This window comes from Hakea prostrata, chromosome 7 (genome assembly GCF_041222555.1).
Source record: "Hakea prostrata isolate BN-2017 chromosome 7, UWA_Hpros_2, whole genome shotgun sequence".
NCBI classification, from domain to species: Eukaryota; Viridiplantae; Streptophyta; class Magnoliopsida; order Proteales; family Proteaceae; genus Hakea; species Hakea prostrata.
The window spans coordinates 59,514,076-59,658,254 of record NC_142606.1 but is presented as its reverse complement, the minus strand read 5'-3'; the positions used below and the strand labels follow the sequence as shown (position 1 = coordinate 59,658,254).

The 144,179-nt window shown below is 37.9% G+C and overlaps 4 protein-coding genes and 5 non-coding genes across 11 annotated transcripts; 8 read left to right on the top strand and 1 right to left on the bottom strand.

Annotated features, from left to right (window-relative positions):
* Positions 1-3,960: 3,960 nt before the first annotated feature.
* On the bottom strand, positions 3,961-4,034 carry TRNAV-CAC (transfer RNA valine (anticodon CAC)). Its single transcript has one exon. It is a non-coding gene; the product is annotated as a tRNA-Val (tRNA).
* A 24,516-nt stretch (positions 4,035-28,550) lies between these two features.
* Positions 28,551-45,971, top strand: LOC149011529 (uncharacterized protein At1g51745-like). Of its 3 annotated transcripts, XR_016174281.1 has the most exons (5): positions 28,551-28,659; positions 29,023-29,330; positions 31,559-32,631; positions 43,984-45,790; positions 45,916-45,971. XR_016174281.1 is itself a non-coding variant. In XM_089160400.1 (4 exons), the coding sequence occupies exons 2-4, from the start codon at positions 29,134-29,136 to the stop codon at positions 45,303-45,305; spliced, it is 2,592 nt and encodes an 863-aa protein (XP_089016526.1). In that variant the 5' UTR covers positions 28,551-28,659; positions 29,023-29,133; the 3' UTR covers positions 45,306-45,906. The 3 variants fall into 3 exon arrangements, 2 of the variants coding, with proteins under 2 accessions (XP_089016526.1, XP_089016527.1); XM_089160400.1 differs by lacking the exon at positions 45,916-45,971 and having other exon boundaries at positions 43,984-45,906; XM_089160401.1 differs by lacking the exon at positions 45,916-45,971 and having other exon boundaries at positions 28,551-28,795; positions 43,984-45,906.
* Positions 45,972-47,768: 1,797 nt separating this feature from the next.
* On the top strand, positions 47,769-50,671 carry LOC149011528 (large ribosomal subunit protein eL28z-like). The gene is made up of 4 exons (XM_089160399.1): positions 47,769-47,861; positions 48,004-48,156; positions 48,268-48,431; positions 49,796-50,671. The coding sequence occupies exons 1-4, from the start codon at positions 47,789-47,791 to the stop codon at positions 49,934-49,936; spliced, it is 531 nt and encodes a 176-aa protein (XP_089016525.1). The 5' UTR covers positions 47,769-47,788; the 3' UTR covers positions 49,937-50,671.
* A 9,888-nt stretch (positions 50,672-60,559) lies between these two features.
* On the top strand, positions 60,560-61,390 carry LOC149011527 (uncharacterized). Its single transcript, XM_089162688.1, has one exon. The coding sequence runs from the start codon at positions 60,560-60,562 to the stop codon at positions 61,388-61,390; it is 831 nt and encodes a 276-aa protein (XP_089018814.1).
* Positions 61,391-67,529: 6,139 nt separating this feature from the next.
* LOC149011526 (signal recognition particle RNA) lies at positions 67,530-67,834 on the top strand. Its single transcript, XR_016174921.1, has one exon.
* A 12,709-nt stretch (positions 67,835-80,543) lies between these two features.
* LOC149011525 (signal recognition particle RNA) lies at positions 80,544-80,851 on the top strand. The gene has a single exon (XR_016174919.1).
* Positions 80,852-105,156: 24,305 nt separating this feature from the next.
* LOC149011524 (signal recognition particle RNA) lies at positions 105,157-105,459 on the top strand. Its single transcript, XR_016174901.1, has one exon.
* Positions 105,460-120,671: 15,212 nt separating this feature from the next.
* LOC149011523 (signal recognition particle RNA) lies at positions 120,672-120,974 on the top strand. Its single transcript, XR_016174894.1, has one exon.
* A 10,784-nt stretch (positions 120,975-131,758) lies between these two features.
* Positions 131,759-133,258, top strand: LOC149011522 (uncharacterized). Its single transcript, XM_089162687.1, has 3 exons — positions 131,759-132,449; positions 132,540-132,632; positions 133,002-133,258. The coding sequence occupies exons 1-3, from the start codon at positions 131,759-131,761 to the stop codon at positions 133,256-133,258; spliced, it is 1,041 nt and encodes a 346-aa protein (XP_089018813.1).
* The last annotated feature ends 10,921 nt before the right edge of the window (positions 133,259-144,179 follow it).

The window sequence follows — 144,179 nt, the reverse complement described above, 5'->3', positions numbered from 1 at the left end:
CAATATCATTCAAGTCCTTTACATTTCTACGGAATCCATTTTTCACATTTATCTTATATTGCTCCTATATACATGATATGGAGAGTTTATGATCTGACCGGGTTCATACCTGGTCCGACCCTCGACCCCGGTCGAGACGGAGAAAACCGAATCGCTCCCGAGCGAACCGGAGCCGGAAGATGGCTTCGGTGAAGAAGAAAGATTACTCGCAAGCGTGCCCTAATCTTACTTATGGATTAGGGTAATCACCCTGATGACAGCAGACTCAAACTGACGGCTGCGGATAATCATCATCAAAGGGATAACTATCGCATAACCTAACGGTTATCTCAGGAGTCCTCTACTAGCCCAAACTAGTAGAAGTCTATCGCTCAACGGATCTCATTGATAAGATCCAACGACTACCCGAAGAAGGCTCGAGTGCATCCAACGAAGGAGATTCGAATGTACACTCTATATAAACCTCACTACCATACAAGGTGAGGGAGGGATCAATCGATCAAAAAGAATACTATCTGAGACTCGGGTTCGGATACACGATAGATCCAAACTATCGGCGTCCGCTATCTAGATCACCTTTCCCGTTTCTTCATTCATTAGCTCGTGCTTCTAGCGAGCCGTTTGTGATTAAGTTCATCAACCGACTTAGCCTTCGGAGGTGGACTCCCGACCCCAACGATCTGGCCACATCTGACGCTTTCGTTTTGCAGGACATCACGTGGAGATCCAAGGGCTGAGCAGATTTTGGACGCATCAATACATAAATGATAAAAGTTGTATTAATATATAGAGCAAATTGCTCTGGACTTCCATTGGGTCCCTTTTTATATTGAAAAGTAAAGACACCTAAAGTTGGACTTTCATTGAATACTTTAGTCCAATCTATTACTCAATGCCATTAAACCATCATTATTATTTTTTTTCTACCAAAACTAACCTTTGAATTATATAATTATCTAAAGGCTAAATACGCTTATGGAAAACATAGGAAAAGAAAGAGGTTGGGTGAGAAGGAAATCGTAAAGAGCTGTTGGAGAATAAGTCTAGTGGAGAAGGGTAAACAAGGTGTTTTCACTCGATTATACGTAAGAGTATAATGGTTCTACAATTGTATTGCTATGATTGTAACAAAATTGAAGCCATGTGCTTTTCAAAGATAAAATGGGATGTCAATATATTTAAAGGACTATTTTGGGATATCAGAGCAATTTAATTTAATCTATATAATATTTCGTGTGTTACCCTCTCTTTAAACCATTATTAGGTCTTGCATCACAATGTGTTAACATTTTTGTGTACCAAAAAGGAGAAACGCTAAGGCAAACAAAAGGAGAGAGACTCTGCAAGTTGCGAAAGAAAAGAAAAGGAGAAACCCTAAGGTGCCGCATCTTGAGGTTGTCTCTCCACCTCTGCTTCTTCTTCCTCTCCTCCTCTCTCTCCGCCTTTCTCTGCATCTCCCTCATCTCTCCTATCTCCTTTCTCACGATTTTTCCCTTTTGTTTCTTTCTTCTTTCCAGTCTTCTCCCTGTTTCTTTCTCCGCTTCCCTCTGTTCTCTCCTGCATTCTTTTCATTTTCTCTCACCGCCTTTATCTTTTGTTTTCCTCTCCATGTCTTTCTCCTCTTCTTCCTTGTTTCTTCATTTTCTCTCTTTTCTCTGTTTCTTTTCTCTCTGTTTTCTCTCCGTCTAACCAGTAGAAGCTTCCGGTTTTAAGAAAAGAAAGAAAAAAAGGTTGATGCGAGTTTTTCGTGCATTCTGCGGATCTGAAGTTTTTATGCCAATTTTTTATCATCTCCTGCTGTTGTTGCTAGTCTCTGTGTCTGTGGCTTCGATAGATGGCAATCAAGTCTCTACCCTTGTAACATGTTTTGTTTCCGCCCTTGGGTTGTGTTTTGTCTCTGCCCTTGTGGCGTGTTATATCTCCGCCCTTGTGGCATGTTTGTCTCCGTCTTTGTGGTGTGTCTCCGCAGGCGTTGCTGGTGAATATGTATATCGTATCCATTGTGCTTAATTGGTATTGTGGTTGTTACAGTCATTATTCTAAGGGTTTACTGGGCTCAACCCATCCCTTAGCTTGGATAACCCTATCTATTGCATGTACAACAGCTTGGTCAATTTCTACTCCTTGGTTCGGACCGACCCTTGTGATTTCATGCATCTATCTTTTGTTTGGTGTGTGTGTTTGTATTTTCTTTCGAGTTTATTAATGAAGTCTTTAACTTCTTACCAAAAAAAAAAAGGTATTGCTTCGCAATGTGACCTTCTAAATTTTCTCCCTTATAGTTAAGAAAATTCTTAAAAATCCTCATAGCCACTAATAATAATTAAATGATTTCGTGAATTATATGTTTGTATCAATATAATTATTATTCTAATTTGCATTACAAATATCATATTTGATGTATGAGCACTAAAAGATTTTATGAAAGATCTATTCGTACTCATCATCGGTCATTTTTATGGTAAATTTATAACTAATCCATAAGGGGATAGCTTTATACATATGGTAATGGAGACCCAAGGACATTTAAATTCTTAATCTCTTACTTATGATGAACTAGTCTTTTCCAACAAAACTAATTTTTGAAGTATTATTTTTATATTTTTTATATTATGTACAAAAACTCATTTTTCATTTTTCATTACGTCTTCTTTCACAGACCCACTTTTTATTTTTATCTCCATTACCCTTTCTTCTCATTGTCACTATACTTCACGTGATAAATTTGTTCTTAACATGAATCAAACTTAATATCTCTAATACTAATATTAACGAATCAATTATCACTGAACTTAGTAATAGTTGATTCTTTACAGGTTTGGTTACAAGCTTTGTGAGTTTTAATAATCTTCTACAGTGTCTTTACGAATAACTCCATAATGCAATCCATATAAAAAGATCAATCTCAACAATGACATTGCCATGTCGGGCTTCAGCTTCTGGATGCATCTTAAAGCGATTATTCTTGAATACTATGAGTGGGAAAAACTGTTTATAAAGGAACCAAATGTTATTTCTGCCATCTCAAAGTCAGTAACAAGTAATTCCTAAAATCTTAAACACTCAATCAATATTTGAGAAATTTCAATTAAAAAAATGTAAATAACCAAATGCCCAAATGAAGTGGATTTGAAGCTTGGACACCATTCATATAGAGTCATAAGGGATCATACTTACTTTCCAATGTGACTAAACCAATTACATTGTAAGAAAAGATGCACATGCATTTTCATGGATTTATCCTCTAGATATTGAGAGTTTTTTTAATTTAATTAATAAAGGGAGTAGGTAAAGAGGAGTTCAAATATTGAAAATTCCACTTGTTGTAGGAACTTAAGAAAGATAACAAAATAGACAAATGACTGACCTGTGTGATTTTTAGAGCGCAATATTGAGAGACACATGTTTGCTATAGGTCAGTAAAAAAAAAAACAAGGTTCCTCTATCACTTCCTATTTATAAACTGCAAGGGAAGGAATCACATTTTAAACTTCACATAATATGTATAGTGAAAAAACACAAGAAGAGCACTATATAAAAAACATATGAAATGATCCAGACTACTCAAGTTCAGGGACGAAAATATCATTCTACCTACATGAAAGGAGAAGGAAAAAAAAATGTGCACCCCACTATATTTATAGACCAACCATTTTTTATATTTAAGATCATATTAGAGTATAACTTATTGAAGGTTTTTTTTTATGCATTAAAAACTTAGTTGGACACTATGATTGTACTAAAAAATGACTATTATCGATATCTTGTTTTATTAAATAAATTTAAACATATATATTTTTTTCGCTAAAATGATCATTATATTAAGCTAGGGAAGTTGGGCCTTTAACCGCTTTAGTAACCCATCATTAAAAGTTGTGTAAAAATTTTAATCTTCTGTCTGAGCCCGGATTCGACAAACGCAAATTAATTAAACATTATTATTAAAAAATATAAAGTAATTGTCTGAGCCCGGGTTCGAACCGGGGACCTCTAGTGTGTGAGACTAGTGTGATAACCAACTACACCACCCAGACGACATTTCTTAAATTATTATATAGTTACTAATTAGTCTTTAGAAGAGTCCAAGAGAGAATGACTTTTTTTTTTTTTTTGGTTACAAAACGGGGTCAAAAGACCCAAAAAACAAAACAAATCAAACTAGAGCACAACTCTTGAGACAATCCTCTCTAAAGATGTCTGTCATTTCCTGCGGGGGATCATTGAAAAACACCAGATCATCTCTTCCAATTAGCCGCCTCTTAGACAACCAATCAGCAGCCTTGTTATTTTGACGCCTCACATGACTAAATCTAACATGGCCTCGAGAAGCATATAGGCTTCAAATTTCAGCAACTAATCTTCCCATCGATCCTTGCTCGTTAACTTCTGGTTCCAGTAACCTTATGGCCTTCAGCGAGTCTGATTCTATTTGGAGTGGCCATGCTCCCATATCCAACGCTACCTTTACCCCTTCTTTGATTGCGCGCAGTTCCGCCTCTACTACATGGCATAGAGGAATCTTGATAGCAAATCCTCCTCTGAATGGGCCTTCTTGATCCCGAATCACCCCAGCTAATTGAGCGTAGCATTCCTTCACTTTCACAGCAGCATCCGTGTTGCACTTAAACCATCCTCTTCTAGGGCATGTCCACCCTAAAACTTCCAATTCTTTACTTGGATCAAGAACAGGGCTTCGGCATGTTGTCCAAGCTTCCTTATTGGCTCGATAAAATTTTTCGATAATGAGCATACCATTCCCTGGTCTGGAAAAATCTACCTCATGGATATCTCGATTTCGCCATCCCCAAAGAAATTGTAGGGTACACACAAATCGCTCAGGCCAATCGTTGCTCCATTTGGCAGCAAACCCACAAATATTGGCATAGATCCATTCCTGCTTTTCGCACCTAAAAAATCATGTTTGATTTCGTGCTTTAACCATACATTTCCAAATGCTTCTTGCAAAGCAACAATCCCTAAATACATGTAATACATCTTCCACCTCTGTCATGCAAAGATCGCATTTATCATTATCTTGAAGATGCAAGTGGCGCTTTCTAGCATTAGTCATCAACCTATTCTTTACAACTAGCCAAAAGAAACTGCAAAATCGGTTTGGAAGATGAAGTTTCCAAGAAGTATTCCAAAAATTTTCTTCGAATATTCCCATATCTACAGCTGGTTCGTTCTTTATCAATGTCTCATATGCAGAGTGTATCGAAAAAATACCTTCAATGGATGGGATCCAAGACATCACATCAGATCCATTGTTACTAGAGGGAAGTGGGATATCCTTCAGTTTGGTGCAGATTTCTGTAGGGAGGTATCCCTCAATTTTTGTTGTCCATTCCATGCCATTACTTTCCAAGTATTGGTTAACGACTTCTCACTGCCACAGACTGGGAACTGGAAAAATCACATGGTCTTCCAAATTACCTTCTATATCTAACCAGTAGTCCCTCCAGAAATAAGTGTTCCTTCCATCTCCAATTTTTATTTTGTAAAGCTCTTTCATTCTATTTTCAACTCTCAGAGATAGCTAGCCACAATGGAGAATCAGGAGAGGTTGCTTTAAAGGGATGTTTACGCCTTTTTGATCCATATTTATCTTGAAGAACTGCTGACCAAAGTGAGTTTTGCTTTTTAACCCCCCAAGCGAGTTTCATGATAAAGGCTTCATTCATCACCCGAAGCTTCCTAAAGCCTAAACCGCCTTCCACCTTCGGTCTACAAATCTCATTCCAGCTCACAAGATGTGCCCTTTTTTTCTGATTTGACTCGCCCCATATAAAGGCTCGAGTTAGTTTTTCAACTTCACCAAGGACCCCTTTTGGAATCAAAGCTGTCTGCATCGAATAGTAAGGTATAGTCATTACAACTGATTTTGCCCGGACAATTCGCCCCGCTAGGGAAAGCGAAGAAGCTTTCCAACTGGAGAGCCGATATGATACCTTGTTAATAATGTATTGATAACTACCTTTCTTGTCTCTTTTATAGTGAATAGGTACCCCTAGATATCTGCCCAAATCATCTGTCATGGTAAAGCCGCTTCTTTGTGCAATCTCCTTTGCTCTTTGGCTCTCTACATTTTTGGAGAAGAAAATACGGGTTTTCTCTGTGCTCACTTTGCTTCCCGATGCATTGCAAAATTTATCTAAGCATTCCTTCACAATGGTAATTTGCTCTAGGGAAGCTTCTGCAAAAAGAACTACATCATCAGCGAACATAAGATGGGAGATTCCCATCCCCCCTTTACGAATACGACCAGGGATCCACTTCCCTACATCCAATGCATCTTGGATACAGTGGGTCAATCTCTCCATGCAAAGGACAAATAAATAGGGTGACAAAGGGTCCCCCTGGCGAATTCCTCTGGAAGGTTTAAATTCTTTTGTACCTTCCCCATTCCAGAGAATTCTAAAGGTAGGACTTGTAACACACATCATAATCACATCAACCAGTTTGGATGGTACTCCTGCTTTCAAGAGTGAATCAGCAATAAATTCCCACCGGATTCGATCATATGCCTTTTCCAAGTCGATTTTAATAGCCATCTGATGGATTTTTCCTCCTTTTTGCTTCATGGAGTGAAAAAGTTCTTGTGCAACAATGATATTATCCTGAATATTCCTTCCAGGAACAAAACTGACTTGATTGGGTGCAACAAGGCTAGGCATAAACCCGGGCCCCCCACCAAACCTGCCCCCCGACCCCGATCTGTTTTGGGTGAAGTCGGGTTTTGTTTAATGTTGACTTCGAAGTTTGACCGTGATTTCCGTTTTACTATCTTTGAAAATCTTAGGAAGATGTCTTTGTGGGCCATCTCAGTAGAAGATATGGTGTTTGACCCAAAACCCATGGATATTGATGATGGTGTTTCCTTATGGAAACCTTACTTGATTTGGTGTTGAACTATTTATTTGTGAAGAAGAACTTGATTGATGGACCTAAAGCTTAGTTGGACCTGGTTTGAAGACATCCCTCCATACTAGGTAAGTAGTACGATGTATTGAAAGAAGCCCATCCAAAAATATTGAAGTTAGGCCCATTAAATCCCTATTTTTGAACAAGCTGTCCAAGCAATGGCATTTTGGTAAATATCTGTGTTGAAGGTTTTCAAAAGCTTTATTTCCTTTAATTTCGTGGTAAGTTATTCCCACCATGTTTCTAAACCTCTAGATAGTGTGGGATCGACCTTTGAACTTCCTCTTTGGCAACCAATCAACCAACAGGGTCAGTTTGGTCAGTTTGGTGAAACCCTAGTAACTCTTGAACTCTTTGTGCTATTTAAAAGGGGGAACTCCATGTGTTTCACTCTCAATCTGTTTCTAAGCCTTGGGAGAACGTGGGAAGATCCCTAGATCCTCTCCTTCGAAGCCAAGAAAGATCCTCAAGCATCTGTTCAGATTTCTTCATCGGTTCCTCTTCTAAAAGGTTGGTATTCAATTCGCTTCTTCTTTAATTCATTCTTTCTTCTCTACTTCTGATTTTCTGATCATGAGAAGGGTATTACACTACTGTAATGACCTCTTCTTTAATTCTTTTAGCCCTAGAGTGAATCCCCCAATTCACTCTATGATCTTGAAGCCATATGGCGATGATCCTTGATTTTGGTTCCACCAAAGCTCTTAATGATACTTTCCCTAATTTCCTACCTATCTTTATTATTGTGGGGAAGGTCTCATATTATTACCATGACCTTCCCTTGTGTCCTCATGATTGAGGAGTTGATCCTTGTTTTTCTTTGGAACAATTGGCAACCCTTTTATTTTCTATTAATTCATTGGACCCTCCCCAAAACCTTTCTTGATTGTAAATTCCTTGCCCTAAGGGTGAATCTTTATTCTCCTTAGTCTTTTCGTGGGATACACGGATTCTTGTTAGTAAATCCCTAATTGTATGATTTGAATTTGTTTCCCTTCACTTTAATTGAGAACCTTATTTTCTCTCATTAGTAGACCCTTTCTAAATTCCATTCTTTATTTTGAAATACTAATGAGATTTTCCTTTATCTATCTTGGGTTGTTTTTGTGAGAATTAATTATGGGTAACTCTCATGAGAGGTAACCAACTCTTATGAGAGGTAACCATATATGAAACCCTATTGTTCTTTTATTTGTTGGAAACTTCCCAACACTTTTTCAGATTGTGCATTCTTTGTTTCTCTTTCCCATGGGTGAATCTTGATTCGTTGTTTCTCTTTCCCTTGGGTGATATTTGTGTTAACCTAAACTTGATCACTATATTTTCTTCATGATCCATGTTTAACCTAATTAGGATTTCTAATTATTCTTTCTTCGTCTTGTTCTTTTGAGATCGGGAAGAAGATGATGCATTCTTGCAACCATCTATTCCATGATCTCATTCTATTCTTTGAGATCTATGATCATCATCATGATCTTAACCCTAGCTAATAGATTCTTGAAACCTTAACCATAACCCTTGAATGATCTTTCCGGAAACCTCTTGTAACCTTCAATGTGAGGGAAACCTCATGGGTAATGTTCTGTTAACATAAACTAGATTTCCTATGATTTCTTGTTATTTTCTTGATAACAATCATTCCCTCTCTTTCCGTGATCATAACCTTTTCATGAGCCATATGTTATGATTAAACCCTAACCTCTTTGTTACAAACCTATTATGATTGATTTTTCGGACTATGATCTCCCCCATGTCTTCATTTGGGTTTGGTTGTACTTGGTCTTCAACCCCATGAGCAAAGCACCCTTTATGGCAAATTTCATGGGGGCGGTTACTAGTGGCGGTCGCTTAACCTAAGCGACCAGCCCAAGCACCGCCCGGTCTGTTTCGGGATTTTGCCCTATTTTGCCCCAGAGACTTCTATAAAAGGCAAACTCCGTCTCTTTAACGATTACTTTATTCGTTATTTCTTATTTGGGAGTTAAGACGGCTGCGGGGAAGATCCGAAAGAGTCTCAGAGTGCGAAGTGGTTTGGAGGATCAGTTCTCTTCTTCTCCGGCTTCGGTGTGAGGTATTGAACTAACCCTTCGTTCTCTACTCTTTTATCTCCGTTAGTTTGGTTTTACCCTTTTTCCTCGTCACCGTGATTATCCCTTGGTTATTCTTTACCCTTTTTTATCTGCGTGAGATGGAATAACCATAAACAGAACCACCTTCGTGAGATGGAAAATCCAATAAAGGAGAGGGTTAGGGATAATCCACCGATGATAGGGGATTGTTTTCTCTTACCCTTTGGCTTAGGGAGTGTTTAATTCGAGACTTAGGATGAGATTACTCGAAAACCGGATTGAAATCGAGTAATCGAAGCCCGAGTTTGAATTGAAGCTCATTTTGGGGCGGTCACTAGTGGCGGTCGCAACCTAAGCGACCGGCACAAGCACCGGCTGGTAAAGATGACCAAATAGATTTCGGTTTTGATTCAATTTGGTTTATGTGACTTATATATTCTTGTAACCCTCATATAGGTGTTCTCTGTTTCAAGTAGAAGTCTTATAATAGTTTCTGGAATTCAAGTTAGAGGAGTTTTACTAAATTACAGGTAAGGACATGCATTCTTATTTATATGCAATTACATATACATGATGATACGTTGTTCTATTTACTATTCTTTGATCATGTAACTTGCTGTAATTGTATAAAGCATGTGAATCTTATTGTACACTTGCTGTTTGTGGTGTTCTTTGATGTACTTCATCTTTTATGATATTCACAACTGTCATGATATGATAAAGAGTGATGTAGTGTGATTGTGATGGAAGGGGTATTCCATTGGGATATCTTGGCTTGGGATATCGAAGGTTGTGGAATGGGACACATGCCTGCTGATGTCTCCAACACTATCATGATTACTTGATGACATACTTAGGGAGTCTAGAATTGCATGGCTAGGTACCCCACATGCTATTACCCTTTCGGCGGGGAATTGAAGCCGGGTGACCCGTGACAATGGTGACGTGACTATGTTTCATCCAACAGCGGTAACCATCCGTCGGAGACTCGGTGGTCCACTGTTGGTCATGTAATGGTAGGGTTGCATATGTTAGGGTTGGGCTCATGGACGTCAAGGAGCGGACCGGGTGTCGCGAGGAGTCATGAGAGCATCCGCCCCAATAATATGTGGATGACCATAGGGTTAAGGAGTGGAGTCCAACAGAGGTAGCCGGTCCGTGAGGATTCTTACTCCTAGGTTGCGAAGGATCGAACCGAGTTGGTTGGTGCCATAGGGGAAGTATCTGGACTTCATATAGTATGTTACCATTATGACCTTGCATTGGATTAGAAACCCACATGCCCGGTACTCATTGCCAATGGTCGTGGTGAGAGAGTGTTGACTTAACCCCCACCACGGTTTTGAGAGCCGTGTGGACTTACCCCTTTGCCCGGGATCCCTACAGAGGTAACCGGTCCTTGCCGGATCGAGTGATGAGACTTACCCAAAGGAGGGCTGGTGTATATCTTAAAGCATGTCGCATAGAGACTTGCATAGTTAGATCTTAGTAGCATTCATATTACGCATACCATGCATATCATTTCATCGTGCATTCGTGGATTGTATTGACATATATATGAGAATTGCTTGTTCCTTACTGAGTTCGTTGGAACTCATTCCTTTCATTGTATGTATTATATAAATTGTACAGATAGTTGCACAATGTCGGAAGTTGGAGATGATTCATATGAAAGAGCTTTCTCGTATGAAGCTGATGTGAGACAGACAGTGGTACATGGACTTGCAGAGCATGAGGCCTCCTGAAGATGAAGATTATTTAGTTACTTATTTTGCTTCCGCTGAACTCGATAATACTTTTGATTCTTGATCTTCCTTCTTTCGTTCGTTCTTGGATATTTATTGGAGTATTTGGACTTCTGTAACCTTTTTTTTGATTATTGTACTATTTCTTGCTCTTGATTCATGTATTTGTATTTATTATTATTGATAGACTAAAACCATGGATCCTGTGATGGATCGCACCCACGGGTTTCGGGCGGGTAACCCGGGCTTGGCGGGCGGGGTGTGACATAAACTCCTTCAATCTGTTAGTTATCAACTTACTCAGAATTATGAGGCTGACATTACAGAGAGATATAGGCCGGAATTGTGTAATCTTCTCAGGTTTGTCTATTTTGGGAATCAATACTAACAAAGTCTCATTGATCTTAGTCTCTAACTCTCCATTAAAGGCTCTGGCCACATTCCTGCAAACATCTTTACCTGTAATACTCCAAGTTTTCTGATAGAAAGCAGCTTGAAATCCATCTGGTCCTGGAGCCTTCCATGGACCAATTTGATGAGTAGCACGATAAATCTCCTCGTCAGTAAGCTCATTACCAAGAATAGATAACCAATCATGGTCTAAAACTGGGAAACTATGATCTGTTTGGAAAGGATCTGAATCAATATTATCCTCAGTAAAGAGTTTTGTGAAATAATTGACAACATGATTTTTTAGATCTGCATCCTCAAAAATCCATTGATTATCTTCTCCCTTGAGGCCTTCAATTTTATTTCTCTTCCTTCTGTTTAAGGTAGATATGTGAAAATACATCGTATTCCTATCACCTTGTAAAATCCAATTTTCCTCGATTTTTGGGCCCATAGAATTTCCTCTCTCTGCAAAACTTTTTCAAGTTCAACTATAAGATCCTCTTCCAATCTCCCTAAATAAGGGTTATAGGGTCCCTCTGCAAGTTTTCTTTGGATTCCCCCTAAACGAGCATACAAACTTCTTTTCGCAGCTTCAATGTTCCCAAAAGTTTGTTTGTTCCAAGTAGACAATTTTTCTTGCAAATGATGTAAGGCATCTGGCAAAGGATGGTTTGTTTTCCGGCCAAATCGCACAAGTATCAACAAAATCTGCATGGGTGAATCACATGGCTTCTAATCCGAACGGTCTCTTTTTGTAGGGACTTCTAATCGAGTCTGTCTCAACTAGTAAAGGATGATGATCGGATTTGATTCTCGGGCAGCACTCTAACTATAGCATCGGCCACAAGATACGCCACCCACCTGAACAGAGTGCATGGTCCAGCCTTCGATAGATTCTTTGATAACCGTTCCACTTGGGTCCTCTCCAAGTAAATTTTGGACCCACAAATGCCAAGTCTATAAGATTGCATAGATTTAAATTTCCTCTAAACTTTGTACATTTTCTGATCGACACCGGACTTCCACCTCTTACTTCGGATTGATCAAGTACATCATTTAGGTCTCCCACTACTAAATATGGGTAATGATATAAATTCAATATAATAGCCATATCCTCCCACCCTTCATTTCGATTGGATTCAATGGGGCTGGCATACATAGCCACAAGACCCCATCTATTATTATTGACAGTATCCAAAATTTCAATAAAAAGAAATTGGGTATGTGTATGAATAAGAGATACCTGATAACTTGTAAATGCCTCCTAGTAGCCCAACTGTGACACCCAGCCTAAATCTAGCCCGGAAACCCGATGTGTTTTGGGTCAAGTAGGGTTCGTTTAATGTTGACTTTGAAGTTTGACCGTGATTTCAGTTTTACTATCTTTGAAAATCTTAGGAAGATGTCTTTGTGGGCCATCTCAGTAGAAGATATGGTGTTTGACCCAAAACCCATGGATATTGATGATGGTGTTTCCTTATGGAAACCTTACTTGATTTGGTGTTGAACTATTTATTTGTGAAGAAGAACTTGATTGATGGACCTAAAGCTTAGTTGGACCTGGTTTGAAGACATCCCTCCATACTAGGTAAGTAGTATGATGTGTTGAACGAAGCCCATCCAAAAATATTGAAGTTTAGCCCATTAAATCCCTATTTTTGAATAAGCTGTCCAAGCAGTGGCATTTTGGTAAATATCTGTTTTGAAGGTTTTCAAAAGCTTTATTTCCTTTAATTTCGTGGTAAACTATTCCCACCATGTTTCTAAACCTCTTGATAGCATGGGATCGATCTTTGAACTCCCTCTTTGGCAACCAATCAACCAACAGGGTCAATTTGGTCAGTTTGGTGAAACCCTAGTAACTCTTGAACTCTTTGTGCTATTTAAAAGGGGGAACTCCATGTGTTTCACTCTCAATCTGTTTCTAAGCCTTGGGAGAACGTGGGAAGATTCCTATAACCTCTCCTTCGAAGCCAAGAAAGATCCTCAAGCATCTCTTCAGATTTCTTCATCGGTTTCTCTTCTAAAATGTTGGTATTCAATTCGCTTCTTCTTTAATTCATTCTTTCTTCTCTACTTCTGATTTTCTGATCATGAGAAGGGTGTTACACTACTGTAATGACCTCTTCTTTAATTCTTTTAACCCTAGAGTGAATCCCCCAATTCACTCTATGATCTTGAAGCCATATGGCGATGATCCTTGATTTTGATTCCACCAAAGCTCTTAATGATACTTTCCCTAATTTCCTACATATCTTTATTATTGTGGGGAAGGTCTCATATTATTACCATGACCTTCCCTTGTGTCCTCATGATTGAGGAGTTGATCCTTGTTTTTCTTTGGAACAATTGACAACCCTTTATTTTCTATTAATTCATTGGACCCTCCCCAAAACCTTTCTTGATTGTAAATTCCTTGCCCTAAGGGTGAATCTTTATTCTCCTTAGTCTTTTACGTGGGATACACGGATTCTTGTTAGTAAATCCCTAATTGTATGATTTGAATTTGTTTCCCTTCACTTTAATTGAGAACCTTATTTTCTCTCATTAGTAGACCCTTTCTAATTCCATTCTTTATTTTGAAATACTAATGAGATTTTCCTTTATCTATCTTGGGTTGTTTTTATGAGAATTAATTATGGGTAACTCTCATGGGAGGTAACCAACTCTCGTGAGAGGTAACCATATATGAAACCCTATTGTTCTTTTATTTGTTGGAAACTTCCCAACACTTTTTCAGATTGTGCATTCTTTGTTTCTCTTTCCCTTGGGTGATATTTGTGTTAACCTAAACTTGATCACTATATGTTCTTCATGATCCATGTTTAACTTAATTAGGATTTCTAATTATTCTTTCTTCGTTCTTGTTCTTGTTTGAGATCGGGAAAAAATGATGCATCCTTGCAACCATCTATTCCATGATCTCATTCTATTCTTTGAGATCTATGATCATCATCATGATCTTAACCCTAGCTAATAGATTCTTGAAACCTTAACCCTAATCTTTGAATGATCTTTCGAAACCTCTTGTAACCTTCCATGTCGGGAAACCTCATGGGTAATGTTTGTTAACATAAACTAGATTTCCTATGATTTCTTGTTATTTTCTTGATAACAATCATTCCCTCTCTTTCCGTGATCATAACCTTTCATGAGCCATATGTTATGATGAAACCCTAACCTCTTTGTTACAAACCTATTATGATTGATTTTCGGACTATGATCTCCCCCATGTCTTCATTTGGGTTTGGTTGTACTTGGTCTTCAACCCCATGAGCAAAGCACCCTTGTATAGCAATATACTTGGGGGCGGTTACTAGTGGCGGTTGATTAAACCAAGCGACGCCTTAAGCGACCCCGGTTACGCACGGGAAAATGCCCTATTTTGCCCCCCATTCGTTATAAATAGCATCCCTCGCCCTATTAACGCATTATTTTGTTCGGGATTGCTATTTTGGGCGATTAGGCGGCGATGGAATCGTACGGGATTCAAGTCGAAGTGTTGTTAATGATATGAAACCTTTTCTTCTATTCTTGATGATTGATTAAGGTAATGAATCTCCATCTGCAATTCTCTTCTTTTTAACCTCGATTGTTTTGAACCCATCTCCTTTTGGTAGTGTTACCCATTTGATCCGTTGTACTCCCTTCCAATGTTCTTGATGAGATCTGTCCAAACGAATCCCCGCATTTGTTTAATGGATGGATCCCATCAAGGGAATGATTTGGGTAATAAATCTTTGTTAATTCTAGGGTTTCTTGTTACCCCCTTGTTCTAGACCTATTAAGCTTGAATTTCGGACTAAGATCATCCCAAAACGGATTGAAATCGGATGATAAAAAGTCCGATTTCGGAGTTGGAAACGCAAGAACAGGCGGTCGCGTGGAGGTCGCAACAAGCAACCGCCACAAGCAACCGGCTGGTTTCCGATAACTATGTAGGTTTGATTTTTGAATTGTTTTGACTCTTGACTCTATACATTCTTGTAACCCTATGCCTAGGTGTTCTCTGTTTCAAATAAAAGTCTTATAATAGTTTTGGATTGCAAGTTAGAGGACTTCTACTAAATTACAGGTAAGGACATGCATTCTTATTTATATGCAATTACATATACATGATGATTTGTTGTTCTATTTACTATTCTTTGATCATGTAACTGCTGTAATTGTATAAAGCATGTGAATCTTATTGTACACTTGCTGTTTGTGGTGTTCCTTGATGTACTTCATCTTTATGATATTCACAACTGCTCATGATATGATAAAGAGTGATGTAGTGTGATTGTGATGGAAGGGGACGAACCGGAACAAAGTGTGGAATGGGACACATGCCTACCGATGTCTCCAGACTATCATGATTACTTGATGACATACTTAGGGAGTCTAGAATTGCATGGCTAGGTACCCCACATGCTATTACCCTTCCAGGGGAATTGAAGCCGGGTGACCCGTGACAATGGTGATGTGACTATGTTTCATCCAACACGGTAACCAGTCCGTCGAGACTCGGTGGTCCACTATTGGTCATGTAATGGTAGGGTTGCATATGTTAGGGTTGGGCTCATGGACGTCCAAGGAGCGGACCGGGTGTCGCGAGGAGTCATGAGAGCATCCGCCCCAATAATATGTGGATGACCATAGGGTTAAGGAGTGGAGTCCAACAAGGTATCCATCCGTGAGGATTCTCACTCCTAGTTCGAAGGATACTGAACCGAGTTGGTTGGTGTCATAGGGGAAGATCTGGACTTCATATAGTATGTTACCATTATGACCTTGCATTGGATTAGAAACCCCGACATGCCAGACTCATTGCCAATGGTCGTGGTGAGAGAGTGTTGACTTAACCCCACCACGGTTTGAGAGCCAGTGTGGACTTACCCCTTTCCCGGATCCCTCGAGGTAATCAGCCTTGCCGGATCGAGTGATGAGACTTACCCAAAGGAGGGCTGGTGTATATCTTAAAGCATATCAGCCATTAGAGACTTGCATAGTTAGATCTTAGTAGCATTCATATCGCATATCATCCATATCATTTCATCGTGCATCGTGGATTGTATTGACATATATATGAGAATTGCTTGTCCTACCGAGTTCGTTGGAACTCATTCCTTTCATTGTATGTATTATATAAACGCGAGATGGTTGCACAACGTCGAAGTTGGAGATGATTCGTATGAAAGAGCCTCTCGTTTGAAGCGATGTGGCACAGAAAGGTGATACATGAACTCGAGCATGAACCTCCGAAGATGAAGACTATTTAGTTACTTATTTTGCTCCGCTGAACTCGATATTACTTTTGATTCTTGATCTTCCTTCTTTCGTTCGTTCTTGGATTTTTATTGGAGTATTTGGACTCCTGTAACCTGTTTATTAATTATTGCACTATTCTTGCTCTTGATTATCTGTATTTGTATTTATTATTATTGATAGACTAAAACCATGGATCCTGTGACGGTTCACATCCGCGGGTTGTCGGGCGGTTAACCGGGCCTGGCGGGCGGGGTGTGACACCAACTGCATCGCTTTTAAAGTGACGCACACCCTTAATTTTAGTTATGACACGCTCCGCCTTCTCTCCACTTATTCGAGGTTCCATAATAATAACACAATCAGGATTATGCTTTTGTCTATAATGCTTAAGAGTGGTGGCAAATGCTTTATTGCCCGCTCCCCTTGAATTCCATGCAAAAACCTTCATAAAGAAACTTGATATGGGTTTTGGTTACCGTCATTCATCACCACATCATTCCCAAGGGATTGGTCTTGTCCTTCATTGAGCATCGGTGTTTCGACCACAATTTCATCCATATCGTCAACTTCATCAGGAGGTTTACCTTGTTCAGGTAAGAGAGCAAGAGAGCAAAATGAGTGGTTACTTTTTTCAAAGCAATTTCCACTTCTCCCACCCTTTAGATTAGGATCAAAATTCTCCACATCCTCTTTTTCTCCTATTTGGTCCTGCCTCTGAAGTTCCTCCTCATTTACAACTTCTTTAGTCAAATTTGTTATCATATTACTTGCCTTCCGTAGCTCCACTGGTAAAGAGTAGTTAATCACATGTTGGCCACTTGACGGCAGCCTTGTTCTTTTTGAATTCTCTTCAATATCCTGTCTAGTCTCTAACACACCTCTTTGATTATGATTTCGAGGAGCCATCATGTTTCTACCGTCTCTTTGATGTATGATATGCTGCCACGTGGCCGCAACACGAGTCGTGCTAGTTTCCATGTTGGGTACTACTTCCTGATCTTCTTGGGAAACCATTGCAAGTGCTGCAAATCTAGAACCTGATCCCACTCCATTAACTTTATTTCCGTCTTCCGTACCACTCTGGCCTCCTCTTTCCCGTCTGCCATTTTTCTCTCCGACATTATCAGAAGGGTTCCGGCGATTGTCTTTTCTGAATTTTGTTTTCTGCACATGTAACCACGGACCATATGTATCTATTGGTGCCCTCTTTGCCTCAGAATTTTTAGTGGTTTCAAACGCCTTTTGTGCAGCCTCTTTGGTTTCAGGCGCTGGTACATCTTCCTCTCCGCCATAGAAACTAGAACATTGTTCTTTATGATGGCCATATCTTCCACAATCATAGCACAACAAATTCATTGACTCGTAGAGAATTTGGTGAACACGGCCTTTGAGTCTAAACTTGGACAGCAAGGATTTGGATAAATCAATCTCGACACAGACCCGCGCATACTTACCGCGGACAGCTTGGGCTGTTGATGAATCGATTTTAATTACGTTTCCTACTCGGTTACCCAGTCTAATCAAGAATCGAGTATCAAAATACTCTATGGATACGCCAGGGAAACGCACCCATACCGCCAATTTCTGCAGCACTTCTTTCTTAGGGTTGAAATCCGGTTGCCATCTCCTCACTGATAGATAGTGATCAGCAATTACCCAAGGACCATCAACTAGGGCTCTCTGAAAATCTTCTTTGAAAGCAAATTTTGCAATATAATAATCATTGCCAATGTCAATAAGATCCAACGCTCCTGTAGGTTTCCATAGGGTTGATAATCTACCGGACAAAAACTTAAAACCCACCGTTTTTCCTACCAATTTAACAATCAAGGTTCTGCTGCCGTGGTTTCCGCAATCTTTCTTTTTCTTTTTTGGACAAGGTAATACTAGGGCAGAAAGCATCATCTTCCTTCTCACCATCATCCTCATTCTCATCGTCCGTGTCCCATTCAGAATTGGGTTGGTTCAAAAATCCATCATCGTTGAAACCGTCGATCTCCTCAGTCTCCATACCCTTTTCTTGGCTAGGGCTAGGATAATTTCTAGTTATCATCTCTGCATAAGATCGTTGCACCTCCACCGGTGGAAGATTTACATCTGCTCCATGACCTCGCTTAACTTTCTTATTGCTTCGTTGCATCTGGTCAATTTCCTCTTTCGATGCTCCATTCAAATTTGTTTCAGCAATCGCATCTCCCGCAACCAATCTTTCCATCTCTATCATCTTATCAATTCCTAATTCTTTAACTTTGAAGACTAATTATAGAGAGAATGACTTTTACTACACATAAAACATAAATAAATCAACAATAAAAATAAAAATAAAAGAGAGAAAAATATATACACCCTACTATATTTATAAATAAACCTTTTTATTTTTTTTCTTTCTTTTCATTATGACACTAAAAGAAATAAAAATGATACAAAGTTTACTATTTATAGATAGAGGAGGAGTTTTCTTCAAAAACAAGAAGAAGAAAGATAAATGAGGAATTTCAGCAGTGCATCCTCATTGGTGAAGCTAATATGACCATTAAATAAGTTCAAGTACTTAGAGACATCTAATAGTGAATGGACTACATAAGCATTGCATGTAATCAACAGTATAGGTAAAAGTTTCTTTGAAAACCACTGCTTTGACTGGAAAAAACCCTTTGTTATAGACCATGACCTGTATACACTTTGCATCGATGAAAATCATTGTGAAGAATGGTGTGAGTTTCAAGTTGATATGGCTGAAATTAATGGCATCAATCCTGCTAGTATCCCTGCTCAGTTGTTTGGCCCTGAAGATGCATGGGAATTGAATCATGTACTCAATGATCCTGATGTTGCGTGTATACTTTCGGTTTGGCATGAGTATTGGGTGGATCATTACGAAGACTTTCTAGAAAGCTCGTCTAATGATGATCAGGATGACTTGGGATTTAGATTCGATTAAGCTCGTTGTATGAGTATTGTGTATGTATGTGTATCGTATAAAGTGTGTAATGTAGAATGTTAGGCTTGTGTAATATGTTATGCACGCTACCAATGATGCCATGCTCAAAATATCTCACTGCATTTCATTTGAGTGTAGAATGAGTTTGCATTTCATTTCATTCTCCTTGCTCTATAAAAGGAGGCTACTAGAGTGTGAATGTAAGGTTGGAAATTTTAGTAAAGTGGCTTTTATCTTGTGTGTTATTCTTATCTTCTTCATAGTTCTCTAGATTTCTCTAGTTTCATATTATCCTGAATGATTATCTGACCATTTTCATTCATAGTGTGGTATACTATCAAGATTTTCAAATATCGTATGAAGGTTGTTGCACCTGTGTATGTAAATTAGCATGTCTCTTCATAAATAAAACAACACCACCACCCAGGGGTGGACCTATGTAGGGGTCGAAGGGGCCATGGCCCCCCCACCGGATTTTAAAATTTTTTATATAAATTCCCTTAATTCCCTTGTTTTTTCCATTTTTTTCTCTTCCTATATGTGAAATTGTCTCTATTTGGCCCCCCCTAATATTGAAAATAATTTTTAAAAGTAAAATAATGGGCACATATGTCATTCTTAATTAAAAACTAATTCCTCAATCCCTATTTATTCTCCCCACTATTCTCTCTTATCTTTTCTTCCTATTTATTCTCTTCTGTTTCTATAAACCTGGTTAAAGGAAATTTTTGAAAAAACATCTTATTAGGCATTCAAAATCAAAATGTCATTCATAATTAGAAAGTAACTCTTCAATCCCTATTTATTCTCTTTTATATCGTCTCTCATCTTTTCTTCTTATTTATTCTCTTCCTTTTCTTTCTTTCTATTTATTCTGTTCGCTTTCTATAAGCGTGGCTTAAGAAAATTTGGAAAAAAAAATCTACTCCACAATTAGGTACTCTTTCTCTTTATCAATTTATTTATCGTTTCTCTTTTTCTCCTTTTTTTTATTCTTTTTATTTGATTTTATATTCTATGTTTCTTTATTTCTTCTGTAATTTTTATTATTTGATTTTGAATTGTGAATAAAATATCTATAGTTAGTAGGTAACTAATTGCCATTGGTTTGCATCTCTTACCTAAAAAAAAAATTTAGTTTACATCTCCTACCAAAGAAAATATTGGCTTGCATCTAATTTTTTAGGGTTGAAGTCATGTATATATTTTTTTTCTATATTATTGCTTTAATTTTACCTATATTGTGTAAAAAAAAATATCATTATCAATAATTTACCTTTTTTTCAAATATGTGTGGGCCCCACAAAATATATGTGGGTCTATTCTTTAATATAATAAAATAATTTAGAGGTGGGACCTCAAATGAATCTTATAAGGGCCCACATAATATGTGTAACAAAAAAACATTAGTGTTTCCCTAACGGGAAGGTTATCTGGCTTTCGTTCTTCGCCCCCCCCCAATATTTCATCCTGGGTCCGCCCCTGCCGCCACCTTCTTGTCTTTTACTTAGGTGAGTAGAACCCCACAATCACCAAAGTATTATTGGATACACTTTGATGTTTGAGAGAATTTAAGGGATAAAAAGATGATTGATATTCCAATTCAGGCACATAAGTAACATTGGTATATCAGGCTTTTGCTTGCTGATGTATCCTAAAGATGATATTCTTGAGTACTACAAGTGAGGAAAGCTTTTACTATGAAATCAAAATTTATTTTTATTATCTCAAAACCAATAACAAGTAACTCCCATAATTAATCTTAAACTCCCAATCAATATTTGAGAAATTTCAGTTCAAAATGGTACATAACTAAATGGCCAAATGAAGTGGATTTGGTACTTGGACACATTCTATAGATTCATAAGGGACCACACTTTTCGAATGTGATTAAACCAATCACATTGGAAGAAATTATGCATATGCGTTTGTTTATGATTTTTGCAAAATGAATGAACCCACTGTACTAGAATCAGACTATTTACAAATAATAGCTTTCACCAGAAGGCATTTACTAAATAAATTCCACGACAAAGCTTGATATCTAGGCAGCATCTTCATTTTCCATAAGCATTTCCACAATTTTTGTTCTACATTATTTATATTAGTGGTGGAAAGAAAGGAAAGAACCATTCTTTTTATTTGCACAAAATACACTTGAATGAGGGTAAGAAGATCCATCAATCTTCTCCTCCACGGATGAGAGTTTCTCTAAATCTGACTAACCAAAGGGGCTAGGTAAAGAGGAGTTCAGAGATTGAAGATTCCACTTGTTATTGGAAATGAAGGAATATACCAAAGAAGGCAAAGGATTTACTTATATACCTCTTAGAATAAAATATTGAGAGACACCTACATGCTACGGGTCAGTCAAAAAAAAATTCCCCTAGCATTACCATAGTTGGGTCATTTTATCACTATTTATAAAGGAAGAACCGAAGAAGTCAACTTGTAAACTCCATATATGTGATGAAAAGGTGCCGGGAGAGCACTCTATTAAAAATATATGAAATGATTTAGACTCCTCAAATTCAAAGGGGCAAAATAATCATCCTACTTATATGATCCAAACTTTTTTGTTTTCTTAGTCCAACCATGGTGAAAATCTTAAATAATTATACCTGCATACCATTTTAGGGTTCAAAAAAGCTCCATAGGGTTTATATTATGGTAATTCTTATTTGTCAAAGTACTCTAGCCAAAGGCAATGAAGGCTATTAATACTTGACGAAAAATACTATTACACAAACATAATAGAGGGAAGCACAATAATATCGATAATATGAAAGTAATGAAAATTTTAATGAATTGATATCATCACTAGATTCTATGGATTCCGTTATGCCTACAATATAGATAACATGATGGGAAGCATGATGTCAACAACCATTATTCATGACTTCAGTAGACGGATTCAAGAGTGAATTAAGTCTGTAGATTCCAAATGTCTAAAGCAATTATAAATAAAGGTAATCCTCTTTTAAGGCATTTTAGCTTTTCTCATTAGTGCCTTCTCTAGTGCTCTTAATCTCTCCTAAAAGATATTTTCCTTCCTTGCTCTCTAAAGGTGTCCCTCTATTTGTGTACTTTTTATTTATGTAATAGTATTATATGTAAAGTTTAACATCTCTGGCTGCTTTCATCTAAAGTGATGCCTAGTGTGACAAGTCTTGGCACAATGGTTGGCAGACCATTGTTGTAGTTTCGAGGTCAATATATCGAAACAATTTCCCAACAAAAATTGTTGGTGTATTATGTGAAAGCCTTTGACAATGGGTTCGCCCCTTTTGTAGTGGGAACTAAAGGACATAGAAATTTAGTAGGATAGATGTTTTACATCTTTCCATGGGGTATGACATTTATTTCATATCATTTATCATGTTTCGGGTGTATCATTTGTCTTCCCTCATGAACAAAACCTTATCATATAATAAGAAATATCAAAATAGCATATTGTGGCCCATTTGAGTATTGTGAATTTGTTTATGTTTTACGAAAATCAAATATATTGGCTAATTTATTGGCCGAGAAGATTGTGTTGTCAATATACACAATATCATGGTCGTTATCCACTCTTGCTTGAAGGGATTTATCATGTAGTATACTTCGAACTCTACATGTTAATTTTTGAATAAATTTTCACTTTTTTATTGAAGTCTTTTGGGAGAAAAGGTTTGTTGAAGAGGCTATGTCTGGACACATAATCACGTTGGACTATATGGAATGACTATACCATCCCCCTTATAAGTGAATTTTCAATTCATCTATAACAATCTAGGCATGGTCATGATATAATATGCACAATTACGTAGAGTTCATTCTCTTAATTATTTTTTGGAAGATGAAAAAAAGAATAAAAAAAATCCATTTACACAATTAGTTGTACTAGGAAAATTTAAGATCCAAAAAATTTTCAATTCGATTTCTAAGAAAATAAAAAATTGGTTGTAAGCATGTGGTTTTTTTTTATTTAGATAAGCTTTTGGTTAAAATTTTGGTGAAAATAAAAAGATCCAGTTACACATTTAGTTGTACTACAAAAAAACTACATGCAGATGCACGTGGTGTAGTGGCATTTTGTTGGGGTTGTGACATTTATTTTGGTGTCGAATGTAAATTTATGTTATTTGTGTTTAATAAACCTCTTCATGTTTAAACATTACAAAGTATGACCCATTTTAAACCTTCTAATGTTTCCTGAAACAATAGCACATTGAAATTAAGATCAACAATTTCATAAAGAATAACAGAAGGTACATTTATTGAAATAAAATATCCTTACATCTTACAGGGATGGATTTAATTAATTAGGTATTCAGTTTACATGGAAGCTTGTAATTCACTTTAGGTAGTTTAGGCTGTCCCAAAAATTTTCCTGTTCCATGATAACGGGTAGGTAATCCTAAAGAAGCACATGAAGCTTTCTTTGCATGGAGTACAATTGGCAAAAATCGCTCATCTTCCCAACCCTAGCAACTTGAAGACGCCTTTCGCCGCCGCCGCCCTTTGAGGTGGAGAGACTATCTCTCCACCTCCTCCTCCGTCTCATATCTCATCCACTCCCCTCCTTCTCTCCGCCTATCTCTAGTTTTTTCTGGTTTTTCATTTTTTTATCACTGCTGCTCCCCTCCCTACCTCCGATTCTCATCTCTTGTTTTCCTTTTTCTCCCTCTCTCCTCCTCTCTCTCTGTTTCCTTGTATCTCCCCTGCTTTGATTCCTCCATATCTATCTCCATCTCCATCTCTCTCCCGTGCACGTTTATCGTTTTCTCCATTTCTCTCCTCGACCTTCTCATTTTTTTTATTTCTCGATTTTGTCTATTTCTTTTGTTTTCTTTGCATCTGTTTCTCTGTTTTGTCGATCTCTCTCATCGCCGCTATACATTTTCGTTATTTTCTTCTCTCCCTCTCTTTGTTTCCCACTTCTCTCCATCTCTGCCACTTCTCTTTTAGCCATTTTTCTCTCTCTGTTTTCAATTTTTTGTTCAAAAAAAAAAAAAAGACCGGTGGTAGCTGCAAGTTCTTGGACGAGTTTTCTGCCATTTTGGAGTTTGTTTTGCTATGTTTTGTTCATTTTCGAATGCTGGTGGTATACTGGGTAGTGGCTTCAAGATGGGAGTTCAAAAACGGGTGCTTTTTGCCTCAACACTTGAGTTGGCGCCTTTGTGGCGTGTTCTGTCTTCGCGTTTGTGGAGTGCTAGTTTGTCGTCTTTGTGGTGTGTGTTTTGTCCGCCCTTGTGGTGTGTGGTATGTAAGCCCTTGGGGCGTTTGTTTGTCAGCCCTTGTGGCGTGCTCAGTTTTCGCCTTTGAGGCGTCTGGTATGTAAGCCCTTGTGGCGTGGTTATGTCTGTGTCGGTGTCCGCCTATGTGGTGTGTCTCCCGCAGCAGTTGTGGTGGTTATGTTTATCATATCCATTATGTTTTTCTGGCTCTGTGGTTGTCACAACCAGTTTTCTGAGGGTTTATTGGGCTCGGCCCATCCCTTAGTTCTTGTTATTTTCTTTTTGTTCGGTGTTTGTGTCTGTGTTTTATTTCAATTATGAATGAAATGTTTGACCTTTTGATCAAAAAGAAGCTTTCTTTGCAACCAAGGAGACATACTCTATAAATAAACCCTTACAAGATTTCTATAACTTCCATTTGTAGTAACTTTTCTCCATAGTGATTCTAGAGCGACCTTCTCAGTTGGTGTAGGTATCACAAATCTAAGTGTCATATATTTTTGTACATCAGTTAATAAGCCACCTTCCAAACTATATCTTGCAAATTTTCATTCAATTTTATAATAAAATTTGCAAGAGAAACTAAATCATCTACTTTATTATCTGGATTCATTTTAGATGGAGCAAATTATCAATCATTCCATTGACCATTATACGTTGCTGTTGAGTCCTAATGGCCATGGGTACTCTGATACACTTTGGCATTGTTCTTTGTAAAAAATGCAGAAAGATTAATGTCATTCTTCATTTTCTCTAGTAATGAAGAATAAATTTTACAAAATAATAATAATTTAGTAGAAGTTGTGGTAAAACAATCATCTTTGAATCACAACCTTTGAAGAGATGATACCCTGCTGATCAATTCCAAATAGCATTATTACAAACCAATTCTATAGTGTATATCATTATATAACAGTATGCAGTGATGATGAAGTCTAACATATTACTAATTGATCATTATATATTTGAAGAAATGATGCATGAATGAGATTATCAGGAGTAATTAATTTGTAGAGACAGTTGTTTGAAGTCTGTCATACTAATGAAGGAAAATAGTTGCACTTGTCGCATGAAGAGGGTGTTGCTTGTTTTAGGTTTTAGTAGTACTTGCCTTGGGCATGCAAGCTGAATCTCTCTTTTGTATTTGTGATGACCACCTGTGAATGATTATAGTTGGATTAGTTGGATTAGTTGTCCAGCTTCCATGAGTACTCCATTCACATCTAGAGAATAAGGCAGGAGCTGTTGGTGAGTTGGTGGTTAAGGTTTTTTAGGTTCATTAATAAGTATAGAAAGTTGATGTTGTTGCTTCTTACCATATCCCTTCTGTTGCCCTAGGTTTTGGGTGATGTCATTGAGGTTGACAAAGTTGTAGTTTAGGCTGTATGTTGTATTGTTGTCATGTTCTTCATCAATTGTGGTGCAGTTATTCAGGTAAGCTCATACTCTTCATGCACGTTCTTGTACTTTGTATTGACAGCCTTGACCACGCCATTTGTAGAACTAGCCTGGATTGTTGTCCCCTATGAATGATGGTAAGTACCTATGTGAGTGGCTTAATCAGATGCAAAGAAATAGACATGCCAAATTATGAACATGGTGCGACTACAAATTATGAGTTGGAGCAAATATTCTTGAGCAAACGAACAGACAGCCGAAAAAGCATGTTAAATCTCATGATGCATTTCTGGTAGCCTCAATCACTAAAGCAGTCCATATTGGGAACTATGAACTGGGAACATAAAAATGAATAATAACAATAATTTAGTTCAGTAGTGTTCGATGTTTAGTCCATAGGGACAAAACTTATTATGTAGGGGGAGAATGAACTCCGACATACTAAGCTAGAGAAATAACCATCCTAGTTCTAGATGTCCGAATATCACCAATAGGCATTCCTACGGGGAGTAAGGTAATGTGGAACTCTAGTTCATCCCAGCATGTTATTGATGTTGATCTGAGTTTTAGGTTCATCCTAGCATCTGATTTTCCTTTAACATAAACATAGTCTGTAAGTAAACACATGGACTGTGGGTATTGTTTTAATTGCACTTTAGGTTCAGCCTACCATCTGATTCTTTTTAGGGATAATTATTATTGCCCCCCTGTACTTTGATTTTATTACTAATGTATCCCCTGTATTTTGCAAAATTACTAATCCAACCTTTAACTTTATCTATAATTACTAATGCCCCCTACTGTTAAGTTCCGTTAGTTTACTGATGATGTGGCATCTCCATATTTTTTAAAAATCCCAAAATACCCTTTTACTTATCTCTTTACTTATTTACCCTTTTGTCAAGTTACAGTAATACCCTTAATTAATTGTAGAGAAAAAAATAATCATAATCTGTTTTACTCTAAAAAAAAATCACCAAAATAAAGAAATAATAATTGAATAAAATTAAAATAGAAACCGAAGAGGAGGGAAGATATAATTCAACTCAAATTTGGAAACTGAATATCACCTACTTCGTTAATTCCTTCTCTGGCAAGATTTTGTGGTTTCGTCAATGGTGGGTTAGTAAAGCGGTTAAAAGTCTAAACTCCCATGGGGAGGTGTTACGTTTCGTTTCCAATATTAAAAAACCACCAGCCCCCCAAAAAAAAAAAAAAAATTGTGGTTTCCTTCCCTACGTATGCTAGAGGAGAAGGTGGGAAACCAAATCGAATTTGAATTTTGTCAATTTCTTTAATTCAAAATAAATAAGTTTAGTGAAGGTGGAAAACCAATATTTTTTTAATTCAAAATAAATGAAGTTAGGGTAAAATTGACATTTAATTTGGTTTTTATAAATGGGGGTAGTATCGTCTTTTGATTTCTTAATTTTAATGAAGGACAAAGTGGACATTACATATTCAAACTTAACGGCTACTTAACACCGTTATAAGGAAGGGGGCAACAGTAATTTTGTAAAGAACAGGGTTTTATTAGTAATAAAATCAAAGTACAGGGGGACAACAATAATTATCCCTTCTTTTTATGTTGATTATTATCCTTTGATCCAGTCATACTATCTAAGAAAAGATCAACGACTTTAGACACTCTTTTGTTCTTTCCTTATTGTCTATTGATTTTTGACATTTAAGAATTTTATAGTAATACTTGATCTGTTCTTTAGGTAAAAATGTCTGTGCAACCTCATTACTTGCACAGTTTTGTTTATTCAGAATTCAATGCACTAACTGCTCAGAAGGTTAAGAGTAAGTGTGATATTCTTCTTGATGCATCTTGTGCCTATAAAAGGGTAGCATTTTAATGGTACGCAACATTCATAACTTTTTTTGTTTTCTATAGTTTATTGAGGCTGCATGTTACTTTATGACTTTAGACAAATCAGAAAATCCAACTCCTTCGACCAAAAGTAAAGAAAAAGGAGTTGACATTTATGATCAAATCCCCCTATAATTGTAGTTCCTGAGTCCCAATCGAGAGTTGAAGTAGAAAATCAAAGCCATTCTACATGAAAATTTGGAGATAAAGCTCAATGGAGGGAAAATGAGGAAGAAGGGAGATAAAGCTGTAACTGCTGCCAGAGCCGAAAGTGGAGAGGGTGAAGCAGAGGAGAGCCGAGTGAAGGGAGAGAATAGATTGGGGGATGAAAGCACTGGAAGAATAATGAACATAGTATTAAAATCAAACACGTGTCAACCATTTAATGACCCATTTTTTTATCCTCAAACTTTGGTAAGGGCATTTTTGAAATTAAAGAAAAATAAACAGTGGATTAACCGTTAATGATTTCACTAACAGAATAGACACTATAGTTAATAAATGGAGTGTCTGTGTTTTTTCAAAAATAAAGTGAGTGTTATCGCTTTAAAGCTTTCATCTTAGAGTGCAATTGCAATTTGTTGTTATTTTTATTTTTTAAAAGAAAAAAAAAGAAAGAGAAATACACGTCATCGTCCATCATCAGTAGTAATGCATCAGTCCACCTCAGCACTTCCCGTCCGTTACATCTTCACCAAGAAAAACAAAAGGTTTAAAATAAACAGAGCAAAAGAAATGTCTACCAAGCTCTTGCTGGCTTTCTCCGTCTCCGTTCGTGTCTGAAAACAACGTCTCTCGGCTTAAAAGAAAATGCAGGAAAAAGAAAAAAAACCCCAACAAGGTACGTTCGATCTAACAGGAGCTTTACAGTTCTGATGCTCATCTCTCTTCTGCATCCTCAAAAATCATGGCTACGCCTTAAGAAACAAAGCAAACAAGAGTAAAAGAGAGGAGATAATGAGATGATTCAAGCGAAGGTCAAGGAAAAACAAGTCTTTCCGTCTTTTATCTCCTCAAAAATCTGAACCCTATCTTCTATTTCTTTCTTTGGTTTTTCATGTTCTTGCTTGTCTTGTGGGTTTTGGTCTTTTCATATCTCTCTGTTCCTGGATATCTGTTATACTTCTTTCGTCGAGCATGAAGCTGAGTAAGTTTTTTTTTCTTCTTCTTCTTTCCTTTCCGTTTCTTGTTTCTTTGCTCGCAGTGAAAGATGTATGCAGTGTTCGGAGAGAGCTCTGATTCTGAAGGCACTGTCCATGTGAAAAATCAAAATGGAGACTAAGATTAGTAGTTAGAGGTTGCTTTTGGAGCAAAAATGAGGAGTGTCAGCAGACGAAGAGGGAAAGCTAAAGCTATAGATGCATCAGTCGGAGGCCTGGTCTGGGTTAGGCGTCGAAATGGGTCATGGTGGCCTGGCCGAATAATGGGTCTAGATGAATTGCCAGAGAGTTGCTTGGTTTCGCCGAGATCGGGGACTCCCGTGAAGCTCCTGGGAAGAGAGGACGCTAGTGTGTGAGTGGTTTTAGTATTTTTAGATCGCATGCTTATTTGCTGATGTTTAAGCTTATGGAGATGGAGAAAAGATAAAGTTTTTTCATCCTATGCTGAGTTTTGTTATTGCATTTTCATTTTTAGTTCTGAATAAACAGTGTAGCTGCTAGTTTGGCCTCTCATTGTTGTCTTTCCCCTCTTCCCTCCCCGCTAGAACAATATGCTTACAGCCTGGTGTCCTTATGGCTCACACATCATATGTCAGCATTCCTCTTTATTCAATTTCTGTTGCTGGTTGTGGTTTACAGTAACGAACTGCGGGGGAATGTGAATTTTAGTTTTTATTCAATTGTTCCGGGAGTTTTGGGCCTTTTTCCTTAAGTGGTGATACGTTGATGAACATTACTGAGTTTATGGGAATCATTTATCACCCTCGTAAGAGTCCAATGGTGTTTTTATGCATATCTGGTGAATGGTGTTTTGTTCCCTGTGAAAGAACTGCCATGTATCTTTCACAGGCTACTGATCTTGTTAATTTTTCTTGGATCTTTTTGCCAAAAGAAATCTGTTATGTTTTTTAGCCATTTCTTCCCTTCATGATTGATTTGTTTGTTTCAGCATTGAGGAAATTGTATTCTAAATTATCAAGGCTTTCTTTACCATGGTAGTCTGGAGAGATTGCTCCATCTAAGGAACCATAGTCACTATAGATTCATTTTCCTGTTTGGTTCTGAAAATCGATTGGAAGATTCACATCCATGTGAAGATCAACTGTGTTTCATATGAAGGAGTTGGTTCTTATTCAAAATGTTTTACATGGTCCGGACGGCAGTTTATGTTACCAACATTTTTGAACACACTTACACAGTATTATTTTTTATTTTTCTGCTTTCGGTCCATATGTTTTAATTAACAAGCTTTTTCACTTGCTACATAATGTGGCACATAGTCCTATTGCTTTCTGCTGAACAATAATTGCACTCTTTAATAGTATTGAACCATCATACTAAAAGGCTTCCTAGTGCTAATTGCAAACAATATTCTGTTGTTCAGCTGTACTGATTGTTATCATGTTATGGTTGCTGTACCATAAATATGGTTTTACTTCAAAATTTGGGTTGGAGAATGTACAGGGGAAATAATTCTAGGGAGTGAATTTATAATTAATCTATAAATGGCTGATGGTTCCATAATGTATGTCATTACATATTTAAAAAGTTATGTTCTCTGGTTGCTATCTTGGGATTTGCTCAAGTTCTCTTTCCCCCAATATTTATGTTGTTATCTCATTTTACTATTTTTTGGGGTAGCATTTTATTGCCTCAAATCTATTTTTCTGTCAGTTGTTTTAATTATATTTTGTTGCACTCTATCATGTGGTCTAAATTTCAGATAAAAACTGGGATAGTTCAGTTGTTCGGTTGGGCTCTTAATTAGTATCTTCATTTGCACCCCCAACAAAAGAGAAAAGAGCAAACAAACTTACTGTCTTGATGACTTGGTTACACTGTGTAATTGATGTTTGAAAAACTGCATGAGTTAATGCACAAATCGTTAGATGCTTATTCATTGGAAAGATTGTTACATGCCCATTTGTCATTTTCTGTATCCTTTTGGAAGGAATTTATTGATTGGAAATTGAGGGGAGCTTCTAGCTTCTACAGGTTCTGTGCAGAAGCCCCTGCAATGGTATGGGTCTGGAAAGAGGAAATGAACTGTATGCCATGTTAAATATTTGATGCAGGACAGCCAGGATGTTAGATTTAGGACTGAACTTCAAGGAAGAGTTGGTGGGAAGAGTTTTAATACTGATTTGGGTTTTAAGAAGAGGCAGAGATTAGTAGGGAGAAAGAAACTGGTCAATATATTAATGGGTAAATGGTCCATCCATTTTGACAGATTCATGTTGAGAGAGGTTGGTGCTATGAAGAGTATCAGTAAACAACAGCACCAATAGGAGTGAGACAGAGAAGAAGAAGGTCCACTATGAAATTTTCTTGTTAAAAAGGATAAAGGAAGAAATAGGGAGATAAAGAGAGAGAAAGTTAATGTATGGAAGCCAAAGTATGACTTCTTGTCTCATGAAATACATAACATCTTGACTATTTGAATATATTTTCCGGAGATTATTGTGTCCATGCTTTATTTACATGAAGCACTTTGGGGATGCTTTCAGTTGACTTAAAGCTTTATATAGTAAAATTTTCTTCATAACTTCTAGTTTCACTCTTACTTCTTTTGGTGTTCAGGGATTGGTATAATCTTGAAAAGTCCAAGAGGGTGAAAGCATTTCACTGTGGGGAGTATGATGAATGCATTGAAAAAGCAAAGGCCTCTGCGGATAATCTTAGCAAGAAAGTTGTGAAATATGCTCGCCGGGAAGATGCTATTCTTCAAGCCCTTGAGCTTGAAAGTGCTCTCCAAGCGAACAAAGAACATAATTTTCATTCCCGGACGATTGGATCAGCTGGTATGGAACATGAGTACTGGGTTGGAGAATCACAAAAGAAGTTTGGTCTGCGCAAAGAAAAGGAGTCTGTGGTGGGGAAAGTGAATATTGCTGAAGGAAGTTCAACACAAGAGTTGTCTCAATCTGGTTTATCATTTGAAGATCCAAATTATTTAAGTAGCTCTAAGTTGCATACAGTGCAGAAAAAGAAAGATAAAACTCCCAATGATTCTGAGGATGATGGAACTGAAAGAAAGAAGCGTATGCGAGGTCTTGAGGACCTTGGAATGGGAGCTGTGTCAAAAAGAAATACCAATATTTCTCACAGTGAAGTGTCGCATGAGATGGTTCAACTAGATAGTGCTTCACTGAATGAGTCTAATTTTAATAATAGTTTCTCCAACGGAGGTCATGTCAATAGCAGCAGGAGTTACTGCTTAAACTTGAGAAAAAGGAAATCTCAGGTAGCCAATGTTTATGAAAACTTGAAAAGGAAAAATCGTTGTCGTCCACTAACAAAGGTTTTGGAGAGTACAACCATGGTAGTTGTTCCTGTTGTTCAAGGTGCCAGTCCCAGTGGATCATCTCTTCGAGGATTCACAGACAACGGTGGATTTGCACTAGAGACAACACCGTCAAGAAAGACGATTATTTCAGTTGTAGCCAATAATAATTCAGATAGTACCGTGGTTTCAGGTGAGAAGGAAACCTCATTAAATGGTTCTGATGGCACTTGTGGTGCTGGAGTTGATGGTCTTCCTTTTCATTCTGAAATAAGGGATAATGAATTCAGTGATTCAGAATTCCCAGATAATGACTTTTCTGATAACTTGTTTGATGTCCCATTTGTTGGAGAAGAAACACATACTGGAGGTATGCTTTTATTTGGTTCTTTCTTTTCATTTATTTTTATCATTTCATTACTTTATTGGTTTTGAGGATTCCATAAAATATACCTGAGGTTTGCTTAATTGCTTCATTTTAATTCTCTATGGGTATGAATTGATAATCAGCTGAACAATGTTAAATATTCTTGAGGAAGATTTTGTGAGGGTAGTGCCTTGTAAATCCTAGCCTCAATCTGAACATTGGAATGGGCTAGGCCGTACTACAACACAAGCAACTATGAGATTATGAGAGGTGCTCGCCAGAATCGAGCTGGAAAAACTACGACGTGTGTGTTAGCAAAATGGTGCTTATAGATCTCCACTCATGTCCTTGCTGGTTCGATCTTTGAGAGGGGTTTCCTCAATATATTGGCTGGGGAAGATTCAGCTACTGTTTTTAATGCAGTAAATCCCAGTGGGAGATTAGCTTGCTACAGGTTATGGGGACAACCTGATCTGAGAGACCAGATAACTCTATCTTAACAAAGCAGGTATGCATGAAATTCTGGTTGAAATAATCTATTTTTTCAAGGAGAAAGAGTCTACAATCTTATGTTGATCTAATTGTCAGATTTGAAGATAAGGAGTAGTTTCAAAAATAGCAAATTGTCAACATAGAAGTCCAGATTTAGCAACAAACAGAAAGTAGCAAGTATGAGCTTGGAAATAGTACATCAAACTTGAGACAATAACAAACAGAAAGCCTAATTAGTCTATGAAGAGAAGAATGCAAGATGATGCGCGGAACCATAAGAGATAGGAAACTTGCTTAGACTGGGTAACTGACAACTTCTCCTGACTCTACTTACAATTGAAAACACAAAGCAATCAGGTAATCCATGATAGGGAAATCATCCTATTGTGATACATATCTTAACACTCCCCCTCAAGCTAGAGTATACATGCCATCATCTGAGCTTGGAGGCTGCAACAATGTTAAATACATCTTAAGATCCCTATGGGCTTTTTATCTTTTGAAATTTAGGCAGTGTAACAGTAATCCCGCATCTTGATTGAGTGATTGTCATGTGCCACAAGGGACTCGAGTTCATTTTGATTTTTCTTAATGTACTAAAAATAGGAGGGTATTGGATCCCAATTGAGAACTAACTGTTGCAGTATAAAAGTAAATGTACATGTCTCTGAGAAATGCTAGGGCATACCTCTGTCCGCTGCATTCTAAGTTTACATGATCCAAATTACAAGCTCCCAAATATAACAATGAAAGCCTGTCGTGTCAGTGACCGGCGTGAAAGCTCTAATCTAATGGGGGTGCAAAGCCCTTGCGGAGCAGCAGTTAGCCATGCTCTGGCATTTGTGGCATGTTCGAGCTGTATGATATAGTTGGTAAGTAGAAGTGAGGAGGGCGGTGAGTGAAACAAGGTTTGGTAGACCGAAGTTCAGAGAGCGAGATCCAATATTGGAGCCAAAGACTGTCACCATTATTGGGCCAATCGGTGAATGGAGACTCAAACCGTGAACCAAGACTGAAGGCTTTGCCAGTCCCTAATTGTTCTTCTAGCGTGCTCAGCTTGACCTAATGTGATGAGGGAGTCATCATGATTGGAACCACTAACACGCAATTCTGTGGTCAGTACATGTGCAAGAGAAACCTTCCCAATCTTTGTCAGAGAATTAGTGCAGACGATCGTCGCATGTTGCTCCCAAACATATATCAAGATCTCATTATATTTCAATATTTGGGATTCTGAGATTAGATGGGATACGGGTTAGTATCTCAATAACATCTCAGTTTCTTGGTAAGATCCCAGTAATTGTATGCTTCCCGCTCAAACTTGGCTTTGATTCAGCCAAAAGATAAGTGCACTAACTTGGTTAGATTCTGGTCTTACTCTTTTGTTTTGGCTGACCGAGAAATAGAATTTTCACAGATTGGAACCAGCCACAAAATCCCGCTAAGACCAATTTGAAACAGCATTGGATGCCAGCTTCAACCAGCCAGCTGGCTGGTCCTACTAGAAGGTCCCCTTGCTCTACAATTTTGATCAGTCAACTTGGATTGCTGTAAGAAGACAAAACATGAAGAAATAAGGCCAAAATACTGTTCACGGTACTGTGAATGTGAACTGGTCTAGGCCTAAAAGGCTGCCAACCAAAGTTACTGGGGTTGCAACCAGAGAAGGAAAGATGGTTATTGAAGTGGGATGAGGAGAACTAGCACTCTTGCTGATTCTGTAAACGATGATAGACAAGTTGATAGAAATGTGTAGATGAAGAGGATAGATGGCAGCCTAAGGTTCCACTAGTTGCTTCACCATAGGAATCTTACCTGGGCACCCTTGATAAACTCACTAGTACTCTCGTAAGGGAAGAAAGCTTTGATAATCCTGAAAGAAGCCTGTCTTATTTATAGGCTAACCCACCAGACAACAAACTACTACAAAGTCTAGCAGTTACTCAGCTACTACCTATTTACCTAACCTTTGACGATGAATTTTCTCATTGAAAATGGTGCCTCTTTTGTGACAAACTCCGACCAACTAACTACACCTGTGCATAATATGTGCTTCATAATAACAAAACAAAAAAGTCCAACTTGAACCAAGTCTATAATTTAGACTAGAGTATAACTTTAGTAAGGGTATGGACAAACTCATTACTTGGATGAGTTGTGTTGCACAGCAGTTTAAAACACTGAAACCAGAGAAGAGATTGTGAGACGACAGAGAAGAAAGAATGGAGAAGAAGTAAGAAGGAGGAGCTGCAGAAGTTGCAGCCTCCCCTTCATACAGAGAATATGTTGGCATTCCATTAATCTTCAGTTCACAAGTTTCCTAAACTGATTACAAGCAGTCTAACTCATATCTCTTGTAATCTAGTAACAATCAGATCATACAAGATTATACCTGCACCCCTTCTATTTATCCTAAGTTAAATACATAAAAATCTGGTCCAAGTAAGACCAAACCTGACCTGCGACACCTAGACTTGACTCTTTATTTAACTTCTACTTAATCAATTAACATTGCCCGTCAAGTTGGAGCATACAAGTCATCCATGCCCATCTTGGAGCATACGAGTCCCAAAGTCTTCACTTTAGTGTTGCCAAACTTTTTAGGAGGATCCATAGAGGTGTCAATTGATTTGGCAGCAAGAAATCATGTATCAGTTAGTAAGTCAATCACATACTTTCTTTGGTGAAAGATTAACCCCAAAAGTATGGAAGTGGACCTAGGTCCTTCATTTGGAAGTGGCAATGAAGGTAAGTCTTTGCATCTGCTATGCTGGGAGCATCATTTCCAGAGGTGATGATATCATCAACATACACCTCAAGAATTGAGCTGAATCTTTTAAACCAAGCTTCAGGAGATTGTTTCAGTCCATAAATGGCCTGATGAAGGCTGCTAACTTTGCCTGACATCTCCCCTTGAGACAATTTCAAGAAGGTCACTCCATGTACACCTTCACCACACCACAAGATCCCCATAGGGGAAGGCGTTTTTAACATCCAAGTGGTAATGGGGCCAATCAAGGTTGGCAGTTAACGATATGAGGACTCTGAATACATACCATAACCATATTGCCTGGCGGAAACTCCACATAACGCCTATGACAGTTGTCTGTAGCTTGGTAGCCTTCAGTGTTGAGTGTTATGCGTTGTCGAACAGCTGCATGCACCTCTGTAATGTGCATTAAGAACTCATCAGCCTCAATGCTAAGTCATGCTTAGGTGGCAATGGGACAATATTAATGGGTTGCTGTCCAAGAACAAGTCCAGAAGGTGTCTTCCTGGTGGTGCGACTGATGGAGCTATTATAAGCAAATTCAGCTATGTCCAACATCAATGGCCATGTTTTCTCCTGATCACTTGATGTAGATCTTGGTCAGCAATAATGGTCCATCAGAGCAGCTTCAGGTGGACCAGAATAGGATCCAGTCAAACCAGTCCAGCAGGCCTTCTAGAAGGGCCAGCAAAGGCCAAAACACTATTCACATTGACTGTGTCACAGGCTCACAGCCTTTTTTTTTTTTTGGGGCCTTGGTGAGAATATTACAACTTAAGAGAAGATTCCATGGGGCTCACGACCAACTCATGGGAGATTTCTGGAAGCATCAAGTTTGTTTATGCAGGGGAGTTAAGATATATCTGTTTCTGTTTTTATTGGGTCCTGGTTGCTATTAATTTGTTTCTATTTTTAGTTCAGAGAATCAGCTATATTCTCTGCAAATTTACTTTCTATTCTTAGATTAGTACCTTCTATTTTTCTATATAACTTGCATAGCAAGTAGCACGCCTCCATAAATATTTATGCTGTTATGCTGTACTCAAGCTCCACCTCCAAGGATTTTGTACTGATTAATGAAGCTTTGCTTTGAGTATATAGTTCTCTTGTCCAATTTGAGTGATAAGAATGGATTGGGCCTCGCTGTGAGGGCTAAACACCTTGGGTCTAGGAAACCTTGCTGTGACTGCTAAATCATAGGCCTGAAGGAGGAGCCTTGCTGAAAAGGTTAAATAAACCTATCAGTGCCTCCTTAACTCCTTTCTCTTGTCTTAGATTTGTTGAATGTATTCCTGACTGCTACGGATGTTGAGAGACTCCTAAGTCACTGTTTTAATCCTGCTGCTGCCCTACTCAAACCAGTTGTGTGACTGAGAAATTAGTTGATTAAATTCTCTTTTACCCTTTCCATCTCACAAACCCTGCATTAGTTGATTATTAAGGGACTTCCCTAGCTTTACCATCACCTTCTTCTAAGCCATTCTTCCTATTCATCTCCTATCTCCTCATGTGCTGCCTTGTTGTCTCTCTGTAAATCCCCTTTAACCTCTTTTCAATTACTTCCAATAGAATCTTTGCATCTCTGGAGATCTCCCATTGAGATGGTTGCCATTTGCTTAAGAGATCATCTTGATCTATATAATGAGCAAATTTTTATTTATTTTGGTTCAGCAAATATTCATCACATCACACTTTCAGTAATGAAGGACTTCAGGAGATTCATTGTTCTTGGGGATATAATCCTTTAGGCCCTTGTCAATTATTAGACCCAAAAAGGGCTAAAAGTCTGATCTTATAATTATTAGGGTAATTACATTAAAGATTGGGGATCAAAGGCTCTTATATTGGAAGTTGGAACAATGTTGAAATTTATAGTTGATTGATTTATTCAATTCTGAATCCACGGCACCTTAATAGAGTTGCTAAATTGGTATGGCAGTGGTTGAGTTCTACTAATGTCCTACTTACATGCAGATGAGGGGCTCTGTACATTCTGCCTGCAGTGCTTTCCCTCTTTTGTTCCCCTCTCTATTTTCAAAAATGAAACACATTATCTCTCTCTCTCTTTCTCTCTCTCACCCCTTTTCCCATTTTGTTTCCTATTCTCACTCTCTAGCTCCATCTTTTTGTTTTCTTTCCTAAATTCTCTAACTCTCTTTCCCTTTCTTTGTTGCACAAGTCCATCTCTTTTCTTCTTTTTATTGGTCTCACTTTGTCCTTTTTCTGTCTTTCTATATGTTTTTTGGGGTTACAGTTTCCCTCTCCTCTTCCCTATGGATCTCTATTACTCTCTCTCTACCTCCTCCTTCCTACCTTCTTCATTTTCCTTTCTGAAATCTTTCCCAAAATAACCCGGTAAAGAAATACACCTACCTCTTGAAGCGAATGAATCCACCTTCAAGCTTTGGGCCCTCAAGCTTGGAGCTCTATCTTCCCAAAATCCGGCTTTAATCACCCATTTTCTCCTCCCCATGATTTTCTATCTCCTCTCTTGTACTCAAAAATCAATAAGGCAGAAAGAACAACATCCTACTTTTGGATTAAGAAAAGCTCACTTGTGTCTTCATTTTCTTTTGTTCCTCTTCCCATGAAATCCCCATCTTATCCCTTTTAGTGGTGCTTTGCCTTGCATTGCAAGTACAACCAATATGCACTTATTCAACTACAATGACTATTGTACACTTATCTTGTACAACTTCCATTTGCCCCTCCATTGCGTAAAATTTTACTTCACCTTTACCTTCCAAGCAGCAGCAGCTCAATTGCCACATAAGCATCAACTTCAGCTCCTTTCCTCCATGTGATATCCATGGACATGCACCCTATGATGATGCACATCCTGAAAGTTGACCTGGGGGGGGGGGGATGGGTACTGACTAGCGAAGTTTGCCTTGTCCTCGCAATTAATTAATAATAAAAATGTTAAAGCAGGGAAACAAAGTAAGGAGACAAGGCACAAGGATTTGTAGGTTCAATTCAATTGAATCAACGTCCACTCCCTTCTAGACCTTAAAGGATTCTCTACCGATCTATTCCTTTCAGTATAGTGGGTGGTGACAACTCTACAAAATCGTGATCAAGGCAAGAGCTCCCAATTACAAATGAAAATTTAAAAGAACAAAAATGACAAATACCGCTAAGGTCTTATAGATGAAGAATGTATGTTCTTAAATGGTGTCCATGCTCCAATAAATTTACCTTGAGGTCGACACCTCACCCTTGTTGATAAAAAGGATGGACCTCCGAAGCTTAGAAAGACTAGATGAATAGAGTTGAAGTACAATTATGAGGGCAATAATAGCTTTGGTAAGAGTCATTAAGACCTCTATTTATAGCCTAGTCAATTGGGTTTGAGTTGCATCCCAACGGATAGAAAATGGTCATATTTTTTTACTCATGGTTGACCAGTGTACTCCCACAGTCCACCGGCTCAATATAGCCATTCAAAACTAGCATTTCTAAGCCAGCTGTCATGACCGATTCATAGTTGACCCATGTTGGTGTTCAACCAGAAGGCTTCCATAGTTCATACCTTAAGTTCTTTGGGATGCTGACGGTCGAGGAGGCCAATTTGGCCCATGATCGACTGGCACACAATTCATGGGTTTTTTTGGGGGCTTTCTGTGAATATTTTTCAAATTCCTTTTATACCCCCAAGGAGTGTGCTAATAAACCTTTTTGCCCATGTGATTAGCTTTATAAAAACACAATCTGAAAAATTACATGCTTTCAAATGTGCCACTCTCCCATTCTATGTGCATTGTCTTCAAACTTGTCACTTCTTCATCCTTGAGTCTTTGGAGTGTGCTTGCATGTGGGTAGGTCCAGTCCAAGGTCCTCCATGTATTGAGTCCCTTAATCTTGGTCTCTATGTGCCACTTGGACTGCTTCAATGCGATGTATACTTTATACTTGAACTTGAGTTTATCCTCTTGTATTCTTTTTGGGTTAACTTAATCACAAGACTAGATTGTTAGATCTTTGTTGTATGTGTTTGTAATCATCGAAACCTTATGAGAATGGTTGAATTATTTCCCTAACACATCCCTATACATCTGATGCATTTTTCTTTCATTCTTGCCCTTTTCCTTCATGAAACATGTCATTCTCAGAGTGACCGGCCCAAACATGGTTATCTGATAGAGATGAATCAGGTCCAGCTTGAGTCTTGGGTTTATTAGGATTTTAATAATTGATGTTATATTGAGGGATTATGCCTTTGTTTATTTTATTCTATTTATTTTAGAAGCCAGATGTGTAGGACATTTAGTTTGTTTCTTTTTATTTGAACTAATGTCCTAGTAAGAGAGTTTTAGTTCCAGAGTTTAAATTTTTTTTTTGTATATGATATAATCTCCCATTGCTAGGGACAGAGTGAATAGAATGAGTTGAGTTTATGGTCTGAGATTAAACGTAACTGTTCTGAAAGTAACATGGAGCAACTGTTAAAACTAGAAAATAAATGTTACTCTTAAGGCAATATGAACTATAACATCCTGTCATTAATCTCAAACGGATCTTTGAGCCATTTTCTGAAGGCTTGAGTAGAAATTCTTTTAGACAATGCAAATGCAGAAGTATTTGTTACACATCTGATGGAGATATTGAAATGGTTAGATAGCTTAAAGTCAGATATTTGGGACATGAGTATGCATGTTAGAATCCACGACTTCGTTTTTTATTGTGAAGTAGTAGTCCTAATCATTGCGGAGATATTCCTGTGATAACTTTCTTGTTATGTTTGTAGGTTTGTATCCTAATCTGTTGATATTCTAGACCCTTCATGAGACCTTCCCTTGCCAGTACTTGATTCTGATTTCTTGTCCTTCTAAAGGTCATTTGTTTGCCTTCAACTGAAGTGCACTGATATCCATCTTTACATCCTATGGTTAATTGTTTCCTCCATATGCAAATCTACAAGACCTTCACTGAATGAGTCTGTTTTGGGGCCAGGAAGTACAAAATTCTTTGTTTAGTTTGGGTTCGTGTGTAGTGTGGACCTGTCAGCCAAATATGGGATATAATATTCCATAACATGGTTTCACTAGTGTACAAGGCATCCTTGGCCAGCCAGCCAATTCAGTGATATAATATTGTTTTACACTTCCAATATCATAGAAAGGCCATCAGAGTGAAGTTTCTTAGGAGCTTCCTCCTCTCACCTGAAGATGTAGTGCTATAACCACAAGAAGCCCACAGTAAACATCCAAAACATGCCAGAGAGCCTCTGAAACCGCCCAGTGGCTGTGATAAGAACCTGTAAATTGAATATGAAAATTATAATATTTAATTACTGGTAAAGCAAACAAAGATAAACTGGTTATAATGGTGCAGTCACCCCCATAGAAAATGTTGTAGAACTACTCACATAAACATTCCATAACCTTTCCCCAAGATGAGGGAAGATTAGAGGCTCGGTGTTCACATGCTTGCCGCACAGCCATGCCAATTCAGTGTCAAGGACTCAAGGGTTCTTTTGACACTGTCCTTAATCTATGTCAGTATGCTGACCATTAACGTTGTACTCGTGGAAAAGCTCTCTGTTGAAACATCTGCAGCACTTGAGGAGCTCTATTAGTAATCCAGAACAAGGTGTGATCACATATCTGGCCCTCTAGAAGGGATTCTTCTAGAAATTCAATTATGGTCAAAATAGCACCGAACCCACCAGCCCCAAAAGAGAGAAACTTAGCAAAAATAGCAATAGGAGACGGAGACTGTTCCACATAGTCTTCTGCATACGCTAAGCCGTTGTTGACTCGGTGTCTAAACAGATGGTCAATCGTGAAGAAAAGAGTTATAGTCCTTAATTTCCTCAGAGGCCTTACTGCTTCAACCATGGAGTAAACTCATTCCAATCACATTCCCCTACTCCAAACTCCATTACAATCTTCATGATTGCATCCCTCTGGTTTTGATTGAATCCAAGAACTCTAAGTGATTTCCCTTCACCTTCAAAGCATGTAATCTGTCCTGTGTTCAGCCATGTCAGATATATCTCAGGATGTAAGAGAGCTTCTAAATGATCTCTATTTTCCAAGCCTCCCGCGTGAAAGGAGTGAGAAGGTGGTTCTGTCGAAGGTACTAGGCCACTTCCATTGCTGCCATCGTCCATTGGGGGTCTTCCGCTACTAACATCGGTTTCTGGGGGCTCGACGGCGATCAATTGCTGGTCTTCAAGCTCCCGGTTTCCGCCTCCATCGGTTGTGTTCCTTGGTGCGCAAGATCAGTTGAGAAGATGGAAGTTAGGGGGTGAGGGTATGGTGGTTTTCCCTAAGTGTTCCTGTTAAATCTGTTACTAATGGCCCACAAACTCTCTGAGTTGGCAGCGTTTTCCCTGCTAGGCTGGGCCGATTAGTTCTCTTCGGAGCCTGTTTCTTGCTTATACTTTTGGCAGGGGTTTGATGCAGCACCCTTACAGCCGGCACTTGAGTTGGGCCCCTTAAAGCTCACTCTATTAGTTTATTTTGATGGCCTATATGCCTCATCCAGCCCACATTCAGGGCTGCATTCAAGCAAACCATTGGTCCAACCAGGTCCTCTCCCTGGACCGTCTCTTCCCAAATGAGACTCAAGATGAAAACCCTAGTTTTCTCCCCAATTGCTGCTAATTGTGATACATGCTTCTCTTCTTGGTTGAGGGTAACATGTCGCTGGAAATCATGCCATTTTTGTCTCCATGGTGCCAATGAGTTCTCCCTTGTCATTGCCATCAGCCATGGTGGTTTCGTTGGAGGTTGCGCTGCCCAGCCGACCTCTACTTTGAACCAATGATGCTTCCCTTTAATGGAGATCTGAGGTAAGTACGCCTAATAACCACCTCGCTCTGGGCGTATTGGATGCAATATCCATAGTCATGCTGATCCAGCTCAATAAAATTGGGTGATGTTGTTTTCTTCGTGAAGGTTGACACCATTGTAGAAGGTGCTTTCCATTTCCTCTCTTCCAAGACAACTTGGCCTTCATATTCATCAGCCCCAACCCCTCTTTCTTCTCCGCAGGGAATACCTCTTTGAGCATGAACAATCTCACTGTTGATTCCAGCATGCTCACTATACCCCATGGTTTGTCCCCGCTCTCTGAAGCACCTGCAGTTCTAGGCCCAGTTTCTTCACTGAACTCTAGTTTCAGAGCTTTCTTGATGCTTGTCCAATCAAAATCCACCTACTTCTTTAGATAAAACCATGCTAACGCCTCTCCTTCCAAATGTTGGAGCGCCACCACCAACCTATGATCATTGTTGACCTAGTGTTTCCAATAGAATAGCAAAATTTCAAGAAGCCATTTTGCACATCCCCTTTGCCGGAAAACATGAATGATTCTGTCCCATCTTCCCTCCCTTGGATCAAAACACGTTCTGGTACCATTTTATAAGAACCTGCAAATCAAATATGAAAATTAATAACATTTAATTACTGAAATAAAGCAAACAAAGATAAACTGGCTATGATGGTGCCAGTCACTGCCACAGCAAACGCTGTCCCTCAGCCATAGGCTGCCCAAAACCACTCACATAAACATTCCATAACGATTCCCCACACCTTCCCTCATATTTATAACCCACCACTGACCCTCTCTCTTCCCTCCGTGTGGCATGATCTCGTGATCACAAAGCCTTAACACTGCTTTCACAAGATTAACATATTCAATGAATAGTATTTCTACAAATCCTTCAGTAGACCTATGCATTTTGCACATGAGGAACGTGAGAGACTACACTGCTCTTTTTGCCTGCAATGTATGACACCTTTTCTTGACATATTTCTTATTTAAGAATTTTATATTTAGTTGAAGCAGGGGATTTCTAAGTTGTCCTTATTGGGTGAGGGGTCTTAGGAGTAGGTCTAGGGATGGCTGTGAGTAGATGGGTGTGTGTATGTGACTTTGTTCAAATAGATGTTTTTAACGTGTTTGAGAAATTTAAAGAAGTTGAACATCATGATTTCCATAATGTCTGTATATGTGATATCTTTCACTTTGGAGTTTCATCTTTGATGCTTTGTTTTGGTAAACATCTTGGTTACAGTTCATGTACCATTTTCTTCTCTTTAGTTGATAGGTAGGACAATAATATGCCATTTCTATCCCACCAGGGTTTTCTCCTTTGTTAGCTTCATTTTCATCCAGAAAGCTTCAGTCTGGCGCTGTTGCTGGGGAATCTAAGCCTTACTCTCAAGTTCAGACCGTGTCCTTAAGAACTGAAGGTCTCGAAGAATCTGGTTCCACTAGCATGTCTATTCATGTTAATAATGCTAGCCAGAAAATAGAAAAAGGTTCCTCAAAGTGGCAGCTGAAAGGGAAGAGAAATACAAGAAACCTGAGTAAAACTGGGGAAAACCATGTGGACTCGAGGAGATCAAGGGACAAGGATCATCAGTCAGAAGGCCTTGGGGGTATATGGGAGTTGGACGAGTTTCCAAGCTGTGGTCGAAAAGTTGAGGTTGAGGCCTTTGGCCAGTCAAGGCAGTGGGATGAGTTCCATAATTGGAGCAGTGACCTTACTCGGATGGAACTTCCAATGGGACATCCCTGTTACAATTCAAGAAAATATGGGAAGATGAAATGCCGAAGTAAAGATGTCACAATGACTGCAGATGTTAAAAGGAGCCAATCTTTTTCTCATGAGAAATCTCCAGTAGGTGAACCAACGACACATATGAGAAGTAAAGAATCATTCTTGGCCAGGGGCACACCTATTTCTCCTCTGACAACTCAAAGGTTACTTCCCCAATTCCAATCTCATTTAGCACTATACTCCAAATATCATATTCCGGATGGACACATTATAAAATTTTCTGGTGGTTGTCCCTTATATGATGTAAAGCTGGAAGTACGGGCTAGTTACCGGGGTCAGCATGTACCTTTGGTTTCACTTATGAGCAAATTGAATGGTAAAGCTATTATAGGCCATCCTATTACAGTTGAGGTGGTGAATGATGGTTACTACGATCTCCTAATGAGTAATTATGACTGTTGCCCAGCCAGCAGCATTTGTGATCTATATGATTTTCCAGAAGAAAATATGTCAGATCAATCAACAGATGTTCTTAATAAATCATTGCTTCTGGAAGGTGATGAAAGTACTGATGGTGTTTTGCAAGCTCTAACCAGTAGTGCAGTGCCGACCCATGTGGAATATTACCAAAACCCTATGAAGCATTTGAATGACCAACCCACTTTATCGCCTAAAAAGTCTCCCAAGATTAGGAAACCTGGTATTCTGTCTAGGAAGACTCGCAGATTATCTTCATTTACTCATGGTCCAGGTGAGGACAAGAAGAAACCAGTTGTTGAGAAGCTAAAGGGACCTAATAGTGCTTGTATTCCCCTGAAGATCGTGTTTAGTAGGATGAATGAAGCTGTTAACTGTTCGTTACGTTCTGCACATCATGGCCTCTCCTGTAGCAACCCATGATTCAATGACATTATCTAAGGGTCTGGTGTGGTGGGACTTGTGCCTTTTTGATTTGAAGAGGAATGAATGGAACTTGGTTTTAGCATTCTATTCACATTTTGTCAATGGGTTCTCAGTGTTTAGCAATGTACATGCTGACTGATCGCAGAACAATATATTAAGCCTGCTCTCTTCTTGAATTGACATTTAGTTGTTGTAGAACTGAACTGGTAGGAGACATGTCCTTTGTACCCTAGTTGAATATTGTCTCAGATCATTGTGGTATAGCAAGACAAGCATGGGCTGTAGTGTCTTTGTATATGATGTAATATTATCTCCTAGTGTATTTGGTTTTTGGAGTTAGTTTAGTTGATGCAAACAAGAAGCCAGTTTCTGTTCTGAGGCCCCTGAAACATCAAATATGAAGTAGGGATCCTGATTCAGCGAAGGAATCAATTAAATTCTGTTCCTTTATGCGTCCCGTGTTTCTGAAACGTGTCTTGCAGGTACAGCTTTTCCTATGTTACAAAATGCATTTTTGATTTCATTTTACTCGGTTACAATTTTGATTCTTGATACTAACATTGTTATGGTTTGTTGATGAGGTTTCTTATTCTTCACCCATGTTTAGGAACTGGGATTTGCCTGCATCCATGTCATCACAGTTCAGTTTGAATGAGTTAAGCCCCCTTTTTTTCCAGTAATTTGTCTAGAGAATGTTTCTGGCTTGTGTTTTGTGGGAATGAAAAGGGGAAAATATCTTTTGGAAATTTGATCTGTTTTTGTACTTTTGCATAACAAACCAGGAAAAGGAACTACTTAAGAATGTTTTTTCGGTGTTTCTTCTCTCCTTGAACAGGGCTTAAAGGAAAAACCTTCAAATGTTGAAAATATTTCTAGCTTAACCTAGCGCATTGATGATGACTCTCAATCCTGAAGGCATGACCACAAATTCAGAAGTTAGGAATCCATCCAGCTGAATAGTTTGAATTGAAAGCTAGTTTGGTGAGCCTAGACCTTCTCCATTGACATTTAAGGACTTCGCTTGGGTGCTGCGTGCAGCCTAAGGTCAAGATGGTCAAGATGGTCAAGATCGTGATTTGTGGTTGAGACGAAATGTCAACTACTCGTTTCATGGTTAAACTTTACAGAAAAAAAGTTCATTTACGCGAAACAAGTGGTTGAGATTTTGTCTTGATCACAAGTTTCGATCTGGACCATAGACTGCACAGTATTACGGCAGCACTAAAGCAATTTTAGATATTTTAACCATCAAAGAGAAAGTAGGTCTCTGACCATCAATTGGGGTGTGGTGACTCTTAAGCCAATTAACCAAGTTTAGCCGGTCCAGAAAGAAATTGGATTAGACCGGGTGGTCTGATTTTCCAATTTATTTCCTTAAAAGTTGAAAATCCCTAGCTGTTAAGCACCAATCATGGTCCATGGTAGTCCTACCTCACTTAGCAAAAACATGTTTAAATGCATTGTGATTATAAACATGTTTCCCTTCACCTGACCTTAGGTTCATGGCACGATTCAATGTAGGGTTGGTAGAGTGGTAGGATTCATACTTTCCAGTGGAGAGGTCATGGGTTCGACTTTTGCGGACGATAAAGTTCCCTCTGAGAATGTAATCGAGGTGTGGCCCGGATGAATCTTAGATTAAAAAAAAAAAAAAAAATTCGGTCCAAGATCAAGTGGTTTGAAATCATTTTGCATTTACACTGATGATCTTATTATCAATGGAATGAAAAGAATCCATGAATCATTCATTAGTAGTTGAAAGAAATCAAATTATATAAATAAATGATTAAGGTTCTCACATTAATTTCAATGTTATATAGTCTTATTACATTTAAAGTGCCACTATATGATGCCAAATGAAGAAGTCGATAATGACCAAGACTGAAGACTTTAGCAACAAGATTACCATACTCTCTAATGCATATAAGCACAGTCGTCATATGCACAACAAGGATCGTGTGCTTCTTTTGCCTCTTGCCAGCCAAGACTGCCAAGTGTTCAATGCAAATTCAATACAAATCTCTAAATAAAATCACCACAACAAATAATCATGTAGTGAAGATAAAACAAAGCCACATAGTCTTTGTTTTTGGTAAGAGAAAAGAGGGGATGCAGTAGTGGTGACCTCGCGCCCTCGCTACACAATGTTGCGGACTTTTTATCGAGTGCAACCTATGCAAGCATTAGCCCTGTGCACTACCCGCGCAAGCACTGACCCCGTCGGCGGAGGACTTTTTTTTCTCTTAAAAAAAAAAAAACCACATAGTGTACGATAATGCAAAAAAAGTATAGTATAATAAATTTTGGTAGAAAATAAAACAACGCACCTAGTAGTCCATCATTAAGCCCAACAGTAAATTTTTATATTTGAAGGGGTAGGAAGGACATTCAATATCCGCGCGTTAGTCTTTATCGAAACCATTAATTTCAATCTTAGGGTTTGGTTTTTGATATCAAATATAAAGGTGGTGTCCACCATTATGTTTCCCTCTTCGCTTCCCAGGATCGCGACTGCCGCAGAGGACATTAAAGGCTACCTTCGCTGCTTCTCCGGTTCGTAAATCTTCTTCACTCCAATTTTCTGTCGTTCACTGATGATTCTACAGATTGTTTTGTTTTTTCCACCAATCGGATTTCACATTCTGGTTCTTGATTAATGTAGTTTTGTCTCTAAATATCCGGTGATTTCGTGCAGCTAAAATGGCTACTGTTCCTGGGCCTTTGATTTGGGAGATCGTGAAGAAGAACAACTCTTTTCTCGTCAAGGAGTTCGGGAATGGAACTGCTAGTGTACGGTTCAGTAAGGAGAGCAACAATCTCTACAACGTTCACTCTTTTAAGCACTCAGGTTTTTGAGACTTTTAGGGTTTTGTTGTTCGTTTTCGTTTTCATTTTGTAAATGCGTATCTGTGTTATCTATCTATTGATCGCACATTTTATTCTCACGGTGGAAATTTAGGACTGGCGAACAAGAAAACAGTTTCGATTCAACCTGCTGGCAAAGATCTTTCTGTGATGCTTGCTACTACCAAGACGAAGAAGCAGAACAAACCTGCAAGTTCTGTCCACAAATCTGTCATGAAGAAGGAATTCCGTAGGATGGCTAAGGCTGTTGTCAACCAGGTATAATATTCTCTATAGAAACTTATTGAGGATAATAGCTTAAAATGATTCTAAGGGTTGGGGTTTGATACTCATATCACCAAACCATTTGTTTATCAAATGTAATCCAAACGCACGAAATGAAATAGTTAGTGATATTGAAAACCGAAAAAAAAAAACCACTGAACTGATCCTTTCCATTAATTTACATGTTTACCACTGTGCTCAACTATTTAGTAGAAGATGGCTCTGATTTGAATTTTTTTTCGTCTCTCAACTGTTTTATTGATTGGGTATCAATGTATGGGAAAATTTAAACTAGGCTGAGAATTGTTCATAGGTGTCCGTGGGTTCTTTGGTTTCATGATTCTCCAAAATACACAGCTCTGGTTAAGGTTTTATTTTATTTTAATTTTTTTTGGGTGGGGTGCTTATGAGCAGCTAACGTGGAAGAAGTAAGCCTCTATGGGGATCTTCTATGAAATGTTGTTACCCACTTCTATTAACTGATTGATTTGAATACATTTCATTATGCTGTCATCTATACAGTGTCTTGATCTTGCAATCTTCTTCTGTGAATGGATTTGTAGGTTTAGTTCTATCATCTGTTTATACTTTAACATATAGTTTCCACCTTTATTTTTTTGGGTGGGTAATACTCTGTTATTCATACACCAAATCATTTGTTTATCAAATGTAATCCAACCACACGAAATGAAATAGTTAGTGATAGTGAAAACCGAAAAGGAAAAACCACCGAACTGCTCCTTTCCAGTAATTTCCATGTTTACCACTGTGCTCAACTATTTAGTAGGAGATGGCTCTGATTTGATTTATTTTTTCGTCTCTCAACTGTTGTATTGCTCGGGTATCAATCAGGAGGTGATGTTGGTAATCCTTCCATGGCATCCCCGTTTCGTGTAGATCATGCCTTCAGGATATTTTTTTTTCAGCTGTAAAATTTAAACTAGGCTGAGAATTGTTCAAAGTTGTCCGGGGGTTCTTTGGTTTCATGATTCTCCAAAATGCACAGCTGTGGTTAAGGTTTCCTTTCTTCTTCTTCTTCTTCTTCTCTCTTTCTTTTGGGGTGAGGTGCCGATGAGCAGCTAATGTGGAAGTAAGCCTTCTATGAAATGTTGTTTTGCTTGGCTTCTGAACTACTCTCAACTGATTGATTTGAATTCATTTCATTGTTTTTTGCTGTCATGATCTAAACTGTTTTGATCTGTGAACCTTCTTCTGTGAATGGATTTGTGGCTTTTAGTTCTATCATCTGTTTGTACTTAGCATATAGTTTCCACTTTTATTTTTGTGGGTAATTCACTGCGCTATAAATTATGTTTTGAAATTGTTTTCATCCATCTCACCATTTTTTTGGGTTACAGGTTGGAGATAACTACTACAGGCCAGACCTGAAGAATGCAGCCCTTGCTAGGCTTAGTGCGGTGCAAAGGAGCCTTAGGGTTAGCAAGTCGGGTGTCAAGAAAAGGAACAGGCAGGGGGTTAAGGTCCGTGGTAGGAAGTGAATAAAGCTGTGATTTTTTGACAGGTTTTTAGGTTCTCTTTTTTAAGATTCTTGTCCTTTTGGATCACCATTTTACATTTGGCAGTCAATTGGAGCCTTCTGTTTCATGGGCTGATGAATTTCTTTCCCTTTTTTGGGCGGGGTGGGGGAGATTGGGGTAGGGGGCTTATTTTCTTCTCGAGATCTTTTTCTTTTTCTTTTCTAGTCATGTGGGAGTTTGAATTAATTCCCGTTATCTGCAAAATTTTGGTTTACTTTATTTTATCAAATTGAGATATCTGATTATTGCAAAGCGTTATAAGGTTTCAGTTGTTAACATATCGTGAGTTTCTGTTTTTAGTATTACTTAAATTTTGTGGCCTTGTCCAGATGTTAACATATCGTGAGTTTCTGCTTTTAGTATTATCGAATTTTGTGGCCTTGTCATGTAGTACTGATCCTCTGGGTTATCCTAGATTAATGGATTTTTATTTGTACCAGCCCTTTTGCCTGCAGTTAAAGGTCGAGATTGTCCCACTTGTTCAAGAAAGCATCCAACTTACTTAAAGAGGTTTATTATTTTGTAAATTTGTAAATTTGTAAAAAATAGACTCCTAATATACCCGACTCTAAGAATCAACGATTCTCCTTGCCTACCTCTTCTTTTATGCCGCCGTTTGGATCATCTGCCTTCCCTAACATCAGTGGCACTGCCACATTCGCCACCACTGCCAGCTTTTCCTTCCAGCAAACTCAATATTATGTTTTCATCTTCTTCATTTCTTTTTGATTTGCAAGTTTTGCAACTACAACTTCTACTTCTACTTCTACTGTATCTAACTTATTTGTTGGATCTAATGCCTTTTGGCTCCAAAATTTTCATTTGGCTCTACTCCATTTGTATTAACATCATTGTGCCCTACTTTTGGATTGATGTCTGGTTCCCTCAAAGGGTTAACTTCAAGAATCAACAAGGTCAACCTTTTCGGTCTCAGGCTGGCGAGTTTTGCCGATGTCATGCGGAAAGGTAGAGGAGCCGCAGCGGTGATGGCAACGGTGGTAGCAGAGGTTGGAATTGGCGGATCAGGTGGAGCAACGAGAAACAATGGGAAGGAGATGAGATTTAGAGGTGTACGGTAGAGAATGATTGATTTTTAGAATCAAGTAGATTTAGAGATTTGCTTTTGCAAATTTACAAAATAATAAACCCTTTTTGTAAATAAAAAATTTTTAAATGTAAAAAATAAAAGTTTATTTATATCTATACCCTAATTATTTGATTTAACACGGTTGGATGCTTCTTACCTTTAATTGTAAGCAGCAGACTGTTGTTGCAAATAAAAATCCATAGTTCAATAGACTAAGGACCCTTCTGACTAAATTCATCTCCTTGCTGCTCCAGGGGTTCTTCATCTTTGGGATGCAAATGATGGATAATTTAACCATTGTACATGTGATTTTTTTGTCTTTTGGAACATAATAAAAAGAATGGGAAGCTTAGGCCTGTAGCCATCAAATTAGATCTCTTTTTTTTGGATGGTAAAAAGCATAATTATTTAAGAATGAGTACACCACACAAGCCCAGGAGGCAGCACCTTCTGGGCCCATGGACAGGAATTGGACCACTCCACTCTAGTTGGCACAGTGAGGGCCTTCTGAGTTAAGGAGTGCACAAGCCCATTAAAAACCCTAGAAATAGAAGCAAACTGGCAAGACATAAAGTCATCTAGAATAAAAATGTTGTCCACTAGAGCTGAAATCTCCCGCTCACCTCCATGCCCTTGGTTGTTAAGAATCGACACCAGGCCTTCACAATCGGAAATCACCCAAACCTCCAACCACCGGACATCCTTTGCCAATAGCTTTGTCTTCCCTCTAAAGTGCAGAGGAAATACAGGTAGGGATAAAAAGCAAGGTGATGATCTACTTAGGGTGATTTTGGACAGCAATACCTAGGCCACCCAACCGTTCCTCCTCCACGAATGCTGCATCACAACGAATTGTGAAACCTTGACACTGTTCCTGCCCATGCTGAGGTGTAAGAAGAATGGTCTTGATTTGCTTTCCGCCCCAATCTTGAACCCTGCCAAGGACGAGAATTCATTGAACCCACATTGAGCTTTCCTGATGACTTCTTCTGGGCTCCAAGAGGCTTTTCTTTCGTTTCTTGAGATCCACAAATACCAGCAAATGAAGGCACATCTACTCAAAACTTCCTTGCTGTGATTCTTATTCAAGAAACCAATTGAGTCCCATTTCTCCAACCACAATGACCACAGCTATAATCAGTTATGATTTGTCTCACCCTTGAATTTTTCCCAGTTTGCCAGTGCCTATGCACAACTCCTCCACAAAAAAGGGTTTTAACCTTAGGCATTGTTTTGCAATTCCAAATGAGCTTCCAAACCTTGGGTTTAATCTTGTCCCACTTAGGACCTCTGGATGATGAAGCTGCTGCTTTATTCTCCCTATCCTTGTCATTATGAGAAGGTGGTAAGTTGACTTGGTAGTGAACACTCCGGATCTAATAGCTCCCCATACAAGCTTGTCAGGTTGAGATAGGAGGTTGAGCTTCATGCATTTGATAGCTCTCGTATCCTCAACATTAAACCATTGCTGAAGCACTTCCTCTTTCTGTTGTCTAGTGATAGGATTGATAAGGTTTGCTACCTTTTGAATTGCGCAATTAGTGGGTTTCAATGCTACTACCTTGTGATCTTCATTAAAGCTCACCCATCTACTATTCCATACATCCACCATCTCACCGGATCCAATGTCCCAAATCAACCCTTCTTCAAGGACAGCTCGACCCACTAGAGCACTTCTCGAGGCCCATGATGGCCTACTCCCTACTTTAGTTTGAAAAATCAGTCTTGGGAAAATATGTAGCCTTAATAAATATAGCCCCTAGAGAGTTGGGGTTCTCAAACAGCCTACAAGCCACTTTTGCAAGCAAGGCCTTATTTTCGAGAATTGGATCACGAAACCTGAGGCCACCATTCTCCTTTGAGCGACATAACCTTGACCAAGACACCCAATGCATTCTATTCTTGTTCTTCTTCTGCCCCCAGATTAGTAATTCCCTTCCTAATGTCATCATGAATAGCTATTAGTAGAACAAGTGTGATGCAGTGTAGTTTTCCGATGCAACTGATTTAATTAAAACCTCCTTGCTTGCGTGTGGAAGCATTTTACTATTCCATCCACTCAACCTCTTGCATACCTTTTCCCGTACTTCCCTAAAAATCTCATTTTTAGAGACTCCAATCTCCGATGGAAGTCTAGGATATTTAGTTGGACTTGAACTCCAAGGAATTTTTAATGGCTTGGTGAACCACCTTCTTAACCTTTGAGGTGTATGAGGACTGAAAGTGAGGGTGGAGCTTTTTAGATTAACTTCGTGTCCACTGGTCTTGCAATTAATGTTTAGGCAATTTTTAAGACTTGTGACCTCTTCTAGCTTCAGTTCTAAGAATAATAGATAGTCTTTTGCAAAGAGTAGATGTGATATCTTTGGAGCCTTGCTTCTCACATTGATGCCTCTAATAAGGTTGTTGGTTTCTGCCTCCTCAAGAATTGCATTGAACACTTGTGAACATATGATAAATAGGAAGGGAGAAAGTAGATCACCCTGGCGTATGCCACAGGTGGGAGTGAATGATCTGTTCTCAACACCATTAAACAACATGGTGTACGACAGTTAAATAATAGTCTTCATTATCAAATGCACCCATTTGCTACGAAAATCCATTTTTTTTAGGGTGGCTTAATGAAACACTACTCCATTTTGTCATAAGCTTTTTTCATGTCAAGCTTTATGCCTACAAATCCCCCCTTTTTTTTAGCATTTAACATAATGAACAATCTCATGATCTATAAACACATTATCTGATATTATTCTATCAGAAACAAAAGCGGATTGAGACTGGGAAATAATACCTTCAATAAGGGATTTCATTCTCTCGGCCAGAATTTTGCTTATGACCTTCGCCGACATGCCATAAAAGCTTATGGGTCTATTGGTTTGCTGACTTTGGAGCTGCAACCTTGGGGAAGCAAATGTAGGTGCGGTCGAGACTTGCATCCATCTTCCCATTTACAAAGAAATCCCTCGCAATCGCGTACACCTCTTCCTTTGTGGTTTCCCAAAATTTTTGAAAGATGGGGTAAAGCCTTTCGGTCTAGGAGCTTTAAGGGGGCCAAGGCTATTAAAAACTTTGTATACTTCTTCCATGAATGGGATATTGCACAATTGTCTGTTAACCTCATCAGTAATGCTGCTTTTAACACACCCAGTTGCTTGCAGAAAGGCATCATTATCCACCTCTTGAGACTGCACCACCTAAGTACAATGATTCAAAAAAGTCTCCCCACTTCTTCCTCCTCTTTAACCCATTCACCACCATCATTCTTTAGCTGAGTAATTTTGTTTCGGTGTCTTCATTGGAGTGTAGTAGTGTGGAAGAAACTAGAGTTTCGAGGTCCCCACTTTGGATCCAATTCAGCCTAGTCTTCTGACACCACATGTCCTCTTCTCTCTCTAGTTCTTCGCCTAAACATCGAATAATTTCGTCTTCAATCTGGTGATTCTCATTTGAGTGAGGTTGACTTTGAATAATCTCTATGTTCAACTTGAGGGTTCTAATCTTTTCTTGCACATGCCCAAACTCCTTCCATTCCATCTCTTTAACTAGACTTTACAATTCTCTAGCTTTCTGTTAAGCACCCTAGTAGCTGGTCTCTCATGTATTTGTAATAACCTTCTTGCAGTCGTGATGTCTAATCCACATCCTCTTAAACTAGAATGGCTTTTTTACCTTACTTCTACCCCTAAGAGTATCAAGACATAGTGGGTTATGATTTGAGTAGAAGGTGGTCTTACTGCCATTGTCACATTATCAAAGTAATTCCTCCACTATGGGTTGGAAAAATCATGGTCTTTCTTAACTCGAATGCATGCTTCTCCCCTACAATGATTGAACCATGTAAATGCTGGACCACTATAGCCAAGGTCCAACGAAGAACACTCATCTAACATATTCTAAAAAGCAGTAGCATTTCTCTGATTAGTGCCATTTCTTCCCTCTTTCTCAAAGCATGCTAGATGAGAGTTGAAATCACCGACAACAGCCCACCTTCCCTATCATGCTCTCTCAATCTAAATAAGTTTGTTCCAAACATCTTGCCTTCTTTCTTGCATAGGGTCTTTGTACACTGCTGTAAACCAAACCACTTCTCCTTGAGCTGTCACCACTTCAGAGTCAATAAATCCATTGTTCTGCTCCATTACTGTAATTTGCATGTTTTGGTTCCAAAAGAGAGATAGCCCACCCGCATTACCTTCAGATTCAACCAGACTACCATAGTCCATCTTAATCTTCCTCCTAATGTTTTCCATCTTGCCATCCCACTCTTAGTTTCAATGAGAAATAATATATATGGTTTTTCCTCCTAGGAGACTCGATAATTCCAACTAACGATTTTTATGATGAATTGTGGGATTGATAAGCCCTATTCTCCACGGGTCTAGAAATTAAAAAAAGGCATGGAGCTTCATTCTAGTATGCTCTCCTCCTCCGTATCTTCTTCATTTTGCCACTAAGTTATTTTCCTCTTCTTCAACTTCTTAGATTGTTTGAGATTTTCAATCCTTTGAGAGTGGTGGATTCTCACTTGGCTTGGTTGGGCTTCAACTACATAAGGGCGCCTTTGAAAGTGTGTTGGGTTGAATTTGGGTATGTGGCATTGATAAGTATTGGGCTTAGTTCTGATTGACTCAGTGGGCTTATCTTTGAGATGCTGGGGGTTGTTGGATGGGTTAATTCCAATGGAACCCCATGCATTTGTGCCCATAAATTACAGTGGTAGAAAGCCCATTTTTGTTCCTTGTTCCACTGCTCCATTAGCAGGAGGTTGCCATGGTCCTTCTCTGGAGAATATAGTCGATTCCAGTGCTTGAACTAAAATAGGTATAGTCGCTCTTTTAACATTGAAATTTTGACTGGATGCCTGGTATTCCACATACATAGTAATCTTTCCATCACAACTGGCTTCATATAAGGTCTTCCTTCCAGAATGTAACCAGCCAATGCATTTTATTTTTGTTCCAAATATCTTCCTTCCATTTCTCAATTGATCACAAAGTCATCCTCTGAGTTCGATGAAACATGGTAATCTGATGACTCCTTTGAGGTAAGCACTTCGTCTGGTTGCCGTTGGTAGGATATGGGTAAGAGTGGTAGCAGATTCCAACCACCCGATGTGTTTTTTTCCATTGCTAAGGATAAATACCAACGGGAAAACAATAATAAGGACATCGAAAAAATACCCCAACAATGGGGAAGAACACATACTCAGGTGAACAAATCTATTCTCATCGTTGTCTACATAAGATAATTCACATCTGATTCCAAGAGTTCAAGTGGAAGGAGATCAGAAGAAGTCGTGAAGGGTGCATTTGATTTTGATAATTTTTCTAGGGTTTACCTCTTAACAACAAAGTACAAACCCTAGAAATTGAAAAGACTTGAAAATGAGTCTCCTTAGACAGGTAAATCATATCTTCAAGGCTTATGAAAAATTGGAAAGAAGTTCTCTTTGGGTTGAATTTTTGGGATTTGAGACCCAATGGATCTCTTTGGTCTTAGAGTTTATCAATATAGTTTCCTTTTTGGTCAAGCTTAAGGGATCCCTATTTGAAATTTTTTTAGTTGTTTGAGAGGGTCTTATGGTGGGGATGCTCCTTGAGTCTTTATTTGTTTATTATTGCTATGAAAATCTTGTCGAGGATTTTGGGTGTCTAGAGAGACTTCAACGCCTCCAACGGGATTAAAATTACCAGAAGGGCTTAGGAGATCACACATTTCTTTTTCTTTTTGTAGTTGATGTTTTCCTTTTTTGTTTAGTTACTAATGAAGACCTTCTCTCTGCCTAGGCAGCCTTGGTTCATTTCAGCAAAAATGTGGGCCCAGATGATAGGGTCAGTTGGGATCCATATTGGGGATCCCTTATTCAAGCAAGTACCTAAGCACCTACTTGTTTCATTCCAAATCTTGCCTTAGAGACTTTAGTTTTCTTCACTAGAAGCAGGGTTGGAAAGTAAAAACCCTGAGAACCATGTTGGTGAAATCGATGCTTTCTTTCTTACCCTCGTACCATATGTCTTGCTTTCATGTACCCAACAATTTAATGCTAAGGCTTCAAAATTTTGGAATGGTAACAATTCCAAGAATGCCAACATTTCCCTTATGAATTGGACATACCACTGTTAGCCCCTTAATAGAGGGGAATCGGGATCACTTCCCCATCGGGAGAGCAGTTTGTGCTCCCCTATTGCTTTTTGACCATAAAATGGGTGGGTCTACAAAAGAAAAATTATAAAACATTTTTTGGGTGGGACCCATAATCAGTATCCTGTAGTTCCCCTTAATTTTGTGGTAAAAAAGTGTCAGGGAGAGCAGGGAGGTGATCCGAATTCAATAGAGGGGGCCTTGGTCTAAGAAAAGCAACCACTCATAACCAAGTTCCTTACTAAAATAGGCCTAGAGACTCGTCAATGAGCTATTGGGCTTGGGTTCTGAAGAGGAAATACTTTCCCCATATATCTTTTTGGATCCTATAAAGTATTAAAAAACAGGGATCACGGGTTTGGAACAACCTAACTAAGGTTCGGTTGTTACTATAGGACCATATCTTTTGCAAGATTAGTAATGACACATCATCTTCATTTTGGCATGACCCATAGGTCTTAAACATTACTAGCTATTCATTCCAGAAGATATGAATTAGTTGCAGATTTTGCATAGAATAATACATGGAATCGATCTAAATGGGTCAAGTCCTACCACCCCATTTTGCAGCTCTGATCTCACAATCCCTCTCCAAGGAGGCCATGACCCTTGGCAATATTGGTTTTCTTTGAACGAAGAATTCTCAACCCAATAAAATAAAATAAAATGGTGGAACCCTCTCTTATCCAAGTAGAGTGCTGTGAACCCCAAATAAGGAGATGGTGGAGATGGTTTTGGAAATTAAAGTTAAAATATTCCTTTGGAGGCTTCTTCATAATGCTCTCCATGTTAAAGAGAGGTTAAAGCTACAAAATCCTATAGATACTACTTGTGGAGAAATAGACCCTGTTTTATCAGATTTTCCTAGACCACCGAACCAGAATGAACCATTCGGCTTGGTGCATCTTGTCTTAACCCAATTTAAGGAGCTTGGAAGAACTAGTTGGCGTACTCTTATCGGCAAGTGACTTCTCCTTGGGGCCACCATCACGATGCTGCCACGTGGAAATAGGGACTTGACAACATGGGGCGTTCAAAAGATGCCTTTCTGACTATTACTTCGTGGTAGAGGTAGCAGGAAGATGGAAGACAACTTGTGTTTGGCTATAGGCGCATCAGAGCATTAAATTCAGCATTTAATGCTTCGCCTCCATACCCTAAGTAGTTAACGTTCATCATGAGGGTACTAATCCATCCTAATCTTCTTGGGACTGCTTCCTGATGATCAGTCTGAAGTTTAAAAGTGAACACGTCAAATCAACGGATTACGTAAATTCAAATCCTTGATATATTTGGGGCCATGTGTATCAAGCCCTTGGCTTCTCCAAGAAGATTTGAGCCTTGGCTTCTCCCACAAGTTTGGTGTTACAATCAATCCCGGCCCTCTTTTTCGTATATGCCAATCTAATGATCAAGGTGAGGCTTCTCGAAGAGGGATAACATTTTTTGTGTATAAGGGCCAAAAGGACAAGAAGGAAGGTAAGCGAAGATCATTCTTGCATTAACTCTATTGCAACTACCCAAGGAATCTAGAGTTCTTTGAGCTTTAACTCCTCACCAAGAAGAATTGTGTTATCTCAAATTTGACTAGATCTTATGAGGTAGCTTCCCGTCCATAGATGTGGCCCACACTCACAATTTTTGTTGTTTGCATATAGTTGGTTCGTGACTGACTCAGGTTATCTTTGAACCAACCTAGGAGAGGACAGATTCAGGAGCAACATTTGGTGCTCTTTGTGGGAAAGATAGTTGCTTTCTCCTTTGTGTTTTATGTGGTTGAGCAAAGATGGCAGGAGATAATTTAGATCATAATGGTTCTAAATCTCAGGGATGTCCGCGTGGGAAGAAGGCAAATACTCGAAAAGATTGAATCTCAAAAGATACCTCAAACTGGCCATCACACGAAACACAACTCCTTGAACCTGGAACAACAACAAATATTGGACTTCTCTTGCAAGGAGCTACATCAACCCCTGTGTATGATCCGGTTCAAGCACATGCGCTCCAAGTGAAGATGATGGATATGATGAGTTCCTTCTAGACGATGGTAAATCAATGGAGTTGGCTCATGCCTCGACAGGGTCCAACTGTTGTCTTGCTTGAAACAGTGGTTCCCTCCCCTATTGATCACCAAGATGAGGCCCAAGGAGATGTAGTGCCTTTGCTCCCCACTAATTCAGCCAGGAATAGAGCAGATGATTGTAGGAAGGATCATCACAATGCAGGTCATCGTTCAGTTTTTGATAGACTGGACACACAACATGATATACACTCATTTCCCAGAGTCACAACTAAAGGGTGTCAACTCCCTAAAGTTGAAGGCTCTCAGGTAATGTTCATCTGAATCAAGTGCATCCATGGCAGTTGATGGAGGATCCAAAGCTTCACTAGTGAGATGAGATGATCACCTTTATTAGCAGATAAAAGATATGAATGATTGTCTTTATCAATTAGACAAGAAGGTCCCAGATGAAATACAATTAGTTCTCAATCAAGATCCATTCATTCTAGAGATCATGATGGCTCCGTTACCTATGGGCTTCCGCACTCCCACCTTCACGGTGCATGATGGGACAACAGGCCCAATGGCTCATATTAGTCATTTTAATTCCATCATGACGATGTGTGGAGGAGGGGATGCTATAAAGAGTAGATGCTTCCCTGCATCTTTGACAAGTCCGGCCTCAACTTGGTACTTGCGTCTACCAAAGCACTCCATGAACAACTTGGCTAAATTGGGTTATGCATTCGTAGCTCATTTTAAGAGTGGAATCAAGAAAGATAAAACATAAGACAACCTTCTGGCATTAAAGCAAGGATGCTCTGAGTCGATTCGCGAGTTCCTAACCCTTTTCAACATCTCAATCTTGATCAAAGACTTGGATGACAAGGTGGCTTTTCCCACATTCAAGAGGGTAGTTACCAACGAAAAATTGGTGACATCCATAGTGGAGAGAAAACCCAAACTCTAGTTCAACTTTTAGATCTAGGGTATGAGATGGAGAGAAAACCCAAGACTCTAGTTGAACTTTTAGATCTAGGGTATGAGATGGCAACAATGGAAGAAGTCTTGGAGGCGAATTGAAGTGATCATAAAAGATAAAGATAAATCCTTCAAGTAGACTATTCGAGAATAAAGCTTTAGGTCAAGATCCCGAAGAAGAGAACAAAAGGGGAAGCAAGAATGGCCAAGTAGGCGAAGGGAAGCAAGAATGGTCAAGTAGGCGAAATGATGATGATGATGAGGCCTTTACTCCTCTTAATAGGTCACAATCTGCCATTCTAACGCAGACCTGAGACATAGGCTTTTGAAGAAACCCAAAAAGTTACATGCTAGGCCAGAAAATAGGGCCGACATGTCAAAGTACTGTCTTTATCACAAGGACAAAGGGTATCATACCAGTGATTGCCATATACTCAAGATCGAGATAGAGAAGTTCATTGTTGGAGGGCACTTGAACCAGTACGTTAAGTTTGACCGTCAACGAGAAAGATCTCCTTCGAGAAGACGCAACATAACTCCTCCTAGGCAAAGGGATGAATCTAGAGGAAAGGCCCCAACAACTTCCAGGGATGAGGATCTTCCAAAGATTAACACAATCTTTGGGAGACCTACTCCTGAGTCTCTCTGCCAAGCTAAGAGAAGTTTGCGTGTGGTAGGCGTCGTTGAGCCCTCCAAGAACACATGTTTTGTTCACTATAAACCTAATACTTTTGTTGAAAAAGAGTTAGTGGATGTTCGCACTTCACATGATGATGCCATAGTCATTAAGGTCAGGTTGGCCAACCATATGGTCTATAGAGTATTGGTGGACACTGGATCATCAACGGATATTCTATCTCTAGATGCTTGCAGTCATCTCAAGATAGACCAGGAGGCCTTGATGCCAAGTGCAACCCTTCTTTATGGGTTCGCGGGAAGTTCCACCACCGTAGAGGAAAATATCCAACTTGATCTGATGGTGGGGACTTATCCCCGTCAAGTGAAACTACCTACCATATGCATGGTTGTGCGCAACGTTTCAGCCTACATCATCATTCTGGGGAGATCGACACTAAGTGCGTTGGGAGCTATAGTCTCTCCAAGAAATATGATGATAAAGTTCCCAATTGAGGAAGATGTTGGCGTCTGTAAGACTGACCAAAGACAGTCCAAGAACTGCTACTTCAACTTCATCCAAAAGTAACCATCAATACCAATTGGTGGCATTGATTCGACAGTTAAGGTACGGGATGATAGAGGTGAGAACTAGATGCAAAGGGGAGAATCAGTGGAAACTCTTCAGAGAGTCCTGTTAAGTGTTTCAAACCCAGAGCGTGGAACCATGATAGGTTCTGAGCAAGGGGAGGAGTTTAAATGGAAGCTGGTAGTGTTTCTGGCACAAAATGCATATGTCTATGCTTGGTCAGCAGAGGACATGCTAGGTATTGATTGAAGTGTATCTGAGCATAAGTTGTGGATTGCTAAGGGGGTAACACCAGTTATCCAAAGAAGGAGGAACTTCTCCCTTGAGAAACATCAAGCTATTCAAACAGAAGTGGATTAACTAGAGAAATCTGGTTTTATTCAACCCATCGAATGTCCCACATGGCTGACATACGTAGTGGTGGTGAAGAAGGCGAATGGGAAGTGGAGGATGTGCACTGACTATATAGATCTCAACAAAGTGTGTCCCATAGATTGTTTTCCATTGCCAAGGATTGATTTGTTGATTGACGCCACTGCTAGTTATGAGATATTGAGCTTCATGGATGCTTATTCAGGGTACAATTAAATTCTAATGAATCCATAAGCAGAAGTTCACTCCGCCTTCATGACCAGTAGAGAAAGTTACTAGTATACTGTCATGCCATTTGGTCTCAAAAATGATGGAGCCACTTATCAAAGAGCTGTGAACAAGATCTTTTGCCAATAGATTGGGCGTAACGTGGAAGTTTATGTTGATGACATGTTGGTGAAAAGTGTAAAGTGAAGTGATCACATCAGTGATTTGGCACAAGTCTTTGGGGTTCTTAGAGCGCAGAAAATGTGTCTCAACCCCGAAAAGTGAGCTTTTGGAGTTTCTTCTGGAAAGTTCCTAGGCTTTATGGTTTAAAAAATAGGCATTGAGGCTAATCCGGAGAAAATTAGGGCTATCCTTGAGATGCAGCCCCCAGGAACGATGAAAGAGGTACAATGTTTAACTAAAAGAATAGCTGCACTCAGCCATTTCATTTCACATTATGGAGATAAGAGCTTGCCTCTCTTTGCGGCTTTGAAGTCTCTCAATCAATGACTGGGACAACTTGGAATGAAGAATGTCAAAAGGCTCTTGAAGACTTCAAACTTAAGTTAAGTACTTCACCTTTGCTTACTTGTTTGGTCCTTGGGGTGGAACTTTTCTTGTATTTGGCAACTTCGCCTAACGCTGTAAGCTCAGTTTTAGTTCAAGAAGAAAAAGGCGTCCAAAAACCTATTTATTATGTGTCACATGTTTTACTCGAGGCTAAGTCTAGATACCTAGAGATAGAAAAGCAAGCTCTTGCTGTAATGGTATCCATTAGGAAGCTCACACCATACCAGTAACTGTGTTAACCAATGTCCCCTTAAAAAAGACCCTACACAGCCTAGATTTGGCGGGAAGAATGGTGTCTTGGGCGAGAGAATTGAGTGAACACCAAGTTGATTTTAAACCCAAGACAACTATCAAAGGCCAGCCCTTAGTTGATTTTGTGGTGGAATCCTCTTCTGGATGAACTTCATATCAAGAGCCTGAGACGTCCTTAGAAACGTGGACGTTTTTTGTGGATGGAGCTAGTAATGCAGCAGGGAGTGTAGCTGGTTTACTGTTGTAGAGCCCAAATGGCTTCGCAATCAACTATGCACTTCATTTCACTTTCCCAACAACTAACAATGTTTCTAAGTATGAAGCGTTGGTGGCTGGCCTGCGGTTAGCACAATCTGTGTGTGTCAAGAGCATTGCAGTTTATAGCAATTCATAGCTCATAGTGAACCAGGTTCAGGAAACTTATAAGGCCAGAGAGGGAAGAATGTCTCAATATTTGGCTAAAGTTAATGACTTGAGGGTTCATTTCTTGAACTTTGTCATCACTCAAATTCCTAGGGAAAGTAATGTTAAAGCTGATATATTAGCCAAATTAGCTTCAGTTGGATTCAAAGATATTGAGGCTTCAGTTTATCAAGAAGTACTTTATGAACCAAGTATTAAGTAGTTAGAATTGATGGATATAGATGAAAAGGAGCCATCTTGGATGGATCCTTTAATCTCTTATCTCATGAGTGATTATTTGCCAAAGGATAAGGAACATGCTCGCACCATCAGGAGGAGAGCATCAAAATTCATGATGGTAGAGGGTGCACTTTACAAACAATCAATTGAGGGACCTCTCTTGAAATCATAGGTCCTTGCGGGGGCTCAATACGCCTTAGCTGAAGTCTATTGGGGTATTTGCGGGGGACATATGGGAGACAAAGCCTTAGCTTTCAAAATCCTAAGGCAAGGAACCTATTGGCCGCTGAAAGATGCTCAAGATTATTTGCGAAGTTGCACGCCTTGTCAGGTACATTCTCTTGTCCAGAGGACTCCACAGTACCATTGATATCAATCTTGAGTCTAGTTCCTTCCGCAAGGTGGGGAGTGGACATATTAGGTCTTTTTTCCCCCTGCATCAACAAGAAGAAAGTTTCTTATAGTGGCCATTGATTATTTTACTATGTGGGTAGAAGCTGAACTTGTGGCCTCCATAACAGAAAAGAAAATGGAGAAGTTCACTTTAACCAAAATCATCTACAAGTTTGGTCTTCCAAAGATACTCATAACAGATAATGCAACACAATTTGATAATTCAGCTTTAAAGGAGTTTGGTCAGAAGTATCAAATTCACTTCAGAAGAGTAGCAATCGCTTATCCGCAATGTAATGGTCAAGTTGAAGTTACTAATAGGACCTTGTTTGATGGGATTAAGAGGATATTGGAGGAAAGCAACAAACAGTGGTTGGAGGAGTTATACCATGTTCTATGGGCCTATAGGACCTGTCACACCCCACCCGCCGGTCTCGGTTACCCGCCCAACAACCCGTGGGAGTGATCCGTCACAGGATCCACGGTTTTAGTCTATCAACAATAATAAATACAAATAAAGACAATCAAGAGCAATAATAGTTCAATAAATGAATTAACGGATTACAGGAGTCCAAATACTCCAATAAAAATAATAAATGAAAGAATAATGAATCAAAATGAATACGAGTTCAGCGGAAGCAATCAAAAGAGTTATATTATTTTCTTTCCAGTTTCCTTTTCTAGAGCTATAAACTTAGACTCAAGTTTATCAAGATGAGGGGTCCTCCAATTCTTCTCTAATCGTTGAGCGAACTGCCTGGCAACTTGTCGTCTCTGTCCATCAATGGGTGCGATAAGCGCACTCTATGCACTCGCAGGAGCTCCCGCATAGGCTATCTCCATTTTCCATTGCCGGTGCCACATCCTCTTCATACGGGAAGGTTCCTTCATAGGAAACTAGTCTATCTTCCGACACATTTCCTTCATCTGTGCAGGCTAATAAAACATATACAAATAAAGGAGTGAGTTCTAGAGAACTTAGTAAGAACAATTACAATTCCCATCAATCATCCAACAAATCAGAAATGCATAAATGATATGAATGAGTGCAAAGTATGAATGATACTATGATTTCTAACTATGCAAGTCTCTAACAGTTGACATGCTTTAAGATATACACTAGCCAACCTCTGGGTAAGTCTAGTCACTCTGATTCGGCAAGGACTGGTTACCTCTGTAGGGATCCTGGGCAAAAGGGAAGGTCTACACCTGGTTCTCAAACCATGGTTGGGGTTAAGTCAACACTCTCTCACCACGACCATTGGTAATGAGTACTGGCGCATGTCAGGGTTTCTAATCCAATGCAAGGTCATACTGGTAACATGTCTACGTGAAGTCCAGATACATCCCCTATGGCACCAACCAACTCGGTTCAGTATCCTTCGCAACCTAGGAGTGAGAATCCTCACGGACTAGCTACCGCTATTGGACTTCATTCCATAACCTAACACAAAAAGATGAATTCAAAGTTCAGAAGAAGACTTAGAGATGATGAATTCTTTCACGATTTGTTTGCTTGTGGCAGTATTCTATTTATTTGATTTACAATAAACTTTTCAAAACCTTGTGGATGCAAAAAATCCCGCTAGGAGACTCACCCACCACAACCCGGGTGTGCGACCGGGTCAAACGGATTAGTCAAGGTAAAGCCTTGGAAACCGGGGATGGCAAAAAAAAAAAAAAAAAAAAAAAAAAAAGGGAGAAAGCATCAAAGAAAAAAAAGCAGGAGAGAAAGGAAGAAAATAAATCGAAAAAGAGAGAGAAATAAAAAAAAAAAACCTGATTATAGTCCCGTGGAGAAGATGTAGTAGAAAAGTTTAGCTTTTGAAATTCAACTATTTCCTTTTAGTGGTGCGTGAGGGAAGATGAGAGAATAAATAGTCAATGCAGGGTTGGTTGAGTGGTAAAGTTTCCACACTTCTCAGTTGAGAGGTCTTGGGTTCGACCCTTGTGGATGGCATTACATTCCCAGTATTAAAAAAAGCACTAGTACCGAAAAAAAAAAAAGGGAGAAATTTTAGGGATGATGACAATTGAGAGTTAATTGTTTCCTCTTTAAAAATTGGATTTTAATTTTAACTTTTAGATAGAAAATAAGAATGACATGTAAATCCTTCATCTTTACCTTTAAATTTGTTTTCAATATTGGAGGGAGAGGGGGGCATGGCCCCGGGGGGCCCGATCCCACTGCAGTTCCGCCTTGGTCATCATTGTAAGTCAAACCTGCTACTTTTTAGTCTATTACTATGATCTATTAATCAAATGGCTGGGGCTGGTCACTTTCTATCTTATGATTTTCTAATATTCAACCTCATTTTAAATTGAAAATGTTTAGAAAACACACGTAAAAAGTCAAAATATGAAACTTCCTCTATATTTTAATTTTTTATGTATGATTTATGTCTTAATGTTGCTTTTTCTTTTCAAGAATAACCAAATATGAAGGAGAAGCAAAAGTACATACACATATCAATGCTATTGTGTTTAGACCTCTTGGAATTTATTTTATTATTAATGTTTATCTACACTTAAAATCGTATATTTACGTAGAAAAGGAAAAACTTAAGAGACACCCCAAAATAATTGAAGAAAAGTATAGACATAAAAAATTACTTATGATGTTGGGTTATCTGACAAGTCCTTGATTGACTTATTTAAAAATGCCAAGCAGTAGTTTCAAATGTATGATTATTGTAACGATTTTGATTGGAAATTTTTTTTCTTCCGCATTTGTGAATCTAATATTTTATGGGTGTATGTGTTGATTTAATGTATAGACTTCAAAAGTAGGAAATTTGCATAAATTTTATAGATATCTTTGTACTAGAGAATTTGAAGGAGTCTAGCTATTGAAAATATTAGCAACAAATAATTGGATAACAAATAATTACGTTAATATATTTATTTTATTCCAAATTTCAAATTACAATTCATAACTAAATAATAATTAGATACTATTCATTAGAATTTATATGACTATACATTTTTAGCTAGTTGCATCAATCATTTAAATGATTGCATATTTTCTACTTTCATCCTCATCTTATCTCAAAAGTGAAGTTAGATCAAGTTATGATAAAAAGCCATTTTGATAGGCGCTATGGAACACATCAATGGAATGACAGGAAGGAAGATGATTGCATCTGTTGCATGAAAATATTTTTCATATAAAAAAGTACTTCAAAATTTAAGGGTGTCAATTCGATATGAAAATCTTACCCAAAAGAAAAAGGAATTTGGTATGAAATCAGTATTTAATATGGTACAAAACGATTTTGATATTTGTACCATATCAATGTAGTATGGTTCATGAATCCTTTTTTTTCATATCATTTAGTACTTTTTATCAAATAGTACAACTATGCTAAACAGTAGTGAACGATATTTATTCATAATGATATAAGCGAGATGATGTTTAAAGCAGGTATTGATCTTTGAGAGGTCTTTGATTCTGTGTGAATGGAAAGAATTAATTTCTCGTCTGGTCAATAATGGTTCTATTTCACCCTAAAAAATTTTAAAAATAAAAATAATGGTAAATTGAAGGCGTGTGATACCATCTTAATTAGGATTTGAAAAAGATCTATTGTTTAGTGACCAACTCCAATGCTGTAGAGAACAATCATGCTTCCAGTTTAGTCCCACATTGGGAACTTCATCTAAAGTTGTTATCTCATAAGGTCATGTCTCCAAAGGATTGAATGCCGAGCTCAGTAGCGAGAGCTTGTAACCAAGGGGGGCAATAAGGTGATTGTACGCTGGTACAGCTCTTGCTGGGTCGGATTCTCAATGGTACAGTTTCTGGCTTGCCCGTTCAAAGTGAGGAGTTGAGCCACGTGGTTTAGGTGAAGGCTTGGACTTCATGACTCTTAGAGTGGAGGGCAAAGCGTTACTCTGGTTTCACAGAGCAGCGATAACCTCGTGCTCCTAACGGTGGAAGGATTACAAGCTGGTGTGCCTTGAACCCATTGTGCCCCAAGAGGTGTCTCCAGTCGGACAATCACTTTTTTATTTTTATTTTATTTCCTAAGAATCCTTTCAAATGGGACAAACTTCCCCCAACCTCATATGAATAAAATAACCATAACACCCAAGCCTATAATTTATATTTTTAAAGTTTTTGAAATGGATATAATGACCATTGTTGGGAATAAACCCAAATACGCAACTGATCAAACACACAACACACATAACACAAAATTTACTTGATTCTGTCAAATGACCTACATCCAAAGGTGCAAGGGTGGACCCACTAAGGGGCCGGGGGGCACCCCCGGATTTTTAAAATTTTTTATAATTCCTTTAGTTTTTCACTTTTTATATTAGTTTTCTTCATTTTTTCATTTTTTTTCACATGTGAAATGTCACTATTTGGCCCCCCTCAAATTTTAAAGGTAAAATAATGGGTATAAATGTCATCTCTAGTTAAAAACTAATTCCTCAATCCCTATTTATTCTCCCCTCTCTTCTCTCTCACATCTTTTCTTCCTATTTATTCTCTTCTCTTTCTATAAACGTGGGTTAAAGAAATTTTTGAAAAAAAAAATCTTATTAGATATTCAAAATGTCATTCTTAATTAGAAATTAACTCCTCAATTCCTATTTATTCTCCCATATCTCTCATCTCTCCTCTTCTCTTCCTATTGTTCTCTTTGGTTTTTTTTTTCCTATTTATTTTTCTTCCTTTTTTATAGGCGTGGGTTTAAGGAAAATTTGGGAAAAAAAATTCTCCACAATTAGGTACTCTTTCTCAATTTATTTACTGTTTATCTTTTTTTCATTTTTTTATTCTTTATTTGATTTTATATTCTTTGTTTCTTTATTTCTTCTAAAATTTTTGTTATTTGATTTTATATTGTAAATAAAATGTCTATAGTTAATAAGGTAACTAACTACCATTGGTTTGCAACTGACTTTTTATGGTTGAAGTCATATATATATATATTTTTTAACGAATGTTTTAATTTACCTCTATCCTGTTGAAAAAAAAAAATTATTATCAATAATTTACCTATTTTTGTAAATATATGGGAACATATTCCTTTTTTTTTTGGTAACAAATAAACGGGGTTTAGCAACCTTGAAAAAAGAAAACTACTCAAGCATGCAAATCTTATCCGCCAATAGGATCTCCTCCAATTCTTGGGGTGGATCCAAAAAGAATCGCGAAGGTTCCTCTAAAGAAGTCGGTCTCTTCGTGATCAAGTCAGCAGCGTAGTTGGACTCCCGATACGCATGTTGGAATCTAATTCCTTCATAGCTTCCCACTTCTTCCTTTATTGCATGCACCACTCTTGCTACCTTACCTTGTATTCTTGCATTAGGCTTTAACAGATCAATAGTTTTGAGAGAGTCTGATTCCACATATAAATGGCATGAAGTTCTTTTCGCGTGCAACGTTAATTCCTTCATAGATCGCCTGCAATTCAGCTTCTAAAATATTCATCTTCATTTTTCTCTTCACGAATCCTTCAAGGAAGCTGCCTTCTGTGTTGCGAATTACAACTCCTATCTGACTGTATTCTCCTTTGCAAAGTGATGCATCCACATTTATTTTGAACCATCCTTTGTCAGGATTAATCCATCCACCAGCATTTCTAGGGCATTTCGGTTTTATTATTTCCTCTCTATTCGTTCCCCACATCGATTTAACTTGGTCGAACAGGTCTAAACAAAGCTCTGCACCTTTTCCTAGTATGGTGAAGATTTCTTCATGGCTTTCTATATTTCTCCAAAACCAATTTTTATACACCACACAACTGAACTTTATTGCCCAATCTGGGTACCAACCTTGACTTTTTCCACATATATTGAGCGTTAGCCAGTCCTTTTGATTACTCCTAAAGAACCATGATTGCATTGACTTCGGTAGTAGTCTATTCCAAATGCCAAGAGCAAATGAACAATCTCTAAAAATGTGAAGTGTACTCTCTGATTCGCATAAACAGAATCTGCATGATGCATGAGATTGAAGCTTCATTTTTCGTAATCTAACAGTTGACAGGAGGTTGATTGTGACTGAGAATCCACAAGAAATTACAAATTTTGTTTGTCATCTTGAGTCCCATAGTTTCTTCCAATAGTTTTCATTGAATATCGGATTCGATATAGAGTCCTTCTCCGCCTCAAGCATCTGGTACGCCATTTTAATGGAAAAGCAGCCATTTGGAGATGGGTACGAGAGCAAAATGTCACACCCTTCCTCCTCCTTTGGTGTTGGATGTTCTAGAATTTTTGTGCATATTTCCAATGGGAGGAGATGTTGAAAGCGATCCCATCGCCATTCATAATTGTCATCAACATAATTGTAGATTTTTTCTTTCATCATATCTTTTGAAATTTGACCCGTGGCTTCATCTAGAAGGCGTTTCCTTCTGTTGCGATCCAATTATCCTTCCAGAAAGAAATTCTTTTCCCATTACCTACAATAAACTTGCAATTTTTTTGAACCATTTGAGCCATCCTACTCATTGCTTTCCAAATGGAGTGGGGGAGTCAGTAGGGCAGGTAGCAAACCTTTCTTTCCATTGATCACCTCCGTATTTTGCTTTCAAAATTGCCGTCCACATGTTTTCTTGATTCATAAAATCCCATACTAATTTCATCAAAAATGCTTCATTTACTGTCACCCCATCTCCTTTGATTTACATAATGTCTCCCAACGAATGACATGAGCGCGTTTTTGACTTTGAGTGTCTCCCTACACAAAGCCGCGAGCTACCTTCTCCACTTCATGTAATATTCCTTTAGGGAGGGGTCTTGATTGCATTGAATAGATGGGAATTGACATAACTACTGATTTCACAAGAGTAACGCTTAACTTTCTCCAATATTTGCTTATAATTCTCCTTCTTAATCCTTCCATTCCAAATTTGAACTCCGAGGTACCGACCAATATCTTTTGTTTGCGTAAATCCACTTGCCTGGGTAATTTCTTTCGCTCGCTCTCTATTAGTATTTTTTGAGAAGAAAATTCTTGTTTTTGGGATGCTTACTTTGCTGCTAGAAGCTTCGCAAATATCGTCCAGACACCTATTAATAATTTCAATTTGTTACATCGAGGCTTCCGAGAAAAGTATAACATCATCTGCAAACATGAGGTGAGATACATTTGGGTAAGATCTTCCCACTTTAATTGGTTTCCACCTATTATCGGAGATCATATCTTGAATACAGTGATCTAATCTTTCAATGCACAAGACGAAGATGTAAGGTGATAAAGGATCACCCGGATTCCTCTCGATGGTTTGGATGGAGTCGTAGCTTCACCGTTCCATAGAATACTTAAACTGGAAGAGGTAATACAATCCATGATTAATTCTACTAATTTATTTGGGATTCCCACCATAATAAGGGTCTGCTTAATAAAATCCCATCGCAGACGATCATAAGCTTTTTCTAAATCAATCTTAATAGCTATGTTGGAAGTTCTTCTAGATTTGCTTCTCATAAAATGGAATATTTCTTGAGCAGTGATGATGTTCTCTTGTATATGTCTTCCTGGGACGAAACTGACTTGATTAGGAGAAATCCAATCTGGCATGAATTCTTTCAACCGATCTGTGATAGCCTTAGTAATGATTTTGAAGCTCACATTACGAGGGGGGATGGGCCAAAACTATGTCACTTTCTTGGGTCTTTCCACCTTAGGAATTAAAGCAATGAGTGTTTCATTTAATTTATGATTCAGTCTCCCTTCGAATGCTTCTTTTACCATATTCACGTTAGAGCTTCCAACTGTCTCCCATGAGTGCTGATAAAAAGCGGCTTGAAAACCATAAGGTCCCAGAGCTTTCCACGGGCCCAAGCTTTTAACCACTTTATGAATTTCTTCCCAACCAAAAGATTTAGTGAGATTTTCCAAACGGATAGGATATACTTTAGGGAAGCTATGTAGGGAGTGAAGTACCTTTCTAGTAATCATATCATCTTCAAATAAATTGATGAAAAAGCTTGTAACGTGCTCTATAGATTTTCTGGATCACTATAAGATCCCCATTCTCTGTTTGCAGCTCTATTTTATTTCGCCTTCTTCGGATGATTGTAGAGGTGTGAAAGAATTTTATATTTTTATCTCCTTGTAGCATCCATATTTGGGCCCACAAGATTTCTTCTCTACCCAACACCATCTCCAGAGTCTCTAGAACCACCGATGCTTTCCCGGTTTGACCAAAATCCTATGTATCGACCATCGAATCCCCTACATCACCCTTTTTTATGTACTAAATGGGTTCGCTGTAGGGGTTAAGTGTTTTGTTGTGTTGGTGTTACTAGTGCCTCCTTGTTTGTATTAGCATTCCCTTCCCACACGTCATTTTCTCTTTCCATTCCTAAAGCAACAAACCGCGACCCTTTCGCCTGGAAACTCGGATTAATTTCACCATCGGTCTGCTGATTCACCCTCATGTTCCCGCCGACGTCCCTAAATCCGACAGCACCCCCTCCACCATCTCTCTTTTTATATTTGGGTTTTTGTACTAGCATCCAAGGCCTGTATGTGTCCGGTGGTGCATTTCGGTTCCTAGATTAATCCTTACCATCAACCTCTGGTGTATGATCTCCGTCATTCTTTCTCTTCTCATTTTGTTCTACAGCTTCATGGCATGGTTCTTTCTGGTGGCCAAACTTTCCACAACCGACGCATAAAAAGTGGAGAGATTTATACAATATCTGATGAACTCTTCCTTTTCACATGAATTTTGATAGGAGTGGCTTGTTCAAATCAATTTCTACACAAACTCTGGCAAACTTTCCTCTTGTAAACTTTGCAGTGGTTGCATCTATTTTAAACACTTTTCCAATTCTTCCACCTAATTTTGTAAGGAAGATATTGTTAAAGTATTCAATGGGAACGTCTGGGAATCGAATCCATACGAGTAATTTTTTGACTTCTTCTATCGCTGGGTTGAATTATGGTTCCCACCTTCTCACTGACAAGTAGTGGTCTGCAATTATCCAGGGCCCTTAAGTTAATACTCTTTTATAGTCTTCCTTGGATCCAAATTTTGCTATGAAGTAATCATACCCTATGTCAATTAAGTCCCATGATCCCGTAGGTTTCCTCAAAGTTTTCAGTCGGTTGGATAGGAAGATATAAACCACATGCCTTCCTACCAGTTTGATTATAACAGATTGCTTCCATGGCTCTCGGAGGTGTTCCTTTTCCCTCTATGATAAGGTGATGTTTGGGCAGAACAGATCATCCGCAATTGTAAGCACTTACTCTTCTACATTATCAGTTTCCCAATCCGAATAGCAATCTGTGCTAAATCCCTCATTATCGTAACCATCTTCATCCGCCATTGTTCCTTCTCTGCTTTTGAAAAATCTTCGCCTTTCTTTAACCGTATCGACGTAGGTTCGCCTAGTCACAATCTCAGAAGTCTCCCCTTCGAGCAGCAATCGCCCTCGTTTAATTTTCTTGTTGCTCCTTTGCATCTGATCGAGTTCTTCCGGGAAAACTTTCATCGCCGGATTACCTTCTAAAAATGTCTCCATTAGGGTTTTCCTTGGGTTTGGCTTTTCTTAGATCCTCTTTCTTTAAATTTTCACGACATATTCCTTAATATAATAAAATAATTTATATGTGGGACCCCCAATGGTCTTATAAGGGCCCACACAATATGTGTGGCGAAAAAGCATTGGTGCTTCCCCAATCTAGACTTCCATTCTTCGCCCCCCTAATATTAAATCCTGGGTCTGCCCTTGCTTAGATATATTTAGCCCAGTAAAAAAGTCTTGATGTTATTTTTTTCTACAATAACAAATTCAAGTATGATAGACAACATTGGTGTAGATATGTTGGTAGGCTTCATCAATATGTTGCATATTGTTCTTCAGATTTGTTAGTGGAGGTGGGTGCTCTGCGCTAGGGTTTTGTTTTAAATTATTTTTTCCTTCACATTGAGATTCTGATATTGTAAATGCTATACATTTGCTTTTGTTTTCGGTTAGAGAGAGAGATTTAGGTCAAGAAGGTTTAGGGGTGGGTTGTGGTCTCCGGCAGGGAAGGGTTTAGGTCTTTGGTGGCGGCTGTGGGCAGTTTCCGGTGGTGGTGAGCAGTTTTGGGTGAGGGATGGGAAGAAGATGGGTGAAGGGATTATATCCTAATGTTGGGATTAACAAACCCAATAATCTAGTGTGTATTTGAGAAATAATAAAGTAGCTCAGGAAAAATAATCACCACAGACTATAAGAATTTTTACGTGGGAAAACCCTCCAGTATAGTGGGAAAAAACCATGGGACAAATATTGCATCAACCCACTGTGAGAAAAAGAGTAGTACAAACATCCTTGTCATATCAAGAGAACAATCAATTGGTAACAACAAAGATTAAGGTCACTTCAGAAAAAAGAAAAAAAAGAAAAAAGAAAAAAAAGAAAAAAAAGAAAAACCAAGAAAAATACCACATTGCAATATCTGACAAACTATGTTTGCTCTAAATAGATCTGAAGTTGTAAATAGATGATTTCAATGGCAACCAAAACCTCTTTGCTTTTGTTTCTTCTCCTTCTTCTTTTAGAGGAGCAAAAATGCAAGAAGGGAGTTTGAGCTTGATACAAATGGTTAAAATATCTTCTGCTTTATATAATTATCATAGCCCACGTTAACAGATCGAGTCTCTTCCGTTGAGTAAGTGTATACGAACAGAGTGCCACAGGGCAAAGGTCAACCCTGCCATTAATAAACGGATAAGCAAGAAAGAAGGGCCATGGGATCAAATAAAAAATTATTCTATGTTTAAATCCTACATCTCCCACGATCGGTGGGGTGACATCAAGTTTTGGTATGTTCGGAGGTATTATTATTGTCGAACCCAATGCCTACATTGCATTTGTAGGTAAAAGTGTAATTGAACAGACATTGAATAAGACAATATCTGATGGTTCACAAGCGGCTGAGTATTTATTCCAAAAGGGCTTATTCGATCAAATCGTACCACATAATCTTTTAAAAGGCGCTTTGAATAATGAGTTATTCAGCTCCACGGTTTCTTTCCCTTAAACTAAACTTCAATCAATCAAGTAGAGCATTAATTTATTGTGGCAAACAATTATTTAGTTTATCATAATGATAAAATCACAAGAAGAATAGGATTTTCTTTGGTGACAAAAAATTGAATTCTAAGAATAAATTTCGGGTAATTCCTTTTTCTTACTGATCTATTTTTATTTTATTTTATTCTTTTACCTATATTCATGATTAGTAATCGGAAACCTTCTATTAACTGGACAAAAGAATGAACCTTTTCTTACACCAAATTAGGAAAATAAAAATATTTCACGCTTCCTTCGTGCGTATTTCTTACGCATATATATAGAATACAAAGACTGGGATAAAGAAGATATAAACTAGGAATATATAGAACATAAGTATTACATATTTCTATATCTCCCAAGAGCCCTCATTTTGACTTTATCAAGAATCCTTATTGCCAAACTCCAGATAACATGCACAACTAATGTCAATGTTAAGTTGGGTACAACAGGAACTCTCTACAACCAATATATCAACTCAGAGATGAAACTCTCAAGAGATCGAGAAATAGCTCATGGCACAGCAAGAACAACAGCCATGAAATGATCTCACCTGATTCATACACCACTGACGAGTCATCGAGCACAAAAAGGCTCAACCAAAGACCAAGAAGCCTTCAAACAACCAAGAAAATCACCATGAGAGCACCTCACACCAGATGCAACAACAAGAGAGACGATCGCACCACGCAGAGCAGAGCACAAACCTAAAACCAAATCTCATGAACTGAAAACCCTAAACCCCCTTTTGGGGTTAAATGAATTACAACAAAATGAAAGGACTGAAATGCCCCTCATAAAAATAATATATATCCCTCTTAAGATAAAAGGACAAAAATGCCCTTGCTAAAGAACAATTCCAACATCCTCCACCTTGACAATGATTTTGGCTGTGCATTATTACTTGAATCACAAAGAACTTACCAAAGAAACAGAAAAATAAGAAAGTGAATAAAAACTTAAACAACAAGCACCTCCAACATGTTCAATACAATTTTGAACTGGTTAACAGGTACCACTTTAGTCAAAATATCAGCAGGATTGATAGATGTATCAATCTTAACAATCTTGACCAAACCCTTGGAGCTAATATCCCTAATAAAGTGCAACCTCACATCCACATGTTTAGTATGTTCATGAAACATGTTATTCTTAGAGAGACAAATAGCACTAAGAATCACAATGTATAGAGGAACATATATCACCAGAACCAAGTTCTCCAAGGATACCCTTAAGCCAAAGAGCTTCCTTAACAGCCTCATATAAGGCAATATACTCAGCCTCAGTGATAGAAAGAGCAGCCACATGCTGAAGGGAAGACTTCCAACTAATCAAGTTTCGACCAATAGTAAACACATAACCAGTTAAAGATCTTCTCTTATCAAACGCAGCAGCAAAGTCAGAGTCACAAATCCAACAATATTCAGCTTAACACCACAAGTATTATCATACAAAAGTTTATAACTAGCAGCTGAATTATGCAAGTATCTTAAAATCCACAGTACAACAGTCCAATGAACATCACAAGGATGACTCATAAACCCTACAAACTAGCCCAATAACACAGGCTAAATCCGGCCTAGAACAGACCATAGCATACATAAGAGATCCAACACAAGTTTGATAAGTTTTTTTTTAGTTAAAACAACATCGAAATAAGATTTCAACTTAAAATGTGCACCCAAAGGAGTATCAACAACTCTATAATTTGCACTTCCAAATCTAGTAATCAATTTATGCAAGTAACCTAATTGAGACAAAGTAAGAAAGTCATTAGATATATCTCTAAATATGTCAATACCATGATTCTCCTTGAAGCCCCTAAATCCTTCATTTCAAACTCATATTTAAGAACATTCTTCAACTTATAAGAAATTTATCGTTGCAAGCGATGAGCATATCATCAACATACAACAAGAGATAAATAAAAGCATGAGGTTTGAATTCACAATATTACTCACAATGATCATAACTAGCTTCTCCTAAACTTTTTCTTAAGCATAAAAGCATCAAATCTCTTGTACCATTGTCTTGGAGATTGTTTCAACCCATACAAAGATCTCATCAGCAAACAAACCTTTCCTTCATCTCCTTTCATTATAAAACCCTTTGTTTGACTCATGAAAATCTGTTCCTCAGGTCTACCATTCATAACGGCATCCATTTGTTCCAACTCAAGGTCAAATATAGCAACAAGATACAAAAGAACCCAAATTGAGGTATGTCTAATCACAGGTGAGAACACCTCATTGTAATCAATACCTTCAGTTTGGGAATAACCTTTAGCTACTAACCTAGCATTAAACCTAGGTTTTTCAATTCATGAAATTCCAGACTTAAGCTTATAAACCCACTTACAACCAATGACTTTATTACTCTTGGGTCTATTCACAAGCTTCCAAGTTTCATTCCTAACTAAAGAGTCCATCTTTTCTTCCATGGCAACTTACCATTTACCTTTATTAGGGCTATCTAGGGCATCTTTAAAGGTTCTAGGTTCAGTTGTTTCCAACTGATTAGCAATACTAAAGGCAAAAGAAACCAAGTCTGAACTAGAAAGCTCACTTTCACTCATATTAGAAAACCTAGAAGGCTTCCTAATCTCTCTTCTTGCCCAATCCCTAGCTAAGAGATAATTATCTAGGGGTCCTTCTTCAACATCTTCTTGTTTAACTTCCAAAGACCCACTAGGAGAGTCCAAATCAATAGGATCAAGGGTATCTAGATCCATACTAGGCCTACCCTCAAACTCCACCTCAATAAGACTACCATCAAGGTCTTGGGTAATAGGTTCTCTACTAGAAGACTTAGGTTTAACAAACTCCACTTTATTAAACCTAACATCTCTACTAACTACTACTTTCTTGCTTTCAAGACCCCACAACCTATAACCCTTAACTCCATAAGGATAACTTAAGAACAAACACTTTCTACCCTTAGGCTCCAACTTTCCTTTACTTTGGTGGACATAAGTTACACACCCAAAAGGTTTTAAAATACTATAATCACAACTAGCTTTAGATCACTTACTTTCAGGAGTTTCAAAGTCTATAGAGGAATTTGGAGACCTCTTGATGACAAAATAGGTTGTACTTAGGCTAGACTCTAGGCTAGACTCAATGAGCATACACTTCACTCTATCTATGATGGTTCTATTCATTCTTTCAGTTACTCCATTTTGTTGGGGAGTATAAGTGCAAGTTCTATGTCTTTTAATACCATATTCTTTACAAAAATCAATAAAATTTTCATTACAAAACTTAAGTCTATTATCAGTTCTAAGTTTCTTTATCTTCTTATCAGTTTGACACTTTTCATTCAAGAAACTTGTCAAATAGTTTATCTCTAAGAAAATACAACTACACCATCCTAGAGTAATCATCAATAATAGATAAGAAGTATTGTGCACTTGATAGGGAAAGGGAACATTGGGAGAACCCCACAAATTAGAATGTATATAGTCAAGCACATAAGAGGTCTTATAAGTAGAATGAGAAAATTTAGCTTTTATGGAGCTTATCCATGGCACAAATGTCACAAATTTTAAAGTTTATGATTTATTCAGTTTCGAGTGAAAATTTATACACAAATAACCTAGGCCTTTGCTACTATATGACCTAGTCTTTAATGCCACAACTCCACTTCACTTAGTTCTTTGCTAACAATAGAGGCAGCCCCGAGAATCACATTCCCATTGGAGTCCATTCCTCAATTTGGCAGTCAAGACCACTTCATTTTTCCTCACAACCCTAAGACAACTATCTTTAGAACAAGAATGACAACCCTTTGAATCGAATTGATAAGAAATTCCTTAAACCAGGGACAAGTCTAACTTGCTCTAGGTCCCTCACTTTCCCATCATCCAACCTAAATCTTATAGAACCAATACCCTCAATTTCACATGCTTGGTCATTTCCTATAAGAACCTTACCACCTTTGATGGGCCTAAAGGTCACAAAACACTCTCTTCTAGGAGTCATATGGAAAGTACACTCCGAATCAAGGATCCAATTCTCTAGGTCAGAATTAAGTCAAGCAACTAGTGCATCACTAGTAACATTAGCTACATTAGTAGCTTCATTTATCTCATCACCATTCTCCTTTTGCTTTATCAATCTTTCCCAATAGTTCTTCCTAATATGCCCCTCTTTCTTACAATAATAACAAACTTTGCCCTTTGCCTTATTGTTATTATTACCACTGTTATTATTCTGATTATTATTGTTGTTATTCTTACCCACAAACTTCTTCTTTTTCTTATTTTCAAGGTTAATCCTAATTTCAGAATTTCCAATCAAACCCTCACCAGCAGCTTTACCTTTCTTTTCAAATTTCACCTCTATGTCCCTAATCTTAAGAGCTATCACATCATCAAGAGTCACAGATTCTCTACCATATTTAATAGAATTCTTTACACTAACATCAAAATCAGGTAAATAATTTAACAGTAGGACAACAAGTGTATTATCAGATAGCTCTTCATTAAGATCAGCTAAATCACATGATATTTTATAGAATTCGGTCATATTATCACACAAAGATTTAGAAGGATCCATTCTGAAATTAAACAGTTGTTCTTTTAACAAGGCGATGCTAGGTAGGGATGGGGTCATGTATAATTCTTTAAGTTTAAACCATACCTGATTAGCTTCAGTACAACCCCTTACTCTTCTCATAATATTATTTCCCAAATGTAAAATCAAGGTATTATAGCATAACTCCATTATATCATCCTTTTCATCATCAATCATAGAAGAGTGGAGTTTATCAATAATTTTCAAAGCCTTATGGCAGTTGTTTTGTACAAGTATTGCATGCATTCTATTTCTCTAGACAACAAAGTCTCCTTTGCCTTCATACTTGTCAAGCTCATATCGGGTAGGAGCCATGGCAAATAAACAAACAAGGAAATAAATAAGAATACAAATTTCAAAGCCAATTACAGCAAGTAATTTTAATATCAGAGTACTGATAAAACTCAAAATAACAGTCTAGAAGTTTTTTTATACACAAGGTACTACTAGTACATGTAACAACAGACCAATTACAAAATCAGAATCAAGAGAAACATGCTTAAAAATGCCTGAATCTATCAGCAGAAGATATAAACAGCAAAAACCCCAAATTAGATATGCAGTTCACAGTATGTGTTCCATGACTGTATATTGATTCGGTACAAAATGATTCTGATATTCAGTACCGTATTAATGCAGTATGGTTATTTAAATCATTTTGTTCATATTATTCTCGTGCCATTTATCAAATAACACAACTATATCAAACCGTTTTAAATGATATTTATTCAATACGACATAAGCAAGATAATTTTTTTCGGTATTATAAGCAAAGATGATGTTTAAGGCAAGTATTTATATTTGAAAGGTGTGAGCATTACATATTAGATCAGATTTCTCATCTGGTCAATAATGGTAATCTTTCACCCAAAAATTTAAAAAAAAAAAAAAAAAAAAAAAAAAAAACTGGAAAATTGAAGGCGTGGGATTCCACCCTAATTGAACCAAAAAAAGGATTCCATCTTAATTAGGATTTTAAAACGATCTGTTGTTTAGATGACCAATTCCAATGCTGTGGAGAACAATCATGCTTCCAGTTTAGTCCCACATTGGGAATTTCATCTAAAGGTGTTATCTCATAAGGTCATGTCTCCAAAGGATTGAATGCCGAGCTCAGTAGCGGGAGCTTGTAACCAAGGGGGGCAATAAGGTGATTGGATGCTTTGGTACAGCTCTTCTTGTCGGGTCGGATTCAATGGTACAGTTTCTGGCTTGCCCGTTCCAAGTGAGGAGTTGAGCCATGTGGTTTAGGCGAAGGCTTGGACTTCATGGCTCTTAGAGTGGAGGGCAATGCGTCAGGCTGGTTTCACAGAGCAGCGATAACCTCCCGCTCCTAACGGTGGAAGGATTACAAGCTGGTGTGCCTTGAACCCATTGTGCCCCAAGAGGTGTCTCCAGTCGGACAATCACTTTTTTTATTTTTATTTTATTTCCTAAGAATCCTTCCAAATGGGACAACTTCCCCCAACCTCATATGAATAAAATGACCATAACACCCAAGCCTATTGTTTTTGAAATGGATATAATGACCATTGTTGGGAATAAACCCAAATACGCAACGGATCAAACACACAACATACACATAACACAAAGATTACTTGATTCATGTCAAATGACCTACATCCAAAGGTGCAAGGGTGGACTCACTAAGGGGCCGGGGGGTGGGCACCCCCGGATTTTTAATTTTTTTATAATTCCTTTAGTTTTTCACTTTTTATATTAGTATTCTTCATTATTTTCATTTTTTTTTCACATGTGAAATGTCACTATTTGCCCCCCTTCAATATTGATAACAAATTTTATCACTTTTTTTTATTTTTATTTTCATGGATAAAATGACCATAAGCCATGGATGAAATGATCAAATGCCCAAGCCTATAATATATATTTTCAAAGTTTTTGAAATGGATATAATGACCACTGTTGGGAATAAACCCAAATACGCAACGGATCAAACACACAACGCACACATAACACAAAGATTACTTGATTCTGTCAAATGACCTACATCCAAAGGTGCCAGGGTAGACCCACTAAGGGGCTGGGGGCCACCCCCGGATTTTTAATTTTTTTTATAATTCCTTTAGTTTTTCACTTTTTATATTAGTTTTCTTCATTTTTTTTTCACATGTGAAATGTCACTATTTGGCCCCCCTCAATATTGACAACAAATTTTAAAGGTAAAATAATGGGTATAAATGTCATCTCTAGTTAAAAACTAATTCATCAATCTCTATTTATTCTCCCCTCTCTTCTCTCTCACATCTTTTCTTCCTATTTATTCTCTTCTATTTCTATAAACGTGGGTTAAAGGAAATTTTTGAAAAAAAAATCTCATTAGGTATTCAAAATGTCATTCTTAATTAGAAACTAACTCCTCAATTCCTATTTATTCTCTCATATCTCATCTCTCCTCTTCTCTTCCTATTGTTCTCTTCGGTTTTTTTTTTCCTATTATTTTTCTTCCTTTTTTATAGGCGTCGGTTAAGGAAAATTTGGGAAAAAAATATTCTCCACAATTAGGTACTCTTTCTCTTTCTCAATTTATTTACTGTTTATCTTTTTTTCATTTTTTTATTCTTTATTTTATTTTATTTTATATTCTTTGTTTCTTTATTTCTTCTAAAATTTTTGTTATTTTATTTTATATTGTAAATAAAATGTCTATAGTTAATAAGGTAACTAACTACCATTGGTTTGCAACTGACTTTTTATGGTTGAAGTCATGTATATATATTGTTTTAACTAATGTTTTAATTTACCTCTATCTGTTGAAAAAAAAAAATATATATATCATTATCAATAATTTACCTATTTTTGTAAATATATGATAACATAATCATTTTTTTTTGGTAACAAATAAACGGGGTTTAGCAACCCTGAAAAAGAAAACTACTCAAGCATGCAAATCTTATCCGCCAGTAGGATCTCCTCCAATTCTTGGAATGGATCCAGAAAGAATCGCGAAGGTTCCTCTAAAGAAGTCGGTCTCTTCGTGATCCAGTCAGCAGCGTAGTTGGACTCCCGGTACGCATGTTGGAATCTAATTTCTTCATAGCTTCCCACTTCTTCCTTTATTGCATGCACCACTCTTGCTACTTTACCTTGTATTCTTGCATTAGGCTTTAACAGATCAATAGCTTTGAGAGAGTCTGATTCCACATATAAAGGCATGAAATTCTTTTCGCGTGCAACGTTAATTCCTTCATAGATCGCCTGCAATTCAGCTTCTAAAATATTCATCTTCATTTTTCTCTTCACGAATCCTTCAAGGAAGCTGCCTTCTGTGTTGCGAATTACACCTCCTATCTGACTGTATTCTCCTTTGCATAGTGATGCATCCACATTTATTTTGAACCATCCTTTGTCAGGATTAATCCATCCACCAGCATTTCTAGGGCATTTGGGTTTTATTATTTCCTCTCTATTCGTTCCCCACATCGATTTAACTTGGTCGAACAGGTCTAAACAAAGCTCTGCACCGTTTCCTAGTATGGTGAAGATTTCTTCATGGCTTTCTGTATTTCTCCAAAACCAATTTTTATACACCACACAACTGTACTTTATCGCCCAATCTGGGTACCAACCTTGAATTTTTCCACATATATTGAGCGTTACCGCCTTTTGATTACTCCTAAAGAACCATGATTGCATTGACTTCGGTAGTAGTCTATTCCAAATGCCAAGAGCAAATGAACAATCTCTAAAAATGTGAAGTGTACTCTCTGATTCGCATAAACAGAATCTGCATGATGCATGAGATTGAAGCTTCATTTTTCTCAATCTAACATTTGACAGCAGTTGATTGTGACTGAGAATCCACAAGAAATTACAAATTCTGTTTGGCATCTTGAGTCCCATAGTTTCTTCCAATAGTTTGCATTGAATATTGGATTCGATATAGACTCCTTCTCCGCCTCAAGCATCTGGTACGCCATTTTAATGGAAAAGCAGCCATTTGGAGATGGGTACCAGAGCAAAATGTCACACCCTTCCTCCTCCTTTGGTGTTGGATGTTCTAGAATTTTTGTGCATATTTCCAATGGGAGGAGATGCTAAAGCGATCCCATCGCCATTCATAATTGTCATCAACATAATTGTAGATTTATTCTTTCATCATATCTTTTGAAATTTGACCCGTGGCTTCATCTATAAGGCGTTTCCCTGCTGCGATCCAATTATCCTTCCAGAAAGAAATTCTTTTCCCATTACCTACCATAAACTTGCAATTTTTTTGAACCATTTGAGCCATCCTACTCATTGCTTTCCAAATGGGGGAGTCAGTAGGGCAGGTAGCAAACCTTTCTTTCCGTTGATCACCTTCGTATTTAGCTTTGAAAATTGCCGTCCACATGTTTTCTTGATTCATAAAATCCCATACTAATTTCATCAAAAATGCTTCATTTACTGTCACCCCATCTCCTTTGATTTACATAATGTTTCCCAACGAATGAGATGAGCCCGTTTTTGACTCTGAGTGGTCTCCCTACACAAAGCCGCGAGCTACCTTCTCCACTTCATGTAATATTCCTTTAGGGAGGGGTCCTGATTGCATTGAATAGATGGGAATTGACATAACTACTGATTTCGCAAGAGTAACGCTTAACTTTCTCCAATATTTGCTTATAATTCTCCTTCTTAATTCTTCCATTCCAAATTTGAACTCCAAGGTACCGACCAATATCTTTTGTTTGCGTAAATCCACTTGCCTGGGTAATTTCTTTCGCTCGCTCTCTATTAGTATTTTTTGAGAAGAAAATTCTTGTTTTTGGGATGCTTACTTTGCTGCTAGAAGCTTCGCAAATATCGTCCAGACACCTATTAATAATTTCAATTTGTTACATCGAGGCTTCCGAGAAAAGTAACATCATCTGCAAACATTAGGTGAGATACATTTGGGTAAGATCTTCCCACTTTAATTGGTTTCCACCTATTATTGGAGATCGTATCTTGAATGCAGTGATCTAATCTTTCAATGCACAAGTCGAAGATGTAAGGTGATAAAGGATCACCCGGATTCCTCTCGATGGTTTGAATGGAGTCGTAGCTTAACCGTTCCATAGAATACTTAAATTGGAAGATGTAATACAATCCATGATTAATTCTACTAATTTATTTGAGATTCCCACCATAATAAGGGTCTGCTTAATAAAATCCCATCGCAGACGATCATAAGCTTTTTCTAAATCAATCTTAATAGCTATGTTGGAAGTTCTTCTAGATGTGCTTCTCACAAAATGGAATATTTCTTGAGCAGTGATGATGTTCTCTTGTATATGTCTTCCTGGGACGAAACTGACTTGATTAGGAGAAATCCAATCTGGCATGAATTCTTTCCACCGATCTGTGATAGCCTTAGTAATTTTTAAGCTCACAATACCGAGGGAGATGGGCCAAAATTGTGTCACTTTCTCGGGTCTTTCCACCTTAGGAATTAAAGCAATGAGTGTTTCATTTAATTTATGATTCAGTCTCCGTTCGAATGCTTCTTTAACCATATTCACGACAGAGCTTCCAACTGTCTCCCATGAGTGCTGATAAGAAGCGGCGTGAAAACCATAAGGTCCAAGAGCTTTCCACGGGCCCAAGCTTTTAACCACTTTATAAATTTCTTCCCAACCAAAAGATTTAGTGAGAATTTCCAAACGGATAGGATATACTTTAGGGAAGCTATGTAGGGAGTGAAGTACCTTTCTAGTAATCATATCATCTTCAAATAAATTGATGAAAAAGCTTGTAACGTGCTCTATAGATTTTCTGGATCACTATAAGATCCCCATTCTCTGTTTGCAGCTCTATTTTATTTCGCCTTCTTCGGATGATTGTAGAGGTGTGAAAGAATTTTATACTTTTATCTCCTTGTAGCATCCATATTCGGGCCCACAAGATTTCTTCTCTACCCAACACCATCTCCAGTTCCCTTTTGAGGTTTTTCTTTAAATTAATAAGGAAAGGATTATAGTTCCCATCAGCCCTTTTCTTTTGAATACCTCCAAGGCGAGCATGCAATCTTTTTTTTGCTGCTTTTATATTACCAAACTTGGTAATATTCCATTCTCTCAGATTATCTGCATTCGTGATAAGGCTTTAGGAATCGCCTCAGTAGCCTTTCAATTGTCCTTTATCACCTGCAAAAAGTCTTCATGAGTAGTCCACATTGCCTCAAATCTAAAAGGCTTTGTAAAGCATCGTTTTTCTTTTTTGTTGAGATCTATAATCAAGGGGTGATGATCCAATTTTATATGCGGCACCACACAAACTATTGCATCATGAAAGTGCACTCTCCAGTCAGTGTTACAAACTCCTCTATCAAGTCTTCTGAATATTCTTCTTCTTCCTTCCCACTTAGGACCTCACCAAGTGTATTTGGTTCTTGTGTAGCCCATGTCAAACAAACCGCATCTGTCAAGGGTAGTTCTAAAATTTCCACACTTTCTCTTGGAAACCTCCACTCCCCCTTTAGATTCAGAATTGTTTAGTATGTCATTAAAATCACCTGCCACCATCCAAGGTCCTGCATAATTTCTTTCAGCCACAGCTAGATCTTCCCACATAACTTTTCTGATAGCTTCATTTGAATTTGCATAAACAACAGCAAAAAACCATTTTGGAAAACACCCCCTGAGTGGATTACAATCAAACCCCAGAAAACGGCCCCCTCACTCAACGGAAGTGTTTAACACAAATGTAATGTCTATTTGCCCCATAAAAAAAATTAAAAAATGACAACCTCAAAAACAAAAACAAATACCCAAAACTTATATTTTCCAATAAATGGCGAGGGACACACACAAGGTACAATATGAGATTCAACCAACAAACATATATTTCCAATATTTAGCTAATATAACCAATTCCATTCCATTCTTAAAAAAACAAGCCTCATCGATCAAAAAAATAAAAGTAATTCTCAAGAATAAGAAGTATAATAACAAAAAGAAAAGAAATAGGGTATGAGTAAAATTTCCACCTCATACTCGACACGGGCTATTTGCGTAGTGTTCAACAAGTGTTCTCCATTATTTCCCTTTTTTTTTTTTTCCTGTTATCAACTATTTCAAATAGGAGACATTGTTTATGCTCTTGCATGCGAAGAATAGAAGTTCAGATTAGGGAAGCACCAATGTTTTTTCGCCACACATGTTGTGTGGGCCCTTATAAGACCCATTGGGGGTATCACCTATGAATTATATTACTATATTAAGGAATAGGTCCACATATATTTTGTGGGGCCCACGCATATTTGACAAAAATAGGTAAATTAAAGCATCAGCACAAAAAAAATTACACATGATTTCAACCCTAAAAAGTCAGATGCAAACCATTTTTTTTAAGGTAAGAGATGCAAACTAATGGTAGTTAGTTAATTTACTAATTATAGACATTTTATTCACAATATAAAATCAAATAACAAAATTGCAGAAAAAATAAAGAAATAGAGAATATAAAATCAAAAAATATTTAAAAAATGAGAAAAATATAATCAATGTTATAAATAATATTGATTGTAAATATCCATCATCCCCCAATAGACAATACTTCCAATTGAAGATCTCAACCACCTCAGCATACAATCTTGGTGATTCACATTCCCATCTCAATTGAAGATTACAGTGATCTCAACACGCAATGTTGGCAGTCAATATTTCCATTCTATGCACCTTCTATCTTGGGCGGAAATGTATCTTTCCATATCAAGAATAGCTTATTGTGTGCAAGAATCATGTATTGTATTTCCATATTAGAGTAGATGCTCCTTCTACTATAAATATGTAATGCACTCAACTGAATGAATTGGTTCTGATTGAACTCATCTTGTCTTTCTTCTTTGTATTCAATATCTTCTTTATTTTATAACACGTTATCAACACGATTCCGCTTGAAGAACGAATCCACTCGAAGTATTGCGTTTTGAGAAGAAAGACAGCAGACTATGTATCATTATGTTTTCTATTCCAAAGTGAAAAGAATGATCGACCTCCTCGCACGTTTTTGTAAACAATGGAGTTTACCTTATCCATCTTGAAATGTAAGTGCATCATAATAAAAATGTATGTGTTTTATTGAATCTAAGAATCAATCAAATAATAAGATATTATGTTGCTTTAACGATTGTGGTTTTATTTATTGTATATAGTGGTTGCTAGCTTTGCACCACAAATATTGTTAAATGCACCTGAAATTGCAAGATTTGAAACTGTAAATGAATACAGTTCTACAGATGCACATGAAGTTGCAAGATTTAAAACTGTAAATAAGTACAGTTCTGCAGATGCACTTGAAGTTGCAAGATTTGAAACTGTAAATGAATACAGTTTTGCAGATGCACTTGAACTTGCAAGATTTGAAACTGTAAATGAATACAGTTCTGTAGATGCACATGAAGTTGTAAGATTTGAAACTGTAAATAAATACAGTTCTGCAGATGCACATGAAGTTACAAGATTTGAAACTGCAAGATTTGAAACTGTAAATAAATACAGTTCTGTAGTTTTTGAAATTAATTCTCTTTTAAAATTATAAGGAGAAAATATTATTCATGAAAATATCCCAGCAAATTTTCAAGTTTCAGATTTGTTGTTACAATAGTAATATTGTAAAAGGAGTTTTAAGGAATACTCTGAATGATATCATGCCTATTTGTGGCTGAGTAAAATAATGGACTATTAATGAAAAGTCATGAAGCTCGTCTTATTGGTTCTGTTCCATTCCCTGAAGTGAATGCAACAATTCATGATATGCCTAAAAGAAGGCAAAATTAAGATTATGGTCATGATTGTGGAAGAGGATGAGACAAAAGACGGAATAATTATCGTCATTATTATGAAAATAAATAAGAGAATAATAAGGATTCTCAATATAACAATTCAAGGAGTGAAGATAATATTTGTTACCGATATGGTATGAAAGCCATTAGACATGTATTTGTCGTACTCCACAATATTTAATTAAGTCTTGTCAAGCCTTAATTAAAGAAATAAAAATAATGTGGAGATAAATTGGAATTTCCATAATCATGATACTTGAGCAATTATTGCCTATAAAAAAATGATGATTTTAATGGCTTCATAGATACTACACATCTAGATGCTGCAAACTCCTTTGAAGATAATAGTTGAAGATTTGGTTATGGTTATTTTATTTGATGACACGGAAGCCAATGTTCATACAAGAATTGTTAGTACAACAATGATTGGAAGCTCCGGAAGAGCTAATCTATTATTATCTGGGAGATAAAATTGGCTATGAATAATTCATTATTTTGTAGTAAGTCTCAAAGAAACTTATTAAGTTTCAAAGCTATTTGCCAAATTGATTATTAGATTGAGACTACAAATAATGGTATAAGTAAATATCTATACAAAGGTATTAGATATTTCTCCCAATTTGTACTACACGAATATCGCATGGTTGAAATACATGCTTGGGTAAATCAAATGAACATTGATTCCAATAATTTTATTATTTGACATGACCGGTTGGACAATCCCAGATCAAGTATGATGCAAAAAACTATTGAAAATTCAATTGTCATCCATTGAAGAACCAGAAGATTCTTCAATTAAGTGAATTTTCTTGTATTGCTTGTTCTTAAGAAAAATTTATTATTAAATATTCACCAGCAAAAATTGAGATTGAACATTCTACGTTTTTAAAACGTATAGAGGGTGAAATATATGGGCTCATTCACCCATCATGTGGACCATTCAGATAATATATGATTTGAATAGATGCATCTATAAAGTGATCACATGTATGTTCATTATGAACTCACAATTTGGTGTTTGCGAGATTGTTTGCTCAAATAATGAGATTAAGAGCATAATTTATGGATTATAAGATAAAGACAGTTTGTCTTGATAATGCTGGTGAATTTACATCTCAGGCTTTATGATTATTGTATAACAACTGAGATCACAGTTGAATAGCCTGTTTTTATGTTTATATCTAAAATGGTTTAGTAAAATCATTTATTAAATGTCTCCAATTAATAGCTAAACCATTGGTTATGAGAACAAAGCATTATTTGTACGCATCAGGCCAAAAGGTTGTCATAAATTTTCCCTATTACAATTGGCTTATGGTCAGAAGCCAAGTATTTCTCATCTTAAAATTTTTGGATGTGCGGCTTACGTTCCAATTGCTCCACCACAGCGCACAAAGATGAGTTCCAAAATAAAGTTGGGAATATATGTTGGATATAAATCTCCTTATATAATTCAATATATTGCTAAGGATAGGAAATTTATTTAATGCAATACTTGCTGAGTATTATTTTGATGAATTAGTTTTTCCAATATGAGGGGGAGATAATAAACAGTTGGAAAAAGAGATTGATTGTATGCATTATCATTATCTCATTAGATCCTCGCACTGAGCGCTATGAACTTGAAGTTCAAAGGATAATGCAATAAATATTATAAATCAACTGCCAGATTTGCTGACCTGCTAAGAGTTACTAAATCTCATATTCCAGCTGTAAATGCTCCAATTATAATTGATGTCCTAGTAGGACAATCTATCAGTGCAAATGAAATTAAACCACGTTTAAAACGTGGAAGATCAATCGGTTCCAAGGATAAAATCCTAGAAAAAGAAAGGAGCAAATGATCAAGATGGTCATAAAATGGAGACAATTGATTATGAAAATCTTGAAGACATAACTTTCTATGAAACCCCAAAAGAGGTTTAGGTACCTGAAAATAATGAAGAGATCTCGATTAGTTATGTCATTGTAGGAAAAAGATGAAACCGAAAATATAAAGTTGTCGACCACAACTTTTGCATATAATGTTTTTGTTGAAATAATGCAACAAGACGAGGATCTTGAATATAAATTTGTTGATGAATATAAATCAAGAAATGATTGGCCAAAATGTAGAGACGCAATTCAAGCAGAATTGAATTCGCTTGAAAAATAAAGTTTTTTGGACCTATAGTCCAATATCTGAAGGTATAAAGCCAGTGGGGTACAATTGATGTAAAACCCAGCCCTAACCCTGACCCGGAAACCTTGTTATTTGTAGGTCCGATGACCCGAAGTAAAGTAAGAAGTCAACTTTGGGCCATCCCAGTAGAGGACTTGGTGTCTGGCTTTGAATCCATGAAAGTTGATGATGAAGTTTTATTTATGGAAACTGAATCTTGATGAAGATCGGATTAGTTGATGGACTTGGAGTGGTCTCTATCTTGGTTTGAAGGCATTTCTACCTATTAGGTAAGTCACTTGGCATGTGTGCAAAACCCCTTTAGGATTGGATTTGATCTGGGCCTTCAATTCCCTGTTTTGGATTTCTTTGTCAAGCATTGGTCGATTGATTGGTCGATTTGGACCAGTCGACCAATCCACTCGACCAATGAGTGCTGTCTTTGGCAATTAGGTTTTTCTTGCTCTATTTAAGTCCAATCTCGAGTCCACTTCGTATTTGCTGCCTCCAAACTCTTTGGAACGAACCAAAGACCTCTGCAAGTCATCTCCCTTGCATCCTTGGTGTTTTCTTGACGGATCTTCGTCGAAACTCTTCCTTTTGCATCAATAGGTATGTCTACACTCTCTTCTTCTCCATTATCTCTTATTTTCTTTCCTTTTTGAGTTGAGACAGTAGAGGAGATGCTGCATTCTCTGTTGCAAACATCTCTGGACTTGTTCTCATGATCATCCTAAGGATTAGAGGCTAGAACAATGATCTTAACCATGATCATTGCAAGCTTTTGAAGGAATCATGATCAAAGCATGATCTAATCTTTGTTAAACTTCTGATTTGAATTCTGATCTCCTTGGATCTTCTATTCTGATCATGTGAGTAGTTAATTACTATGTTTTCTTTTCATGATCCATGATCTATCAATCTCTAGTTGTTCTCTTCTACCATACTATGTGTTCTTCATGAATCATGGTAGTTACATATATGGTAGGTTTTGTTTCCTTATTTAGATTTATGCTTTTAAGCCTATTTCCTTGAAGATCTAAGTATGTTTTCATGATACCTTTACCTGAAGCAATGATCCATCATCCTATTGTTCTTGTCTTTGATTTCTATTTCAAATTCTTCAAAATCCATGGTTGATCTAATTATGGTAACTTTTTGTTTCCTAATTTGGATCTTGATGGCTTGATTGGATTAGTGTTTTGAGGTCCCCTATATGTTAGAATACTACTGATGTAGTTTACCCCTTGATTAGTACCCTTTTGAACCACCAAATTCGGATTTCATATCTTAAAACTCTGTTTTTTTAGGCTACTGTCTGCATTGGTCGATTGATTGGTCGATTTGGACCGATCGACCAATCCACTCGACCAATGAGTTCAAAGCAACTCCGGAATTGGTCTGTGTTGGATGTTTTGGTATCTTTTCTGTTAGGGATCTTTCCTAATATGTTGTATACACTTGTTTAGGACCTTCTTCTCAAGTTTGCCAAGATCTTACTTGATTTCTTAGGATTCCTTTGCGAGTTATAAAAGGTAAGGATGGTTATTTCCTTAATTACATAGATAGCATGAATCTAGTTTCTATATTTGAATGTCATTGATATGTTTCCTTAATTAGATTCTTACAATGATATACTACTGTTGCATAACCTTGATTACAGTAGCATTGCTTAAATTGATTCATGTATGATTTACTTACCAATTATATACAAGTTGATTGTAATTATTGATTTCTTTCCATATATGAAGTTACCATATATGTGATGATATGAATTGATGCATGTGTATGCTTAAGTATGGTTTGGAAAGGAGAGGTGTCCTTTTGACACTTCTGTCCTTGGACTACTACGGAATATTATGGGATGTTTCCGGAGATGCCCTATGGACACCTTCCTAAACTGTTGGATGCCATATCTAGGATTGTCTAGTAGTGTTTGGCTAGGATGTCCTGTTATGTCAGACCCTATTCGAAGGGGTATTGAGACCGAACGACCCGTGGTAGCAATGGGGATTCATGGGCGCTCAAGACCGGTAACCAACCCGTGAGAGGACAGGAATCACATTGTGGGGGCCATTTATTGGTAGGGTTGCATATGGTTAGACTTGGGCTCACGGGCGCTTAAGACCGGTAACCAACCCGTGAGAGGACGTGAGAGCTTCCCGTTTACCATATGTGGATGATCAATAGGGTTGATGAGTCCGTAGTCAGGGACTATGAGGACTCTAGTGTGAAGGATACCGGAAAGGATCGTCAGGGATGAGGAATGGACGTATCTGGATCTGACTTGATCTAACTAAGTAGAAGATTTGCATTTGGCTAGGTTTTACCCTGACATGCGCTGGTACTTATGCCAAATGGCTGTGAGAGAGTGTGTTGACTTAACCTCCTGCCATGGTTAGTCTTGAGGGATGAAGGACCCATTACCAATCGGCTGCTCAAGACCGGTGAAATGATCCGTGAGAGAATCCAAGATATCTTAAATGGTTGAGGATGTGAGCGGACCTTCCTAAAGAAGTACGGTGCTATGACTTAAAGCATGTCTGCCAATAGAGACCAGCATACATAGAGTTAGATTCATTCATTCATTGCTTGTCTCATACCATACTGCATTTATGTTTGTTCTGAAATCCTGCCATTTATGATATTATGGATTTAACTGCCTTACTGAGTTTCTTTGAAACTCATTCCTTTATTGTACAATGTTTGTTAGACTATCCTGCAGGTACTGAATACTATGACGGTCCCTACGAAGAAGCGAAAGGCGAGGAGGCATATCTCCAGGAAGGTGATTGCGGTTACAACAATTACACTGAAGATTCCGCAAGTGGTTATGCTCCGTACAATGCTTAGTCCGACCATTGAGTGGAAGCGTCCTTGTGCCATTTATGAGATTTACACTTATAAGGATGTTGTCTATAAAGTGGAGAACAATTTAGTTACCCATTGTACTTGCTACTGGGATTAGATTTTGTCTAGTTTATTCTTTGTTCGAGCTACTTTTCCGCTGGTTGTAGAGTGGGATTTTTGCTTCACTTACATATCTGTTTTTGACACTCTGATTATATCTAGTATCCTGATTATTTATGATTCATTCTTCCCTTATTGGATCTATGGTTTATCTTCCGCACTTTTATTATGATTTTTCATGATTATGTTATTGTTTATGTGGGAGGTTGATTACTTAATACCTGATCTTCGGGCTGTGGATCACACTCTCGGGTATGCCAGATAGGGTACCGGCTGGGAGGACGTGACAATTGAGTTTTCTGCGAAAAATGAAATAAAGAATGAAATCGTGATATATATAAAGCATGAATTGTGGCACAAGAATTTTCGCAGATGCTTGGCATTGATTACATGGAAACATGTTCTCTTGTGGTGGATGCAATCACCTTCAGATATCTTATTAATCTGGCAGTATATGAAAATTTTGAAATGCGTTTAATGGATATTATTACAGCCTATGGCTCACTCGAGTGTGAAATATATATGAAAATCTCTGAAGGATTCAAAATGCCTGAAGCACATAAAAATTCCTAGGAAGTTTTTTCAATAAGGCTTCAGAGATGATTATGACATATATGATATAATCTCCTTAGTGGATATTTACTAAATGAAAAATATAAAAAATGATCCAATTTATTACTGTGCCTTTATTAAAGATATGGATCTAATTTTAGTAAGTGTATATGATGATGATTTAAATATCATCGAAACTCCTGAAGAGTTTCCAAAAGCAGTAGAGTATTTGAAGAAAGTTGAAATGAAAATCTTGAAAAGACAATGTTTTGTCTTGACTTGTAAATTGAGCATTTGACGAATGAAATATTCGTTCATCAATCAACTTATATAAATAATATTTTGAAAAGATTTTATCTATATAAAATATATCCATTGAGTACCCCAATGGTTGTGAGATCGCTCAATATAAAGAAATATTCATTTTGACCCCAAGAAAATAGTGAAAAATTTCTTGATCATAAAGTACCATACTTAGTGCAATTGGGGCATTAATGTATATTGCTAATAGTATAAGACCAAATATATCATTTTCTGTAAGTGTATTAGCAAGATTTATCTCTTCTCCAATATGAAGAGACTGAAATGTTATAAAACATATATTTCAGTATATTCGAGAAATTATTGATATGATATTATTTTATGAATGTGGACATCAACTTACTTGTTATGCAGATGCAAGATTTTTATCTGATCTATATACAATTAGATCTCAAACAGGCTATTTATTCACAAGTGAATGTTAGCTATTTTATATTTGGTTTAGATCAATGATACAACATATTCAGCAGGAAGCATGCAGTCTGCTATTAGAAGAAGTGGTTTGAACAATATTATATGAAGACTATGCTGCATGCACAACTTAATTGAAGCAAAGATACATCAAAGGAGATAGAACGATACATATTTCACCGTAATTCTTCTTTATTCATGGTCTTCAATGAAATGGTGAAATCGATGTTCAACAAACTCGTTCAAGTGATAAGTTGACAGATTTGTCTATTGAGAAGTTACATACTTCAAATCTTGAGAAGTTGGTATATGATATTAGAATGTACGTATTCAAAGATACTCAATGATGTTATCATCAGGGGGAGTAAAATACGTGCTGCACTTTTTTTTTCCCTTAACCAAGGTTTTGTCCCACTGGGTTTTCCTGGTAAGGTTTTTAATGAGGCAGCTACCAATACGTATTATTTAGATATGTATACTCTTTTTCCTTCACTAAGATTTTTTTCCCATAGGGTTTTTCTTAGTAAGGTTTTAACGAGGTACATTATCTATTGATGGACATCCAAGGGGGAGTGTTATAAATAATATTGATTGTGGATATCCATCATCCCCCAATAGACAATACTTCCAATTGAAGATCTCAACCGCCTCAGCATACAATCTTGGTGATTCACATTCCCATCTTAATTGAAGATTACAGTGATCTCAACATGCAATGTTGGCAGTCAATATTTCCATTCTATGCACCTTCTATCTTGGGTGGCAATGTATCTTTCCATATCAAGAATATCTTATTGTGTGCAAGAATCATGTATTGTATTTCCATATTAGAGTAGATGCTCCTTCTACTATAAATATGTAATGCACTCAACTGAATGAATTGGTTCTGATTGAACAAATCTTGTCTTTCTTCTTTGTATTCAATATCTTCTTTATTTTATAACAAACAATAAATAAATTGAAAAAGAAAAAGAGTACCCAATTGTGGAGAATATTTTTTTCCAAAATTTCCTTAACACACATTTATTGAAAGAGATGAATAAATATGCAAAAATAAACTAAAGATAATAAGAAGGAAAAAAGAGAGGAGAGAAGAGAGATGAGAGATGAGATATGAGAGAATAAATAGAGATTGAGGAGTTTCTAATTAAAAATGACATTTTAAATATCTAATAAGGTTTTTTTTCAAAAATTTCCTTTAACCCACGTTTATACAAAGATGAGAGAATAAATAGGAAGAAAAAATGTGAGAGAGATAAGACGAGAAAATAAATAGGGATTGAGGAATTAGTTTTTAGATAGAGATGACATTTATACACATTATTTTACCTTTAAAATTTATTCTCAATATTGGGGGGGGGGGAATAGTGAAATTTCACATGTAAGAAGAGAAAAAACAGGAAAAATAAAGGAAATTAACATAAAAAAAGAGAAAATACAAGCAATTATGAAAAACTACTAAAAATCCGGGGGGGGGGGGGTATGCCCCCCGGCCCCTTAGTAGGTCCACCCTTGCTCCTATAACTTGCAATCCCCCTTAGATTCTGTATGACTTTGCAACATTTTCACCACTAATCCGTGGTTCCAAGATAACAATACAATCTGGACTATATATATTTCTATAATGCTTAATTGCAGAGGTGAAGGATTTGTTACCTACACCTCTACAGTTCCAAACAAAAATCTTCATAAAACAAATTAAAGAGAGCGAGTTACCTCCCTATCGATCGTCATCGCATTTGCATCAGGGTTTGATATAGCCATCAGCAAATCCTCCTTCTCATCTTGAAACATCGATTTTCCACTTCCAATTAGGGGGTCAGGCGGTTTTTCATGATCTCTATATTCTTACTTCTTCCGAACAGGGTTACTTTTCCTAGGTTCCGTCCTGTTAGTTTTCCTTCAAATGAGGCAGGATTTATAATTCCAGCTCCACCATTATCGCCCTGTAGAGTAACCGCTTGTTGAAGCTCAATGTTTTGATATTGGGTGATTCTTTGTTGGGCGTTTGCAACATCTATTGGGAGCTCAAAATTAATTTGCATTTGACTCCTTGGAGTCTCTAGAACCACCGATGCTTCCCTGGTTTGACCAAAATCCTTTGTATCCACCATCGAATCCTCTACATCACCCTGTTTTTTATGTACTAAATGGGTTCGCTATAGGGGTTAAGTGTTTTGTTGCGTTGGTGTTACCAGTGCCTCCCTGTTTGTATTAGCATTCCCTTCCCACACGTCATTTTCTCTTTCCATTCCTAAAGCAGCAAACCGCGACCCTTTCGCCTGGAAACTCGGATTAATTTCACCATCGGTCTGCTGATTGACCCTCATGTTCCCGTCGACGTCCCTAAACCCGACAGCACCCCCTCCACCATCTCTCCTTTTATATTTGGGTTTTTGTACTAGCATCCAAGGCCTATATGTGTCCGGTGGTGCATTTCGTTTCCTAGATTAATCGCTACCATCAACCTTTGGTGCATGATCTCTGTCATTCTTTCTCTTCTCATTTTGTTCTACAGCTTCATGGCATGGTTCTTTCTGGTGGCCAAACTTTCCACAACCGACGCATAAAAAGTGGAGAGATTTATACAATATCTGATGAACTCTTCCTTTTCGCCTGAATTTTGATAGGAGTGGCTTGTTCAAATCAATTTCTACATAAACTCTGGCAAATTTTCCTCTCGTAGCCTTTGCAGTGGTTGCATCTATTTTAATCACTTTTCCAATTCTTCCACCTAATTTTGTAAGGAAGATATTGTTAAAGTATTCAATGGGAACGCCTGGGAATCAAATCCATACGAGTAAATTTTTGACTTCTTCTATCGTTGGGTTGAATTATGGTTCCCACCTTCTCATTGACAAGTAGTGGTCCGCAATTATCCAGGGCCCTTCAGTTAATACTCTTCTATAGTCTTCCTTGGTTCCAAATTATGCTATGAAGTAATCATAACCTATGTCAATTAAGTCCCATGATCCCGTAGGTTTCCACAGAGTTTTTAGTCGGTTGGATAGGAAGATATAACTCACATGCCTTCCTACCAAGTTGATTATAACAGATTGCTTCCATGGCTCTCGGAGGTGTTCCTTTTCCATCTTTGATAAGGTGATGTTTGGGAAGAACAGATCATCTGCAGTTGTTTGCACTTCCTCTTCTTCATTATCAGTTTCCCAATCTGAATAGCAATCTGTGCTAAATCCCTCATTATCGTAACCATCTTCATTCGCCATTGTTCCTTCCCTGCTTTTGAAAAATCTTCGCCTTTCTTTAACCGTATCGATGTAGGTTTGCCTAGTCACAATCTCAGGAGTCTCCCCTTCGAGCAGCAATCGCCCTTGTTTAATTTTCTTGTTGCTCCTTTGCATCTGATCGAGTTCTTCAGGGAAAACTTTCATCGCCGGGTTACCTTCTGAAAATATCTCCATTAGGGTTTTCCTAGGGTTTGGCTTTTCTCAGATCCTCTTTCTTTAAATTTTCACGACATATTCCTTAATATAATAAAATAATTTATATGTGGGACCCCCAATGGTCTTATAAAGGCCCACACAATATGTGTGGTGAAAAAGCATTGGTGCTTCCCCAATCTAGACTTCCATTCTTCGCCCCCCCTAATATTAAATCCTGGGTCCGCCCTTGCTTAGATATATTTAGCCCAATAAAAAGTCTTGATGTTATTTTTTTCTACAATAACGAATTCAAGTATGATAGACAACATTGGTGTAGATATGTTGTTAGGCTTCATCAATATGTTGCATGTTGTTCTTCAGATCTGTTAGTGGAGGTGGGTGCTCTGCGCTAGGGTTTTTTTTTAAAATTATTTTTTTCCTTCACATTGAGATTCTGATATTGTAAATGCTATACATTTGCTTTTGGTTTCAGTTAGAGAGAGATGTAGGTCAAGAAGGTTTAGGGGTGGGTTGTGGTGTCCGGCAGGGAAGGGTTTTAGTCTTTGGTGGTGGCTGTGGGCCGTTTCCGGTGGTGGTGAGCAGTTTTGGGTGAGGGATGGGAAGAAGATGGGTGAAGGGATTATATCCTAATGTTGGGATTAACAAACCCAATAATCTAGTGTGTATTTGAGAAATAACAAAGTAGCTCAGGAAAAATAATCACCACAAAGACTATAAGAATTTTTACGTGGGAAAACCCTTCAGTGTAGAGGGAAAAAACCATGGGACAAATATTGCATCAATCCACTATGAGAAAAAGAGTAGTACAAATATCCTGCTCAAATCAAGAGAACAATCAATTGGTAACAATAAAGATTAAGGTCACTTCAGAAAAAAAAAAAAAAAAAAAAAAAAAAAAAAAAAAAAAAAAAAAAAAAAAGAAAAAAAGAAAAGAAAAACCAAAAAAAACCAAGAAAAACCAAGAAAAATACCACACATTGCAATATCTGACAAACTATGTTTGCTCTAAATAGATCTTAAGTTGTAAATAGATGATTTCAATGTCAACCAAAACCTCTTTGCTTTTGTTCCTTCTCCTTCTTCTTTTTGAGGAGCAAAAATGCAAAAAGGGAGTTTGAGCTTGATACAAATGGTTAAAATATCTTCTGCTATATATAATTATCATAGCCCACGTTGACAGATCAATTTCTCTTCCGTTGAGTAAGTGTATACGAACAGAGGGCCGCAGGGCAAAGGTCAACCCTGCCATTAATAAACGGATAAGCAAGAAAGAAGGGCCATGGGATAAAATAAAAAATTATTCTATGTTTAAATCCTACATCTCCCACGATCGGTGGGGTGACAGCAAGTTTTGGTATGTACGGAGGTATTATTATTATCGAACCCAATGCCTACATTGCATTTGTAGGTAAAAGAGTAATTGAACAGACATTGAATAAGACAATATCTGATGGTTCACAAGCAGCTGAGTATTTATTCCAAAAGGGCTTATTCGATCAAATCGTACCACATAATCTTTTAAAAGGCGCTTTGAATAATGAGTTATTCAGCTCCACGGTTTCTTTCCCTTAAACTAAACTTCAATCAATCAAGTGGAGCATTAATTTATTGTGGCAAACAATTATTTAGTTTATCATAATGATAAAATCACAAGAAGAATAGGATTTTCTTTGGTGACAAAAAATTGAATTCTAAGAATAAATTTCGGGTAATTCCTTTTTCTTACTGATCTATTTTTTATTTTATTTTATTCTTTTACCTATATTCATGATTAGTAATCGGAAACCTTCTATTAACTGGACAAAAGAGTGAACCTTTTCATACACCAAATTAGGAAAATAAAAATATTTCATGCTTCCTTCGTGCGTATTTCTTACGCATATATATAGAATACAAAGACTGGGATAAAGAAGATATAAACTAGGAATATATAGAACATAAGTATTACATATTTCTATATCTCCCAAGAGCCCTCATTTTGACTTTATCAAGAATCCTTATTGCCAAACTCCAGATAACATGCACAACTAACGTCAATGTTAAGTTGGGTACAATAGGAACTCTCTACAACAAATATATCAACTCAGAGATGAAACTCTCAAGAGATCGAGAAATAGCTCATGGCACAGCAAGAACAACAGCCATGAAATGATCTCACCTGATTCATACACCACTGACGAGTCATCGAGCACAAAAAGGCTCAACCGAAGACCAAGAAGCGCCTTCAAACAACCAAGAAAATCACCACGAGAGCACCTCACACCAGATGCAACAACAAGAGAGACGATCGCACCATGCAGAGCAGAGCACAAACCTAAAACCAAATCTCACGAACTGAAAACCCTAAACCCCCTTTTGGGGTTAAATGAATTAAAACAAAATGAAAGGACTGAAATGCCCCTCATACAAATAATATATATCCCTCTTAAGATAAAAGGACAAAAATGCCCTTGCTAAAGAACAATTCCAACATCCTCCATCTTGACACTGATTTTGGCTGTGCATTATTACTTGAATCACAAAGAACTTACCAAGAAACAGAAAAATAAGAAAGTGAATGAAAACTTAAACAACAAGCACCTCCAACATGTTCAATACAATTTTGAACTTGTTAACAGGTACCACTTTAGTCAAAATATCAGCAGGATTGATAGATGTATCAAACTTAACAATGTTGACCAAACCCTTGGAGCTAATATCCCTAATAAAGTGCAACCTCACATCCACATGTTTAGTATGTTCATGAAACATGTTATTCTTAGAGAGACAAATAGCACTAAGAATCACAATGTATAGAGGAACATATATCACCAAAACCAAGTTCTCCAAGACTTCCAAGTTTCATTCCTAACTAAAGAGTCCATCTTTTCTTCCATGGCAACTAACCATTTACCTTTATCAGGGCTATCTAGGGCTTCTTTAAAGGTTCTAGGTTCACTTGTTTCCAATTGATTAGCAACAATAAAGGCAAAAGAAACGATGTCTGAACTAGAAAGCTCACTTTCACTCATATTAGCAAACCTAGAAGGCTTCCTAATCTCTCTTCTTGCCCTATCCCTAGCTAAGAGATAATTATCTAGGGGTCCTTCTTCAACATCTTCTTGTTTAACTTCCAAAGACCCAATAGGAGAGTCCAAATCAATAGGATCAGGGGTATCAAGATCCATACTAGGCCTACCCTCAAACTCTACCTCAATAAGATTACCATCAAGGTCTTGGGTAATAGGGTTCTCTACTAGAAGACTTAGGTTTAACAAACTCCACTTTATTAAACCTAACATCTCTACTAACTATTACTTTCTTGCTTTCAAGACCCCACAACCTATAACCCTTAACTCCATAAGGATAACTTAAGAACAAACACTTTCTACCTTTAGGCTCCAACTTTCCATTACATTGGTGGACATAAGCTACACACCCTAAAGGTTTTAAAATACTATAATCACAACCAGCTTTAGATCACTTACTTTCAGGAGTTTTAAAGTCTATAGAGGAATTTGGAGACCTCTTAATGACAAAATAGGCTGTACTAGCAGCCTCAACCCAAAACCTCCTACTTAGGCTAGACTCAATGAGCATACACTTCACTCTATCTATGATGGTTCTATTCATTCTTTCAGTTACTCCATTTTGTTGGGGAGTATAAGTGCAAGTTCTATGTCTTTTAATACCATATTCTTTACAAAATTCATGAAAACTTTCATTACAAAACTAAAGTCTATTATCAATTCTAAGTTTCTTTATCTTCTTATCAGTTTGATTTTCAATCTTCACTTTTCATTCAAGAAACTTATGATATACTTTATCTCTAAGAAAATACAACTACACCATCCTAGAGTAATCATCCTTAATAGATAAGAAGTATTGTGCACTTGATAGGGAAGGGGAACATTGGGAGAACCCCACAAATTAGAATGTATATAGTCAAGCACATGAGAGGTCTTATAAGTAGAATGAGAAAATTTAGCTTTTATGGAGCTTATCCATGGCATAAATGTCACAAATTCTAAAGTTTATGATTTATTCAGTTTCAAGTGAACATTTCTACACAAATAACCTAGGCCTTTGCTACTATATGACCTAGTCTTTTATGCCACAACTCCACTTCACTTAGTTCTTTGCTAACAATAGAGGCAGCCTCGAGAATCACATTCCCATTGGAGTCCATTCCTCAATTTGGCAGTCAAGACCACTTCATTTTTCCTCACAACCCTAAGACAACTATCTTTAGAACAAAAATGACAACCCTTTGAATCGAATTGATAAGAAATTCCTTAAACCAGGGCCAAGTCTAACTTGCTTTAGGTCCCTCACTTTCCCATCATCCAACCTAAATCTTATAGAACCAATACCCTCAACTTCACATGCTTGGTCATTTCCTATAAGAACCTTACCACCTTTGATGGGCCTAAAGGTCACAAAACACTCTCTTCTAGGAGTCATATGGAAAGTACACTCCGAATCAAGGATCCAATTCACTAGGTCGGAATTAAGTCAAGCAACTAGTGCATCACTAGTAACATTAGCTATATTAGTAGCTTCATTTATCTCATCACCATTCTCCTTTTGCTTTATCAATCTTTCCCAATAGTTCTTCCTTATATGCCCCTCTTTCTTACAATAATAACAAACTTTGCCCTTTGCCTTATTGTTATTATTACCACTGTTATTATTTTGATTATTATTGTTGGTATTCTTACCCACAAACTTCTTCTTTTTCTTATTTTCAAGGTTAATCCTAATTTCAGAATTTCCAATCAAACCCTCACCAGCAGCTTTACCTCTCTTTTCAGATTTCACCTCTATGTCCCAAATCTTAAGAGCTATCACATCATCAAGAGTCACAGATTCTCTACCATATTTAATAGAATTCTTTACACTAACATGAAGATTAGGTAAATAATTTAACTGTAGGACAACAAGTGTATTATCAGATAGCTCTTCATTAAGATCAGCTAAATCACATGATATTTTATAGAATTCTTTCATATTATCACACAAAGATTTAGAAGGATCCATTCTGAAATTAAACAGTTGTTCTTTTAACAAGGAGATGCTAGGTAGGGATGGGGTCATGTATAATTCTTCAAGTTTAGACCATACCTGATTAGCTTCAGTACAATCCCTTACTCTTCTCATAACATTATTTCCCAAATGTAAAATCAAGGTAGTATAGCATAACTCCATCATATCAGCCTTTTCATCATCAATCATAGAAGAGGGGAGTTTGTCAATACTTTTCAAAGAATTATGGCAGTGGTTTTGTACAAGTATTGCATGCATTCTATTTCTCTAGACAACAGAGTCTCCATTTCCTTCATACTTGTCAAGCTCATATTGGGTAGGAGCCATGGCAAAGAAACAAACAAGGAAATAAATAAGAATACAAATTTCAAAGCCAATTACAACAAGTAATTTTAATATCAGAGTACTGATAAAACTCAAAATAACAGTCTAGAAGTTTTTTTATACACAAGGTTCTAGTACATGTAACAACAGACCGATTACAAAATCAGAATCAAGAGAAACATGCTTAAAAATGCCTAAATCTATCAGCAGAAGATATAAACAGCAAAAACCCCAAATTAGATATGCAGTTCACAGTATGTGTTCCATGACTGTATATTGATTCGGTACAAAATGATTCAGATATTCAGACCGTATTAATGCCAGTATGGTTTATTTAAATCATTCTGTTCATATTATTGTCATACCATTTATCAAATAACACAACTATATCAAACCGCTTTAAATGATATTTATTCAATACGACATAAGCAAGCAAGATGATGTTTTTTGGTATTATAAGCAAAGATGATGTTTAAGGCAAGTATTTATATTTGAAAGGTGTGAGCATTACCAGGGGCGGACCCAGGATGAAATAGTGGGGGGGGGGGGGGAAGAACGAAGGCCAAATAAGCTTCCTGTTAGGGAAGCACTAATACTTTTTTGTCACACATATTATGTGGGCCCTTATAAGATTCATTTGATGTCCCACTTCTAAGTTATTTTATTATATTAAAGAATAGACCTACATATATTTTGTGGGGCCCACACATATTTGAAAAAAAAGAGGTAAATTATTGATAATGATATTTTTTTTTCTCGACAAAATATAGGTAAAATTAAAGCAACAATATAGAAAAAATATATACACATGACTTCAACCCTAAAAAGTTAAATACAAGCCAATATTTTCTTTGGTAAAAGATGTAAACCAAATTTTTTTTTAGGTAAGAGATGCAAACCAATGGCAATTAGTTACCTACTAACTATAGATATTTTATTCACAATTCAAAATCAAATAATAATAATTGCAGAAGAAATAAAGAAACATAAAATATAAAATCAAATAAAAAGAATAAAAAAAGGAGAAAAAGAGAAACGATAAATAAATTGAGAAAGAGAAAGAGTACCTAATTGTGGAGTAGATTTTTTTTTTTTCCAAATTTTCTTAACCCACACTTATAAAAAGCGAAGAGAATAAATATAAAGAAAGAAAAGGAAGATAATAAATAAGAAGAAAAGAGGAGAGAGGATATAGAAGAGAATAAATAGGGATTGAAGAATTACTTTATAATTATGAATGACATTTTGATTTTTGAATACCTAATAAGATATTTTTTCACCTTTAACCAGGTTTATAGAAACATAACAGAATAAATAGGAAGAAAAGATAAGAGATAATAGTGGGGAGAATAAATAGGGATTGAGGAATTAGTTTTTAATTAGGAATGACATATGTGCCCATTATTTTACCTTTAAAAATTGTTCTCAATATTTGGGGGGGGGGGGCCATGGCCCCCCTCGGCCCCTTCATAGGTCCGCCCTTGCATTACATATTAGATCAGATTTCACATCTGGTCAATAATGGTAATCTTTCACCCAAAAATTAAAAAAAAAAAAAAAAAAAAAGAAAGAAAAAAAAAAAAAAAGGAAAATTGAAGGCGTGGGATTCCACCTTAATTGAACCAAAAAAAGGATACCATCTTAATTAGGATTTGAAAACGATCTATTGTTTAGATGACCAATTCCAATGCTGTGGAGAACAATCATGCTTCCAGTTTAGTCCCACATTGGGAATTTCATCTAAAGGTGTTATCTCATAAGGTCATGTCTCCAAAGGATTGAATGCCGAGCTCAGTAGCGAGAGCTTGTAACCAAGGGGGGCAATAAGGTGATTGGACGCTGGTACAGCTCTTGCTGGGTCGGATTCAATGGTATAGTTTCTGGCTTGCCCGTTTCAAGTGAGGAGTTGAGCCATGTGGTTTAGGCGAAGGCTTGGACTTCATGGCTCTTAGAGTGGAGGGCAATGCGTCAGGCTGGTTTCACAGAGCAGCGATAACCTCCCGCTCCTAACGGTGGAAGGATTACAAGCTGGTGTGCCTTGAACCCATTGTGCCCCAAGAGGTGTCTCCAGTCGGACAATCACTTTTTTATTTTTTATTTTATTTCCTAAGAATCCTTCCAAATGGGACAACTTCCCCCAACCTCATATGAATAAAATGACCATAACACCCAAGCCTATAATTTATATTTTCAAAAGGAAGGAAAAGATTTTTATTTTTTTCCTGCCCCAATGGGACACCCCCCCCCAGAATAAAATGACCATAACACCCAAGCCTATAATTTATATTTTCAAAGTTTTTGGAATGGATATAATGATCATTGTTGGGAATAAACCCAAATACGCAACGGATCAAACACACAACACACACATAACACAAAGAACGCCAGCCCACAGGGCAAGGGGGCCCGGGGGGGCCCCGGTTTTAATTTTTTTTAGTCCTTTGTTTTTTCTTTTATTTTTTCCATGTGAAATGTCACTATTTGCTCCCCCCTCAATATTGATAACAAATTTTATCACTTTTTTATTTTTATTTTCATGGATAAAATGACCATAAGCCATGGATGAAATGATCAAATGCCCAAGCCTATAATTTATATTTTCAAAGTTTTTGAAATGGATATAATGACCATTGTTGGGAATGAACCCAAATACGCAATGGATCAAACACACAACACACACATAACACAAAGATTACTTGATTCTGACAAATGACCTACATCCAAAGGTGCAAGGGTGGACCCCCAGAGTTTTAATTTTTTTTTATAATTCCTTTAGTTTTTCACTTTTTATATTAGTTTTCTTCATTTTTTACATTTTTTTTTCACATGTGAAATGTCATCATTTGGCCCCCTCAATAGACAACAAATTTAAAGGTAAAATAATGGGAAAGCATCTCAGAAAACAACCCAACCATTACTCCCCTCCCCACATCTTCTCCTATTTATTCTCTCATCAAAACGGGAAGGAAATTTTAAAAAAATCTATTAGATATTCAAAAGCATCTAAGAAACAACCCCAACCTATTATCCCACCTCACTCCCCCCCCATTCTCCGTTTTTCTCCATTATTCTCCTTTTAAGGCGGGGTAGGAAAAGAAAAAACCCCATTACCTCTCTTTCTCAATTATCGTTTTTCATTTTTTATTCTTTATTCTTATTTCTTCTACAATTTTGTTATTTGATTTTATATGAAATAAAAGCATAGTTAATGTAATTTTTTTTTTGACAAATTTAACTTTTTTACATTTTTTAGGGTTCCCGCGCACCCGATTACATCCTCAAATTAATGCCATCCTCAGATTTGGCCGCCGAATGGGTGCGACCCAAGATCTCCCCGTGGGAGGTAGAGTTTTTAACCGCTTTACTAACCCATCATTGGTTAACTAACTATCATTGGTTTGCAACTGACTTTTTATGGTTGAAGTCATGTATATATATATTTTTTAATTAATTTTTTAATTTACCTTTATCCTGTTGAAAAAAAAAATATATCATTATCAATAATTTACCTATTTTTGTAAATATATGTGAACATATTCCTTTTTTTTTTGGTAACAAATAAACGGGGTTTAGCAACCCTGAAAAGGAAAACTACTCAAGCATGCAAATCTTATCCGCCAGTAGGATCTCCTCCAATTCTTGGGGTGGATCCAGAAAGAATCGCGAAGGTTCCTCTAAAGAAGTCGGTCTCTTCGTGATTCAGTCAGCAGCGTAGTTGGACCCCCGGTACGCATGTTGGAATCTAATTCCTTCATAGCTTCCCACTTTTTCCTTTATTGCATGCACCACTCTTGCTACTTTACCTTGTATTCTTGCATTAGGCTTTAACAGATCAATAGCTTTGAGAGGGTCTGATTCCACATATAAAGGCATGAAATTCTTTTCGTGTGCAACGTTAATTCCTTCATAGATCGCCTGCAATTCAGCTTCTAAAATATTCATCTTCATTTTTCTCTTCACGAATCCTTCAAGGAAGCTGCCTTCTTTGTTGCGAATTACACCTCCTATCTGACTGTATTCTCCTTTGCATAGTGATGCATCCACATTTATTTTGAACCATCCTTCGTCAGGATTAATCCATCCACCAGCATTTCTAGGGCATTTGGGTTTTATTATTTCCTCTCTATTCGTTCCCCATATCGATTTAACTTGGTTGAAGAGGTCTAAACAAAGCTTTGCACCGTTTCCTAGTATGGTGAAGATTTCTTCATGGCTTTCTGTATTTCTCCAAAACCAATTTTTATACACCACAACCAAGCCGTACTTTATCGCCCAACTGGGGTACCAACCTTGAATTTTTCCACATATATTGAGCGTCCAGTAGCCTCTTTGATTACTCCTAAAGAACCATGATTGCATTGACTTCGGTAGTAGTCTATTCCAAATGCCAAGAGCAAATGAACAATCTCTAAAAATGTGAAGTGTACTCTGACGATTCGCATAAACGGGAGAATCTGCATGATGCATGAGATTGAAGCTTCATTTTTCTCAATCTAACATTTGACAGCAGTTGATTGTGACTGAGAATCCACAAGAAATTACAAATTCTGTTTGGCATCTTGAGTCCCATAGTTTCTTCCAATAGTTTGCATTGAATATTGGATTCAATATAGACTCCTTCTCCGCCTCTTGTCATGGCATGTTATGTTATTGCCATTTTAATGGAAAAGGGATCCATTTGGAGATGGGTGCCGGGGAGGGCGTGACAAGAGCAAAATGTCACACCCTTCCTCCTCCTTTGGTGTTGGATGTTCTAGAATTTTTGTGCATATTTCCAATGGGAGGAGATGCTAAAGCGATCCCATCGCCATTCATAATTGTCATCAACATAATTGTAGATTTATTCTTTCATCATATCTTTTGAAATTTGACCCGTGGCTTCATCTATAAGGCGTTTCCTTGCTGCGATCCAATTATCCTTCCAGAAAGAAATTCTTTTCCCATTACCTACCATAAACTTGCAATTTTTTTGAACCATTTGAGCCATCCTACTCATTGCTTTCCAAATGGGGGAGTCAGTAGGGCAGGTAGCAAACCTTTCTTTCCGTTGATCACCTCCGTATTTAGCTTTCAAAATTGCCGTCCACACGTTTTCTTGATTCATAAAATCCCATACTAATTTCATAAAAGATGCTTCGTTTACTGTCACCCCATCTCCTTTGATTTACATAATGTCTCCCAATGAATGAGATGAGTGCGTTTTTGACTCTGAGTGTCTCCCTACACAAAGCCGTGAGCTACCTTCTCCACTTCATGTAATATTCCTTTAGGGAGGGGGCCTGATTGCATTGAATAGATGGGAATTGACATAACTACTGATTTTGCAAGAGTAACGCTTAACTTTCTCCAATATTTGCATATAATTCTCCTTCTTAATCCTTCCATTCCAAATTTGAACTCCAAGGTACCGACCAGTATCTTTTGTTTGCGTAAATCCACTTGCTTGGGTAATTTCTTTCGCTTGCTCTCTATTAGTATTTTTTGAGAAGAAAATTCTTGTTTTTGGGATGCTTACTTTGCTGCTAGAATCTTCGCAAATATCGTCCAGACACCTATTAATAATTTCAATTTGTTACATTGAGGCTTCCGAGAAAAGTATAACATCACTTGCAAACATTAGGTGAGATACATTTGGGTCAGATCTTCCCACTTTAATTGGTTTCCACCTATTATTAGAGACCGTATCTTGAATACAGTGAGCTAATCTTTCAATGCACAAGACGAAGATGTAAGGTGATTAAGGATCACCCGGATTCCTCTCGATGGTTTGAATGGAGTCGTAGCTTCACCGTTCCATAGAATACTTAAACTGGAAGAGGTAATACAATCCATGATTAATTCTACCAATTTATTTGGGATTCCCACCATAATAAGGGTCTCCTTAATAAAATCCCAACGCAGACGATCATAAGCTTTTTCTAAATCAATCTTAATAGCTATGTTGGAAGTTCTTCTAGATTTGCTTCTCATAAAATGGAATATTTCTTGAGCAGTGATGATGTTCTCTTGTATATGTCTTCTGGGACGAAACTTACTTGATTAGGAGAAATCCAATCTGGCATGAATTCTTTCAACCAATCTGTGATAGCCTTAGTAATGATTTTGAAGCTCACATTACGAGGGGAGATGGGCCAAAATTGTGTCACTTTCTCGGGTCTTTCCACCTTAGGAATTAAAGCAATGAGTGTTTCATTTAATTTATGATTTAGTCTCCCTTCGAATGCTTCTTTAACCATATTCACGACAGAGCTTCCAACTGTCTCCCATGAGTGCTGATAAAAAGCGGCGTGAAAACCATAAGGTCCCAGAGCTTTCCATGGGCCCAAGCTTTTAACCACTTTATGAATTTATTCCCAACCAAAAGATTTAGTGAGAGTTTCCAAACGGATAGGATATACTTTATGGAAGCTATGTAGGTAGTGAAGTACCTTTCTAGTAATCATATCATCTTCAAATAAATTGATGAAAAAGCTTGTAACGTGTTCTTTAGATTTTTTGGATCACTAATAAGATCCCCATTCTCTGTTTGCAGCTCTATTTTATTTCGCCTTCTTCGGATGATTGTAGAGGTGTGAAAGAATTTTATATTTTTGTCTCTTTGTAGCATCCATATTTGGGCCCACAAGATTTCTTCTCTATTCAAAACCATCTCCAATTCCCTTCTGAGGTTTTTCTCTAAATTAATAAGGAAAGGATTATAGTTCCCATCGGCCATTTTCTTTTGAGTACCTCCAAGGCGAACATGCAATCTTTATTTTGCTGCTTTTATATTACCAAACTTGGTAATATTCCATTCTCTCAGATTATTTGCATTCGTGATAAGACTTCATGAATCGCCTCAGTAGCCTTCCAATTGTCCTTTATCACCTGCAAAAAGTCTTCATGAGCAGTCCACATTGCCTCCAATCTAAAAGACTTTGTAAAGCATTGTTTTTCTTTTTTGTTGAGATTTATAATCAAGGGGTGATGATCCGATTTGATACGTGGCACCACACAAACTATTGCATCATGAAAGAGCACTCTCCAGTCAGCGTTACAAACTCCTCTATCAAGTCTTCTGAATATTCTTCGTCTTCCTTCCCACTTAGGACCTCACCAAGTGTATTTGGTTCCTGTGTAGCCCATGTCAAACAAACCGCATCTGTCAAGGGTAGTTCTAAAATTTCCACACTTTCTCTTGGAAACCTCCACTCCCCCTTTAGATTCAGAATTGTTTAGTATGTCATTAAAATCACTTGCCACCATCCAAGGTCCTACATAATTTCTTTTAGCCACAGCTAGATCTTCCCACATAACTTTTCTGATAGCTTCATTTGAATTTGCATAAACAGCAGCAAAAAACCATTTGTTTTTCCTGTTCTCAACTATTTCAAATAGGAGACATTGTTTATGCTCTTGCATCAATGTTTGTTTGAATTCCTCATTCAAGAAAATGCTCCAAATCCTCCTTGAGAGACCAACGACATCACTCCTATAACTTGCAATCCCCCTTAGATTCTGTATGACTTCGCAGCCTTTTCACCACTAATCCGTGGTTCCAAGATAACAATACAATCTGGACTATATATATTTCTATAATGCTTAATTGCAGAGGTGAAGGATTTATTACCTGCACCTCTACAGTTCCAAACAAAAATCTTCATAAAACAAATTAAAGAGAGAGAGTTACCTCCCTATCGATCGTCATCGCATTTGCATCAGGGTTTGATATAGCCATCAGCAAATCCTCCTTCTCATCTTGAAACATCGATTTTCCACTTCCAATTAGGGGTCAGGCGGTCTTTCAGGATCTCTATATTCTTCCTTCTTCAGGACAGGGTTACTTTTCCTAGGTTCCGTCTTGTTAGTTCTTCCTTCAAATGAGACAAGATTTATAATTCCAGCTCCACCATTATCGCCCTGTAGAGTAACCGCTTTTTGAAGCTCCATGTTTTGATATTGGGTGATTCTCTGTTTGGTGTTTGCAACATCTATTGGGAGCTCAAAATTAATTTGCATTTGACTCCTTGGAGTCTCTAGACCACCGATGCTTCCCTGGTTTGACCAAAATCCTCTGTAACCACCATCGAATCCTCTACATCACCTTGTTTTTTATGTACTAAATGGGTTCTCTGTAGGGGTTAAGTGTTTTGTTGCGTTGGTGTTACCAGTGCCTCCCTGTTTGTTTTAGCATTCCCTTCCCACACGTCATTTTCTCTTTCCATTCCTAAAGCAGCAAACTGCGACCCTTTCGTCTGGAAACTCGGATTAATTTCACCATTGGTCTGCTGATTCACCCTCATGTTCCCGCCGACGTCCCTGAATCCGACAACACCCCCTCCACCATCTCTCATTTTATATTTGGGGTTTTGTACTAGCATCCAAGGCCTGTATGTGTCCGGTGTTGCATTTCGTTTCCTAGATTAATCGCTACCATCAACCTCTGGTGCATGATCTCTTTCATTCTTTCTCTTCTCATTTTGTTCTACAGCTTCAGCATCAGGGCATTGTTCTTTCTGGTGGCCAAACTTTCCACAACCAAAGCATAAAAAGTGGAGAGATTTATACAATATCTGATGAACTCTTACTTTTCGCCTGAATTTTGATAGGAGTGGCTTGTTCAAATCAATTTCTACACAAACTTTGGCAAACTTTCCTCTCGTAGCCTTTGCAGTGGTTGCATCTATTTTAATCACTTTTCCAATTCTTCCACCTAATTTGGAAGGAAGATATTGTTAAAGTATTCAATGGGAACGTCTGGGAATCGAATCCATACGACTAATTTTTTGACTTCTTCTATCGCTGGGTTGAATTATGGTTCCCACCTTCTCACTGACAAGTAGTGGTCTGCAATTATCCAGGGCCCTTCAGTTAATACTCTTTTATAGTCTTCCTTGGAGCCAAATTTTGCTATGAAGTAATCATAACCTGTGTCAATTAAGTCCCATGATCCCGTAGGTTTCCACAGAGTTTTCAGTCGGTTGGATAGGAAGATATAACCCACATGCCTTCCTACCAGTTTGATTATAACAGATTGTTTCCATGGCTCTCGGAGGTCTTCCTTTTCCTCTTTGATAAGTTGATGTTTGGGTAGAACAGATCATCCGCAGTTGTAAGCACTTCCTCTTCTTCATTATCAGTTTCCCAATCCTAATAGCAATATGTGCTAAATCCCTCATTATTGTAACCATCTTCATCCGCCATTGTTCCTTCCCTGCTTTTGAAAAATCTTCACCTTTCTTTAACCGTATCGACGTTGGTTCGCCTAGTCACAATCTTAGGAGTCTCCCCTTCGAGCAGCAATCACCCTCGTTTAATTTTCTTGTTGCTCCTTTGCATCTGATCGAGTTCTTCAGGGAAAACTTTCATCGTCGGGTTACCTTCTGAAAATGTCTCCATTAGGGTTTTCCTAGGGTTTGGCTTTTCTCAGATCCTCTTTCTTTAAATTTTCACGACATATTCCTTAATATAATAAAATAATGGGTAAATATCAATTACCTCCCCTCTTAGCTGGACAAATAGCACTTATACCCCCTCTTAGCTGGATAATATCACTTACCTCCCCTCTTACCTAGCAAATATATCAAACACCTCCCCTTTGTTAACTTTCTCGGTTAAATTTAACTTTTACCGTTAAATAATTTTCTATAATCCTAAACTGTCCTTGGCTAAATATATATATTTTTTATTTTAAACCCTAAATTACCTTAATTACGCTAACAATTAAACTACTAAATTTTCCTCAATTAAAAACCAAAATACCATAATTAAACTTAAATTATTAAAAGCCCAACATATCTTTTTTTTTTTTTTTTTTTAAACACGTATTACTATCAAGTAAAATTAAAAACACTTACTACTATTTTGGGTTTTTTTTAATTGTTTGATAAATTTTTTGATATATTGGGCTTTTAATAATTAAAGATAATTTGGGTTTTAACTATGGTATTTTGATTTTTAAAAATTATTTTAATTGAGGGTAATTTAGTATTTAATTGCTAGAGTGATTAGGTAATTTAGGGTTTAAAATACAATAATATTTTTTAATCCAAGGGTAGTTTGGGGTTTTAGAAAAATATTTAACGGTAAAAGTTAAATTTAACCGAGAAAGTTAACAGAGGGGAGGTGTTTGATATATTTGCTAGGTAAGAGGGGAGGTAAGTGATATTATCCAGCTAAGAGGGGGTGTAAGTGCTATTTGTCCAGCTAAGAGGAGAGGTAAGTGATATTTACCCTAAAATAATTTATATGTGGGACCACCAATGGTCTTATAAGGGCCCACACAATATGTGTGGTGAAAAAGCATTGGTGCTTCCCCAATCTAGACTTCCATTCTTCGCCTCCCCTAATATTAAATCCTATGTCCGCCCTTGCTTAGATATATTTAGCCCAGTAAAAAAGTCTTGATGTTATTTTTTTCTACAATAACGAATTCAAGTATGATAGACAACATTGGTGTAGATATGTTGTTAGGCTTCATCAATATGTTGCATGTTGTTCTTCAGATCTGTTAGTGGAGGTGGGTGCTCTGCGCTGGTGTTTTTTTTTTTAAATAATTTTTTCCTTCACACTGAGATTCTGATATTGTAAATGCTATACATTTGCTTTTGGTTTCGGTAGAGAGAGAGAGATGTAGGTCAAGAAGGTTTAGGGGTGGGTTGTGGTCTCCCGGCCAGGGAAGGGTTTTGGTCTTTGGTGGCGGCTTTGGGCAGTTTCCGGTGGTGGTGAGCAGTTTTGGGTGAGGGATGGGAAGAAGATGGGTGAAGGGATTATATCCTAATGTTGGGATTAACAAACCCAATAATCTAGTGTGTATTTGAGAAATAATAAAGTAGCTCAGGAAAAATAATCACCACAAAGACTATAAGAATTTTTACGTGGGAAAACCCTCCAGTGTAGAGGGAAAAAACCATGGGACAAATATTGCACCAATCCACTATGAGAAAAAGAGTGGTACAATATCCTTCTCAAATCAAGAGAACAATCAATTGGTAACAACAAAGATTAAGGTCACTTCAGAAAAAAGAAAAAAGAAAAAAAAAATCAAGAAAAATACCACACATTGCAGTATCTGACAAACTATGTTAGCTCTAAATAGATCTTAAGTTGTAAATAGATGATTTCAATGGCAACCAAAACTTCTTTGCTTTTGTTCCTTCTCCTTCTTCTTTTAGAGGAGCAAAAATGCAAGGGAGTTTGAGCTTGATACAAATGGTTAAAATATCTTCTGCTTTATATAATTATCATAGCCCACGTTGACAGATTGAGTTCTCTTCCGTTGAGTAAGTGTATACGAACAGAGTGCCACAGGGCAAAGGTTAACCCTGCCATTAATAAATGGATAAGCAAGAAAGAAGGGCCATGGGATCAAATAAAAAATTATTCTATGTTTAGATCCTACATCTCCCACGATCGGTGGGGTGACAGCAAGTTTTGGTATGTTCGGAGGTATTATTATTGTCGAACCCAATGCTTACATTGCATTTGTAGGTAAAAGAGTAATTGAACAGACATTGAATAAGACAATATCTGATGGTTCACAAGCGGCTGAGTATTTATTCCAAAAGGGCTTATTCGATCAAATCGTCTTGCATAATCTTTTAAAAGGCGCTTTGATCAATGAGTTATTCAGCTCCACGGTTTCTTTCCCTTAAACTAAACTTCAATCAATCAAGTAGAGCATTAATTTTTTGTGGCAAACAATTATTTAGTTTATCATAATGATAAAATCACAAGAAGAATAGGATATTCTTTGGTGACAAAAAATTGAATTCTAAGAATAAATTTCGGGTAATTCCTTTTTCTTACTGATCTATTTTTTATTTTATTTTATTTTTTTACCTATATTTATGATTAGTAATCGGAATCCTTCTATTAACTGGACAAAAGAGTGAACCTTTTACTACCCCAAATTAGGAAAATAAAAATATTTCACGCTTCCTTCGTGCGTATTTCTTACACATATATATAGAATACAAAGACTAGGATAAAAAAGATATAAACTAGGAATATATAGAACATAAGTATTACATATTTCTATATCTCCCAAGAGCCCTCATTTTGACTTTATCAAGAATCCTTATTGCCAAACTCCAGATAACATTCACAACTAATGTCAATGTTAAGTTGGGTACAACAGGAACTCTCTACAACAAATATATCAACTCAAAGATGAAACTCTCAAGAGATTGAGAAATAGCTCATGGCACAGCAAGAACAACAGCCATGAAATGATCTCACCTGATTCATACACCACTGAAGAGTCATCGAGCACAAGAAGGCTCAACCGAAGACCAAGAAGCCTTCAAACAAACAAGAAAATCACCACGAGAGTACGTCACACCAGATGCAACAACAAGAGAGACGATCGCACCACGCAGAGCAGAGCACAAACCTAAAACCAAATCTCACGAACTGAAAACCCTAAACCCCCTTTTGGGGTTAAATGAATTACAACAAAATGAAAGGACTGAAATGCCCCTCGTAAAAATAATATATATCCCTCTTAAGATAAAAGGACAAAAATGCCCTTGCTAAAGAACAATTCCAACATCCTCCACCTTGACACTGATTTTGGCTGTGCATTATTACTTGAATCACAAAGAACTTACCAAAGAAACAGAAAAATAAGAAAGTGAATGAAAACTTAAACAACAAGCACCTCCAACATGTTCAATACAATTTTGAACTTGTTAACAGGTACCACTTTAGTCAAAATATCAGCAGGATTGATAGATGTATCAATCTTAACAATCTTGACCAAACCCTTGGAGATAATATCCCTAATAAAGTGCAACCTCACATCCACATGTTTAGTATGTTCATGAAACATGTTATTCTTAGAGAGACAAATAGCACTAAGAATCACAATGTATAGAGGAACATATATCACCAAAACCAAGTTCTCCAAGGATACCGTTAAGCCAAAGAGCCTCCTTAACAGCCTCATATAAGGCAATATACTCAGCCTCAATGGTAGAAAGAGCAACCACATGCTGAAGGGAAGACTTCCAACTAATCAAGTTTCGACCAATAGTAAACACATAACTAGTTAAAGATCTTCTCTTATCAAACGCAGCAGCAAAATCAGAGTCACAAATCCAACAATATTCAGCTTAACACCACAAGTATTATCATACAAAAGTTTATAACTAGCAGCTGAATTATGCAAGTATCTTAAAATCCACAGTACAACAGTCCAATGAACATCACAAGGATGACTCATAAACCCTACAAACTAGCCCAATAACATAGGCTAAATCAGGCTAGAACAGACCATAGCATACATAAGAGATCCAACACAAGTTTGATAAGTTTTTTTTAGTTAAAACAGCATCAAAATAAGATTTCAACTTAAATGTGCACCCAAAGGAGTATCAACAACTCTATAATTTGCACTTCCAAAGCTAGTAATCAATTTATGCAAGTAACCTACTTGAGACAAAGTAAGAAAGTTATTAGATCTATCTCTAAATATGTCAATACCAAGATTCTCCTTGAAGCCCCTAAATCCTTCATTTCAAACTCAGATTTAAGAACATTTTTCAACTTATAAATTTGAAATTTATCTTTGCAAGCGATGAGCATATCATCAACATACAACAAGAGATAAATAAAAGCATGAGGTTTGAATTCACAATATTACTCACAATGATCATAACTAGCTTCTCCTAAACTTTTTCTTAAGCATAAAAGCATCAAATCTCTTGTACCATTGTCTTGGAGATTGTTTCAACCCATACAAAGATCTCAACAGCAAACAAACCTTTCCTTCATCTCCTTTTGTTATAAAACCCTTAGTTTGACTCATGAAAATTTGTTCCTCAGGTCTACCATTCATAAAGGCATCCATTTGTTCCAACTCAAGGTCAAATATAGCAACAAGATACAAAAGAACCCAAATTGATGTATGTCTAATCACAGCTGAGAACACCTCATTATAACCAATACCTTCAGTTTGGGAATAACCTTTAGCTACTAACCTAGCTTTAAACCTAGGTTTTTCAATTCCTGAAATTCCAGACTTAAGCTTATAAACCCACTTACAACCAATGACTTTATTACTCTTGGGTCTATTCACAAGCTTCCAAGTTTCATTCCTAACTAAAGAGTCCATCTTTTCTTCCATGGCAACTAACCATTTACCTTTATCAGGGCTATCTAGGGCTTCTTTAAAGGTTCTAGGTTCACTTGTTTCCAATTGATTAGCAACACTAAAGGCAAAAGAAACGATGTCTGAACTAGAAAGCTCACTTTCACTCATATTAGCAAACCTAACCCACTAGGAGAGTCCAAATCAATAGGATCAGGGGTATCAAGATCCATACTAGGCCTACCCTCAAACTCTACCTCAATAAGACTACCATCAAGGTCTTGGGTAATAGGGTTCTCTACTAGAAGACTTAGGTTTAACAAACTCCACTTTATTAAACCTAACATCTCTACTAACTATTACTTTCTTACTTTCAAGACCCCACAACCTATAACCCTTAACTCCATAAGGATAATTTAAGAATAAACACTTTCTACCCTTAGGCTCCAACTTTCCCATACTTTGATGGACATAAGCTACACACCCAAAAGGTTTTAAAATACTGTATTCACAACCAGCATTAGATCACTTACCTTCAGGAGTTTCAAAGTTTATAGAGGAATTTGGAGACCTATTAATGACAAAATAGGCTGTACTAGCAGCCTCAACCCAAAACCTCTTACTTAGGCTAGACTCAATGAGCATATACTTTACTCTATCTATGATGGTTCTATTCATTCTTTCAGTTACTCCATTTTGTTGGGGGAGTATAAGTGCAAGTTCTATGTCTTTTAATACCATATTCTTTACAAAAATCAATAAAATTTTCATTACAAAACTTAAGTCTATTATCAGTTCTAAGTTTCTTTATCTTCTTATCAGTTTGATTTTCAATCATCACTTTTCATTCAAGAAACTTATCAAATACAATAGATTTATCTCTAAGAAAATACAACTACACCGTCCTAGAGTAATCATCAATAATAGATAAGAAGTATTGTGCACTTGAGAGGGAAGGGGAACATTGGGAGAACCCCACAAATTAGAATGTATATAGTCAAGCACATGGGAGGTCTTATAAGTAGAATGAGAAAATTTAGCTTTTATGGAGCTTATCCATGGCACAAATGTCACAAAACTTTAAAGTTTATAATTTACTCAGTTTCAAGTGACCATTTCTACACAAATAACCTAGGCCTTTGCTACTATATGACCTAGTCTTTTATGCCACATCTCCACTTCACTTAATTTTTTGCTAACAATAGAGGCAGCCCCAAGAATCACATTCCCATTGAGAAAATAGTGTCCATTCCTCAATTCAGCAGTCAAGACTGCTTCATTTTCCCTCACAACCCTAAGACAACTATCTTTAGAACAAGAATGACAACCCTTTGAATCGAATTCATAATAAATTCCTTAAACTAGGGACAAGTCTTACTTGCTCTAGGTCCCTCACTTTCCCATCATCCAACCTAAATCTTATAGAACCAATACCTTCAACTTCACATGGTTGGTCATTTCCTATAAGAACCTTACCACCTTTGATGGGCCTAAAGGTCACAAAAGACTCTCTTCTAGGAGTCATATGGAAAGTACACTCCGAATCAAGGATCCAATTCTCTAGGTCATAATTAAGTCAAGCAACTAGTGCATCACTAGTAACATTTAGCTACATTAGTAGCTTCATTTATCTCATCACCATTCTCCTTTTGCTTTATCAATCTTTCCCAATAGTTCTTCCTAACATGCCCCTCTTTCTTACAATAATAACAAACTTTGCCCTTTGCCTTATTGCTATTATTACCACTGTTATTATTCTGATTATTATTGTTGTTATTCTTACCCACAAACTTCTTCTTTTTCTTATTTTCAAGGTTAATCCTAATTTCAGAATTTCCAATCAAACCCCCATCAGCAGCTTTACATTTCTTTTCAGATTTCACCTCTATGTCCCTAATCTTAAGAGCTTCCATCACATCATCAAGAGTCACAGATTTTCTACCATATTTATTAGAATTCTTTACACTAACATGAAAATCAGGTAAATAATTTAACAGTAGGACAACAAGTGTATTATTAGATAGCTCTTCATTAAGATCAACTAAATCACATGATATTTTATAGAATTCTTCCATATTATCACACAAAGATTTAGAAGGATTCATTCTGAAACTAAACAGTAGTTCATTTAACACGGCGATGCAAGGTAGGGATGGGGTCATGTATAATTCTTCAAGTTTAGACCATACTTGATTAGCTTCATTACAATCCCTTACTCTTCTCATAACATTATTTCCCAAATGTAAAATCAAGGTAGTATAGCATAACTCCATCATATCAGCCTTTTCATCATCAATCATAGAAGAGTGGAGTTTATCAATACTTTTCAAAGCCTTATGGCTGTGGTTTTGTACAAGTATTGCATGCATTCTATTTCTCCAAACAACAAAGTCTCCTTTGCCTTCATACTTGTCAAGCTCATATCGGGTAGGAGCCATGGCAAAGAAACAAACAAGGAAATAAATAAGAATACAAATTTCAAAGCCAATTACAGCAAGTAATTTTAATATCAGAGTACTGATAAAACTCAAAATAACAGTCTAGAAGTTCTTTTATATACTAGGTACTAGTACATGTAAGAACAGACCAATTACAAAATCAGAATCAAGAGAAACATGCTTAAAAATGCCTGAATCTATCAGCAGAAGATATAAACAGCAAAAACCCCAAATTAGATATGCAGTTCACAGTATGTGTTCCATGACTGTATATTGATTCGGTACAAAATGGTTCTGATATTCAGTACCGTATTAATGCAGTATGGTTCATTTAAATCATTTTGTTCATATTATTGTCATACCATTTATCAAATAACACAACTATATCAAACCGTTTTAAATGATATTTATTCAATACGACATAAGCAAGATGATGTTTTTCGGTATTATAAGCAAAATGATGTTTAAGGCAAGTATTTTTATTTGAAAGGTCTTTGATTCTGTGTGAGCATTACATATTAGATCAGATTTCTCATCTGGTCAATAATGGTAATCTTTCAACCAAAAAAAAAAAAAAAAAAAAAAAGAAAAAAAGGAAAAAAAATTGGAAAATTGAAGGTGTGGGATTCCAAAAAAAGGATACGATCTTAATTAGGATTTGAAAACGATCTATTGTTTAGATGACCAATTCCAATGCAGTAGAGAACAATCATGCTTCCAGTTTAGTCCAACATTGGAAACTTCATCTAAAGTTGTTATCTCATAAGGTCATGTCTCCAAAGGATTGAATGCCGAGCTCTGTAGCGAGAGCTTGTAACCAAGGGGGGCAATAAGGTGATTGGACGCTGGTACAGCTCTTGCTGGGTTGGATTCAATGGTACAGTTTCTGGCTTGCCCGTTCCAAGTGAGGAGTTGAGCCATGTGGTTTAGGCGAAGGCTTGGACTTCATGGCTCTTAGATTGGAGGGCAATGCGTCAGGCTGGTTTCACAGAGCAGCGATAACCTCCCGCTCCTAACGGTGGAAGGATTACAAGCTGGTGTGCCTTGAACCCATTGTGCCCCAAGAGGTGTCTCCAGTCGGACAATCACTTTTTTTTTTTTTATTTTATTTCCTAAGAATCCTTCCAAATGGGACAACTTCCCCCAACCTCATATGAATAAAATGACCATAACACCCAAGGCTATAATTTCTATTTTCAAAGTTCCCAAAATGGATAAAATGACCATAATGCCCAAGCCTATAACTTTTATTTTCAAAGTTGAATCACAACCAGTAGCCACCTCTTACTCATGGCTCAACTTGTGACTTGTGAGTCCGTATGAGAAGAAATGTCCGGATGTTGAGTTGAAGAGTCGAAGACCTTCAAAGGGTGTGGGCTCGAATGTAAGGAGATTTGTGGAGGGTTCAATATGCTCTGAGCCATATCCATAATGCTGTGAGGGAGCTTCCCCCCGTCGGGTTATCAGCTAATCCAAATAATGAATCGTCGCTCAACGAACCACTAGCAAGTAGGGGAAGCTTGTCTCTACTTCTACCCTCAATTCTTGGTATGACTGGTGATACAAGAAGAGAACCGGATCTGTGGACATCTTCTATGTGTTGGTATAAATATATCCTTTGTTTCTTTTGCGAGAATTGGCTATCTCTCCTTCTAATTTTATTTGTTTAGCTCCATAAACATATCAACAGGAAACGTTAAATGGCAGCTAACCCAAATGAAGAATCGTCGCTCAATGAGCAGCAAGCAAGTAGGAGAAGCTTGCCTTTGCTTCTACCCTTGATTCAGGGGAAAATTTTCGTATGGCTTACAAGTTACAATTCTTTTACACTGATACGGTGGTTCCTTATACATTAAATCAAAATCACTTGGACTCTTTGCTCGATCCTTTGCCGCCATCAACCCAGGAACAAATTCTACCCCCTCCTTTACTTTAGCGCAATATCATCAATTATTGGCATTGATCGAATCGAATAATCCCACTCCTTTAGCAAATGCTGTAGGTAATTCCCCTTCCCCATGGGTTATTGATTCTGGGGCAAATTTTCATATGGCTTATAAGTTACAATTCTTTAACACTGATACGGTGGTTCCTTATACATCTCCGATTACATGACGCAATGGTGAAACAATCCCTGTGTCCCATTTAGGGACTTGCACCCCCACCCCATCCATCTCTCTTAATAATGTCTTATATGTTCCTTCATTTCGTGTTAATTTATTATCCGTTAGTCAAATCACTAAAGCTCTCAATTGTTCAGTAACAATTTTTCCTCATCATTGTGTCTTTCAGGACTTACCAACGAAGAAGATGATTGGATTGGGTAATGAGCATAATGGCTTATATTATTTGGAGTTGCTTCCCTCCATTATTGCAGCCTCATCCACTCATTCCCACTCCTTTGATGTGTGGAATTAGCGCTTAGGCCACCCATCTCACAACATTATTAATTCTTTATCACGTTTTAATTCTTGCATTTCAGTTTGTAATAAATGTGTTTGCACTATTTGCCCTTTGGCAAAACAAACCCGACTACCTTTCCCATCTAGCTCCATATCCACTTCATCTTCATTTGATTTAATACATTGTGATGTTTGGGGTCCTTAATATATTCTTTCTATATGTGGTGCTAAATATTTTTTGACTATTGTGGATGACTATTCTCGTTATACTTGGGTTTTTCTAATGAACTTCTAATCTGACGCTTAGTCTTATATGCATGATTTTTTTGCAATGGTTAAAACTCAATTCAATTTTCAAATAAAAAAAATTCGCACTGATAATGCTCGTGAATTTTTTAATCACTCCACCACCTCATTTTTTTCCAACCATGGAGTTATCCATGAACTTAGTTGTGTTGACACCGCACAAAAAAATAGTGTAATTGAACGCAAACACCGGCACCTAGTCAATGTTGGTCGGGCCCTTGTATTTCAGGCTAATCTTCCACAAGATTTTTGGGGTGATTGCATTCTTACGACCACACACATTATTAATAGGTTGCCTACCAAACTTTTAAAAGAGAAAACTCCTTTGAACTTCTTTTTAATAAAACCCGCACATATGTTCATCTTCGTACTTTTGGTTGTTTGTGCTATGGACACAACCATTCCACCATCAAGCACAAATTTGACCCTCGTGCTTCTCCAGGAATTTTCATTGGGTACCCTTTTGCTCAAAAAGGTTATAAAATTTTTGATCTCACATCTCACAAGGTTTACACAAGTAGAGACGTTGTTTTTATTGAACATATTTTTCCTTACCACCTAAAGACTTCCCCTTCATCTATTAACCCTACCCTCCCTGTTCCGGTTCCTGATTTTGAATCCTCCTCCATCCCAACCAACCCAGTTTTCCCATCTCCACCATTGGACCCGCCAACCCCACCACACAACCCTTCCCCACCTCCAGTTGTGTTGTTGCCACGTCGCTCCACCCGGTCCATAATCCCCCCTCCTATTTGAAGGAGTACATATGCTCGGCTACTCACACCACCTCATCTTATTCGGATGCCGGTAAACTCTTTCCTCTTGATTCTTCTATATCTTATAAAAAGGTCTCACATTCTCATCTTAAGTTTATCAGGTCTCTTTCCTCTTTTGAAGAACCCACTAGCTTTGCCAAAGCAATGTTGTCACCTAACTGAAAGATGCCATGCAATCAGAGATTGAGGCTCTTGAAACCAATAACACTTGGTCACTTGTTCCTTTGCCTCCTCAAAAGAAGGCCATTGGTTGTAAATGGGTCTACAAAATTAAACGACACTCTGATGGTTCTATTGAACGGTACAAAGCACGTTTGGTGGCCAAGGGATACACCCAAACTGAAGGTGTTGATTTTCATGAGACTTTTTCTCCTGTGGCCAAACTCGTTACTGTACGCGTCTTGCTTGCTCTTGCCTCAATTAAAAATTGGTCACTTCATCAACTTGACGTTAATAACGCCTTCTTACATGGCGATCTTGACGAAGAAGTATATATGACTCTACCTCCTGGTTATCATTGTAAGGGGGAGAATGTTGTTTGCCGCCTCCACAAATCTCTCTATGAATTAAAGCAGGCTTCTCGTAATTGGTTCGCCAAATTTTCTACTGCCTTAATGAGTGTGGGCTTCATTCAACCGACTGCAGATTATTCCCTTTTTTTCTAAGGGCCACAGGAATTCAACCATCTTTGTATTAGTATATGTGGATGACATCCTTATTGTTGGTTCTCACGCTTTGGCGATTTCCACCTTAAAGAGTTTCCTTCACCAACAATTTCGTATCAAAGATCTTGGGCCCATGAAATATTTTCTTGGTCTTGAACTGGGTCGCTCACAAAAAGGTATTTTCCTCAATCAACGAAAATACACTTCGGATATATTATCGGATGTCGGCCTCACCGGTGCTCACCCAAGTATAGCAAAAAAATCATGCAAATAAGACCAAGCGTCAGATTTGAAGTTCATTAGAAAAACCTAAGAATAGCGAGAATAGTCATCCACAATAGTCAAAAAATATTTAGCACCACATATAGAAGGAATATAATAAGGACCCCAAACATCACAATGCATTAAATCAAAAGGAGATGAAGTGGATATGGAGCTAGATGGGAAAGGTAGCCGGATTTGTTTTGCCAAAGGGAAAATAGTGCAACCACATTTATTAGAAACTGAAATGCAAGAATTAAAACGTGATAAATAACTAATAATGTTGCGAGATGGGTTGCCTAAGCAGCAATGCCACACATTAAAGGAGTGAGAATGAGTAGATGAGGCTGCAATAATGGAGGGAAGCAACTCCAAATAATATAAGCCATTATTCTCTTTACCCAATCCAATCATCTTCTTCGTTGGTAAGTCTTGAAAGACACAATGATGAGGAAAAAATGTTACTGAACAATTGAGAGCTTTAGTGATTTGACTAACGGATAATAAATTAAAATGGAATGAAGGAACATATAAGAAATTATTAAGAGAGATGGATGGGGTGGGGGTGCAAGTCCCTAAATGGGACACAGGGGTTGTTTCACCATTGGGTAATGTAATCGAAGATGTATAAGGAACCACCGTATCATCCACATATACTAATACAAAGATGGTTGAATTCCCGTGGCCCTTAGAAAAAAAGGGAATAATCTGCATTCGGTTGAATGAAGCCCACACTCATTAAGGAAGTAGAAAATTTGGCGAACCAATTACGAGAAGCCTGCTTTAAAGCACAGAGAGATTTGTGGAGGCGGCAAACAACATTCTCCCCCTTACAATGACAACCAGGAGGTAGAGTCATATATACTTCTTCGTCAAGATCGCCATGTAAGAAGGCGTTATTAATGTCAAATTGATGAAGGGACCAATTTTTAATTGAGGCAAGAGCAAGCAAGACGCGTACAGTAATGAGTTTGGCCACAGGAAGCAAAAGTCTTATGAAAATCAACACCTTCAGTTTGGGTGTACCCCTTGGGCACCAAACGTGCATTGTACCGTTCAATAGAACCATCAGAGTGTCGTTTAATTTTGTAGACCCATTTACAACCAATGGCTTTCTTTTGAGGCGGCAAAGGAACAAGTGACCAAGTGTTATTGGTTTCAAGAGCCTCAATCTCTGACTGCATGGCATCTTTCTAGTCAGGTGACAACAATGCTTTGGCAAAGCTAGTGGGTTCTTCATAAGACGAAAGAGACCTGATAAACTTAAGATGAGAAGGTGAGACCTTTTTATAAGGTATAGAAGAATCAAGAGGAAAGAGTTTACCGGCATCCGAATAAGATGATGTGGCGTGAGTAGCCGAGCATATGTAGTCCTTCAAATGGGAGGGGGGATTATGCTACCGGGCAGAGCGACCTGGCAACAACACAAATGGAGGTGGGGAAGGATTGTGTGGTGGGGTTGGCGGGTCCAATGGTGGAGATGGGAAAACTGGGTTGGTTGGGATGGAGGAGGATTCAAAATCAGAAACCGGAACAGGGAGGGTAGGGTTAATAGATGAAGGGGAAGTCTTTAGGTGGTAAGGAAAAATAAGTCCAATAAAAACGTCTCTACTTGTGTAAACCTTGTGAGAAGTGAGATATAAAATTTTATAACCTTTTTTAGCAAAAGGGTACCCAATGAAAATTCCTGGAGAAGCACAAGGGTCAAACTTGTGCTTGATGGTGGAATGGTTGTGTCCATAGCACAACAACCAAAAGTCCGACGATGAACATATGTGGGGGTTTATTAAAAAGAAGTTCAAAAGGAGTTTTCTCTTTTAAAAGTTTGGTAGGTAACCTATTAATAATGTGTGTGGCCGTAAAAATGCAATCACCCCAAAAATCTTGTGGAAGATTGGCCTGAAATAAAAGGGCCCGACCAACATTGACTAGGTGCCGGTGTTTGCGTTCAACAACACCATTTTGTTGTGGGGTGTCAACACAAGTATGTTCATGGATAACTCCATGGTTGGAAAAAAATGAGGTGGTGGAATGATTAAAAAATTCACGAGCATTATCAGTGCGAATTTTTTTATTTGAAAATTGAATTGAGTGTTAACCATTGCAAAAAAATCATGCAAATAAGACCAAGCGTCAGATTTGAAGTTCATTAGAAAAACCCAAGTATAGCGAGAATAGTCATCCACAATAGTCAAAAAATATTTAGCACCACATATAGAAGGAATATAATAAGGACCCCAAACATCAAAATGTATTAAATTAAAAGGAGATGAAGTGGATATGGAGCTAGATGGGAAAGGTAGCCGGGTTTGTTTTGCCAAAGGGAAAATAGTGCAAACACATTTATTAGAAACTGAAATGCAAGAATTAAAACGTGATAAAGAATTAATAATGTTGCGAGATGGGTGGTCTAAGCGCCAATGCCACACATCAAAGGATGGGGAATGAGTGGATGAGGCTGCAATAATGGAGGGAAGCAACTCCAAATAATATAAGCCATTATGCTCTTTACCCAATCCAATCATCTTCTTCGTTGGTAAGTCTTGAAAGACACAATGATGAGGAAAAAATGTTACTGAACAATTGAGAGCTTTAGTGATTTGACTAACGGATAATAAATTAAAACGGAATGAAGGAACATATAAGACATTATTAAGAGAGATGGAAGGGGTGGGGGTGCAAGTCCCTAAATGGGACATAGGGGTTGTTTCACCATTGGGTAATGTAATCGAAGATGTATAAGGAACCACCGTATCATTGTTAAAGAATTGTAGCTTAGAAGCCATATGAAAATTTGCCCCAGAATCAATAACCCATGGGGAAGGGGAATTACCTGCAGCAGTTGCTAAAGGAGTGGGATTACCCGATTCGATCAATGTCAATAATTGATGATACTGGGTTTGAAGTAAAGGAGGGGGCATAATTTGTTCCTGGGTTGATGGCGGCAAATGATCGAGCAAGGAGTCCAGGTGATGTTGATTTAATGTGTGTATTGTTGCTCTTGGGAGGATAACCGTGTTTCTTAAAACAACGAGAATCTGAATGGCCGTCCATGCCACAAAAATCATAGTGATACATAAGCTTCTTACCATTTTTAGAATGTGTACGAGGGGCAGTGGCTGCAAGGGCAGTTTGATGCAATGATGGATTCGGTAACTCATGGAGGGAGCGATGACGCTCCTCTTGCAATAGAAGAGAATAAGCACGATTGATGTTAGGCAAGGGTTCCATCAAAAGGAGTTGACTCCGAACAGAAGAATAAGAATCATTAAGGCCCATTAAAAATTCAAGTAAGCGATCTTGTCATTGAAGATCAGTGTATTTTGACAAAAGACCACAAGTGTAGGGCGGGAACGAGTTGTATGAGTCGACTTCATCCCAAAAACCCTTGAGAATAGTATAATAAGATGCCAAAGAAGAGGTTCCTTGATAATGATTAGAAATGCTACGTCGAATCTAAAAAATTCGAGTAGCATTTTTTGAGAAAAATGATCACGAAGATCATCCCAAACCTCGTGGGCAGTAGAGATGTAGAGAATGCTATTAGCAATATCAAGCGAGAGAGCATTTAGCAATCAAGAAAGGACCATGCTGTTGCATCGTGTCCATGCGGGAAGCTCCAAAGAATCAACGGCGGGTTTAGGCAAGGAGCCATCAATAAATGCAAGCTTATGTTTGGCCTCAAGAGCCATCCGCATCGCATGATTCCAAGTGGGATAATTATTGCTGCGTAAAAGCTGCGTGACGAGTATAGCACCAGGATTATCCAAATGATGTAGAAAATATGGAGAAGAACCATCAAAGTTGATGGAAACAACATTATTGGAAGCAACAACAGCTGTAGCAAGAGAATTGAGAGATGGATCCATCATTGTAAAGGCAGCGGAAAGAAAACAACAAGGTAGGGATCATTTACCGCTCTTGAAAAAAAAATAGCTTCACTGGAAAAGGTTTGGATCGTCCTAAACTGATACCATGGAGATAATATGACCATTGGAGATCTTGGATTATATGACCGTTGCAAATAATTTCTTTCCTTATGTATAGCATGCTACATTTATTTTATTCTTTACTTGATTTTATTATATATACACATGAAGATGTAATACAAAATCACTTCTACACAAAATCATCTTAACAAACAATGTCTTGTCAATGTTAGGAAACAAAGGAAAATCAGGAGATCTAATGGAATGACATATACCCATTCATTTAGCAACTCACAAGATGCAGGTTAGACCAAGGTAACAGTTGTAAACTGCAACAATGGCCGATATATTTAAGGGAGCACCAGATCCAAGTATGTCAAAAATCACAATAATTATTCATAAATACCTATAACTTGGGATTAAGAGTTTTCTTAATGGGACAGTAGAATGTGTATGAGATATTATATCACTGAAACTAATCATTCTATGAGATTTTATATCATACAAACTAATCCTAATTAGAATATTAGGGGCATTATCCTTCAAAAATTCGTTAGGCTGATTGCTAAGACAACGTTTCCTTAGCAGAATTTTGCATTATTGGTTTTTGTGATAATTTATTGAGAATGGGTTCAATTCAATTATTCAAACACTCCCAACTCATTGAGGAAACCAAATAGAACATGTAAAATCAATAACAATCTTCTCACAATCAAAGTTTGCACAAGAGAGAGATGGTTTGCTGCCATTGAATTCAAGTGAGCAGTCTTTTAAAGATCCCCAAACCACCTTTTTGTTCAACTTGGTTTCCCTTAGGTTAATGTGGAAAGCCATTAGGTAATGAAATCATGGAGATTGAAGAATCGATATGCATACTTTGAGCTTGTGATCTGAAAGCCTAGACTCATTTAGAGGAGTGCATTTGTGCCCATGAAAGAAGTTAGAACAGAGAGAGAGAGCATAACATACTTCTCTATACAACTTTCTGGAGAAAAAGTAGAGTACATCTATTCAATTTTTGAGTACCACAAAGAAAGGGACATTATATACCTTGTCATACTTCTTTAGAATTTTCTGGATGCTAAATGGCATTAATCATTGCAGCCGTAACTAGGTCCTTGCCTTCTTGAATTAAAGCAACATGGTTCCTTCCTTTCCACATAAAGCAGTTTTGCATGCTTATTGCTAAGTGTAGCTCAAGCAACTTTTGTGCTCACTAGCTTGTCGAAGCAGCCCACAACAGTGGACATTTGCTAGAGGAGAGAGGGGAAATTTTTTCCATCACACTCTGCATATGAAACAGCAATAATGCCTCAATACTAGAAATAAATTTAAACAAAGACAGTGAGAGCATGAATAAACATTATATATGTCTAATTTTCTCAAGAATGAACCAATACATCCATAAATTTGGCATATGCATTGAACAAATTAGTTTCTTAAGAGTCTAAACAATTGTTGGTGCTCCCCAACTAAATTCAGATCCTTGATAATATTTGGGGCCATGTGTATCAGGCCCTTGGCTTCTCCAAGAAGATTTGAGCCTTGTCTTCTCCCACAAGTTTGGTGTTACAATCAATCCAGGCCCTCTTTTTTGTATATGCCAATCTAATGATCAAGGTGAGGCTTCTTGAAGAGGGATAACATTTTTTGTGTATAAGGGCCAAAAGGACAAGAAGGAAGGTAAGCGAAGATCATTCTTGCACTAACTCTACTGCAACTACGCAAGGAATCTAGAGTTCTTTGAGCTTTAACTCCTCACCAAGAAGAATTGTGTTATCTTGAATCTGACTAGATCTTTTGATGTAGCTTCTTGTTCATAGATGTGGCCCACACTCACAATTTTTGTTGTTTGCATATAGCTGGTTCGTGACTGACTCATGTTATCTTTGAACCAACCTAGGAGAGGACAGATTCAGGAGCAACATTTGGTGCTGTTTGTGGGAAAGATAGTTACTTTCTCCTTTGTGTTTTATGTGGTTGAGCAAAGATGGTAGGAGATAATTAAGATCATAATGGTTCTAAATCTCAGGGATGTCCGCGTGGGAAGAAGGCAAATACTCGAAAAGATTGAATCTCAAAAGATACCTCAAACTGGCCATCACACGAAACACAACTCCTTGAACCTGGAACAACAACAAATATTGAACTTCCCTTGCAAGGAGCTACATCAACCCCTGTGTATGATCTGGTTCAAGCACATGCGCTCCAAGTGAAGATGATGGATATGATGAGTTCCTTCTAGACGATGGTAAATCAAAGGAGTTGGTTCATGCCTCTGACAGGTTCAACTGTTGTCTTGCCTAAAACAGTGGTTCCCTCCCATATTGATCACCAAGATGAGGCCCAGGGAGATGTAGTGCCTTTGCTCCCCACTAATTCAGCCAGGAGTAGAGCAGATGATTGTGGTAAGGATCATCACAATGGAGGTCATCGTTCAGTTTTTGATAGACTGGACACACAACATGATATACACTCATTTCCCAGAGTCACGACTAAAGGGTGTCAACTCCCTAAAGTTAGGAAGGCTCTCAGGGAATGTTCATCTAAATCAAGTGCATCCATGGCGGTTGATGGAGGATCCAAAGCTTCACTAGTGAGAAGAGATGATCACCTTTATTAGCAGATAAAAGATATGAACGATTGTCTTTATCAATTAGACAAGAAGGTCCCAGATGAAATACAATTAGTTCTCAATCAAGATCCATTCATTCTAGAGATCATGAAGGCTCCGTTACCTATGGGCTTCCACACTCCCACCTTCACGGTGTATGATGGGACAACAGACCCAATGGCTCATATTAGTCATTTTAATTCCATCATGATGATGTGTGGAGGAGGGGATGCTATAAAGCGTAGATGCTTCCCTGCATCTTTGACAAGTCCGGCCTCAACCTGGTACTTGCGTCTACCAAAGCACTCCATCAACACTTGACTAAATTGGGTTATGCATTCGTAGCTCATTTTAAGAGTGTAATCAAGAAAGATAAAACATAAGACAACCTTCTGGCATTAAAGCAAGGACGCTCTGAGTCGATTCGCGAGTTCCTAACCCCTTTCAACATCTGAATCTTGATCAAAGACTTGGATGACAAGGTGGCTTTTCCCGCATTCAAGAGGGTAGTTAACAACGAAAAATTGGTGACATCCATAGTGGAGAGAAAACCCAAGACTCTAGTTCAACTTTTAGATCTAGGGTATGAGATGGAGAGAAAACCCAAGACTCTAGCTGAACTTTTAGATCTAGGGTATGAGATGGCAACAATGGAAAAAGTCTTGGAGGCGAATTGAAGTGATCATAAAAGATAAAGATAAATCCTTCAAGTAGACTATTCGAGAATAAAGCTTTAGGTCAAGACCCCGAAGAAGAGAACAAAAGGGGAAGCAAGAATGGCCAAGTAGGCGAAATGATGATGATGATGATGAGGCCTTTACTCCTCTTAATAGGTCACAATCTGCCATTCTAACGCAGATCTGAGATACAGGTTTATTGAAGAAACCCAAAAAGTTACATGCTAGGCCAGAAAATAGGGCTGACATGTCAAAGTACTGTCTTTATCCCAAGGACAAAGGGTATCATACCAGTGATTGCCATATACTCAAGATCAAGATAGAGAAGTTCATTGCTGGAGGGCACTTGAACCAGTACGTTAAGTTTGAGCCCTCCAAGAACACATGTTTTGTTCACTATAAACCTAATACTTTTGTTGAAAAAGAGTTAGTGGATGTTCGCACTTCACATGATGATGCCATAGTTAAGGTCAGGTCGGCCAACCATATGGTCTATAGAGTATTGGTGGACACTGGATCATCAACGGATAATCTATCTCTAGATGCTTGCAATCATCTCAAGATAGACCAGGACGCCTTGACGCCAAGTGCAACCCTTCTTTATGGGTTTGCGGGAAGTTCCACCACCGTAGAGGAAAATATCCAACTTGATCTGATGGTGGGGACTTATCCCCGTCAAGTGAAACTACCTACCATATTCATGGTTGTGCGCAACGTTTCAGCCTACATCATCATTCTAGGGAGATTGACACTAAGTGCATTGGGAGCTATAGTCTCTCCTAGAAATATGATGATAAAGTTCCCAATTGAGGAAGATGTTGGCGTCTGTAAGACTGACCAAAGACAGTCCAAGAACTGCTACTTCAACTTCATCGAAAAGCAACCATCAATACCAATTGGTGGCATTGATTCGACAGTTAAGGTACAGGATGATAGAGGTGAGAACTAGATGCAAAGGGGAGAATCAGTGGAAACTCTTTAGAGAGTCCTGTTAAGTGTTTCAAACCCAGAGCGTGGAATCATGATAGGTTCTGAGCAAGGGGAGGAGTTTAAATGGAAGCTGGTAGTGTTTCTGGCACAAAATGCATATGTCTATGCTTGGTCAGCAGAGGACATGTTAGGTATTAATTGAAGTGTATCTGAGCATAAGTTGTGGATTGCTAGGGGGGTAACACCAGTTATCCAAAGAAGGAGGAACTTCTCCCTTGAGAAACATCAAGCCATTAAAACAAAAGTGGATTAACTAGAGAAATCTGGTTTTATTCAACCCATCGAATGTCCCACATGGCTGACAAACGTGGTGGTGGTGAAGAAGGTGAATGGGAAGTGGAGAATGTGCACTGACTATATAGATCTCAACAAAGTGTGTCCCATAGATTGTTTTCCATTGCCATGGATTGATTTGTAGATTGACGCCACTGCTAGTTATGAGATATTGACCTTCATGGATGCTTATTCAGGGTACAATTAAATTCTAATGAATCCATAAGATGAAGTTCACTCCGCGTTCATGACCAGCAAAGAAAGTTACTATTATACTGTCATGCCATTTGATCTCAAAAATGCTGGAGCCACTTATCAAATAGTTGTGAACAAGATCTTTTGCCAACAGATTAAGCGTAACGTGGATGTTTATGTTAATGACATGTTGGTGAAAAGTGTAAAGCGAAGTGATCACATCAGTGATTTGGCACAAGTCTTTGGGGTTCTTAGAGCGCAGAAAATGTGTCTTAACCCCGAAAAGTGAGCTTTTGGAGTTTCTTCTGGAAAGTTCCTAGGCTTTATGGTTTAAAAAATAGGCATTGAGGCTAATCTGGAGAAAATTAGGGCTATCCTTGAGATGCAGCCCCCAGGAACGATGAAAGAGGTACAATGTTTAACTAAAAGAATAGCTGCACTCAGCCGTTTCATTTCACATTATGGAGATAAGAGCTTGCCTCTCTTTGCAGCTTTTAAGTCTCTCAATCAATGACTGGGACAACTTGGAATGAAGAATGTCAAAAGGCTTTTGAAGACTTCAAACTTAAGTTAAGTACTTCACCTTTGCTTACTTGTTTGGTCCTTGGGGTGGAACTTTTCTTGTATTTGGCAACTTCGCCTAACGCTGTAAGCTCAGTTTTAGTTCAAGAAGAAAAGGGTGTCCAAGAACCTATTTATTATGTGTCACATGTTTTACTCGAGGCTGAGTCTAGATACCTAGAGATAGAAAAGCAAGCTCTTGCTGTAATGGTATCCATTAGGAAGCTCACACCATACTAGTAACTGTGTTAACCAATGTCCCCTTAAAAAAGACCCTACACAGCCCAGATTTGGCGGGAAGAATGGTGTCTTGGGCGAGAGAATTGAGTGAACACCAAGTTGATTTTAAACCCAAGACAACTATCAAAGGCCAGCCCTTAGTTGATTTTGTGGTGGAATCCTCTACTGGATGAACTTCATATCAAGAGCCTGAGACGTCCTTAGAAACTTGGACATTTTTTGTGGATGGAGCTAGTAATGCAGCAGGGAGTGGAGCTGGTTTAATGTTGTAGTGCCCAAATGGCTTCGCAATCAACTATGCACTTCATTTCACTTTCCCAACAACTAACAATGTTGCTAAGTATGAAGCGTTGGTGGCTGGCCTGCTGTTAGCACAATCCGTGTGTGTCAAGAGCATTGCAGTTTATAGCAATTCATAGCTCATAGTGAACAAGGTTCAGGAAACTTATAAGGCCAGAGAGGGAAGAATGTCTCAATATTTGGCTAAATTTAATGACTTGAGGGTTCATTTCTTGAACTTTGTCATCACTCAAATTCCTAGGGAAAGTAATGTTAAAGCTAATATATTAGCCAAATTAGCTTTAGTTGGATTCGAAGATATTGAGGCTTCAGTTTATCAAGAAGTACTTTAGGAACCAAGTATTGAGGAGTTAGAATTGATGGATATAGATGAAAAGGAGCCATCTTGGATGGATCCTTTAATCTCTTATCTCAAGAGTGATTATTTGCCAAAGGATAAGGAACATGCTCGCACCATCAGGAGGAGAGCATCAAAATTCACGATGGTAGAGGGTGCACTTTACAAACAATCAATTGAGGGACCTCTCTTGAAATGCATAGGTCCTTGCAGGGGCTCAATACGCCTTAGCTGAAGTCTATGAGGGTATTTGCGGAGGACATATGGGAGACAAAGCCTTAGCTTTCAAAATCCTAAGGCAAGGAACCTATTGGCCCACTATGCTTAAAGATGCTCAAGATTATTTGCGAAGTTGCACGCCTTGTCAGGTACATTCTCTAGTTCAGAGGACTCCATAGTACCATTTGTGAAACCCAGCCCTAACCTAACCCTGACCTTGACCTGGTAACCCGGTTGTTTTTAGGTCCGAAGACCCGGAGTAAAGAAAGAAGCCAACTATGGGCCATCTCAGTAGAAGACATGGTGTTTGACTCTGAACCCATGGATGTTGTTGATGGAGTTCCATACTTGGATGTCTGTGTAGATTTGGAAAGGAAGCTGCAGTTGTCTGAAGATGAGATTAGTTGAAGGACTTGGAGTATTATCTGACTTGGTTTGAAGGTATTTCTTCACACTTGACATGTTACTTGATGTGTATGCAAAAGCCCATAAGGTTTAAAGCCCATTTGATCCTCCAAATCCCTGATTATTCCTTATTGTCTGCCTTGGTTGATTGACTGGTCGAGTGGGCCACTCGACCAAGCACTCGACCAAAGGAAGGTGAAATCCGAGAAATTGTAATTTTAGGGTTTTTCACTCTTATTTAAACCCTACTTCATATTTCTTTGTTACGGCTGCCTCCTAAACACTTTGTGAACATGAGAACACCTCTCCGAAACTCTCTCTGGTGATTTCGTAGATTCCTTTGCAGATCTGAAGCCTCTCTTCTTTGTTTTTACAATTCAAGGTTAGTATCTCTTCTGAATTATTAATTTTCTTTTCTTGATCTTGTTCTTGATTGAGATCAGGAAGCTGATGCTGCATCCTTGCAACCATCCCTTCATGATCTCCTTCGTTTCTTTGAGATCTATGATCATCATCATGATCTCAACCCTAGCCGAAGATTTTCTTGCAACCCTAACCCTTGCTTGAGTTCTGGAAACTCTTGGTAACCTCCCATGCAAGGGAAACCTCATGGGTAATATTTCTAGTAACCTAAACTATAATTTCTATGATTTTCTTATTGCTTTTGGCCAATTATTTATTTTTCTTTCATTCTGTGATCTCAACCTTTTTATGGGAACCATAAGGTTGAAACCCTAATTTCTTGGGTTAAATCAAGAACCCAAATTTTAACCATGACTTGATGTTTTTATCTTCCTATATGATTCTAATACATCCTAGGAAGTTCCCCTTTGAATTTCGGATCATTCCGACTTCAAACGAGGAAGTTATGGCCAAAGCAGTCTGTACAATTCCGTACTAACTTGCTTGGTCGGTGCCAGTCTACCAAGCACTTGACAAAAGGAGTCAGTAGCTTCGTTTTTCGCCTAATTTGATTCGTTTTCTCTTTGATCTTTTAGGCATCTTCCCTAATGTTGTATCTATGATTGTTAGGAGTCTATTTGCTAAGTTTGGAGTTGCTCTCTTTGATCTTTGGATCATCTTCTTCGATAATAAAGGTAAGGACAATTGATTCCTTAACTACATAGATTGCTTGTTCTCTGGTTTCTACTTTATGAAACTATGGTATTATCTACTATTATTGTATTTTAATTCTAATCTCCTACTGTGAAAACAGTAGCACTTGTTTATGTTATCCTTTTTATTATTCATGTTATATGAGTTAATTATTACTGCTTAATCTGATTTTTGCTTTTACATTCTCTTGTATATGATGAACTGTTGGTTGTGTATGTCATGACTGATCTGAGAATGTGTTTGCCTAGGTATGGTTTGGGATTGGGGAGTATCCTTTTGACACTTCTGTCCTTGGACATCGGAGGGAATAGTATGGGATGTTCTCCGAAGATGCCCATCGATGCTTTCCCAAATCATTGGTTGTCATACCTAGGATTGTCTAGCAATGTTTGGCTAGGATGACCCCTGTTATATCAGACCCGATTCGGAAGGGTATTGAGACCGAACGACCCGTGGTAGCGAACGTGATTCACGGGCGCTCAAGACTGGTAACCAACCCGTGAGAGGACGGGAATCATATTGTGGGGACCATTTATTGGAGGGTTGCATATGGCTAGACTTGGGCTTATGGGCGCTCAAGACCGGTAACCAACCCGTGAGAGGACATGAGAGCTTCCCGTTTACCATATGTGGATAACCAATAGGGTTGATGAGTTCGTAGTCTGAGTTGGTCGGTGCCATAGGATACGCTGACTCTAGTGTGAAGGATACGGAACCGAGTTGGTCGGTTCCATAGGGAAAGTATCCGGATCTGACATGATATAACTAACTAGATGACTTGCATTGGGCTAGGCTTTTCCCTGACATGCGCCGGTACTTATGCCAAATGGTTGTGAGAGAGTGTGTTGACTAAATCCCCTACCATGGTTTGATGAGGACTTTACCCAATTACCTGGCAGACCAGGATGGCTGAGGGAGAGTGACTGACCTACCCAAAGAAGTACGGTGCTATGACTTAAAGCATGTCTACCATAGAGACCAGCATACATAGAGTTTAGATGCATTCATACTTTATCTGTTCCATATTGCATTGCATCATGTTATGTTTTGCCACATGCTATCTATGATGTTATGGATTAACTTGCCTTACTGAGTTTCTTCGAAACTCATTCCTTTTTGTACATTTTCTTGTTAGATTATCCTGCAAGTACAGAGTATTATGACGAGCAGTACAATGAAGCACAAGCCGATGAAGCGTATTACACACAAGGTGCTAGCGACGATCAAGCTTACTCTGATGATCCCTCGGCGGATCAAGCTGCGTACTACCTTTGAAGGCAGCGTAGAGTTAGAACAGATCCGTTGGATTGATGAAGTCCATACTTATGAAGACGTCATCTATAAACTTGAAGACTCATATTCTTAGTTTATTTATTAGTACATTGGTTTCAGTTGTATTTTATTTTAAACTTTCATTCTATGTTCCGCTATGTTTGTGAAGTGAGTTTCCGCCTCACTTTACTTATCTTGATATCTTCGGATATCTGGTATCTTTTCCGCACTTTGATTATATCATTTATTCTTTCTTGAGTAAAATATTTTGCTTATAATGTTTAAACCTTGATTATTTCTTGTTTATGATTATGTTATTGTATATGTGGGAGGATGATTTCCTTGATACTTGATATTCGGGGCTGTGGATCACACTCCCGGGTATGCCAGTTAGGGTACCGGCTGGGGGGATGTGACACCATTGATATCAATCTTGAGTCTTGATCCTTCCGCAAGGTGGGGAATGGACATATTAGGTCCTTTTCCCCCTGCATCAACAAGAAGAAAGTTTCTTATAGTGGCCATTGATTATTTTACTAAGTGGGTAGAAGCTGAGCGTGTGGCCTCCATAACAAAAAAGAAAATGGAGAAGTTCACTTTAACCAAAATCATCTACAAGTTTGGTCTTCCAAAGATACTCATAACAGATAAAGCAACACAATTTGATAATTTAGCTTTTAAGGAGTTTGGTCAGAAGTATCAAATTGACTTCAGAAGAGCAGCAATCGCTTATCCGCAATGTAATGGTCAAGTTGAAGTTACTAATAGGACCTTGCTTGATGGGATTAAGAGGATATTGGAGGAAAGCAACAAACAGTGGTTGGAGGAGTTATACCATGTTCTATGGGCCTATAGGACCTCTTCAAGAATACCAACAGGGGAGACCCCCTTTAAGTTATCCTATGGAACTGATGCCTTAGTTCCTGTGGAGGTGTTAGCAGGCTCTTTAAGGTCATCTCAATATAGCGAAAAGGAAAATGAAGAGGGTATTAGGGCCAATTTGGAGTTTCTGGATGAAGTTCTAGAAGCGGCTTTCTGCTAAAATGTGGCTTATAAGAAAAAGGTCGCCAAATACTACAACTCTAGAGTATGAAGCAGGACTTTCTAGAGAGGTGATTTAGTGCTCTGTCAATCAGATATCTCTAATCCAAGGGGGAGAAATAAGTTGTCTCCTCAATGGGATGGTCCTTACCTAGTGGTTCGTGAGCTACAGCCGGGAAACTACAAGCTTACTGATCCTAGAACCAATAAGCCACTTACTCGTGCATGGAATGCCATGCATTTGAGAAAATTTTATCAATAAAATTATGTCAAGTGACAAGTTATTTGTCAGCATGTCTCTTATTCCGAGAAGTGGCTACTCGAACACTCACCGGGTACGCATACTTAGTGAATTTTGCCTTTTGTTTTCCTATTCTTTCTGGTGTTTGACTAGTCAATTATTTAGTATGTCAAGTTACTCAACCTAAGGAGAGGAGTAGTCTTGGAGAAATAGCATGACAGAGAGGATTGATACAACGTTGATGAAATTGAAAAAAAGAGATCTAATTGTCACTAAAGTGAAAAATATACAGGAATATAAGGATTTGGTTCACTAAAAGTTATAGACATCAGAAAGTGAGCAAGAAAATGGACCTTCATACAGTAGTGGCAGTGGTTTTTGGCTCTTTAGGGCCAATCTTTGGTGCCTTGGAAGCAACTGGATGGCCTCCGTCTTTCATTTCAGGCCCTGTTGGAGGCGCCTCTTCCATTTTTTCTTCAGGAAGACTTTCCTCCACCACATATGGAAAGGGCGTAAAAGGGGGTAGTTCTTATTGAAACGGACCTTTAGAGGTTGAGGGGGCTAGAGTAGCGATCGTGGGAGGATCCATACAACCTCACACTAGAATGTTTAACCTCACACAAGTGTTAGCATTGAAGGGCATGGGATAGAACTGTTTAAGCATCTCTTCAAGAAACTTCTCAACCAGAAATGAGAAGGCCGTATCAAGGCTTTATTCAAAACTTAGCAGAGTTGCCTTGATGATCTCATCCTTATATTCTTCAGATGCCCTGAAGTTCTCTAGAACCCTGTCCTCTACTGTGCTAGCCTTCTCCTTGACATCAGAGACTTGGTGGTTGAGTCCTTGAAGTTCAACCTCTAGAGATTTCTTCTCTGAATCTAATCTCAAGTTCTATGAAGTCAAAAATGCATTCTCATGTTGAAGCCTAGCCACCTCTTGCTCTAGACCCTCTACCTCTTTCACTTTTTTGGCCAAGTCATATTGGGCCTTAGCCTTCTCCTTAATGGTAGCATCCTTGGCCTCAAGGGCTTCCTTCTCAGCTTTCCTGACCTCCACTTTGCCCTTCTTGTGGTATTTGGAGTTGGCTTGATCTTCCCCCAACCTTTTCTTCGCCAATTCTAGCTTGTTGGTGGCCCCCTCAAGTTTAGCAATAGACTCCCCAAGCTTTGCAGTGAGATCATTGATTTGAAGCTTGGTGACAGTAGCATCTTTTTTGAGGGCACCACTCTAGCATTGAGGCCCCAACTCCTTCTTGTTAGCTCTCCAATCTGACTCACAAATGAATAGGCGTTTCTACAAGAAAAGGAAGTCAATTAAAGACCAAAGGGAAGAAAAGTCTTAGTATTATCATTTGAAGCTAACTTAAATTGTGGTAGTAGATTCCAGGGTCCCCAGGGCCATCTCTTGCAGACGCTTCTGATAAAAGGGGGCTACTGCATTCTCCCACCATTGCTTTCATTTGAATGAGTCCTTGGAAACAGAAGCCCCGTCTGAGATGAGCCATTGGGGAACCCATCTCATGAACTCTCCTCTAGGGGCAGCTCCTTGGATAACCCTAGTGGCAATAGTCTTAGCTATTGTTGTTGTTGTTGTTGTTGTTGTGCTTACTACTGTTGTTGTTGCTATTGTTGTGCTTGCTACTGCTGCTGTTGCTGGTGCGGTTGTTGTTATGGTAGTGGAGGTTGTTGTGGTGAATGTTGTGAAGGATGGAGAGGGGACCCCCAATGGCAGGGCTCCCACTTGGTGCCATGAAGGAGGAATCCCTACTATTTAGATTCCTCCGAAAAGTGGCCTTCTAGGAGCCCCTTGAGTAACTCCTTCCATCCCACCATAAGAAGGGATTTGGGTATGCCATCTCTTCTGGGATGTTCCTACCAAGGCTCCTAGACCCTATGGTCTTCACCACCTTTTCTTTCGCCTTGCGGGGATCCAGGACGCTTTCGGCCATCCCTGGTTTGAAGACTTGGCTCAACTGGAAGTTGAGAAGTGACTTTCTGTGAGGCCAGTAGGAGCCTATGTACTGGTCGCTCTAGTCTTCTTTGAAGGGAAGCGTGCAGCCTCCTCCCTTACTTCCTAGTCCAAGTCAATCAGAGTCTCATCTTTGATTCGGCAGGGACCCACACCACAGCTTGGAAGTCTCTTGCGATCAATAGGGGGACCACTCCATGTTCCTTTGATTTTGTTCGCACTCTTCATGTGCAATAGCTTGAGAAGCTATGTAGGATGCCAATAATGCCCTCTGGTCAGCCATTGGAGGACCTAAAAAAAAAAAAAAAAAAAGAAAGAAAGAAAGAAAGACAAACAAAAGCTGAGAAGGAAAGAATTAAGGGCAAGGGGGCTCACCATCCATGATTCCTCACTTCCTCAGGGGGATAGAGAAGTTCATCTCCCTCCCATGGATAGGAACCCCCTTGCATCGAACGAACTTCTGGTATATTCTGTTCTCTTCAGCGGACAGTTTGTGCTTCTTTGTTGACCTTCCTCAACTTACTCCTAGTGTAAGTAGACCAGTCCAACACAATAGTCTTGGGAAGGATGACACGCCACATAGTTGTCCCTCCAACCCTTGTTGTTGGATGGAAGGTACCATCCAAAAACACCATGAACTTGACCTAGGCGGTCCCGCTCCTGCTAAAACTATACCACCCTTCGTGTTCAATGATCTTCAGGGAAAAGACACAACATAACACATTGAGGATAAATTCTACCCCCATGTTAGGGCAGTAACCAATGAACCCAACCAAACACCATCTGTTGGGAGAAAGCATCCCAGGGTTAAGGTTAAAGTGGAAGAGGACTTACATGACAAAAGGGTGGAAGGGTAATCTCATTCCTCCAAGCATGGAGTCAAAATAAAGGGGGAATTCTCCTTCCCTCTGCAAGCATGCCCTTTCGTGCGGGCCTGGAATTCTAATATGAAAGTTAGAAGGAATTCGGAAAGCAATCCTCATCAGCCGAAGATGCTTGGGGAGCAGAAGACTAGGGAAGTATTAAGGGCCTGATCTAGTGGTGAAACTAGACTTCCTCCTATTAGATGGGGTTTCGAAGCCTACTGAGACGGGAGAGCCTAGTTCTGCAGTACCCTTAGAAGAAGTGTCCTCTCGGACGTGATCACTACCAGAGGCAGAAGGAGGATTAGAAGAAGAAGTGGGAAAGGTTCCCTGAAAAGGGTCTCCTCTAATTCCATACTCCCTCTAGGGCTGCTTGGGAACGTTAAGGTTCCCATGGGCATCATACTTCTTTAAAAGTTTCCTACCCATTATCCCAACTAAGAAGTAGACTTACTAAGGTGTAAAAGGGCTGTTGAAATCAACAAATTAGAGGTTGACTTCATGACGGATTGTTGAAGACTTGAGAGATTTAAGAATCACAGTTGCAGTAAAAGGAAGAAGAATAGAAAGAGAAGAAAGTGAAGGCTTTATAGCCAAGTAAATTTTGAATGAACGACCTAGATCGTTCCAGATCAACGGTTGCTAAAAAGTAATGTTTCCCCTTCGTAATAATGTTGAGTTGGTGGGAGAACGTGGCAACAAAGAGTGCGTCTCGGGTTATGCACACATCGCCTCATTTACTGACATAATTGTTAGAGCATTAATTAGCGATGTTCAAAAAGCAATTCTGACGGTTTAAGTTCTTGTCCATGACCCGTTGGATCAAAAGAGCGCCCGAGAAGCTACTTTCCGAATTGGATTTCAGTACTCCAAATCCAAAAACTAAGGGGGCTACTGTTATATCAGATTTTCCTAGACCTCTAAACTAGAATGAACCGTTCGGCTTGGTGCATCTTGTCTTGACTCAGTTTAAGGAGCTTGGAAAAACCAGTTGGCGTACTCATCCACAAGTGGCTTCTCCTTGGGGCCACCATCAAGACGCTGCCACGTGGAAATAGTGACATGATGGCATGGGCGTTCAAAAGATACCTTTTTGAATGTTACTTCCTAGTAGAAGTAGCAGGAAGATGGAAGACAACCCATGTCTGGCTAAAGGCGCGTCAGAGCATTAAATTTGGCATTTAATGCTTCGCCTCCATACTCTGAGTACTTAACGTTCATCATGAGGGTACTAATCCATCCTAATCTTCTTGGAACTGCTTCCCGATGATCTGTCTGGAGTTTAAGAGGGAACACGTCAAATCAAGGGATTATGTAAGTCCAGATCCTTGATAATATCTGGGACCAGGTGTATCAAGCCCTTGGCTTCTCCAAGAAGATTTGAGCCTTGGCTTCTCCCACAAGTTTGGTGTTACAATCAATCTAGGCCCTCGTTTTCGTATATGCCAATCTAATGATCAAGGTGAGTCTTCTCAAAGATGGATAACATTTTTTGTGTATAAGGGCCAAAAGGACAAGAAGGAAGGTAAGCGAAGATCATTCTTGCATTAGCTCTCCTACAACTACCCAAGGAATCTAGAGTTCTTTGATCTTTGACTCCTCACTAAGAGGAATTGTGTTATCCAGAATCTTGCTAGATCCTCTTAGATGATTTCTGGTCCACAGAGGCGACCCACTCTCACAATTTCTTTTGTTTGCAGGTAGCTGGTTGGCGCTTGACTCAGGTTATCTTTGAACCAACCCAGGAGAGGACAGATTCAGGAGCAACACACCCATAATCAACAACCCATCTTTTTTGCCAATGCCAGTGGGCTCAAGGAAGTATATGCAGTTTTAAATCCAATGTTATGGAAAGGATCATTAGTTAGAATTCGCATGGAGTATCTGGGTTCTAGATCGAATATGCACTTAACTTGTCCCAGAGTTTAAAATGTCATCTCTAGATCATTTTTTCATTCGAATCTAAACGATTAAGGATCACAAAGTCTCCAAGTTTTATCCAACGAATAGAATTTTTTTTTTTTTTGGAAAATAAGATTAAATATTTTGGATGAAGTTTTCCCTCACAATGATAGGATGGTTTAACTGCCATCCTGGGATTCACAAACCCTTTTAAAGCTTGTTTGGTTACTTGAGTCTAGAGATTTTAAATCTATAGATTTCAAATCTATGGAGTCGTGGTTCATAAAATTAACTCTTTGGTTAGCTTGAATCTTTGGAATGAAATATGTAAATTCATCCTGAAAAAAACATCTATGGAGTCATGGTTCAAATGTTTAGCGCTTTTATAGTAGTGGTGAAATCTCTAGATTTCACCTTATACCCATAAATCTACAGATTCACGTTTTTAGTGTAAAAAGATAAATCCTTAGATTTCATGAATCCAAGGATTCACACAACCATACGGCTATAAATCTCCCATTTGTGAATCTAGAGATTTCAAAATCTCTGGGCTCATGTAACCAAACAGGCCCTTAGGGTTTTTGTATGTTAAAGTACCTCGAAATATCCATTCTCATCTTCTCATGCTCCTTGATGAATTAAAGCACATCTACTATAGGTGGATGCAAACTTTGTATCCGTTTGATAATTTATTGAAGAATAGTTTTTGGTGTTTTTTTCTTTGAAAACAAAAAAAATTAGGGG

Excerpts from the sequence above, each read along its gene's own strand:
- LOC149011529 (XM_089160400.1), top strand. The coding sequence starts at position 29,134 with ATGAGGAGTGTCAGCAGACGAAGAGGGAAAGCTAAAGCTATAGATGCA. Across the intron at positions 29,331-31,558 it reads GGAAGAGAGGACGCTAGTGT|GGATTGGTATAATCTTGAAA; the intron begins GTGAGTGGTTTT and ends TTTGGTGTTCAG. Across the intron at positions 32,632-43,983 it reads AGAAGAAACACATACTGGAG|GGTTTTCTCCTTTGTTAGCT; the intron begins GTATGCTTTTAT and ends CTATCCCACCAG.
- LOC149011527 (XM_089162688.1), top strand. The coding sequence starts at position 60,560 with ATGTCAAAGTACTGTCTTTATCACAAGGACAAAGGGTATCATACCAGT.
- LOC149011522 (XM_089162687.1), top strand. The coding sequence starts at position 131,759 with ATGTCAAAGTACTGTCTTTATCCCAAGGACAAAGGGTATCATACCAGT. Across the intron at positions 132,450-132,539 it reads TAAGGTACAGGATGATAGAG|GTTCTGAGCAAGGGGAGGAG; the intron begins GTGAGAACTAGA and ends GAATCATGATAG. Across the intron at positions 132,633-133,001 it reads GTCAGCAGAGGACATGTTAG|ATGAAGTTCACTCCGCGTTC; the intron begins GTATTAATTGAA and ends TGAATCCATAAG.
- LOC149011528 (XM_089160399.1), top strand. The coding sequence starts at position 47,789 with ATGTTTCCCTCTTCGCTTCCCAGGATCGCGACTGCCGCAGAGGACATT. Across the intron at positions 47,862-48,003 it reads CTACCTTCGCTGCTTCTCCG|CTAAAATGGCTACTGTTCCT; the intron begins GTTCGTAAATCT and ends GATTTCGTGCAG. Across the intron at positions 48,432-49,795 it reads CTAAGGCTGTTGTCAACCAG|GTTGGAGATAACTACTACAG; the intron begins GTATAATATTCT and ends TTTGGGTTACAG.